Genomic DNA, 139,628 nt, shown 5'->3' on the forward strand with positions numbered 1-139,628 from the left:
GTTGAACGGGAGAGAAACGTCATAGATGTGCAGCAGCTGTGTGATGCTGTCATGTCACTATGGACCAAAATCTAAGAGGAATGTTTGCCACAAAGAAAAGGAATCCAACTGTACTAACGTGGTGTACTTAATAAAGTGACAGATGAGTGCATCATATTGACATCGGCTTGTGTTGCAGCACTCTGTGACAATCCTCGCGACAATAAATGACTCTGAAGACAGACCAGTGCTGAAATAGTATTTTTATTAAATACTTTCAAGATCCAAGTTCGAAGAATAACAAAGCTATGATGAAGACCAACTAACACTCAGACAAACACTTGATAGTCGTCAATTCATGGTTGTATTTCATTGTACATCATGATCATGCAAAAAAACTCCAGCATCCATGTGAAGGCTGGGGAGAAAGCGCAGCCCAATATTATATCATTACAACGCAGGGAAAACATCGAGGGCCTCATACCAAGCTACGGCTCCTGAATCTTTTTTTTTTTCTTTAAATTTTGTTTTTTTTTCAAATATTTTTCATGTCACCTATTCAACATTCTGGATGGAGGAAATTCATATTTCAAAAGATGCAAATATCATATATTAACACTAGCTCCATCCGTATTCAGGTAGGTACATGGTAGAAATGTGTAACTGAAACATGCATATAACTAGGTCTTCCCGCTCTGCTTCGTGACATGTGTAGGTCCCAAAAACCTGCACGCCCACACCAGAACTTTCTCAAAACTCCTCCCGACTGAGCAGGCACAATTTAAAACCACCAAGGGTAGATTAGATAAATAAATAATTTAGTCCTGATCAACATCTATCATTTCATTGTCTTTACTGCTTCCCTCTTTTCCCTTTTTTAAAAAAAAAAATTCCCGTGTGCGAGGGACAGTGCAGAACTCCAGCTTGGCAGATCGGCAAATTACCAAAACGACAAAGTTAACAGCAACAACAACGAAAGAACTCAAACCAGTAACACGGAAACAACAGAGAGAGAGAGAGAGAGGTACAAATAAACATCTCAAGAGCAGAGTCTGAACACAGAGGGAGGGGGAGGCGGACACCTTGCAGGTTGGGGGGCGGGGACGGTTTCGGATACAACTGTCGCAGATGGATGGAGACAATTAAGCAGCACGGCGAGGGCGGCGCCGATGGTTGCAGCAGCGGTGTGGATATGTTACACAGCTTAAAAACACCACCAGGCGTGCGCGGGTGCATAATATGATATGAAAAGATGGCTCACAGCATTGTGGGATCAGGACTAAGGACACTATTATGAAGGTCTTCATATCTAAATATGGATCTATTAGGCTGAATTTGGGGGGAGGGGTGCTCAAACTACTTTTCAAACTGTTATTTCTTTTATTTTTATTCCCCGTCTCAAAAAAAAAAAACCCAAACAAAAAACAGTCGTACGGCCATGGATCTAAAGCTGGTAGCCTACACAAGCGTGTGTATTCATGTTTGTCGTGATCGATTGGAGAATTTAAATTACAGGGAAACAAACAACAACAAACGTCGCTTCTAATCTACTCGGGGAGGTCACAGAGGTCATGGGGTGATTCCCACTGCCCAAGTGCACAGGATGAGTGTCTCTTAGATACATGTACATATATTACACTTTTCTACATATATCTATACATACACTGTATTTACACAGTGATTATAAACAAACCAGGGCCTTGCAGAAAGCAGAGAAACAGCGTGGGAGGGAAGGTTAAAAAAGAAAGTGGTTAAAAGAGAGAAGAGAGGCGGGAAGGGATTAATGAGGGAGAGGCGGCAGCAGCAGCCCACTCTCTTCCTCCACTGCATATAGACACAACAGAACCTGCTAGCAGCTAAGGTTAACTTTAAATTTGCACAATAAAAATCCCTCATTTTTAAAAACCAAAAAACAACAAAAACTCAGCTGCTTTAAAAGGAGCCAGAAAACATAATGAAGCGAAAAGGCTCCGATTATTCACAGGAACGCAAAAGGGATCAGGATGCTAAAAATGCAACAGAACACATAACCCCCCTCCCCGATTCAGACATCCCCAGCCCACATTCCCACCCCCACAATAACACAGTTTCCGTTCTGGCGAAAAAACAAACAAACAAACAAAATAATAATAAAACAAGCACACAAACACGTAAAAAGCCTAAAGTTCTACACTTTGGTGCGTCATGTTTTTGATATCAAGTTTCTCTGGTCATCGACTGTCTGACTGAGCCAACCTGATTTGTTTTTCCCTCTTTAATTCAGTGGGGGAAATAACATAAAATAAAAATCTCCCTACATCTTAACAGCAACAGTCCAGGTAGTGAGCACTTTCTACCCAGTAATCCCTAATGTGTCCAAAATCTCAGCTGCTAACTTGACACTCCTCCCTGTTCCTCCGTTATTAGATAGTGAATATAAATGCTTGGTTGGGTTTTGGTGGTTTTTCTGGTACATCTAGTCATAATTTACACAGTATATTCATAACTCATACTCATAAACTGTCACAAGTTCAACTGTAAATCCTCTGCTCCCCCAGGACGTCTCATCTCGCGCGGGCAGAAAAAAGATGGCTGCCAGGGGAGGGACAGAGGGCAAAGACGCGCCCTCCAATCAGGCGCCAGATGCATGCATCATCCCATGGGGGCGGAGTCTTGTGTTCAGCCGGCCCCCAGCAGGTCAAAGGAGGGACAGGATTGGTTGGTATCGTGGAGAGGGATGCGATCTCGCCCGGCCGGGCTCCTGGCACTAGCCAATCCACGCAGAGGACGGACCTCTTAAACACGCTCGCTGAAAAAACACTGCCCCCCAAAACACACACTCCAGTAGACTGGAGGCTCAGGACCACTGGGAGAGGAGAGGAAAGGAGAGAGGAGAGGTTGGTACCACAGCTGGAATCATCAGAATGTAAACAGTTCCAAGAATAGTTCGAGTTTATTGCTGGTTCTTATTTTTGTCGTTTCACTAAGTTTGTGTTGGTGTTTTTCTTACAACAACACAGTCAGTGCTGTTCCAGGACCATCACTGAAATGAACCAATCACATTTTTGCAACCTAGGGACTGCAGGTGTGTCTTCAGGGCGTTCTGATTTACTGGAAACCATCTTCGCCTAAATCTAACCAAACCAACCCAGATTTCTTTTCTTTTTGCTTAAATTTGATCAGATTTGCCGTTTTGGTGGCTCAGCAGTTAGCACTGTTGCCTCACAGCAGGAAAAGTTCTGTGTTTGGACCTTGGTAGGGCCCTTTAGCGTCGAGTTAGACTGGAGGCTTGTGCTAGTGTTCTCTGGAGCTTCAGCTTTTCCTGTCACTGCCCATCTGTGGCCAGATTCTTGATCTCAAGAGTTTGGATACAGATGGGCAGGAAAACGGCCACAGATAACGGCTGACGATTTAAAACAAACAAACAAACAAACAAACAAACAAACAAACAAACAAGCAAGCAAACAACCCCCCCCCCCCAAAAAAAAAACCCACTTGCACATTTTTAAAAAATTGAATAATAGTCCAACAACTCCTTCCATCATCCATTATCATTTCCTTTTTTCCTATCTTCCTTCCCAATTTACTTCATTTCTACCTTCTTTTCATCCTTCATCCCTACCAGTTTTCCTTCTTTCTTTCCCTTCTAACCTTTTCTCCTTTCCTTCCATCCCATGACACCAAACCGAGCCTTATTTAAGACAGTTGAAACATTAATTTGAATGTCTCAACATTATTGAAAATATTAATATTTTAAATATTTAAAACTGTCTCTTGTGGACTATTTAGACTTTTCTGTAACCCATCATGTTTAACCCAGTAATGCAGAAACAAACAAAAACTCTTGTGAGGAGTAAGGATGTGTACCTGATCACTGTAGTGGTGCAGCAGGCGCTCCCGAGCAGTGGAAGTGGACGTTAAGCCACTTGCCATCGCGGCGATGCCACACTCTGGTCTCCTCTGATTGGCTGGAACGGGGGCGGCCGGTGGAATCCACGAACTGTGTGAGCCGGATGTAGGCGATGCACGCGGCATCCTCGCCGATCAGGTGCACGTGTGGGTTGAGCAGGGTGGTATGCACGGGCTTGCTGTTTTTGCTCAACACTGCACAAAGTGGAAGAAATGTCCACGGTCAGCAGCGACCTCCAAGTATGACAAATGAGTTGCAGTTCCTTCAATCCATAATCGGGTTGTACCTGAAGTTTCCTCATGTTAAAAGGTCAAACAACCATATTTAAGCCTGGCATAAATTTGTAGGTATGGCTGATTTCCCCTTCATTTTTTAATGTAAACAGTGAAATCACCCATTAGTATTTATTAGGACGTAAACTGTAAATATTAAGGGCTCGGCTCACTGACACTATTCAAGTCACTGAGGTGGACCTCTCGATTGAGTCTTTCATGTCACAGTATGCCATTTACGTGTATGTCACAGTTTTCTGTGTTGATGTGATACAACAGTCTATGAATGCACCATGCTAACAAAGCTTAGCCCTTCACCTTCTCATGCGTACATGATTTCAGTGTGGCTGTGTTCATATTTCACTTACAGTCTATGGATCACAGTCCTCACTGGATACAGAGACACCACAGGATTAACTCACACTGACGGCCAAGCAAAAAATACTCTGACTCTTTGACATTCACTGGGAACAATTCAGCTATTACTGGAAGAACATCTCGTCCCATAAACTGTGCAGTTAGCAGACTTGCCAGCTTTACCTGCAGGAGCCTACAGTGCACCTCACTACATGCTTTACAGCCTGGTACTAATACTGTATATGTATTCTTCTGTCATTTGTTTGTTTGCTTGATTAAAAAAAAGGCTGAAATGTGTTGGTCAAGTAATACTACAAGACTTGTTGTAGCTTTGAATTCTTGAGATCATTGTTCCTTTTTTTTAAGCCGGCGATCGTGGCGCAAGAGTTGGGAGTTCGCCTTGTAATTGGAAGGTTGCCGGTTCGAGCCCCAGCTTGGACAGTCTCGGTCGTTGTGTCCTTGGGCAAGACACTTCACCCGTTGCCTACTGGTGGTGGTCAGAGAGCCCGGTGGCGCCAGTATCCGGCAGCCTCGCCTCTGCCAGTGCGCCCCAGGGTGGCTGTGGCTACAACGTAGCTTGCCATCACCAGTGTGTGAATGGGTGGATGACTGGTTGTGTAAAGCGCTTTGGGGTCCTTAGGACGCTACACAGCGCTATACAAATACAGGCCATTTACCATTTACCATGCACTTATTTAGAATTTATTTTTTTTATATTTAAATCGCTAAAATAAATATTTTAAAAATCACAACCATTTTTGACAGATACTCGTCTTAACTACAGGCTGAACACTAGTTCAGGCTGTGGATTGACAGAAAAATGAGGGACTGGATGTGTATCATCATCATGGTTACATTTTCCCTGCTAAATCAGAAATCTTGACCTTCCAAATGCAACAATTTCCTTTTTAAATTTTTTATTTTTTTATTTATTGGACATAATTGGGTTTACAACTAATTTGAAGGAGCAACCAAAGCTGTATGAGTTGAGCTTCTTTTCTTTAAACAATTAAATAATTATTAGTTGCAGTCATAAATAGTCCAATAGTGGAGTTTATCCACAGTGACAACTATTCTTGCTATTTCCTAACTTGCCTGGTATTTCAAACTGCTTAAAATAAACTGTATATTATGCAAGTAAAGAAGAAGACTCACAGTTTTCAAAGTAGAATTTGTGAAAGTCCATTCCCTCCACCAGGTTTCCCAGAGCCTCGGGTTCGAAAGAGGTGAGTCCAGGATCACAAATCCTCCTGAACATGAAAAAACAAAAACGAGATGAGCCTGTTACCAAATTGCACTCGTTTCCACGCACAGAAAGCATCTGCTGCTTTTCACTTTTACACACAGTTGTACTCACGTGTAGGCATCGAAATCTCCATTGTTGATTGCTTCAATCAGCTGCTCCGTAATCTTGATGATCTCCTGTTTACGAGCTGCAGACAGAACAAGAGACAGAAAGAGGCAAACAGATGGCAGCTGGTGAGATGCCAGTTGGAAGGTGAGACAATAACAGTGTGGTGGGTTTCTGCACAATGACACTTTGTCTCATCGCTTCAGCTCCTGCCTTCCTTCACGTGCTCTTCCTCTGCGGCTACGGCTCGAGTCCCCTCTTTAACCTGGTCGCCCGGATCCAAAAGCTGCCTCGTCACCGGAGCTCAACCCCCATCACTGTCTCTCGCTCAGCTTCTCGCCTTTGCGACGACACAACAACTGACTGAACACGACTCTCCGCCGTGAGCACACACTGCCAACCAAACAGACGCAACAACTCTGCTTGTAGAGATCACAGCCTTCCTCACTCGAGGCCCACTTAGCTTTCTCCTGCTATGACCAACTGTTAGATGCACAAGTGAGCAAACTTGCCAGACTTTGACGGTTTTATTCACTCAGCTATTCCTAGAACTGATTAACAGTAATAGTCTGATCAACTTCAATCCCTTTCCTCTTCAAGTTTCTTTATATGGTCTTAGTTAACATCTGTTCCACACCAAACAAGCCATAACCTACAAGTTTATCATTTATTTATGTTAGTTGTTATTCAGTGTAAAGTGCCTCACACACTTTTAAAGTAACAGTAAAACCAAATGAAGAGATTACTCGTGGTACAACTTTTGTCTCCACAAAATCAATCAAGCGATATTTTCTTCTAGTCAACAAATTCAATGGAAAACACTAAAACCAGCAATAAACCGAGGGCACTGCATTTTATTCTGTGCCTTAAGAGCTCTACTGATTTCTAAACACATCAGTGAACCACACTGATGGGCCAGACGACATGCTCGGTTATTAAAATCAGCATGAGCGCTACAGCTTATCTTGACTCGTGTAGTTGTTAAGTTGTTCCTTCTACTTTTAAGATGAAATGCAGAAACAATACAGATGTTTTATTTCATTACTCAAAGCACTTAAACAACAAATATCAACGGTTTCCAGTAAATAATCGCTAAACATCCTTTCACCTGCACTGTCAGGATTACTGCTACTATACAGTATTACAGTATTATCTAGGTCACTTTATGTCAGTAGTTCATAAAAACTTTGTTGCATGCCCCACTTTAGGAGGAAAAAAAAGAATTCACACCTCAAAAACCACAATTTCTGTTACTAATGATGTAAAAAGTGAAATAAAGATCAGCATGACAGACACTCGGGAAATTCACATTTATTTTTGCTGTGAAAAATAAAATCATGTTCATTCATTCATCTTAATCATTTTCCATGTTTTTCTCCTCATCTATGGTGCACCCACATAATTTGAAAATCACTGCCATATCTAATGGCTGCCCATTACGATTTCAGAGATTATTACTAAGAAATTGTAGTTTAATAATACAATTTGCTATAAAAGTTCTTGCCATCTACTACTGGTGTAAATGATCTGGCATGTTTCTATGCATGTGACGTTAAAGACAGCTTTCTGACGCGATTCACTGAATTAAGGGGGCATTAATGTAATTTTTTTCCAGCTGAGAAGTTGTATCATGACTTCAATAATAAGGCATGAACACACCTTTAATCACACACACCATCTGGCTGCCTGAAATACTCAGAAGGGCAACAAAACCAGAATAACCTCTTTCTTTCAGCTGCTCCCTTTAGGCGTCGCCACAGCAGATTATCTGCCTCCATCTCACACTATGGTTAAAAGTTAAACCAGCTCTCTGCATGTATTCCTTCACTACATCCATGAAACTCCCCTGTGGCTTCCTCTTTACCTTCTTCCTGGGAGCTCCATCCATTCGCCAATATATCCACCATCACTCTTCTGCACATGTCCAAACCATTTCAGGCTTGCCTCTCTAACTTTATTTCCAAACAGCTCATCCCGAGCCGTCCCTCTGACATCCTCATTTCTAATCTTGTCCATTCTAGTCACTCGCAATTAAAATCTTAGCATCTTCAGCTCTGACTCCTCTCTTTTTGTTAGCGTCACCCTCTCCAAGCCACACATTATAGCAGGTCTCACTATCAACTTTGGAAATCTTCCCTTTTACGCTTGCTGTCATTGTTTTGTTGCAAATCAGGCTTTGCTTCAGATTGTTGACCTGGGTGTTTAAGCTCATCGGCCTTCACTACTTCAACATGGTACTTAAATCAAGACAAGTCAACTGTAAAGAAGCAAAACTGGTGACCAGACGACTCATTTGCAACCAGCTTTAAAAACAAAAACAAACAAACAAAAAACTCAAAAAAACCACTAACACACTCGAGGAATGCAGAGTTTCAGCGAGCAGCAGGTAACAGTGAGGCGATGGCAGGGAAACCGAGTTAGTCAGTTAGTGCGGATGTGTTCTTACTCTGCTTAGTGTTGCTTTTAGCAGCGACAGTGTTGCTCCCTAGTGGAGCGGCAGGTATGGATGACTGTGAGAGTTCAGACTCGGGGCAGGAGCTGTTGCCTGTGCTGTTCCATGCAATGCGCTTTACATCATGCGGTGGAACTGAAACACACAAGGGGTGGTCAACAAACAAAAACATGTGGATGGACAACAGACAAAAATGACAGAAATATGATCATCTACACATAACACGCGCACACTTAGCTCATGCAGGATAAAAAAAAGTTGATGAAGGTGATGTGGGTTAGTACATTTGGTAGAATAAGAAAGAAATAAACAGCTAACATTGCGTTTATGACAGACATGCAGATGGGTGACATGAGGACAGGGTGGTAGCTGGAAGCCAGATCAGTGCCGCTCTGATCGTGATGCTGTGCGATGTGGAAGTCAGTTAAATGCCTGCTCTGCTCACATCTACTCTACTCCTAACGGTCATACACATTAACATTAAGCCTCCTCTGATGAACTGGAGCACTGAGCAAAGAGACGATCGAAGCCATTGTTTGTTATTTGCTCAAGTTATGCCTGTGGGGAAACTTAGCATGTTCAGGAAGGAAGGCAGGAGTGGAAAATGCACACAGGAAAGAAGTTAGAAGAGGAGGAGGAGGAAGGGAGAGGGGGAGAGATTAGATTGTACTTTAGTGCAAGTTTGCCTTGCAAGAGCAGGAGGATGAAGACAAGAGGTCAACAGACTAGAGGAAAGATGATAGAGAAGATTTGATTGGTGAAGAATGGTGTATTAAGAGAAATGGAAAAGAAATTAGAAGATGAAAATACACACACACAAAAAAAAGTACAGGAACACTGAGAAAGTGTGAGGACATGACGCTCTATGGTGTGCATGGTTCCATTAAAGTCAGACAGGCTGCGAGGTCTGTGAGACTGGGCGACTACTTTAGGACGATCAGCTGCAAGGTAAGCAAGACTTCCTCCAGATGGAGCTGTCACATTAGGAGGACAAGGGGATAGATGTAGCCATCACCAAAAACAAACACACACACGCGCGCACACACACGCGCGCACACACACGCGCGCACACACACGCGCGCACACACACGCGCGCACACACACGTGCGCACACACACACGCACACACGCACACACACACACACACACACGCACACACACACACACACACACACAGGTTTCAGGGTTCCCACAGTGGCCCCGATGAAAATCAAAATCAAAATCTGTGTTTTTGAAATGACTTTCCACAATTAGGTCGAACACCTGTACAAGAGTTAACATGAGAACAAAAGAAACAAAAGACAGGGTCTGTTATTTTTTAAAAGTTTGATCAGAGCACAGTGACGTTAAAGGGGACCCGTTATGCTTTTCCTTGTTTTCTGTCTGTTACAATAGTGGATGCTCATGTTAAACAAAGTGTCATATAGCCAGAATAAATTATACGTTTTCTTCTACTCTTGGTTCTAGATGATATCAAAAACATAATTAAAATGGTTGTCAGAGGCACTCGTCCCCGCCGTCCGCTGTTCAAAACCTTCTGTTTGCAAGGGGCAGCCAATCAGAAAGAAGTTAGCATAAAGAAGGGGGGGGGTTGAAATGAACTATTGATCACACAAAGCAACTTTAGTAGAGTCAAAGCATTAAAAACAAGATGGTGTTAAAGGAGCATAACAGGTTCCCCTTAAAGTGTCCATTAGAAGAAGTTACACAAGATCTGTGTTGCCTTGCTCTCACACAGCGAGCAAGAATGGAGAGCAGGAAGTGTGTCAGCAGTCAGTGTGCTTAAAAAAAACTAACAAACAGCATGTTTGTCATAACTGCTAAAAGATTATTCCAGTTTATTACAACCTAGTTTCAATAAGACTACATACAAACTAACTGCTCATATGTGGAAATGAAGTGGCACTGTTGAGGTGAAATCCAATAGGCCAAAAAACACAAATGACCGATTACCCAAGATGTAAACCAGTGACTTAGTGATTTGGTGGTTTTCAAAGAGAATATGATGCTGATTGTGTGGTCACAGTAGGAAGACTTTGCTTAAAGCACTTAAATTCTGCCTGTTTACTGTTTTTAAAATTATTGAAGCAGTATGGGATCATTTTGGCAGAGTAGAGTAAAAGGCAGGAATCATCCAAAGAAGAGCTTTGTCCTTCAAGAAGCCTGGGGAACTATCACTGAAGACTACTTAAATGACAAGAAAGCTTACCTAAGAGTTCAGGATATGTTGAAGAATAAAAGCGGTCATACCAAATATCGACTTTCAAGCTTATTATGTGCTGTATTTCTATGCATGTTTGCACATGTTTCAATGCATCGCTGCACCTGTGTCCCATTCTCCTAACAAAATATAAAGAAATGAACCATGGCTCTAGACTTTTGCAAAGTACATGCTACCATCACTCACTGTTTTGTATTAAGATAATGATTATAGTAATCGACTGTGCAAACCTCAGAAAAATACCTATGTTTTTTTGTGCATTTGTGGGAACGGTGAATGAAATATTAATTAATTATTAATTATCTGAATACTGAAACGTCTCAATGGAAACCTGAGTCGAAGAAATTGTTTTCCTGCTGGGGAAATAAAGATTTCTGTCATTTAATTCAATGACTTGTTTCTACTGGAATCTGTCATTTGTCAATGTGCAGCAAATGCTACTGAAAATAATAGGTTTCAGAGCAAGGTAGTGCTGTCGTGTCCCCATGATCCTGTTAAGAAACTGATTATTGGAGCCGTGTTACACTGCATTAATTGGAAAGCCGTTGCTACAAGATGGCCAAATGGTGTCGTTATGCTAAACCTACCAAAATAAGATCAAAAATGCAATAAACTGGAATTAACCTACAGAAATTTGTAAAAGCCAAACATAAAGGTGAATCATTTCAAAAATCTAAAACCAGTGGGAACCCTAAAAGAAAAAAAAGCTTGGTGGATCAAAGTGAGGGTGGGGGCTCAGAGATGTAAGACGTTATTGCCGGTGACTACAGAAAGCCAGGGTGGGAGTGAGGGGGGCAGGTGGTGGTGGGTTGGGGTGGGGGGGGTGTTATGTCCTAGCCAGAGGCAACCGTATAGCTTTCCGGTTGCCATGGATAAACTTACTGGCAGGTGAGCTTTGAGGTGAGGGCAGAAGTGGGGGCATCTCCTCTGTGGCGCTGCTCTGACTCAGCGCCGTACTGTCCGCTAGAACACACATACAAAATGCAGCCACACACACAATAAATACACACATACACACACGACAGACACAGTCAAAAGTGTGACAGACACGCGTCGTATCTCAGCACACCTGCCAGTCAGTACAGTCCAAAAATAAATAAATAAATTTAAAAAAAAAAAAACCCTGCACATGTCAAATGGGAGACAGAAGAGAGAACAGGATAAAGGGGATAAAACACTAGAGTACCTTTCCTACCTTTCATTTCCTCCTCGTCGTTGGTGGCATTGCTCTCTGTTGATCCCTGGGATGCAGAGGAAAGAGACAGACACATGCTGAAATCAAACGCTGCCAGGATCCGGCAGGATCGAGCCCGTCAGGTGCGTGTGATGCTCTGCGTCGGGCTTTCAGACAGAAATAAAAACAACAAAAACACCCATCTCACCTTGACTCCATCGGGAGCATTGTGCACCACTGTGCTTTGAGATTCCTGCGATACAGAACAAAACAGTTAGTCCAAACTATTGTCCTTAAACAGTGCCTCTCAACTGGATTTAAAGTGGGCCCCTTTATTTTTACCTCAGCCAAAACCTAAAACTTAAACATCTTCACAACAGCTGGTGGATCCAAAACTAAAACACCAGAAAAGAGTTCGTAATTTCCCCAAACGCTGGTCACATACTAAAATGCATCTTCAGATGTTTGTTTGGTCTAAACACAGAGATGCTCTCAGAGAAGACGAAACACAGGGGAATCATTTGCTGAGAGCTCACTCAATCAATTAATAGCCTCATCACTTCTGGTCTGTTATCATTTATCAGATTTTACTGGAACTACACCGAGATAATGAGAGCATACAGAGTTATTGTTTTACAAAACACAGTTAGGAGAATTAAATGCATTAGCTGCAGTTTTCTGTTTTATGTGTCAAAGTATTATGAATATTACTTTGAAAGAAAAAAAAGCAGATTCTGTTAGCTTTTAAATAACCTCAAAGCAGACACCTGATACGTGACCCGAGACTTCACAGAGCAAAGAAAATGTGGCCACAGTCCCACAAGCACTGGGTCAAAGAGGTAACGTCCCATTTTAAACTGGAACAGTTTAAATACAACGCCCGAGGCTGCACCCAGAAGTACCATGAGATCTGGCAACTGTTTCTGTCCCATTTCAGGATGGAGCTTCTTTCCTTTCACCACACAGTCTGTCCTTTTTTTGTTTGTTTTCAATTCCGCTCATATAACCGAATCCAATAAATGCATAAATTACTTTATGGAAAGAGTTTTGTACTTTTGAGTCCTGAATGGTAATCCATAAATTAAAAGCTTAATAACTATTATTACTCAGTTTAAAATATTTAAAAAATACGTAATAACAAACCCTCAAGAATGAGAAGCTGCTCAGATTTTGCTCAGTTAAACAGGTAATATTTCATGATAACTGCTGCAGGTTAACAGTAGGTTTATTGGCTCCGTGTAGTTTTACCGTGTATGCATTACATAACTGGGGCACGGCTCTTTGAGCTGATCGTCACTTTCTCTATTAGACGGTTTTTTAAACATAATATCTGTGTCTTTGGGGACCTGTACCTCCAGTTGAGAAGCACTACCAAACCAACCTGACTGTTATCCAACCACAACACTACAAGATGTAATTTAATGCATGCTAGTAAAAGCTTCTCAAAACCACAGCATGCTAGTGCTGGATTGGAGCACAATGGTCAAGTTTTTCACTACAATGAGGATGTCAATGGGGATGTTATGGATGGTGCGAGGTTAGAATGACAAAGAACAGCTGGCTAAAATATGTAGATGACAAAGAAAGATGTTAGGATGGGAAAAAGATAAGAAAGTAGCCGATTGAGGATTATATACAGATATAAACATGGGGGCTATTACATGAGACAGAATTGTACTTGGATATTAACAGGTGGAGGTCTCCAAACGGGGTCTCGACAGCTTTACGAGCTGCCACTTTAGGTGCACACAGTCCTGCAAACAAGGTCATGCTCCTGTGGCTGACAGGGTGCACATGTGCACCTGTTTAGATTTTTTTAACTAAATTTGAATAATTTCCAAAAGTGTTTCACCTAAATCAGGAGCACACGTGCATCACGGATGCTAAGCTTATCGAGACAGGGGATGTTACAGAGCAAGACCTCCTAGGTGGTAGATGAAGGATGACAAGCAGATGATGGAGGATGAGGCCCAATGCAACTACTGAGGGGACAGGGGGGATTAAGAGGCAGGAACTGACACTGCGGCGGCCTACTGTACCATCTGTGCGTTCGTTGCCATGTTGGTGTCTTTCAGGGCATTGATGGCGCTCACTATACTGTTCTTACTGTTGTTGGTAGAAGGCTGGGACGAGAACGCAAACACTCAAAGTGAACACATACGTCACACACACATAGAGAAAGATGCATTAGAATTGAAACACGCCTTTCAGGAAACGGGGCTAAAGTTGGTGGAAGCTCCCGGGCTATTGAGAGCTAACAGGGTAAATGAGAGGGTGAGTGCCATAGAATGGCCTCTAGATCATCCCTTTTACTGCCTCACTAACTCTCTATGCCGCTCCCACTTAACTACACAGAGTGACCCCTGGGGCAGAAAAGAAAAAGAGGAGTGGGGAGCGAGATGCTTAATAGCAGCAGAGGCTGATGGAGATTGCTGGGAAAGAGAGCAGCAGACATTTGACTGAAACTGACTAAAGGTGAAAGAATAAAAACCAGCATTAGGGAACCAATATTTATAAATTATGAGTGAAAATGTTGGTTTAAAAAAAAAAAAAAAATGTTAAAAACTTGTGGAAAGGACTGCAGGATTATGGGATCTAAAAACATGCCATAGAAAGAAACTCCTCTGCAGATATAAAACAAGGTCAATGTGCCTAAAACAAAAGACCCTTAAAATTAATAATAACTACTGCACGACAAAAGATATTCGTTGAAATAATAGGAGGAAAAGTGCGCTAAAGAAAGACTGAAAGACAGAAAAAGAACAGAAGGCAGAAAATCGAGGTCAGCTGACAGAGGAGAGATAGGACACCATGTAGCAGAACAAAAGAGGGCAGAGAGGTGATGAAGAGAACCTTACCTTAGCAGAATCTGACTTCTTGTTGAGTAAACTTTTGCATGCTGTGGAAAAAAGGAGGATAGAAGGGGAGAGAAACAGGTAGAAAAGTTAAGATTTACTGACGATGATAGTTCGTTCGTACCTCTAACCTACGTTACATCTATGAATCCCCAACACCTCAGTCACTGTGACAAAGTAAGCTTAGATGTTTCCAAAGCACAACATGCATTTAATGGATTTCTCGGGCATTTTTCGCCCCTTGGCTGTACAGGTTGCTACACTCTGCAAAACCCATTCACATCGTAATCCATTCATTGCCATCTGGGGATATAAGAGAAACCTGAGAGCAAAGTAAACTTCCTCAATCCATTTCCTGCCTGGAAGACCCCAGCAGATCTAGAAAGAGAATGATGGCCAGACTCAAACTGCCGCCAGGACTGACGGTGATGAGCTAGGTTAATGTAAATCATTGATTTCCTTTAAGGGCTCCAGTCACTTTTCCTCTCAGTCTAACGCTCTCAACTCTCTCTTGCTTGCTTTTCTCTTGTTTTTCTACCAACACACACAGGTTCCAAAAATCTTATCTTGAGTTTCTTACCTTCCAATAGGAAATTGGAGAGGGATAGAGGGGGAGGGAAGAGGGGGGAGGGTTGTAAGAGAGGGCTTAGTATTTCAATACATGAGAGGAGAGATAAGGGGCACAGCATTTACAGCAGCAAACAATATCAAGTGAAAACTCATGCTCCCTAATCTTGGCTGTTGCATTGATAGGCAGCTTATACCTTGGCCTGGCCATGCAGCAGCCAAAGGAAAAAAAATATATTTTTTGCAAGTTTCATTTTCAGTTTTCATTTTCATTCAAAAACTAGAGAAAGGGGAGCTGATTGTTCACAGTGCAAACATCTGCTCTTCATTTGGCTACATCTTCTATCAAGCAGTCACCAGGGTGCTAATGTGACAGCATGGGACTACCACGTTCACATGCTCTCTAGCACAAATTTAACATGGCAAGATGGGTAAAAGTCAAGGTGACCCACAGGAGGAGGGCTTCACCACTCAAGCAAGATTCTAGCTAGGTGATGAGAAAGGAAAAATGCGTTAGAAAGCATCTGAAGGTGTGTCTCCCGAGAACATTTTGTAGGAATTAACCACACAGGACACCCACATGCGAAAGGCAGCAATGCAAAAACCGAATTAGAAACACAGAGAGATGCTTCAAACTCACACTTCTGTCACATTCTGCTATAATGCCATTAAAAGGAAACATCATGAGCAAACGGCCAAGCCTTGCCTCAGAAATACTCTACAGAGAAGTGCAAGGAAGCAGTTATAGGTTTGCAGTGATGAGTGACATCATCAGAGGACCAAAAGCCAAAAGCCAAAAAAAAGAAAAAAAAAGAAAAAGAAAATAAAAAACAAAAATCTTAATTATGGATGACTTAAAAGGAGGAGAGATGAGGAGTCCAATCTGGAGTGATGATGTCACACATATTTACAGAAACTTACAAAACAGGCAACTTGGTCCAGTCTCAGTGAAGGAGCCCGCATTCGGAGGGCTTTAGCTGACAATTAAAGCACCACAGGCACCCCGAATCTCAGCGCACCAATCACACATCCTAGGATTAACACCCGCCTCCCCTTAGGTGTCTCAGGTGAAGTTATCTCCCCATAAACATTTTACCTTTATCCTGCCTACAAACAGATCCTATGGAGAAGTGTATATAAACACTGCAGAGCAAAAAAGATCCTCCGTTCTAAAAAGGGAGACAGAGAATCCAGTCTGCTCTACATTGCTTCTAATGTACTCAATCCATGGAGCCACCATTGGAATCGCCGACCTTCACTACCCATCTCCACCGGGCAGGATGAGAGGAAAATCTGATTTTAATACTTTCAAAACAATCGCTCCATCTAATGTGGCAGACTTGCTGCCACGTTAGCTTGTGGGGTTCCTGTCTCAAGGGGGAACTTTGTTTTGAAAGTACTAAAACAGACCTTCAGAGGGGGAGTTGAGACGTGGGATGCCTTTAACCTCAAGTGATTCATCGGGAAGGAACGGTGATGTTTTCAACAGTAGCGGTACTGAAGTCAGCACTCCCATCCCCCGTCTCAGTTATTCTCCCCTCTAGCTCCTCAACATCCAACTTTCTTCCTTTGTCCCATCAAACCCAGGTCTGACGATGGCAGCACGCCAACCCAGCTCTTGCCGGCCCCCTGCAATGTGAGTTCCCGCCCCCAGGATACATGCCCCTCCTCATCCCCTGCCCCAGTCCGACCTGTGCGAGCACAGAGACGTAAGGGGTCAGCTGGAGGTCAGGATGGAGCTTGCTGGAAGTGACGCCATAACTAAGTGAAGATGAAATGTGGGTTACGAGGTCATGATTAAATGGCGCTGATGTGTGAATGTAAAAAGCACTTTTTAGTGCAGGCTGACGTAAACTCAAGTGAAGCTTATTTACATGACTGCTACACAATACCCCTAAATGAGCAAAATCTGTGAGGGGATGCATGCTTGTGGGTGTGTATGTTGATGAGGATGCTTGCAAAGGCTGCATGCAGGATTTGGGGGATGGTGATGAGGGCCAACCCTGTTCCATGAAAGAAAGTAGCTGTGTATGTAAAGAGGAAGTGGATGGGCGTGTCTCTGGGACGTACCTTCCTGAGCCAGTGAGGCCGTGGAGGAGGCGGCAGCAGCAGAGTTGGTATGCTGCCGGCCCACTATTGGATAGAAATGCTACAGTTGGGAGGGGCTATGGAAATTATGCAGGTCGATCTCATGCTGTTCAGTCATGGGCCGAGAAAGCTACAGGGGGTGCTGGCTACAGCCCAGATGCATCTCAGACTTTGATACAAATGGGCCAAAGCAAAGACGTGCACCCCTGTGGATTCCTAGGCCCAGGGTTGAAATCATTAGCCATCGACTGACCAATTACTTAAAGGCTGAGAACAAGGCTTCAACGAAAACAAGTCACTCTCAGCAGGCTGAGATAAAAAACACAGAATCTTAATAGTCACCTGGTTTTATAACACCACACTTGCCCCCAAACATTAAAAAAGAAAAATCTCATTAAAGTCTAGGCTTTGTTCTCTCAAACATGCTCCATGGGCAGCAGAAAAGAGGAACACATACGCGCGCACACACACATACACACAGGGAGAGATACATTAGCACAGACAAGGACATAACTGGCACCCACATATAATCTGGTACATGACAGAATATCAAATTTTAGCCAGCTAACATACATGATAATGCACTCATAATAATCCAGTAATACAATATTTCTATCATATCACAAAGGAGCTTCGTGTGTCAGTTCAGTTTAATGTTGTAAGCAAGCAAACTCCTGGGCGCACACAAAAACATTGTTATTTTGAGAATGAGTGGGTGAGCGTGCGTGTGTGGTGAGGGGGTTAAAAAAGGTGCAGAGGACTCTATCCACTTTCCTTCCTCCACTCCCTCTGCATGTGCTGCGTGGGAGGCTGAGGGCGAAGGGCACACCCACCTGAGAAGTTTCTGGACACCAGCATGGTGGTGAGAATGGCTCCCTGGAGGAGGAGGAGGAGAGGAAGGAAAAGAGAGAAGTGAGGGGAGGTATAATGAGAGCATGGCGTTTTTCTTTATTTAACATGAATTCATTTTTTTAAAATTTTTTTTTAAACTGCTATGCATGCATTTCATTTTCTTTAAATGCAGTGAATACTTAATGTTGTCTGTAAAACTGTGCCTAATGTTAAAAAAAACAAAAAAACAAACTTGTATGCTGTCTGGGGAGATGCACCTTTAACTGTACATTCTCACATCTCAAAGCCCTACACTCCTCTATGCAAATTAATTTAAATGATGCGGCAAAACAGAATAGCTGATACTTGAGGCATGAGTTTGCATCAGTGGCAGTGAATGCAAACTACAGTAACTGGAGCTGGTTGACATTTAAAATGTTTCCAATAGAGGAAAAAAAAGCAGAGGTTCTCAAAAGTAAAATGTTCACATGCAGCAATTTAGAAACTCTCAGAATTCACCTTTTACACCAGAAAGAAAAAGATCAAAGACTTTGTCAGACATGTGATCTCAGGGTTTGGCTGATAGTTTTGATGATTGATATCAACCCCTCAAAGCAGCATAATTTACAAAACTTAATATTTTAATTCTCACAATCCAAAATATTTGTCAAAATGACATAATAGACAGGGCAGGTCTCAACAGCTTCACAGCAAATGACAATGAATGAGACGCACAGCTGTGCGTCCAAAATCAGACGCACAGAGTGAACAGGAGCTTTCCAACACTATTGCATTGTTACAACTCAGAAATAATCGTCCAAACACACGTTTCCTTATTTTTGTGCTACGTTTCTATGCTTACACAATAACTAACTCATGAAATGTCACGCACAATAACACCCGTATCACAACTACATTGCACAATTATCTAAGATACACAATGATATCTATGTAGCTTAACATATAATACACCAAACAAGGGAAAAACAGAAAGCATCCACTTATTCACTGCACTGTTGTATCGTTGTGTCTTGTCATTATTATTCAATTCAGTTCAATTAATCAGTTATATGATCTTTCTCTGCCATGTGCCCCATTCGAGTCATGAAATGCTGACAGATCAAACTGGAATGATGAATATTTTAAGAGCACCTACGTCTTTTAATAAAAGTATTGACTGATAGATCACATCTCCCAAGAGGAAGAGATGTGATATACTTCCACACTGATATTTTGTCCCAGCCCTTTAAAAACAAAGGATAAAAAAAAAAAAAAATAAAGTAACCAATCAAGGCTGGTTTAAAGCCTGAGAAACCTACCTTGAGTTTTCGGCGAGCATTGAACTTGCGGAGACATTCGACTGTTTCCTGTCTGTGCATCATGGACGCCACTGTAGAACGGTGCTGTAAGGGGACAAAAATGGAACAAAATAAATCAACAGATTCTCAGGGCACGTATGAATCCGAGTTATAGTTATGTGAAGGCTTTAATATGGTAAATCCCTAGGTTTCTCCATAATGTACTCTGTGGTGTTTTAGGTGAGTACTTACGCAGATCCATGGGTGTTTGAGAGCCTGTTCGGCAGTGATTCTTTTGGCTGGGTTAATTGTCAACATCTGGTTAATCAGGTTCTTTGCCTCTGGGGTCACCGTGTCCCACTCTGGAGACGGGAACTGAGGAAATAGGAGAAATAAGTGATGCGTCAGTTGTGAGAGATTTCTGGTCAGCTGATCAAATGGGTTTCTAGCAGATCCATGCCATATGGAAACCAGTGCTTGAGTTCACTCATTAAAATAGGGAAGATTATGGAAGGGGGGGAAAAAAGGTTTTGGATTCACAGAAAACATGCTGCAGTTTTAAAACCAAATCCTTGCAAACAGGCTGAAAAGTGACTTCATTATTTATCGACTGAGAGAGGAGAATACCCCTTCTCTGACTCTCACACACTCTCTCTCACACACACCCTCTGCAATGCGTCAGGAAGGCCCTGATAGGATCAATAGCTTTGGACCACATCTCAATTGGACACTATTAAATGTTCAAAAACTGCTTAGCAAACCCCTGCACTGCACCCATCACACACACACACACACACACACACACACTTACATCGTATGCCCCAGCTTTGATCTGCTGATAGAGTTTATGTTGATCTTCATCCCAGAATGGTGGATATCCCACTAACAAGATATAGAGAATAACACCTGACAGGAAACAAAGAGGGGAGAAGTGATTCAGAAAGATCATGTTACAATACCATTTACCGTGGGCAGCAAAGAATAAAATCAAGACAAGGAAATGCAACAGTAAGAAAGGAAAAACTTAGTTATTGTAACACTTTATGAGCACGATGAAGTCACCTCTCTGAGAGAGGCTGCAAGATCATCATGCTTTTTTTTTATGATTCCCATTAACCCCTACGAAAACAGTTTTACTTTTAAATGATACTTAAAAGCTGTTGAATAGGTTCATTTGACCTGAGGCACACACAGGTGTCAAAACTCACCACAGGCCCATATGTCCACAGGCTTGCCGTAAGGGTCCTTCCGCAGGACCTCAGGGGAGAGATAGCCAGGAGTGCCTGCAAACCCTGCCCAACAGATAAATCAGAAGATACAATTAACTTTTATTAAACTCCCGGTAAAGGCTACTCTCATGCCGTTATATAAACAGCTTAAATTATAGCGACCCGTACGCAGGGCCAGATTATGATAGTGTAGAGTCACTAGCAAATACTCATTAATCATTTCATCCCCGCCACAGAGTCAGCCAAGTGCTGGCAGCTTGGCTGTTAGCCAAGACACAATGACCTAAGCATGACCTGGAAAGTGGCAGTGAGCCTCTTAAGCAATGCTCCTGCAAATATTCTGTGGCTTCAAAGCAGCAGCAGATGTGAATCTATGTGTCTTGCTGTATGAAAGAGCCTGTTCAGCAGTGATTCATGCCCGGTGTAGGAACTATCAAGTGCTAAACACCCAGATAGAATAACAGATCAGGTAAAGGACCTGCTCATTTGATATGCGTGTTTGTGTCACTGTTTTTGTTTTCTTACCAAACCAAGCCTGCTGGTCCCCCTGCACTTCAATAGCAAGTCCAAAGTCTGCCAGCTTCACTGCGGCTCCCTTCATCTTACTGGCCAACAACAAGTTCTCAGGCTGAGACACACACACACACACAGAGCAAAGCAGAGATCAAGACAGTGAGAGACAGGCAGTTAAAGGCACTTTTCAGTAAAGCTTTTCCTCAGAAATATTTATATTTGATGTGTTTGACACAGCATGTGGGGGTGGGATAAAGGTGTGAGAGCGTGATGGAGAGACAGAGGAGGTAGGGAGAGGATAAGTAGTTGAGAATCTCCCCAACACCGTATATGGGCATGGGTCCGTAGCCATGGAAACCACTCGGGAGTCATTTAGGTAGAGCTGCAGACTGCATGCTAAATGGAAAGTGTACTTAGCGCGAGGCGGCGTGTGTGGCAGTGTTGTAAATGGCCGTTGTTTGGGCAGCGGGACATAAAGGGCCGCAGTAAAAAGCCCACTCAGGATAAAAGGCCAACAAATCAGACAGGCAGCGCTCGAGGTTATTCTCTGACATAGTGTGCGCACGTACAAAAGCCGCCCACATGCGTCTCAGACATCCCTTGAGATAGCGTTTTTTCCCCCTACCCCCCTGGCCCTCACTTCGTAGTTTCAAATTCAGTACATATATTATTAACATCTCATCAACTTAAACTGGGTTAAACGTAAAACTGCAGGCAACAGAGAAGCCATCCTCATCCTCTGCTCTTTACATCTCTACCCATCAGCAATTTGGGACAAATCAAATCTCCTGACGCTTGAAGGGTGGTGTGATGTCACGCTCGTCTATGCCTCCGCCCAAACACAGCCCCCTCACGAGTGAGCTTGTGCACGTATGAGCTCTTGAATCCTTGCCATAGGTGAGACGAACCCTTCCACGTGATCATGACTCACCATCTCTGTGCTCAACATGAACATACATCATGTGATTATGCACGCGCGCACACAAAAACACACACACAGTCCCGGTCAAGGACAGGCAGGATGACAGATCTGACGACAGACAGAGGAGGGCGGGGGCAGTAGACGGCAGAGGGATGCAGGGGAAAAATAAAAAGGATGGAAGCAAAAATTGCGGAGAGGGAGAGGAAGAGAGATGGAGCAACTGAGAGCCATCTGTGTGTTGCCATGGCCACGAGCAGAGGTGTGTGTGTGCGTGTACATGTGTAAGAGCGTGGTTGTCATGGAAACGGGCAGCCACTCACCTTGAGGTCTCTGTGCACAATATCATGCTGGTGGATATGATTGACACTCTCCAAGATCTGACTAATGCAGTGACTACGGAGAGAGAAGAGGGGACAGAGAGAGAGAGCGAGACGTGTCAGTCACCGCCCTTCATTGCAAAAACAAAAAAACACCACACATTTACCCCACATGACTCGTCTGCCAGGCAGAAAACAAAAAGGATGCATGGTATTGCCATCATTAGAAAAAACAAAGAAAAAAAACAAAACCCCAACAACCTGACATCGTTCTTGATCACTGTGACAACTGGCAACATGAAACTGGAGCTGTCGCACAAAAGGATTACATATTTTCCAGAGACAGACAAAAAAATAAGTTCAGACAACCTGCACTGTTTCCCACAGAAATAGATTCTATTTGTGGCATGTAGTGTGTGTGCTCCACTGCAAATATTTTAATTGCCCAGTCCCTTGTGACAAATATACAAAACAGAAATGTATTCACTGCCTCTTCAGTGAACCTCTTGTCCCAAGAACCAACTCCACTGCCTCAGACAGCAGTTGGAAACTGTGCTCCTTGCTTTGCTGCACAGCCCTAGTCACATCTGCGTAACAGCAGAGCCAGCTCTCCACCTGCTGCAGGTTCTGGTTGAAGTGGCTCTCTAGCTTGCAACTGATCTCCAGAGCAGAATAAGGATTACAGTCAGCTGAAGTCCATTTGACCATTGGGCAGCTGAATGATTCAGCCCGGCGGCAGTCCTATTTTACATGCACGTTTGTGAGACAAAAATCATACAGTTTGAGAAAGAAGACAAAACGAGCTTTACAGAGATATTTGGTGTATCAAAGGCTACGTTCACACTGCAGGCGAAAGCGCATCAAATCCGATTTTTTTGACCCTATGCGACCCGTATCCGATCATGGTATGACAGTGTGAACGGCACAAATCCGATATTTTCAAATCCGATCTGGGTCACTTTCGTATGTGGTACTGAATCCGATACGTATCCGATGTTTTAGAAAGCGACTGCTGTTTGAACGGTCATGTCGCATTAAATCCGTCTTTTACGTCACTGACACAAGACAGACACCAATTATTAGCGCCGGAGAAGCGCCCGAGAAGACATCGCGAACGCTTCCTGGCCATCCAGTGTACATGTCAGTGAAACTGTTGGGAAGACAACGTGAACATTTTATTTGTACTGTATAATCTGCAGATTCTGACAGAAATCTGCAACTATCCTTTGAAGCACCGCTTCTCTCTAAAACAGCAATAAGGATAATTATTAGGTTATTTACAATATTATGTAAATAACAAAATAACTTAAAGGAAAAATTGGGAAACGTAAAGTCCGAAGTCTTTATATTAAGGGCCATCAGTCAAACAATATTGTTTGCTCTGGGTCTAAACAGAGCGCGTTGTGTGTGACGTCTTCTTTTGCGCATGCGGGCCGCTTTGAGCGTTCACACTAGAGCGGGTTTGCTGTCGCATTTATTTGTAGTGTGAACAAGCAGACAAAAAAATCGGATTTGATCAAAAAATCGGAATTGAGCATTAAGACCTGCAGTGTGAACGTAGCCAAAGTAGCAGAAAGCATTCAAAAGGTACTGCTGTCTGAACACAGACAGAAAAATCTGTCCCTGGCTAGATTTTACCACTTGTGTTTCACGTTAGCGTAACTCCTCGACCAGTTTGGGCTAGAGAGAAAATGCAAATGTTTCTTGAAAGATGAGAATTATTCTGTAAGACAGCCAAATTACATAATTCTTCCAAGCAGCCTATATGATCCTTGGGTTAAGGACCATATCGTCCTAGTATGGAAAACTGGTTGAAGAAAACACAAAAACTTCTAACTAGCTAGCAGCTAGTTAGAAGTGATTTAAGTTTCAGTATAAGGGTGAGGCAAAAATGTCCCCCAGTAAATCAATCACGGACAACCTCACGTTCTTGGACAATTGGAAAAGAAAATAATGCTGGCAAGGCTGCAGTTATCATACCTGGGCAGCCTGCCAAGTAAAGTCTGTGTGGGAAACACTGGCTTTTGAGTGATGAATTAAACATTTCAAAAAAGCGAGATGTAGTGATGGAATGATAGTCAAAAGACCCAGCTATAACCGTTTTCCAGGCAAAACACTAATACTGCATTGCTACAGCTTTTGGAAAAACTGCACCTTTTTGACTTTTAGCTGTATTTAAAAAAAAAAGCAGCATGAACACGTCACCGTGGATATAAAGCTTATGTAATATACACTTGACAGCCAAGAAAGTTAACCAGTTAAAACAGTTAACTCGATTAATTAATGAGCACACTAGCTGTTAATTGCATCTCTACTGTGATCCCTAAAAGCAATCAATTTTATGTTTCAAACCCATTATCCAGGTACAGTAGCTTAAAGAACAAATACTACGTATCTGATGTGGGAAGGCTTCAACCATCCGGTCAATAAATCTGTATCCCAGTAGCAATTCTAATAATGGGGGCGTCAATTCAGCTGCCACCGATATCGTTGCCATTATTTCTCAACACTGGCTCATAAGCATGTTTCACACAATCCTGTGGAGTGTGTTGGCACATTACGCGTCTTGTGAAATTTTCTTACATGCCCGTACAAGACCAGCCTCTTACTGTCTTACACACTGTGGCACCGGGTGATGATTTCACTCTCTAATGCTAATGTTCAGGTTAATGGGTCAGATGTCACCTTCCTAAAAAGAGTGAAGCCCAGGCTTAAATCATATGGCTTGGTTTCTGTGGGTTTGTTCGCCCCTTATGTAAGAACGAAGACCCCTACGCTAACTCAGGCAGAATTCATAATCTGCCCACCACACAGCCACAGGAGGAGAGCGCAAACAAAGACAGAAAGATTACATGAAACAACACCAACAAATTCAGAGAAAATCATGTAAAATGCCAAATAAAATTTCACAAGTTGCCAAGGCGAGGTCCCCTAACACATTCAGTGAACAGTAATACAAGTCTTCACATCCGAGCAGACAGAACTGGCGTTTTTTGCCTCATAAAAAGGCAATGATAATCAGAACTGTTGGTTGACTGTGCAATTGTTTCAGTATTATTTGAATGGTCCTATACTACGCCTATTTTAATACAAGTTAATCTAAACTTCACATGTCTGAATGAGTCTTTCAAGGTCACTAAGATGCACAGATTATTCAATCTTATCCACAGTAGGTTATTATGCACAGACTACAGACGTTATAAACTCACTCCTATATTTGCTCTTGCAGCCAACGACGCAACATTTGCTGTGCTCTGTTAGCTGAGACATTTTGGAGTTAGCATCATGCTACTCTCTACCCCTTTGCACTCACGTCTAAATAATATAGCAGTGACGAGGCTGGATTACACACTTTCTAGCTGATTGATTATCACTGGCTTGTAGAGCTGGAGGGTGCTCGACATATGAAAGTATATTTTTAACAAATTTTCATTTAAATGTCACAGTTTATTAAATCAAAACAAAAACAAATAAACAAAACAAAAAGAACAGAACTGCATTTTTACTATAATGGGGGGAAAACAGAGTGAGACGTGATTAAAGAGAGAAGGGGGAGAGTGGGGAACCAATGAACTTGTTGACAAGTAAATGCATTTCCTGATAAGAATACCAGAAAGCCAATTACATGCACCGCTGTGTGCTTGTGTGTTCATAAAATGAGAGTATTTATATATTTAATGGGATTATGCTGTTTGTCTGCAGCATCGTGTGTCTGCATGCAGAAAACACATATCCCAAAAAAGATTGGGTTATTTGTAAAACTCAAATGACTGAAAAACAGTGCACAAACAACACAATGTTGAGAATGAGGACAATTTTTACATATATAAATACATCCATAGCACAGCATGTGAAAACCAGGATAAAGTTGAAAATTAGTTTTGTTTTTCTTAAATTTCAAATTTTGAAAAAAACAAAAAACAAAACCCCCAACCCAAAATCTATGTATTTTTGTTAATCTTGAAGATGCCACATTGTCCCAGTCTTTAAATTATTGTGGTTTAACATCAGTGTAAATAGATCAAGACTTAGGTCATGTCAGCAGCTTCATAAAGGGGGCATAATTTGCCGTGCACTGGTCTGTTTCTACCTTTAGGCATGTCTGTGGTTGTGCTCCAGTTTTGCTGGACTTTTTTTGGACTACATTACAGTTTTGAGAGATTCCTCAGACAGAGAACTTCACCTAAACCACAGAAATATAGGAAAGTCTGGTTGCATCATTGCTTGGCAGTTTTTGTACGCAGCCAGATTCTCAGTCTGCATCTCTGACCAGCCTTTCCTGTGCTGCGTCACATATTCAGGTTATGAAAGCCAGAAACAAAACAAAAGCTGGGTGCTGAGCAGAAGGCTGAAGTACAAAACTTAGTGTAATATCTCACAACCAATGAGGTTAACAGGTCAATAGCACAATTGTGTATATTAAGAGATATCCTCTATTTTAATAAAAACAGAGGATATCACCACATTAATGATTTTCCCATCCATTATTTTGCAAAAGTAAAATCATTTCTGAACTTAAAATGGCAAAGAAGTGGGAATGTCAACATCTATGACACACAATCTTAAATGATTCAGACAATCTGAAAAACCTCTCTACAGACGAGGAACAAGGCTAATAACTAACATCGTCTGGCCTTCAGACAAAATGTAAATGAGAAGCCCAAGAACACTTTCTAAAAACCAAACACCATTCTCAGTGAACACAGAAGCAAAGAGCACGTCCTGCAGAGTAAAAAGTGCATCTAGCTTCTTATTGGCACACAGTTCAAAAGCCAGCATTCCTGATGGATTCAACACGGTTTGAGGGTGCTTTAGTGCACGCAGCATCAATAACTTGCACATCTGTGAAGGCACCATAAATGCCAAATGATGTATATTTAGGTTTTGAAGCAACAAATATTGCCATCCAGTCAATGTCTTCTCTTTGTAAGACCTTGATTATTTTCAGGATGACAATAACTGAATTTAAATGAGCATAATGGTCCAACAAACCTGGCATCCACTGAAAACACTCCCAGCACCACAAAAAGAAAGAAAAAAAATATTCCAAACTGTTGAGCAGCTGAAAATCCTTTATCGAGCAAGGACTTTACGTCACATTTTTGTTTTTTGAAGAGGTGATACAACACAACTATGAACAACATGCCAGTCAATATGTTTTCATTGCACCATTTTCAAATAAATATAGAATTCAAATGAATTGCAAATCATCACATTGTGTATTTCTTTATATTTTACATAGCGTCTGGGAAGAGCAGCTTCATTCAGGGACGTTTACCTGGCATCAGCCTCACTGTAGTACTCCCTGGCTACAATGTCTTCAAAAAGCTCTCCTCCTGTCACCCTGTAAGGGGAAGGGAAGGAAGAAGGGGTCCGAAGAAAGAGACGGAGAGAGACAGGGAGTCAAATAACAGAGAAGTTGTTAGCATACACAAACAAACCGCAGTCACACGCAAGGATAAAATGTCACTGTGTGTGCGCGCTCACGTGCCTGTGTGTGTGTGTGTGTGTGTGTGTGTGTGTGTGTGTGTGTGTGTGTGTGTGTGTGTGCGCAGAGGATACTCACAGGTCAAAGACTAGGTAATGAAAGCCTTCCTCTGAAATGCTGTCATGGAGTCTCACTGCAAGAGAGAGGGTGGGAAATGAGACTGACAGCAGCTAAGTGAAAGACATAAAAAAAATAAAAATACTGTTCTGTTTGGCTGTAAAGCTTCACGTAAACTGAAAAACCAAAAAGACAAAGCTCAAATATAAATATGTGAAGAGAACAGAGGCAGACATGGAGAAAAATAAATGTCACTTATGATTGTGATGTATTGATTCTCCTTTCTTAACCACAGCAATATGAGCACACCCAATGATTAGGCAATTAGTGAGCACTTAATTCAACCATACTCTCCCTGCAATTACTGCAACTGAGTGATGGTTTCTGGAATGGACTTTGTTTGGGGCAAAATTACTGGTGGTTTAGAATACATCTTTATAATGGACACAGTAGGGTTAGGATGCAGGAGTGACTATAAGCAACTGTAATTGTAGGTTGTGATAGCATTACTTAAAGCTATGTCTGACCCAAACAGTAAAGCCCTGTCAAAAGCCCACTTTTATCCAAATTAACTGATTATTAATTCAGCTTTAACAGTACTTCAAACATATTTGCTGATAGAGAAAGGACATAAAAGAGTCTATATACATTTATGTATTTAGACAATCTGGGGGAGTCTTTGATAGTTGGTGGTGACTAAATAGGAACCATGTGGAGCGATAACAAACCAGGGTATATGCTAAACCAACAGACTACTTGGACACCTCTAAACAGGGGTATTTTGTCCCAAGCAGAGAGCAGTCACTCATGCATCCTTTTCTTCTTTTTACATGTCCACTCACAGCATTTGGTTTTTCTGTTTTGCCGCCTGTTTCAGGTACACAACATCCTCATTCTTAATAAGAAAGCACAAAACAAGACCCAATTGTAAACCTCTAAAATAATTAATTGCAAACAAAGACCTACAAAGACCAGAACCAGTCTAGGAAATGTTATTTTTTGTGTTTCCTGATTGCTGAGCTATCCAAACCCCTGGTCTGAAACAGAAGTAGCGAACGCACTAATGAGTTCATTCTGCGGTTATGCAGTAACCGCCGCGGCTCTCAGCTTGTCAACTTAACTAAACAGCAGCAGAATGACGAAGCAGGATCCAGGCTGCACAATCCAGGAGTTACAGGATGGGCCTGAGACACAGCTTAGGTTTAGTGTCAAGAAAGAAACTTATTGTTATGTAAAGCGAATATCAGTTGTATAATAAGATGAAGTAGGATGGCCCCTGCAGCAAGAAACAAGAGCGACTGTTCTTTACTCCTCCTCCCATCTTCTCGCTCTCCCTCCATCTGTCTCCTACTCCTGCTTTCGTCTCTCCATCTGTCTCATTTTCGTGCCCTCTTTTGTCTAAAGTTTGAACGTATACGATGCCAAAATATGCCAGAAAAGGGGGAAAGGACATGAGAGCGAAATGTATATAGAGAGGGAAAGAACAGGAAAAGTAGGTGAGGGACAAATGAGCGCCGCGGGTGGGGGGGGGCTTTCAGAAAACTAGGACATGAGGAAAATAGAAATGAGCAGTGCAGTGAGAAAGGTGTCATTGATTTTGTCATTCTCCCCTTTGTGCCCTTTAATACCAATCTCTCCTGAACATCTCTATGAGGAGATGTATAATTCATATCACTGCGATATGAGTTTCCATCAGAAAGGTAAAAAAAAAAAAAAAAAAAATATCACTATGTAAAGAAGGCAGAGAACATTTCTCACAAGTCAGCCTTGATGATCTTAATTTTTCCACACACACATGCAGCAAGAGTCAGCTTCAAGGCAACACTCAAGGCGTCTTCACACATGCACCTTAGGTCTAAACCTTTCTAGACGGTCTTTAACCTTCAAGCACCCAAGCAGAAACTCCGTGTGATGTCGGATTGAGCTGAAGTGTGAATATCGCAGTTAATAATCTGGTGCATTCATCGTTAGCGAGTGGGCGTCACACGTGCTGCCTCCTGCATGTTCTATCTATGCAGCTCCCTCGCCTATGAGTATTTCCAGTAGTGCGAAAGCGTTTGAAGCAGCCTATTTCCTGCTGTGTGCTACATACAAGGAAAAAAAAAAAAAAAGGACTGTGGAAAATATCCTGACCTGATTTTCCCAAAAACTGACCAAAGTTCACGCACAACTGATTCTGTGACCTCTTACTCTGAATGGCACTGTTCATATCATTTGTTTTTAAATCAGCGACGGCGAAGTCATCAACAAATGTTTCTGTTATCATTTATAATACGCCATAACTTCCATGATTGCTACAAAGGGTAGATTTTAGCAGAAAGTGGTGCAAACCAGCCTGATCAGTGTGTCGTTAGTAATCTAACAGCCAAACATTGGTATAGGCAAAAAGTTGTTATCAACCCAACAATTCAACCGCTGCCTACCGCAGAGACATTAGAGGAATGGGTGATGGAGATCTCCAGAGATTATTTCAAAAAAATGAACAAAATGAAACCCTGCTGCTGCAAATAAGATACGACAGCAATGCTGCAGGAAACGATTAATCTTGTGATTTGATCATCACAAGCACAAGCTGGAAAATAAATACATTAACTCAAATTCATGTATTTATTTTACCACTCAGTGCGTTCCCTGTGATTCTGTTTATGTCTAATGTGACAGCGGCACGTACAGTTACACATTACAACGTGTTCAAAGAGTCTGTGCTATAGATTAGTAATGGAGATGGTCACCAGATTAAAAGTAAAGGGATTTTATTGATTTACAGGTATTACTGGTGGAAAAAAAAAAAAAAAAAAAAAAAAGAGGCCTACAGTCAAACCTTCAAGATCAGTATCTCCAGTTTCCTTGAATTGCTGTTCAGATAAGATCAATCCTTGATGTAATCAGCATGCTGACTCTCAAATGATCCATCATCGTATAGTTGACGTCTCTGAGTTAAACATTATGCCAGTGTTACTGGAGTGTTTATTCTGTTTTCTATAAACAGATTATGAAGACTTTAAGTGCATTAATTAAATATTCCAGAAATCCTACCAGAACCACAGTATGTGGTATGCGTAACACGCCAAATGATCTATTACATAAGAGTCACCCACTTGCAGCTCTGCTTTGAAATACCACAATAATATTAGAACAAAAAATATCTTAATTCAAGGTCAAATCACTCGCTTTTCTTTCCTCTTATTTCTTTGTATTTTAACAACCATTTCTATTTACAACGATATCTTAAGCCTCACAAACAATATTTGTGAAATTCTCTGCTGCAGATAACTACTACAAGGATTGCATTCATTGGTCAGATACTCACCAATGTTGGGGTGTTTCAGGAGACGGCAGATACGAGCCTCTCTCTCAAGCTTCTGATGATCTGTGTAGACAAAACAAAAAAGGTTTATTCAAATTCAGCCACAGTAATAAAGTATTTAATAACATAATATAATTTCCACTTGAGGTGCTTTAACAAAACATATGTTCAGCTGTACAAGATGGATTAAAATAACTAAACACCTATTAAGCGAGCTGAACATTAGCGCTGAGATGGGATTTACTGAGGTTACCAGCTGATGATCATCTAGTTTGCCACATTAATTTTGCACTTCCTCCATGTTCCAAAAAGTGATGTGAAATATTATTAACATTTCAGATGTTTTATGATGAAGAGAGGTAAAAGAACTGGCTCTGGTAAAGTAACAGACAATATATTATCATAAATAGGTAGTTAAAGATCCTGACTTACAAAGCTAGAGCCAGTATTTGTGACAATGAGCCTGTTTAAGTCAGCTATGCTGTTCTGGGTTTACTGTCCCAGTGCATCAGTGTACCGTTGCTCACCAATGCACTGTTGAACCTGACATTGCTTTACACATAAAATAATAATTTCCTATATCTTGCTCATAATGATTATTAGAGCTTAATTTAATCGGTGCATATGTAACTAATTCTATATTGCTTAAGTATGCATATCAGTAAAAGAGTTAATCCCTAAAACAAATCTTCATAATTCAGTTATTTTTAGAAATACATACAGGAAAGGCAAAGGGAGTCTCAGCCATGTGACATGCAATGCTGAATGGGGGACAATGTGGTTTTATGGTGTGGGTCTTCACCTGCTAGGTGCTACATTATCACCAAATGTTTGGAACAATAATGTTTGGTTTTTACACACTGTGGTGTTGTCAGCAATATACCCATTAATGTCCTTCAGTCAGAAGAGAAGGGCCACCTTTTACAAAGCCCCAAGTATAGCACACACCTTCATTATTTATGTTCTCTCCATCCCAAATAAAAATTTCAGTGCCTGAGACTAGAGCACAAGAAAACCAAGGCACTCGTGTTCCTCTTAAAAACTGAGCTACAGATGTTTAGTATTAAAAATCTACTTAGTCATCGGGCGCTTTCCTGGGGAATTACGATGTACAGCAGCTGTCAGTCACAAAAGTGTCTCTGTATGCAAATATTTAAATGAAGATGTGTTTTATGTGCAGAAAGAATAAACTAGGCCAACACTCATAAGCAGTAGCAATACAGTCATTTGCATGTAGAGACGGTCTATCTCTGAAATCTAACAATGTGAATTAAAACTGAGCTCCAGTGCTAGCATTTATGCACATGTGGTTTTCAAAAACACACAAAATCAAACGAAGAAGTCTGTCTGTAGCAACAGGTGCAGCGGTTTGCATGCATGTGTGAGTGTATGTGCTACAGGGTTTACTGCGAAGCTCAGTTATGGACAGTGCAGTATTTGCACTTTAGACAAAGATTACACACCCGCCTCATCTCCAAACCAACATCCTTGTTTGAGGATTTGTCCAAGTCCTGTAGCAATGTGCGTTTACACGAGTGCATTTGTGCAGGGTTTGCAGGTCTAAACCACACGACACTTTTAAACTACTCCATCTAATTACCATGGGAAGAAGCCATGCAACTGCTGAGGTCAGAGGTCACATGGGGTAACTGTAATGAAGAATGACTCAGTGTGTGTGCTTTATCACTGTGGTGAAGCCAACTCAACAGCTCCATGGCGATGACACCACAGAGACACAGACTCACTAAGATTTGCATTCATTTCCCCAGCGCAGCAACTACCTCAGATAAAATTCACATGCTGTTGCTGAGTAATCAACTATCACCTTACCCAGCTGTTCTTCTATATTGCAGTATAGCGTTCACAGGCATTACAGCATGTTACTATAAAAAGCAGCATTATTGTTCTGCATTTTTCTAGATGGTCTCTGGCTGGCATTTCTACCAACGCTGACAGATAAATTATATTTACAAACATGTGTTATAAACACATTATAAATGGTTGCCTGAAAAGCAATTAGAACAAAAGCTTTATGAACATATATCATATGACCCTTGGCTTTTGAGTCAAGATACATCATGCCTAAGATTTGTTTTTTTAAATAAAAAAAAATGGAGATTGAAACCCCCCCCCCCCAAAAACACCAATGAAGGGCATTATCTAGTATGACTTTTGGTTTCTCGAGCTGCAGCTAACACAGAGGCAGAAGAAAGACTGCAAACCAGGAAAAAAAAGTGAAAGATAACCAGAATTGTTAACTTAGCTCATCCTTAAGTTCAACAAAAACCTTTCTGAGTAATAACCCAATACTGCAAAGGCTTCTCTCTCAAACCTGCTGGACAGGAGGCGTAAATTTGCGGAAATCTTCAGTTTTTATCCGCTTGTTTGAATGTAGTATGTTATGCTACCCGTTCTGTTCCATTTGAACATGACACATCTTTTCATATTATTGTAAACTTGGCTCTATGAAGAGAGCATTTTTAATCCACCTATGCATATTTAGTTAATTGAGTTTTTTTTATAGAAAGATATTTGCTGCTGTAGATATTACTGTTGCTGCTCTAGAAACTCAGTTTAGTTACTTATGAATATAAACATATCCTATTATATTTAAAGCCAAAGCTAGCCAATAATTTAATATACAAGACGATTAGAAAACCCCCAACCACCTCAGTGCTCTAACCCCAGCACCTACGCTCTCCATAAACCTGGGAAAAATTTTGAATTTAAGTGTACAATTTATGTCCACTTCAGTTTTTTAAATTTGTTTATTGTACTTAATATCATCATAATGAAAAGCTGCAGACTTCACATCATGAAAGCCTACTTTCTTTGCTGTATTCACCTCCATTTTTTTTTTTAACTTGCTGAAGATCTGTTTATCCGTCCTCCTACACCGTGCCACAATCTCTTTTCCACGAACCTCCCTGTTGTCTCGCTACAGGTGTAGATTTCCCTCATCTAAGAGAAAGCGAGTGAATAAGGGAGAGACCTGAACCACCTCCTAATTACACCGGTGACGCAGGACAGAGACAGACAGACAGAGAAGGAGGGAGGATTACATGAAACGTCCATTTGCTAGAAGAGGATCACAGCTCCCCTGTGTGTGTCTGTGTGCACGCGCACGCAAGCTTCTGTGTGTGCGTTTGTGTACAGCCGTCTACCCTGGTGCAGTGTCACTGCAGTGCTCACTAATTCATTCAATCTCCTTATTTGTTGGTGCGAGAGTATGTGGTAGAGGAAGACAGGAAAGAGAGGGCTGGAGGGTAATTACTGGCACTTCCTGCTGCTCTCTAATTGGCCATCTGCTTTGCCATGGGGCGGGCCCACAGCCATCTTACATCAGCTGAGAAGGATGGAGAGGACCTGACACACATACGCACACCCCCCTCTTTCTGCCACACAAAGCTGACAATCTGACTGAAGGCTTGAGGATCCAGTTCAATCTGTTTCAGGCAAGTTTACATCCAAAATGTTAGGACGGGAAATACTGACAAAATGAGGGAAACCATGTCAGTACCAGTTACAAAACCTTATTTTAGGGGTTCATTACTTTCAGAGAAGTTTTTACTAGAGGTGGTTCTATGCTGCTTATTTTTCTTAAACTTGTGGTTTAAGAATGAAAATATACGATACAATTAAGATGTAAAACTGTTTTTCCTGTTCCTTGAAAAGTATGGCAAAACTTGTCCTATAAAGCAGAAATGTTCTCAAACAAAAAGCACACATCAAGTAAAAAACATGTAGTATTTCAATAAGAGACACACAAAAAAAGGTCATCATTAAATAAGCCGTGCTACACACGCAACATGTTGCCCAATATGTTGCTCAATATGCTGCTTCTGAGAAATTATTTTAAAGCCACTATCAAAAAGAACGAGAAGGGAGGCATAACATTGATTCGACTGTCACTGGGATATATATATAAAACCAGTTCCCTCAACAAAAGGTTTTAAAAGCTTTTGTCCTATAATACTTCCCTTCTATGCATGTGAAGTTTTACCTCCATCTCTAATAAGCATGTCATTGTATGATAATAATTAGAAATGCCTGCCACCACACAACCGAAATAGTCTCGAACCTCTACTGTGTGCACGTGTTAACGCAACATGATTGGCTCATTTTCCCCCCCAATCTGACTACTTAGTGCCTCCTTAATTAAAAGCATAAAAGGTGCTCAAGGGAGTCTGAACTGTCATTTAAATTCCCTACGTCATTCAGTCAGAAAACATTGTTAATATGCAATGACCTGCCACTTTATTAGTTACACCTTGCTAGTACTGGGTCGGACCTCCTTTTGCCTTCAGAACTGCTTTAATTCTTTGTGGCATAGATTTAACAAGGCCCAGGAAACATGCCTCAGACATTTTGGTCCATATTGACACAACACCTGTTGCACTACATCAAATAGGTGCTCTATCAGATTGAGATCAGGTGACTGTGAAGACCTTTCGAATATAGTGAACTCATTGTTTAAAAAAAAAAAAAAAAACAAAAAAAAAAAGTCAGATGATTTGAGCCTTGTGACGCGGTGTACTTTCCTGCTTGGAGGAAGCCATCAGAAGTTCGGCACACTGAGGTCATAAAAGGTAGGACACTGTCAGCAGCAATACTCAGAGAGGCTGTGGTGTTTAGACCAACCATTTAAAATGGTTTAGTACTAAGGGCTCCAAAGTGTGAGAATAGCCCCCTAAACCATTACACCAGCAGCCTAAACCGTTGATATAAGGTAGGAAGGATCCATGCTTTCGTGTCGTTTACATCAAACCCTGACCCTACCAGCTGAATGTTGCAGCAGACTCAGACCAGCAAAAACTTCTCTAATCTTCTTTTGCCCAATTTTAGAGAGCCAATGTTAATTGGAGACTCAGTTTCCTGTTCTTAGCTCATATGGAGGGCACTTAGTATGTTCTTCTGCTGCTGTAACTGCTTTAAGCTTCCATGTGTTGTGCATTTAGAGATGCTCTTCTGCATACCATGGTTATAACAACTGTTTATTTGAGTTTATGCGTCTTTCTATCAGCTTGATGCAATCTGGCTATGCTCCTCTGACCTCTGGCATTTTCACACTCTGTAAACCCTAGAGATGGTGTTGTGGGAAAATCCCAGTAGATTTCTGAAATGCTCAGACCAGCCTATCTGGAACTAACAACAATGCTACGTTCAAACTCGCTTAAATCAGCTTTCTTCCTCATTCTTATGCTCACTTTCAGCAGGTTGTCTTCATGTCTAAATGCATTGGTTTGCTGCCATGTGATTGCCTGATTAGAGATTTGTGCCAATAACTGGTTTAACAGAAATACATATCGTTCTGTAGGCAATTTCAGTGATTTAACACCTTTCATATTTAAATAAATTTACAGATTGATGAATTTTTTTAATATATATATTTATGCATCATTTACTTGAAAAACATTTTTTGCTCAATTTCTGTAAAAACAAACAAAAAACAAAAAAAACCAAAAAAAAACAAAGAGAAAAATCATGGAACAAAGAGACTTTATGAAAAGTAATTCTAAGCCTCCTTCAGAGAGAAAACAGATGAATCTGACTGGTTTGCTGTTAACAATAACAGTAACAAGTGACTCTGGCAACAGGAGATGAGCCATGAACCTGCGATGAAATTGCTGAGCAATAAGTGCAATTTGTAAAATAGCGCAAGAGAAATCATTTCACTGGAACAATTATATCGCCCCAGGCCACTAACTGTAGGAGCACAAAATGCTGAGAAGAAAAAATATTAAAGTAGTATTAAAGCAGACAGTTTGTGCCTCTCTCTCAGACACACACACACACAGTGTTGCTGCAGACAATGCAGCAGCCATCAACCTTCCAGTCACTCCAATCAACAAAATAAAACAGAGCATTCATACTGCGCAGATAGACTCATGCTACGCCAGTGCAGATTTAATACTTTGCATTACTTTGTTACATTTTTCACAATTTACCCCACAGTCTGTCATTTTAATTAATTACACTCACAAGTCTTTGGCAGCCAAACAAACCCCTACCCCACTTTTTAGCTAAAGCTGCCAAAATGAAAGCCTCCATTTTTTTACAGTGAGAACCAGGTGGGTGTCAGTGCCTACTGCGCATGCTGCTGCCCACTTGCATCCATCCCAAAGGGCCTGTGGACAAAACTATACCACAGCCAACTCCCTACATTTATCTATCCCCCCCGCCAACATCACCCACTTCCTTCCTTCCTGTTTTTTTGGTTTCCATCCTTCCTTCCTCCTCCCTGTCTCCCCTTTCCCCCTCCCTCCCCCTCAGATTACTGCAGTGTTTACCAGAGCTTTGGGAGACTTACCCACCAGGCCACGCAAGAGGTCACACTTGCCCTATCAGGCTTTAAAGAAAAAGGAAAAAAGGACAGACAAAAAAAAGAAACCCCACCCAAATCCTACTGGGCAAGTTGCCTGCTCATGCACTGGCCGCCTGGTGTGGACGTTGTTGTGTTTGTGTGTAGGTGCATCTTGCATCAGCAAGTCAAGACAGACTACTGCAATACTTCTATTAGCACCAAATTCTCTAATTCATTCCTTTGTTCAGTCTATTGCATCTCCTCCTCTGTCTCATTTTATCTCCCTCCCCTGGTGTGGAGTGTCACCAAGTTTCTTGCAAGACTACACTGTTGAAAATTTCCTCCTCCTCCTCCTCCTCCCCTGGCCAGCTTTCTTCTCCCCTGGCAAAAACACAGATATGCACAGACCTACATTGTACTCCATGCCTCTGCAAAGAGCCAACAGTTTTCTGCTGAGCCTGTACTTTTCCTTGGTGGGACATTAATACTGGTAGCTGCCCTATGTGGACACTTGATGGCAGGGATAGAACAATAACAGCATTACAACACACTCACACAAAACAGACATGCTCCATTAGTATAACTCCCGCTCTCTCTCAGTCTCCCTTTTCACACAGACACACAAATGCCATCAGACACAGACAACAACAGGGAGGCGCCTAAGGAATCCGTGGGGTCTTAGTGGTTGATGAGATACATTTAGCGTAAGTGGATTAGCCTCAATACAAACCAATCCCCCATTGCAGCAAGACGAGAGAAAGGCAGTGAGAGAGAGGCTGGCTGAGAAAGAAAGAAAGGCAAAGATGTAACAAAAGAGTACAGGAAAGGAGAACAAAGGAAAGCTAGGTGTGTGTGTCAACACCAGAAAGGAATCTGCGGCACTAATTTGGCCCATACAAAACTGAGAAAACCTGAAGTCAGGGGAGGTCCTGACATAGTGACATAAGCTCCCGTCATCATTGCAACATTACACGCCACACCATGCATGAGCACGTGGGTGTGAACGTCTGCAGGGAGGCACACAAGTGCAGCAACTAATAAAATTCAGGTGTGGACTGTGCAGCAGCAGCAGCAGCGCCAATCAATTAATTGTACAGCGGCTGTCTGCTCGCACCACAGAGGAGCGATTGAGAGTTATTTAATACAGAGTTTTTAAAGAGCGTTAGAGAAGATTCTGATAAGAACTCCCCACGGACAAAACGACCCAATAAATGATTTCCTCTGCAACTGGAATCATGGGACTTCTGTTTCTGCACAATTTCCAATAAGCAGGATTTTTCTAGACAATATTGGGATATTTTATAACTTCAATATCTGTGGTAAGCCACAGCAGGAGGTGATGAAAAAACAAAAACAAATCAGTGACGGAACTGCTTTTCAACAACACTGAATTTATGGGATTTATACAACGATAAGGTGAGTACCTTGATTTGTTAAGCATTAGTGCACTGGATTACCCACAAGCATGAATTTAAACCTGTTATACTGCTTCTGAATATGGTTTTCTGTGGCATCAGTGCGTACAAATAAAATAAGCTATACTTCTCAATATTTATCACAAACAAAGCAAACGCACATCGGTGTCTGTGTCAGTGAGTGTGGTGTTAGCATACCTCTTGCAGACAGCTTCTTAGTGTTGATGATTTTTGCAGCATATTCCTGTCCTGATGACTTCTTTACACACCTACGCACCACTGAAAAAGCTCCCCTAAGAAGAAAGAACATAAACAACCAAAAATCAGTTCCATTTCAGACGCTGCCTCTCTGGCACACACACACACAAAGTGTGACATTTGAAGCTGCATCTACATGTGGCAGTGGTTTGTTGTGAATACTAACAATCTCACCCTTTCCCCCCTTCTCTGCCCGTCTCTGTCTCACACTCACAGTTTTTTATTTTTTTATTTTACAGCCATCATATACTACATCACTATAACAGGGGCAGTCAAGCTGAAAAGGTGAGACAATCAAGCAAACCAGCAGTCATAACAAGCTTCTCAAGCAGCTATAAATATGAACGACCAAGTACTTTCTCTAATCTCTGATATGCACACAACACAATGCAACCTACTCCCCCCCAAGAGGAAATTCAATTTGCAACAGGCAGTACAGAGACTGGGCTGCGTTTCACACAACAATCGTCAACATTTAATACATTCACACTCACAAATGCGCTCAAACATAAAAGGAAGTGCACACTACAAGACGCCTGCCACTCTGAGGAGTTTCATATTGACCTAGATGAATGCTCGCACAGTGGCTCTGGTGATTCTACCAGTCTGAGCAGTTACACAAGATGTAATTACACATGGTTTTCATATCATCTGGACAACCTGCAGTTTCGAGCCCTCAAGAGTTTCCCCAAAAGAGAAGAAGGGCTCCTTTTTTTTGTTTTTCTAATGCTGTGGATGATATATGGAGGGCTGCTCCTTTCTGCTGCACACTGCTCCTGGTCTCGATGATTCACCAGTAAATGAGAAGCGACAGGTGACACAAGTACAAGTCCGTGACTTGACATTAATAAGCTATGACGGAGCAAAATTCATTATCAAACAGGTGCAGAAAGATAAGCCGGGGTAAGTGGTCGGTCTGGAGGAAGATCAGGGGCAGTGGAGGGAAGATCTGTAGGTGTGTGCGTGTGTGCCAGTGGACTGGCTATGTAATCAGTGCCATCGATTACTGTCAATTACAAAGGACAGAGTGGAAGTGGCAGCTGAAATTAAGGGCAGTGTATCTTTATACGGCCAGCGTCGCCCTGCTGTTGATTTGAGGGATAAAAGCCTTAGCCGGCCAAGAACAGCAGATGCTGTCGCTGCTGCTGGAGCAGAGGAGGTAGCAGTCCGATTTTTCTGCCGTCATCAAAATACCGAGAAAACACGTCATGCCTCTTACACAGTAAACGCCAAATTGCCCTTGTAACCACCCAGAAATCACAGATTTGCTCTCTTACGGAGCCATAACAGAGATTCATTTATTGATAACATGATGGAGGGGACAGCTGGTGCGCGGAGCTTATAGGTATTACAGTGCAAACATAAAAGCGGCAGAGCTTGGACCGAATAACTTCCTCATTAACTGATCCAGGGGTACGTAGCGTTACTCAACACAGTAACACAAATCATCTGCAGCTGCTTGGAGAAGAAGAAAAAAAGAAAAAAGGGAGGGGGGGTCGGCCTAGTTAGCTAGCGACCACAGCCTTAGGTCGAGCCCGCACAGAGCTGCCAGCCCCGTGGGCTGGTGAAATGTCACAGGGCTACGTCTCCGGCGTCTCTCGGGGCCCGGCTGACGGGTCAAGCAGACCAGAAAACACCGGCTACCAGACGCGGAAAGGCCAGCAGCTGCTCATACACCAACATCTGCGCCTTCTGTTCATCCCTACCAGCGATTAAAAGACGCAACGCTAGTCGGCTAACTCGGCCAGTTTATCAATATCAGAGTGGTAGCTCCCTGGCTAGTAACTGAACGTTAGTGCGCTCTTCCCGTCACTGCGGGAGCAGCTGTTAGCCTATAGCAGCGGTTATTTAGCCTGACTGCACTACGACAATAGCACACGCCTGCTAGCATGCACTGACAGACCACTAAAAGCAGTCAGCAGAGTTAAGTCTACAAGCAATTTTGGCTAACTATCACTGCTAGCTGGCTAACCAGAAATAATATGAGGCGAGGTTGCGGGGGTGGGGGACAAAACGACAAGACAAACACGATGCACACTGTAACGTTGAGGCTGCTTACTTCCCGAGCTCCTCGTAAAGCTGGTACTCGTCAGTAAACCGGGTGGAAGTAGCGGTGGTTGCCATGGTTGGAGCCGTGAGAGGGGAGCCCGAGCCTTGGGGTACGACGGCGGCAGCTGCGGCGGCAGGCTCTCGTACGGGGTCCGAGAGGAGGGTAGCCTAGCCTCCAATACTAAAGCACCTTTCTGACAGGCAGGCAAGACTGAAGAGAGGAGAGAGGCGAGCAGAGACGGAAAGGGAGGGGCTGGCTACGAGAGGAGGAGGAGGAGTGATGATGATGGTGGTGTGTGTGTATGTGTAGTAGAGGTGCAATCCTCGCGAGAATAGGCTCGTGCAGCAATGAGAGCGGGGCCTCCAATTCAATGAAGTCACTGAAAAATGTGGGGAGATGATGGTGAAATGTTCTCTCAGTCATTTAGATTAAATAATTCATCTTTTGCCGGGCAGTGGATCTCACAATGAGATGCTGCTAAAGTGTACAAGAGCCACGTGACGGTCCAGAGAAACAGAGTTGGCATCCAAGATCCGTCTCTTCTCATTTCTTTCAAATTATTTTGCAGGCAACAACCTGCAGCGTTTTTACTGCACCGGTCGGGATACACCCATCACTGGGTCACACCTCACTGCAGCAGAGTCAGACTGTGACACACACACACACATTCATACACACACAAGGCATAAGTTCACACTCAAGGAATCAATATTGATTAATGCAGGTCTTGCTCTCAACACAGGAGGTCGGCCTTCCTGAACAACTGAATTGACTTTGCATTTGAGGGGAGTGCATGTGCATAAGAGAGATAGGGATGGTTAATGGGAACAGTGTGACTGCTGTATCAGGTTTCCACTGACGAGCATCCACAGTGTGAGGGCTGTTGGCTTGGCGGCGCTAAAAGACGGTGTCACAAAGATCCAGAGTGCCTCTCTAAATGTTTAATGTGGCATGAGTGGGAGGCCATCAGAGGACAGGCAAGGTGGGGCTGGAGAGTTACAGTTAGAGGGCCTCTGCATGTGAGCAGTTCAGCTCAGAGGTGGGACAGCAAACAGCACACAGACACAGTCATAAGAAAAAGAGAGCGAAATGGTGATTTCACTTGAAAGTCTTTATGCGTGGTTGTCAGCGTGGGAACGCAAAAGCTGAAAACGCTGAAAAGTTCAAATATTACGAGTGGAGCCAGCTGAATCGGCGATGGAGAGCATGAAAAGGAGGCCGGCATTTATGTGCGAGCGTGTGCATGTTTGTGTGTTACGTGGAAGACAAATGAGCACTGCATTGTAGGCTACTGGCCCTATCCTGCCCTCCTTTTCCTACGTGCTAACCCCGCTGCCTCTCCTCCTCTTCCTCCACCTCCTCAGCCTCCACAAAAGTTATATAATGGTGAACTCCTCAGCCTTTGTTATCTCACACCAACCACACACTACGCCTTGCCCGCTTCATGAGAGATAGAGGAGTGAGGAGAGAGAGAAAGAGAGAGAGCAAGGAGAAAGTGGGATGATTTCTCATGAAGAAAAGAAACATAATCTGTGATTTTTCATATTTTATTTTCAGATTGTAACAGTCACGCATATGCACACACTGTGCACTTTATATGCATGTGTTACTTACAGTGACGCTGACACCGGCTGACTGTGACTTCTCTCTTGGTTTTGCAATGAAAATGGTGCATGAAGGTGGCAGCTATTTATGCTGACATCTCTTATTACTCCCATGCCGCCCTGCAGGGAAAAACAAAGCACTCAATGTCTATGAAATTGCACTCAATCTCACAGGAAATGCTGAATTATCATCATATTATCACATGTTTCACTATACGCTTTAAAGGCACTTCAAAGGCTTCCCTTAGTTAATGTATAGCTGCAGAAATGTATTTAGTAGTTCTTTTTTAATAGCACCAGTTGAGGTTCTGCGGTATTCAGAGCCAAAATATCATATTTCTGTTTGTAGCAGACTCTCATTGCTAACTGAAGCTGTGTTTATACCCAGAAAAGACTAACTGTGTAATCAAAGCTTGAGTAGCTGCGATACATTTAGGAATGAATTTTCCTCTGTTGTGACTAATGAGGGTGAATATGCCATCTGTTACATCATCACAACTGAGAGGGTGGATGTGGCCAGAAGCTGAGTCATGACACTCCCATTCTCCACTGCTTTTGGAGAAATAATCCGACTGGGGGAAGTGAATGAGTAACACTCTTCCTTCCTTCAGCAGATACTGTCGTGATGCCCGCGAGCAATAAGCTACCGACCCCCAACCGCTCAGGAAGTCTGTCGTTGATGGTCGTGGCTGGGCTGTGCAGCGCCTGGGTGTCAGTGTGAGTAGCTGCATGGGCGAAAAGCAGGGTGTTGCTGATGAAACGCCAGTGTGCTCTGTCAGCTCGGACAGGATAAATAAATAATGGTAAGTTTGTGAAGATCACAGCAAAAATCAGGGGCGACATGTACTCAGCTCCTGTTCTTGATGATTACAGAGTTTAGTCATTCTGTGTTTCCTCCATTTCAGGGAGCGCTGCTAGAAATTCAAGCTCTGCTGACTCAGCCTGGGATTACTTCATGTGGACTATATCACTACCTATTGAAAAGTTGAGCCATGAGCTGCAGTATCGGTCAGACGTTTACACACACTCATCACAGGCATGAATGTCATGGTAATTTTGGGCTTTTAATGGTTTCTTGGAACTGCTCTTTTTACAGAGTGGAATGATTGTACAGCATACATCTTTATTGCACAAGGTTGAATATATTTTGCATTTTCTCCACACAGTACCAAAAGTATACATACAGGTTCAGATTTATACATACACTCACTAAGTGGTGCTGACAGTTCTACAGTGTCTTCTTACTTAACAAGGCCAAGGCCTCTTAATTCCTACGACAACTGGTAGTTTCTCTTTGCCAGTATAAAAAGTATTTGTTTGACAGCTCTCTTTGGATTGACCAATACTCAGAATGATGGGGAAGTCCAAGGAACTCAGAAGAACTGTAGATTTACACATGCTGGGGAGGTCTGTTCTAAACAACTGCGGATTCCAACATCAATTCAGTTATGTACAATTGCAGCTGTACATACGATTGGGGTGGCTGTAGCTCAGGAGGTACAGAAGGTCATTTACTGATTGGCATTTTGGTGGTTGGATCTTGCTGCTCCAGTCTGCATGCCAAATATCCTTGGGCAAGACACTAACCTCAAACTGCTCTCAGATGCATTCATCTGAGTATAAATGTGTGTAAATGTTAGATAGAACGCACTTACATAGAAAAAAAGCATAGAAAAACCATAGCTTGTACAAATGGGTGAATAAGGCAAGCTGACCTTTTCAGCTTGGGGTGCTCAGGCAGAGTAGAAAAGCGCTATATCAGAAATTTACATTTATGTAAGTAGAAGTGATTTGGATGTACCACCACTTTGCCAGAGATCTGGAAGAAGACTCAGACTGTTACCCTCAGATAAGAGGAAATTGGTTAGGATGTTCAGGAACCGCCAAGGCTTAAGCCTGCCATGAACTGAAAACTGCATGAAGAACAGCATCACTGTCCACAGTGAAACAAGTCTCATCACAGGGACTGAGAGGTGCTGACCAAGAAAGAAGCCCCTGGTCCAAAATTGACATCTTCAAGCTGATCTGATGAGACAAAGATTGAGCTATTTGGCTGCAATGACAAGATGTATGTTTGGAGGAGTAACAGGGAAGCCTTTAAACCTAAGAACACTGCACTAACTGTCAAGCATGGCGGTGGTAGCATCATGCTCTGGGGCTGTTTTGCTGCCAGTACTACTGGTATGTTGCACAAAATGAATGGAATAATAAAGAAGGAGGACTGCCTCTAAATTCTTTAACTTCACCTCAAATCAACAGGTAGACAGTTGAAACAAGGGAACAGTTTTGTGTTCCAACAGGACAATGATCCCAAACACACATGAGGACTGGTTTTTGAATGGATAAAGGAGGCTAACAATGAGCTTCTGAAGTGGACTTCCCAAAGCCCTATTGAAAATTTGTGGACTACACTTAAAATTGGTGTTCATTCCAGGAAACCAATAAATTTAAAGAACTACACCAATTCTGCTAAGAAGAGTGGTTGAAAATCTAGTTAGAATTATCCCACAAGCTTGTTTATGGCTACCTCTGCTCTGGTTGAGGTGCAACTTGCTAAGGGACATTAACCCAAATATTAGAGTAATGATAGAAAATCCCAAATAGCCATGTTATACAGTATTTATAGTCCATTTTATAATCATTTTATTTTCTGCATGGTCAGTATTTTCATTGTTACCTCCCTCACACCTTTATTTAAACATAAATCTGGATTGGTTACAAAAGTTATTAATTTGTAAATGTTGACAAAGTTGATAAGATTAAAGGTGATAAAACAGAAGAAGATACTGGATGTAACCCCATTGTGCAGCCCAAAGATAAATAGACATTGTGACACCACCTGCTGGTTTTGGACTTTGTATTTTGAAGACTCGATTTTGTGGAGCCAGAAGTGATGAAATCTGGATGAGAGGCAGGAGTGCTAAGTTACTGGGTAATGCCTACAAGCTTTTTTAACAAGCAACATGCACAAACATATGTACATATCTGCTAATTAGTCCCAAGTAACATGCAAGTATACTCACCAGCTTTGTAGATGTTAAGCACCCCACAGCATTCTGTATTACTTGCCAGATAACTCCATTAAAAATGCTCCAAAATACACAAATACCACAGACACTGTGGAGAGGTCCAGTTCACTGATTCTAATTAGCTAAGCTTTTCAAGTGTAACTCAAGGATAAGTTATACAAACATTACCTGCTGTGCAGTTATTATGAAAAGGGAACACTAACCATAGAGGCTCAAACCATTTTTTATTCCAGTCTGTTAACAGGCTTTTTAAATGCAGTGTATCTGGACATCTTAACATGGGAATCTATGGGAATTAACTTATATTTAGAGCCCTCAAGTGGCCATCGGTGGAAGTGCTGTTTGTGTGTTCGGCATAGCTCCTTAACAGACCATTAGGTTGTTTTCCACTTCAGGGAAATGGATCTAATGGTCGTTTTGTGTGGCCTGCAACTTCATGTGTGTTCCCACGATGGTACACTGTCCTGTAGGACTGTGTGTGTGTGTGTGTGTGTGTGTACAGATCATCATAGACTAGTACCTTTAACATTGAGAGAGAAGAGAAAATGGAGACAGCTGAGATAAGCCTGGAGTCTATTTTTTTATAAACAGGGAGCACAAAAGAGAAATGTTTTTAAATCTCTCTTGTGTGTTAAAGCAGCTGCCGCTACGTTAGCAGGCTAATTTGAATAACCTTTGCGTGTCTTCACTGTAGTGGAAACACAGACAAACAATGATCTGAAGGGATGTTTAAGTGCCGCGAAAAGGGTTCCTGAGGGAAAAGGTTCCAGGTACTTTAGATGGAAAAATAACTACTGGTTGTCCTAGAAAGTTTATTCTCGTCTTCTGGATGTTGAATTTTGTAGTGCAATGTTTTCAGATGATAGAGAATGCATAAAGACTGTAGGTTGTGAGAGGTGGGCACATTTTATTTTATGGTGGCCAAGCCCATTATTTGGTTCTGCTCCTGTACATTTAAGCAGAGAGCCAAAAATTTTCAAGTCAACTGCTTTGAGATACAGGGCACTGAAGCAGTGTCCTTCTCACACTGTACTTCCAGTGTAAATTATAGGGGAAGGAAAACAATAATGCAAAAACACATTGAAAACTTTGATTTTTAATTCCTGTTTTAAGTGGTCTTCTTCAAGCTCTGCTTAGAAACGCTGCAGACAAACAAAGAGGTATTTGAAGTATTTGAAGATGGATCCTCTTCTAGCAAAAACAAAACAGAAAATAAGATTAGTTTCATTATATAGGCTATACATATATATTCCTTGTTCTTTAAAAAACAGCCTTTGATAATGATAATGAGAAAATTGTAATTTTCTCTGGGGGTTCTTGTTTCTGTGGCCTGCATGAAACAACACGGTAAGAACACTTTAGAGTGAGGCAAGATGCACATTTTGTAGTCAACCTTCAGAACATTGTATGTAAATGCAGCAAACACCTACCATCACATTGTTAAAGTGTCAAATGTAAGTGTAAATAAGTCTTTATCAGTTCTCCTACACACCTTTCTTTGACCACATGACGTTTTCCATCGAGGGCTGGGAAATGTGGTTATGAAAAGATTGTAGGAGGTACATTTTTGACAAGTCAAGTACACCCTGGATTTTTTGTAAATGAGCAAAAGTTGGCCCAAAAAAGAGGTTCTGTAGGGTCTTGACCTCACTATATATAAAATGACCTAAGATGAAAAGTGTACAGAACTGAATCAGTTTAAGCTTGTGCTCCACACGCTTTTAAACCAACAGTACACAACTTGGACTTTACTTCCATCTTGTGTTCAACAGAGAAAACTGCAGCATGAAGGAGGAGAGTAAAAACATCCGAACAAATGCAGCTTTTCACAGCACTGGTGACTTACTGTATACCACACTAGTTAAACACAAGCATGCCTGAGAGAAAGAAAATCCAAAATAAATTCAAGGTTGTGTCCCCAGTTCTTGTTTTTTTTTCTTTTTTTTTTTTTTAAAAGTCATTAAAAATGAGTGATATACAATCAGTCCACCCATCATGTATGTAAACTTGTGACCACAACTTTATATTGTTCTAAACTTTTAAGAACTGCCTATAAAATAAGCAAACAACAAAACAATACATTTGCAGTGGTAGATCTTATACAGTCGATGTCATTTATCTACTTATTTTTTCGCACGGTCAGTGCATTCTTTGTTCATATGTAAATGTCAACAAAGTTGATAAGATTAAAGTTGATAAAACAGAAGAAGATACTGGATGTAGACCCATTGCAACCCCTCTATGACATCACCTTCTGGTTTTGGACTTTGTATTTTGAAGCCTCAGTTTTGTGGAGCCAGAAGTGACGGAATTTAGACGACAGGGTGGCGGCTGATATCAGCTACTGCTTTTTTGTTTGTTTAGTTGCAACTAGTTGTAACTAATAAGTGTCTCGCCATGTGACACTAGTTACAAGTAAACTATATCATTCAAAACACTTATGCCATTTAGTTCATTTTCAGCAAAACTAGACCAACCTGAGTTTCAACAAAGACATAAATAAAGAGTCACACATCAACACTCATGAAGAGTCGTGTGATGAAGAGTCCTTCATCACACAAAGTGGTAAAAACATCAACTTGCTTACGTATTTTTACTGCACGTGTGATGCTGCAGTGTGGCCATAGCATCCGTAAAGACAGTGCACGGGGTAAAGTGTAGGAAATGCCCGCCTCTGGGACGTCAATCAATCCCAAACGTTGGATTAATTTTTTCTGAACGTCTTGAATAAATGCTATCGAAAGAGGTGATCCATCCATCAGAGTCATAATAGGTCAAGAAACTTTATTTGCTAAATGCCAAATGCTAATTGTTAAACTACGTTACATTTACTCTAACAGATAAAAATACTTGGAGTTTGTTTTTCATACTGTTGCTTATAAAGCTTAAAACGATCCTCTGAATTTTCATTTAGATCCGTGAAGGTAAGCAGCACGGTGGCACGGTGGTTAGCACTGTTGCCGCACAGCAAGAAGGCCCTGAGTTCAATTCCACCATCAGGCCGGGGTCTTTCTGTGTGGAGTTTGCATGTTCTGCCCGTGTTTGCGTGGGTTCCCTCCGGGTACTCCGGCTTCCTCCCACCGTCCAAAGACATGCAGCTTGTGGGGATAGGTTAATTGGATAATCCAAATTGTCACTAGGTGTGAATGTGAGTGTGAATGGTTGTCTGTCCCTGTGTGTTGGCCCTGCGACAGACTGGCGACCTGTCCAGGGTGTACCCCGCCTCTCGCCCTATGACAGCTGGGATAGGCTCCAATGCCCCCCGCGACCCTGAAAAGGATAAGCGGAAGCGAATGGATGGATGGATCCGTGAAGGTTCAAGATTTCCATTTTGGTTCATTGACTTTAATGCAAACCATTACACTTGTTTCCAGGTTTATATCTTTTAAAAGAAAGAAAACAGAAAAAAACACCCCCCAAAAATCTTTTACTGGGTTTTAGTGCAGACTTTAGTTCATCCCCTGTTTGGAACAAGCTATTTTAGCATCTCCTTTCAGTCAGTTTTCTTTTTGTATACCTGTGTTCACACCCAGACCTGTGTGTTTGTGGTGACTGTATTAGGGATATCTGTTCTTAGTGAAGTCACTGAATAGAAAAGATGTAGGGAACAGAGCTCTTAGAGCAGTATGAAGCATGAACCTTTGCTGCATGCACGCATACACACATACACACTGTGTGTGTGAGTGTGTGTGTTCATCTGGATCACCTTCCTTCTCTTTACCACACTTAGAAATAACATCCAGATGTCTTGACTGTAGATCTGGTGAGGTTTAGGTGAACTGAGGAAACAGAAAGGGAACACAGAAGGGAACTAACAAACCTAAAGTAAACTTAAACTAAACTAAAAACAAAAGGCACAAATAAAAGGACAAGAAGCAATAGAAATCATCTTAGGATAACTCATACACACAAGAAAATACGAATGAACACTGTTAACAGAAAACTGTAAATAATACAGTAATAATCCAACATGAATTGCTTTTCAACACCAGAAAGAATCACAATGTGCAGAAAAATTCAAACCCAAGGGTCAAAGACGCACACACACATAGTACACTGTGCAGTCAAGAAGCCCCACTTTCTGTTTCCACCCAGGGAGGAAAAAAACGTATAAAAAAATACCATCCTGCAGACAGCTGCTGGCATGTGTGGCTCAGTAGGCAGACAGTAGGTAAGTATTGCTTCTGAGGGTGTGTACATGTGTGTGTAAATAGGTCATTACAAAGACCTGCAGCTTTGATACTAAAAGAACGTGAACGAGACAGAGACAGTAAAAATGTAACATGTTTGCTATGCATTTTCAAGCAGAGAGCACAAAAGAGATATTTTTATAAAGACCTGGGTGAAAACATCTGTCTGAATAATAGACACAGACAAACACTGATGTGCAGAAAACTTGAAGAAACACGGAAGTATTTGTTCAGGAGGGTGGACGATCAGATCTGCACAGCAAAAAACTAGAAGCTACTTGGAACAAGGACAGAGAACAAAGGTGAGCGGCAAATTATGCTAATGAATGATTATAACAGTGTTTTATGTTTTTACATGGATTCACTTGAGTCTGTTCTTTTCACTGCGTGTCAGCTGTTGGGGTGTGTTTTGTTAAGCAGGAGTAGACAAGTTCTAAATGATGCCAAATACAGCTGCTGCCAAGAAATGTCGCTCAATAATGATTAAAAACTATAAACCAGTGTAAAAGTGACAATTCACTATAGATAATAAATACCTAAATATAATCCACTATTCCCAAATCACACATTACAAATACTTAGTGTTGGTTTGGGAATTTATGTCGCTCCCTAAATTGGCGCGCAAATCATCAAAACTTTCCGAACGTGTTCTTTAGTCTAAAGTTACTGAAAACCATCAAGTTTTCACATTTCAGGCCACTTTGTGAAACTCTGTGGGAGAACAAGTTTATTTCCTTCTATCAAAATATTTATCAGGTAGCTTGAAGGTGATAAAACCTTTGTATTTTGATCCAAAGGGAATATTGCACACTTTTTTTTTCACAATTCCAAAGACCAGTCTTATTATTAAGACCGGGGTTATTATTCTAATGGTCACTTAGCCTTTGGTAAGTGACCATGCCATAGGTAGTAGAAATAAAAGTAAAGAGGACGAATAAAATGTATGTGCTCCGAACTAGCGTGTGAGCAAATGAGGAAGTGTTCCAGTTGTTGGGAAGTTTTTCAGTTTAAAAAAAAATGAGACTTGTTCTGTTTGATTTTTTTTTTTTTTTTTTTTGCTTGAGGTTGAATTTTACTGCAGGCATGTTCAGGCAGCTCCTCCACACACAAAGACAGGGAAGCACGAGAGGCAAATATGAGGTATAACTCAAAGCAAATGGATGTTTTACCTGCAGAGAGAGAAAATGGGTCATTTCAAAGTTGCACCAAACTGATAATATTTAACCCAAACATGTCCATAACTTTTAAAGTAATCCTTCTTACAAATGACCTAAACTAATCGCAGAATTCTGACTTTAATCTCAAAATTCTGAGAAAAAAAGTCAGAATTCTGAGAAAAAAAGTCAGAATTCTGAGAAAAAAAGTCAGAATTCTGAATTTAATCTAAAAATTCTGAGAAAAAAGTCAGAATTCTGGAAAACAAGAAGAAAAAAGAAGAAGAAAAAAGAAGAAAAAAAGTGGCCCTAATGCTCTTCCGTAGAAAATAGCTTCCATATCTGAAAAATAAAGCAGGCACTGAAATGCATTAAATCTGCTTGGCCAGCAGAGGGCCTCCTCTGGCTGCAAGAACTTCCAGTTGAATATTTGGCTCCATTCCTTAGCAAACGAGCTCAGCAAACACTTTGATGACAACTTTATGGGCTGTCAGTATCAGACAAAACAATTTTTTTTATCTGTTACATGATTTTGATGTTTAGATTTGTTATTTTGTTCCACAAATTACTTCTAACATCTTCTTTCTTGTCTTTCATCATCAATCCACAGACCTGAAGATCCTTATCAGCTGATTGTGCACTTCCACATAAAACTTGCTGACAGTTAACAATGACTACTCAAGCACAAATTAAAAAACTGCTGAAAGATTACCTGGACGAGCTAAATGAATCTGATCTAAGAACCTTTCAGTGGTACTTGCCCTTGAATGAGACAAAGGGACGCCAAACTATCAAGACATCTCATCTGGAAAATGCTACCAGAGAGAAAACTGTGGACAAGTTGGTCCAGGTTTATGGGGTAGATGATGCTGTGAAGGTGGCAATTGACAATTTCAGTAGCATTAAGCGCAACGACCTGGCAAAAAAGTTAACTGAAGGTAAAATGCCATGGTGGTGTTGTCACATCATGCAAACATTGACTATCTGTTCATTTGTATCTTCTTGTCTTGTTCATTATCTCTCCCAATGTGTAACATACCGCCGATTTGTCACATCAATAGGCATCTCATAGTAACACAAAAGGTAACTTTCCACGTTCTTGTGAAATGCTCAGTTTTCAATTCAATCGAATAGAACGCTGCAAAGTGGCTTTCTATTCCAGCCCTAACTCTAATCGTAACCCTACCCTTAACCATAACCTTAATCGTTATTTTAACCACGTCTAACCCTATCCCTAACCTTGACCCTATCCTAACCATAACGTTGTTAGGTTGATTTTCATGTCACACGTAAAACACATTTAAAGATTCATTCCAACCCACTCTCATGCCTCCGAAGGCGTAACTGTGATGGAGTTACGCCGTCACAGACCGCTGACAACCAACACGAGTGCAAGCACGCACAACCGCAATTAGATTCCACAATCTTCATGCTGTGTTATTATGGCTACATGTCGTTAAGCCAACAGGTCAGATAAACAGGAAGGGGTGACAGCTAATTCAGATATCCTGAACACTAAGGAACTACGGAGACTATGCTGACCTCACAGTCATTTCATTATTTAAAGACCTGGGGCATCCACAACAAACACTGACACTGCTCTCCACATCTTTTGCCCTCTGGTGGACAAATCCCTTCCCACCCCCATTACATCATAACATTCCTCCCCCCTTAAACCAGTCTGTGGTGGCAGCTGATGTAGCTGATGCCACTGGGTACAGATCTAACCATTTGGAGTGGGCATCCACTATTACTAGGAACATTTTACCCAAAAATGGGCCAGCATAATCTATCTGTATTCTTCTCCATGGCTTCTCTGCTTCTCTGGTCACTCCCAGGGGTGTAGCAGTGCCTCTTGAGGCCTGTGTCTATGCACTTGACATGTACTGCAGGACTTTACCTTGTCTTCAATGTCAGTCTCCATATGTGGCCACCACATGTAGCTTCTAGCCTGGCCCTTCATGCAGCTCATTACCGGGTGTGACTGATGTAGCTGTTCCAACAGGGGGCATCGACCTCGTTCTGATATCACCACCCTAGCCCCCCACAGCACACACCCATCCTGCACACGTAGCTCCTGTTGTCTCTTTCTGCAGGGCTTAAAATTAGGATGCTGTGTAGTGGACCATCCTCTCAGAACATACTCACCCACTCAGGAGACTACGGGATCTTAGGTTGTCCACCTCTATAGCTGCTCAGATGTCATAATGCCCTCCTGGTCCTGATCCACCATTAACACCTGTTCCTCTGCTGCCAGCGCTTTAGGGGGGTTATCTGGAAGAGGAAGACGACTCAGTCCATCATCATTACTGTTATTCTTGTCCTCTCTGTATTTAATGACATACTTATACGCTCTTAACAATACCGCCTATTGCATGATCCTCTGTGACGCCATCTGAGGGACGGTCTTCATCTCATGAAAAAAACTTATCCATGGCTTATGATCCATGATAATCATACACTTCCTGCCATACAAGTACTTATGAAAATACTGTACACCAAATATTACAGCCAATTCTTTATGAGTAGTTCTTTTCTGCTAAGTTCAGTGTACGTGATGCAAACCCAATAGGTTTCTCCTGACCATCCACTGAGCTATCACTGCTCCCAGTATTGGGATGCATTGCAAGAATAAATTTAATCTTTCTTCTCATCATAGTGTACCAATACACTACTTGACTGCAACAGTTCCTTTAACTTGTAGAAAACCTTCTCCTGTTCTGGTCCCCAACACCATGGTTCCCCCTTTCTCAGAAGCTTGTGCAGTGGGGCCAACAGCATGGACAAGTTTGGCAAGAACTTATCATAGAAGTTCAACAACCCCAAATAAGCTTTGAGCTCTGTCACTGATTTTAGGGGTGGCGCCTCCTGCACTGCTTTCACTTTTGCCAGCACGAGACGTAATGTCGTCTTATCCACCCGATGTCCTAAAAATGTCACTTCCTCCTCCATGAACTGACATTTGCTCCTTTTTAAACGCAGGCCTGCCTCCTCTAAGTGCTGCAGCACTCCATCCAGTGTCTGAAGATGTTCTTGGTCATTTTGTCCCATTAGAATAACGTCATCCAGATACACTGCTACATTGGTCAGACCTTGCAACACACTCTCCATGGTGCACTGAAAAATGGCAGGACTTGAACTCATCCCAAATGTTAACCTGGTGTATATAAATAATCCCTTGTGTGTGTTCACCGTGACATACTTTCTAGATTCCTCATAAGTACAACCTGTTGATAGGCGTGACTCATATCTAACTTGGTGTATTTTTCTCCTCCCGCTAGCCCTGCTATCATGTCCTCCATTCTTGGAATGGGGTATTGTTCTACAGGTGACACCTTGTTCAGTCAGTGTGTAGTCACCACAAATCCTGGCACTGGAGTCTGGCTTTAGTATCGGTACAATGGGTGCTGCCCAATCAGAGAATTTCACTGGTTGGATAATTTTCTCCTCCAACAGTCTCTCCAGTTCATGCTACACTTTCTTTTTCATAGCAAACGGAACTGATTGTGGCTTATAGAAGCAAGGTTTGGCATCACTGGCTACATGTATCTTTGCTGGGAACCCCTTTAGCGTCCCTAGCTAATCCTTAAACACTGCTGCATATCTGGCCAGTATCTGCTGCAGCATCTTCTCTGCCTTCTATCTTATGTACAGGATGCCACTCTAGTTGGAGGGCGTTAATCCACCCCCGACCCATCAAAGTAGTTCCAGTAGTTTTTTTTACTGTCTCTGAATTCCCTACTGGGATGGGCAGTGGAGTATAAAGGGAGGCTAGCAGGGCCTACTGGAGAGTGTGAGATGATTTCGGTGAGGGTAACATGTAGGCTGGTTCAGCCACTTGAGCTTTGTAAATAGACTACTTTTTTTTTGTTTTTCATTGAGTTACTTTTGTTTATTTATTTTTATTCTTTCTGTAATTAGTTCTTTGTGCACTTGGGAGGCCGGCATAATAAAGTACACACTCCAAACCCTTCCTGACTACGCCTATATTTGTTCGGGAGACGTTTCTGAGAGGACCCCGACAGTAACATGGCGACGATTTGGCACAGTCGTCGGTATGTTACACATTGGGATGAGAACCTATTCATAGACATTATCAAAGATGGATGTAGCTTCTGGGGCAGAAAAATTAAGCCAATGATTAAGTGCCTTAAACCTGCATTTCATGTAAAGGCCACCAGATGGCGAAAAAAACCCTCCAGATCTGTACAAGTCTCTCTGTAAACCCTTTGCTCCTGAGTTCAAGTTCTCTGTCACTTATATTCGGTCATACTGAATAAAAATGGCCTGTTTTGTAAATTTTGGTTATATTGTGCTATTAAAAATAAGAAATTTCTTTGGTATTATCTTCTCACTCGTTGGCTAAGATCTCATCATTACTACATCCATCTCTTATAGTGTTTACAGCTTTGGTTTAAATAGCAGTAACAGAGATGTCACACCCTTTGCATTGGATTAAATAAACAATAACATTTGTATATATTTCATTTTAAGCAACTTCCAGAAAGGACAAGCCGAGTGATGAAGAGGCAAGTGGTGAATATTCAACTGATGAGGAATCACAAGATGAAGAGTGGAATGATGAAGAGGAAGAGGATGAACAGTGGAATGATGAAGAGGAAGAGGATGAAGAGTGGAATGAAAAGGAGGACGAGGATGAAGAGTGGAATGATGAAGAGACGAGAGATGAAGAATGGAATGATGAAGAGGACGAGAATGAAGAATGGAAAGAAGAAGAGGACGAGGATGAAGAGTGGAATGATGAAGAGGACGAGGATGAAGAGTGGAATGATGAAGAGGACAAGGATGAAGAATGGAATGAAGAGGAGGACGAGGATGAAGAGTGGAGTGATGAAGAGCCAGTCGTCAAAAAGAGAAGAAGACTCCATTGATTGAAACCTGAATGATGAAGCTTCTGTGTTTTCACTGAGACACTGATGCTGTAGCGTGGCCACAGCTTCTGGACTCTTTATAAAAGTGCTGGAGGTGGGAAAAAATCTAGGAAATGTCTATTAGCGAGTCATCTACAACCCTGAACCTCCAATTATTTTTGAAACCGTCTTTTCCTAGTGGATCAACTGGCCACTAGGAAAAACTGTTTTCTTATTTCTGTCTGTTTGTAATTTTTTTGTAATATGCAGATGTTACTTGGTTTAACATGCTCGAGTCACTCGTAAGAACTGCCACTGCCACAGTTGTAACAAATTCAGATTTCTTGGTTTTAAAATGTTACACACATATTGATCGCAGAAGTAGAGGACAAGAAATCCCACTTCCTGTTTTCATACAGGAAGGATAGAAGCCGCTGATGTAAGACTATTCTGCTTATGTACAAAGATCACAGTTTATTAATCAAATACCATCAAGATCATGGTTGCAAATATTAGTGTTATGAATAGTTTGTTTTACAGATTTTAATTTTTGTTTTTTAGCCTGCCCTGTTTGGCAGCTTTAGCTTTTAAGCTAAACATATTTTCTTTTCCAAGACAAGCTCTATAAACTCTCCACAGACTCTTCTTTTTCATGTTTTTCTTTTTTAAATTTTTTTTATTTATTTATTCATTTCACACTACTATACTACTACTATAAGCACATGTGTAATATAGTGATGCCCTCAGCTGTCATTAACAGAGATTGAAAGAAAAAAAGATAAAGGGAGAAAAAACAGGAGAAAAGGTAAGAACAAGACGAAAGTGCACTAGTAGAAAACATGAGACATGAGTCTAATTCAAGCGCAATTGGATGTTCTGCACTGTGTGTCTCTTTTCTGAAGTCCTTCTTAATTGTTCTTCATACCTTTCCTTGACCTTGATGGAAAATGTGGACAATATGGTCAAGGAAAGGTGGTTGAAAAAAGAAGACAGGAGGTTACCTTTAGACAACTCAACTGCACCCTGGTAATATAGATTCTGATGTCCAGATTCTGATGCCAGACCTAGGGGGTCTTTGCGGATAGTTTGACGGGACCGGTCCCTTCTGGGGGTCTTTGGGGATCAGGACTGTCCGGCCTTCAGTGAGCCATTCTGGGTGTCTCTCATGGACTAGCAGCTGATTCATTTGTACTGCCAGATGCTCGTGAAGTACAGTCAGCTTCTTCAGCCAGTAGGCGTGAACCTTGTTGTGGCCTGGTGCTGTCCAACTCTTCATACTGGAGATCCTTTCTTGGATGTCTGCCACTGTGATGGTTACTGGATCCTGTTCAGGGCTGCTCTTAGATCCACTAGCCACTGAGCATTGTTGTTATGTGTTGCATCCTTCTCCCAAATGCTCTTTCAGTATTGCTTCGTCTTCAGCCTTGATGGTGCTGTTCTCATATTGTTCCCTTGCCACTAAGAGCACACCTTGGCTGGTTCTGTGGAGAACAGCTGGTTTGTTCTTCTGCCTTCTATCTCTCTGGTGTACCTTTTCAAGCAGCTGGCCAAGGCTGTGAGTCTTTACTTGGCAGTTTCCAAGGCCTCAGGTATGGACAGCTTACTACACTTAGACATCTTTCTGCAGCTCCGATGGCAATATGAATAAAAATTATGACGTGACATGTAACCTTTAAATTTGCAGTTTATCAAATGCCTCTGCTTTGTTGAAGGGAGTTTACTGTTGATTATTTTAGCTATTATATTAATATACAAGATATCAATTATTAGAAATGTGAGTAAAAAGCTCAGGTCAATAAAGGACCACTTTCTGTCTGCACCGAATACCCACAAAAATAGCCAACTTCCAGTGAATGGAGAGAATAGTTTCTGCTTATAGAGTAACTGGTGTGTCTAGTTTACTGGAATGTATCGACCTTAAATGGTGGTGACAGATGTTCAACAGGCAGAATTTGCATACAAAGCCATGACATCAAGGTCTAACTCATTTACATAAATTCTTCAAATTTAAAAGAAAACAATCTAAAAGGACTGAAATGTTGTAAACCACAGTTATTCATGTTTCCTTTATGATTTTAAGGGAATATCTAAGTTAGTAAATTTTAGTAGCAACTATCACACCTTGTGCTGCCTGATGCAAATGTAGCACATTTAATGGCCATCTCATGGTTAGAATAACCGTTTTTCCAATTACAGTGACACAGAATAACATTTCTGATTATTCAAGAAGTGACACATTATCTGGATCATTAGCCTCTCAGGGTTCTCTGGGTTCTAAATACTCTTGAAAGTCCTCTAATATTAATCAGAATTCTTTCTCCACAAAAATGAACTAAAGTCACAGGAGGTTGCGGACAAGAAGAAATAAACAGCATCAGTGTCTGAAGATACCCTCATGATTTGTCTCAGCTCAGGCTTGTCATATTAACGTCAGTTCAATATTTTTTCCACAGACTGTCCTCATCTGTTTCCCTGTCCTGTGTGTGGGGGATGTGTTTCCTGAGAATCACCAACAGTGATGTTCTAGATAAGAAGCAGCAAGACCAGAAATGAAGCAAAACGAGCCTCTTTTTGTTTTAACTGTGCAGGCATGAGAGGAGCGTGTTTGCACAGATCTGTTTACAGTTTACGGAAAGAGTCCGTTTCTGGCAGAAGTCCCATTCAGGAGAAATTGCACCACAGTGGAACACTTCTGCCCCCCCTTGCTAACTTAAGGAACAAGGAAACATTTACTTGAGAGCGCAGCAGAACAGCTCCACACAAGAAAACAGGAAAATTATGTAAATAAGCAATTGTAAATTTTTTAAGATGTATTTTAAGTGAAATTTACATTTTTTTCTTGTGTTTGCTTTGAATTCTGGTCACTTTATGTCTGTTACTGGGGTGTTTTCACCCCATTCAATTTTTCTACTCAAGTAAACTTGAAAAAGTAGAGGCTCTGAAAAGTACTAAAAGTAAGAAAGTAAAAAGTCGCTCATTGAAGAAAATTTGTACCACCGATTTCTAAGCCAACTAAACCTAGCTATATTAATCTAATAATAAAATAATTATTGTTAGTGGGGTTAGGTTAATTGGGGATTCTTAATGCCCATACGTGTGAACGTGAGTGTGAATTGTTGTCTGTCTCTATGTTTAGCCCTGTGACAGGGTGCACCCCGCCTCTCGTCCTATGACAGCTGGAATAGGCTCCAACCCCCTTTCCCCCCAACCCTGATAAGGATAATTGGAAGAGAATGGATGGATGGATAAAATATTATTAGTAGATGGACACACAAACTTTATTTTGGTCTAAATTTTAATTCTAATTAATTAATATGGTCAGGTAATTAATCAGGTAAGTAGAAGATGAGCAGAGAAAAAGAAAGAATACAAAAATAGCTCTTTTTTCTGTTGCCTCATTGTAGTGGGTGACTTTGTGTTTAAACAGGAAAATGTGTACAGTCAGGGGTTCAAGTGGGTTTCGGCACGTGGGAGAAGCCTAAAATTGACTGTAAAGCTCAGTGTGAGGAAAACCACTCACAAAAATTTCTATTGAGAGCTCCAGTAGATTTTGTTAATGTACAGGCTGTGATCAGCTGATCTAAATCCATCACAGTACAGCAAACTAACCGGTTTAGCCTGCACTAACCTGCAGAGTATTTGCATGTAGCAGTTCTTCTCTGAGGAATTTGAGAGGGATAGTGTGCCTGGACTGGTGATGGCACCGGAAGGTACAAAACTTTAAGGCTGACTCTGCAAGAGAAAATCAGGGCCATAAATTCTGGTGTTAGGGAATGCTCTCTTTCCCCCTTCTCTCTCTCTCTGCATGCCGGACACCAACCTAGGATGGTTGCCGTGGTGATGTGAGAAGCAACATCTCCCTACAGGGAGATGTCCGAAAGGTCCAGAAGATGAAACATGAGCGGACATGGGGTTTAAAGGCTTTCCTCCAAATTTGACCAATTATGTTTTTACCAAGTATTTACTGCCTGGGGATGGCAGCCTTTGCCTCTTGGAGCAGTGTGGAGAGATGGAGGTTCATGGCACCATGTAAAACTATCTTGAAATTCTAACCGTTCGATAAAAAAGTTTGAAAACTTATAACTGACCATGTTTGCCTTTGTAACACCTGTAGCACCTGTGATACTGTTTAGGCTCAATCTGGATTAAAGGTCCACAGCGACGTGAAATAATAACTCCTCTGAAATGAGTCAAACCAAAACTAATGTAAGGAGTAGAAAGTACAGGTAGTTGTTTAAAAATGAAGGGAGTAAAAGTAAAAAGCTGTCAGAAAAATACATACTCAAGTAAAGCACAGATAATGAAGTACAATAGCAAAGATTTTTACTTTGTTACTTCCCACCCTATTTAAGTTGTATTACACTTCATTACTGTTTAAAGGATTTTTATGTTAGAGGTTTAGTTGTGGATTCTTATTAGTTATCATATTAATACAAAAATGTCCCATGATTAGAACTGTCAGTGAGATGTCAGTCCGCACTTCATACACAGAAAAACACTCCACTTCTAGTGAACAGACAGTTATTTTCTGATTTGCATAGAAACTGGTATGCCTTGTTCACTGGAATGCACAGGCCTTTACGGTGATGACGGATGCTGAACAGGAAGAATCTTTACACTGAAAGTTGTGTTCTTATATCATATATACATATGTTCTTCAGCTCTGCAAAATAAACACTTTCTTGTTGCCCAGAACTTGCTGACAGTCCTTTGTTTCACGCAGGTATACATGTGAAAAGTTAAAGTATATTTCCCTGACTCCACAGACATAGCGATGTTATTACATGGCATGAAATATATATCCACTAACTGTCCAAATACCCTCATATGTACTGTTATAGAAATCGTCTTGTGTGGCTGCAAGAGGTATAATAACAGATATCTGATGCAAACCTGAAGTAAGAAAAAAATGGCAAAATCTGGAAATAATAATAAATTTGACATTATTAGTTTCTTAAATTCACAGATGACTCTGTGCCATGAGGTTTGCTTTGCTGAATATTAATACTCATAGTTGTCATATATATAAATTATGTCACATAATTAGAACCATGAATGAAGAAGCATATAGTCAATATAACATCGCCTTCAGTCTGCACCTGCAAAGTCGGGGCAAGTCGAGAGGTTAGTTTGTCTGCCTACTTTGACCAATCACATTAAAGAGAAACCACATTAACAAACAGCAGCCCCGCCCCCTTCTGTTCCTAATAACTTGAGCAAGGTGTGCAAGTTGTTGGTTATTTGAAGAGTGAAAGACCAGCTCTACACAGGAAAATACCAGGAGCTACTTGGAGTTAGCCTGAAAGACAAAGGTGAGGATCAAATTAATAAGTTTGTTCCATTTTAAAATGTATTTTAAGTTAAAATTTGACTTCTGGTCACTTTCTGCAGTGTGGTATGGTGGGGTATGCTGTCACAGATGCAGACAGATGATGAGCTATAAATTCCTCATTATGCAAAATACAGCAGCTGTTAATACACGCACCTCTGTAATGTTTAGACAACTATAAGTCCTATGTTGGCTCCTTTAATTGGCACTTAGAGCTGAAACTTTAAGAACCTTTTCAAAGAGTAAAACAAACCAGGCAGAAATTTTCTGCTTCCTGGCTTCTTTCTTTTTCTTGCTTTCAATAGAAAATGTATTTGCTGCATTAAGTGACTTTATCCTTACTCTAACCTGTCACTGTAATTCTATGCAGCCAGAAACTGCTGGGAAAAAAAACAATTTCTAAGCCTAAGTAAAAATTAAATTCTTCTATATATTAATTCTAATGTCTTCTTTCTGGACTTTCACCATCAGCCCACAGCTCTACATTTCATTGGTGCTTTGCACTGCATACGAGAGAGAATCCAACAATGTGCGACCTGGAGAATACTTTCAGAGAGAAAACTATGGACAAGCCGGTACAGATTAATGAGAAAGATGCTGTGGACGTTACAATGGAAAAACTGAGGAGCATTAAACACCACAACCTCACAGTAAACTTCACTGAAGGTAAAATGTTGTTGTACAGCGGGTTTGTCTGACTGTGTGCGAGGCACAATCTGTATCTGCACATCATACAAACATTTAAATCTTCATTGATCTGTAACGCTTTGTTTGTTACTAAGCAGTTAATGTGATTAAATGAACCATACATTTCTATTTCTTTACCCTTTATTAACGTACTTTTTAAATTTGCACCAGATTGGCCTCAAGTGCTGAGTCACAAAGATCCAAATGATGAAGTTCTAGATTTTAAAGTTCGAGAACGTGAAGATTCAGGCTTTGAAGATCAAGTCGATGAAGAGCCTTTCGATGTCACAAAGAGAGAGTCAAACAGTGGTTTAAGCTGGAGTGATGAAGCGTTCATTGAGGATTGTTGTCCACTTTGTTCACATGTTTGCACTGAGCCTGCAGTGCTGCAGTGTGGCCACAGCTTCTGTAACGGCTGTGTGCAAGAATGTGAGAAGTGGAAAAAGTCTTTTAAATGTTCACTCTGTAACAAAGTCAACAACAACCCAGAGCCTCCAGTTAATGTTTCCATGATGTGTTCAAGTGAAAGTGACAGAGTTGATCCATCAGGAGGACAAAGAAATGTGCAGGTGAGTGTGCTTCATTCTTTATACGCTTTATACGCCCATATAAAACCATATAGCTTCATCTTAATAAGGTTATTAGACACTTTGACTCAATCATGGATGATCTGTGATAACTAGTCAACATTATCTTTATTCAGCTACTTATACAACCACACAGAGTGCTCAGAAAATTAGCAGTTGATTCTATGGAGCTCATTTTCAGCTCTAAAGTTTTACTCTGGGATTCCAGAGAAAAGCTTGTTTTCCATCATTCACTGACTTTCCTTGTGCTTCTGAGTGTTTGCTTTCTTTAAAGTTATCCATTATCCATTAGAGACATGATGGATGATTATAGTAACCACAAACTTTTTCCACACAGTAACTGTTAAGAATAGAAATTGAGAACCCCAGAACACAAGGATAAATGTGTAACACCTCCAGTCCAGGATTAGAGAAGATGATTAGCAACATAAAACACAATAATCTTTAATCCAGAGAAGATTTCCTGTTTCTTACTCACCATCAGTGTTTTTCTGTTCTGCTTTTTTAATCTGCAGCCCCTGAAGTTGTCGACTCCTTCATCTCCAGAGCTTCCACTGTCTGAAGATCTGACTGAGGAGACTTCAGTGTTTGGCAAACATTACAAACCTCATGTGCTGATCATTAAATATATTGACACGGAAGATGTCACAACTGTTATTACAGTTGAGGAAGCTGATGAAGACTAAAACCTTTTCAGTTAACTACAACATAATAACCTTGATGAGATATGAGGGTTAAATGAGCCTGTGCTCCTTCATGACCCTCTCAAACATTCCTCCTTATTTTTTTGTATTTGTAACTCCTCACATGGTTTCTGTTCATGTAGTGCATTAACAGGCTGGTGTTAACTCATCACGAGCTCGTCTTTTTATGAAATGGTTTATTCTGTTGCCTGTAACAGTATATTTTGAGTTTTTTTTATCCCTCTTTCTTTCAGATGAAAAGTAGCACTGTTTATGTTAAATATTCTCTTGTGTCTTTCCTGCTAGTCTTATTTATTTTTAGATCTTACATCATTTAAAGTTCTTTTGGCAGTATCGTGTGTTTTGTATGCCGTAAAAGTGACAAAGAACAACTTGGACTTTGCTTCCATCTTGTGTTCAACAAGCACAGCTACAGTGTGCAAGTCTGAGAGTGTGAAACCAAACTGTGAACAAATAGGTTTTTTAACGTCTTTTCAGTGACTGATTCAACGCTAAAGCTTTTATATGTAATATTTTATTTTGGTAGAATCAATTTCTGTCTTCTATCGAGAAGGTTCATTTTATTATTTTTATGTTTTTTGTCTGAAGTTGCATTAAATAAAATGTAAAAGCAAAAATTAAGACTGGATATTTTTAAGAAAGCAGAAACATTCTGATCTAAACCCAGACGTTCACTTTAGCTTGACTCTTATTTCACTTTTTTCTTCCTTCCTTTCCTTGACCATATGACATTTCCATCAAGGAAATGTGGTTGCAAAAAGAAGACAGGAGGTAACTTTTTGGACAACTCAGCGGCACCCTGGAAATTTTCTAAATGAACAGAAAGGTCTAAAAAACAGATGCTATTAAGTCTCCATCTCACTGTATATAAAATGATCTAACATAAAAAGTGTTTATTTTTCATATATAAATAGTGCAGAACTGAATCTGTTTGATCAAAGATGATCTTGTACACATTTTAAGACCAATAGTACACAACTTGGACTTTGCTTCCATCTTGTGCTCAACAGAGAAAGCTGCAGCGTGAAGGAGGAGTGTAAAAACTACTGTGACTAAATGCAGCTAGTTACTTCACAGCATCAATGATTATACCAGACTAATGAAACACACAAAATTTTAGAGTTATTTGGGCAGTCCAAGGTGCTGCCAATATGGGTTTCACACTTTTAAATCTTAGGCCATGTCTGAACATGAATATCTCAGCAACTATTAAAGATGAAACATTCATGTTCCTTTCTTACGATAAAAATTGAATTTGAATCTGTAATTTGAACTATTTAAAAGTATGAAAAGAAATTCAGGCAGTACTGTAAAGTCCCATATTTGAGCATATACTAACAGAAATCTTGACATTGGAAAAGACTAGTGAGAATTTCTGAACCTCAGAAAACAACAACAACAAGATAAGATAAGATGGCCTTTATTAGTCCCACAGGTGGGAAATTTGTTTTGTTACAGCAAAAGTGCAAAGTTATGTAGCAGAAATTAGAAAACACTGGAATGCAATAAAATAAAATAAAATAAAATAAAATACTATGTACAATAGAATAAAATAGAATAGAGTAATATATACAATAGAATAAAATAGAAATACAAATACTATATACAACTGAGTAGGAAAATACAAAAACACAACTTCGTCAGAAGAAGAATTGCACATATAGCAGTCTTATTGCACATGGGTTTGTGTGTTTGATCAGCTGCAAAAGTCTTTATTGTGGAGTCTGACAGCAGTGGGGAGGAAAGACCTGCGAAATCTCTCCGTCCCACACCGTGGGTGCTGCAGTCTCCCACTGAAGGAGCTGCTCAGTGCCTTCACAGTCTCATGCATGGGGTGGGAGATGTTGTCCATCAGGGATGACAGCTTAGCCACCATTCTCCTGTCACTCACCACCTCCACTGGGTCCAGAGGGCATCCTAGAACAGAGCTGGCCCTTCAGATCAGCCTGTTCAGTCTCTTCCTGTCCCCAGCAGAGATGCTGCCTCCCCAGCAGACCACACCATAAAAAATGGCTGAGGCCACCACAGAGTCATAGAAGGTCTTCAGGAGTGGGCCCTCCACTCCAAACGACCTGAGTCTCCGCAGCAGGTACAGCCTGCTCTGCCCTTTCCTGTAGAGGGCGTCTGAGTTATGAGTCCAGTCCAGTTTGTTGTTCAGATGAACACCAAGGTACCTGTAGCTGTCCACAGCCTTGATGTCCATACCTTGGATGTTCAGTGGTTGCAGTGGAGGATGCTTGTGCCTGCGGAAGTCTACCACCAGCTCCTTGGTTTTACTGGCATTGATCTGGAGGTAGTTCAGCTGGCACCAGTCCACAAAGTCCTGAGTCAGTCCTCTGTACTCCTTGTCGTCCCCATCAGTGATGAGGCCGACTATTGCAGAGTCATCAGAGAACTTCTGCAGGAAGCACTGGGTGGAGTTGTGGGAGAAGTCTGCAGTGTAGATGGTGAAGAGGAACGGAGCCAGAACCGTTCCCTGTGGGGCCCCCGTACTGCAGACGACCCTGTCCGACACACAGCCCTGAGTCCTCACATACTGTGGTCGGTCGGTGAGGTAGTCCAAAATCCAGGTAGTGAGGTGATGGTCCACTCCAGAGTTCTCCAGCTTGTCCTTCAGAACCGAGGGAAGAATGGTGTTGAAGGCACTGGAGAAATCAAAGAACATGATTCTCACAGTGCTCCCAGCGGTCTCCAGGTGAGCGAGGGAACGATGTAGGAGGTGAATGATGGCATCATCCGCTCCAATGCCAGGAAGTTTTCCAGAGCTGTGGGACTCGTCCCAGCCTCAGGCTCAGGTTGAAGAGGTGCTCCATCACCCCACACAGTTGGTCCGCGCAGGACCTGACGACCCTCAAGCTGATGCCATCTGGACCCGCTGCCTTCTTGGCTTTAATCCTCCTCAGTTCCCTCCGAACCTGGGTGGTTGAGAGAGACAGGCTGGAGCCTTGTGTTGAGTGTGTATTGGATGCTGTTGTTGGGGGTGGGGAGGAGTGAGCAGGGTGAATAGAGGAGGTGTGAAGTGTCTGAGGTGTCAGAGGTGGAACAGCAGCAGTGGGGGTGGGTGAGTCTGCAGCCGATGTTGGAGACTGCCTCATGGCTGAATCAAATCTGTTGAAGAAATGATTCAGTTCATTTGCCCACCTCACATCCCTCCCAGGCAGAGAGTTCTGATGTTTGTGGCCTGAGATCGTTCTGAGGCCTCTCCAGACTTCACCAACGTTGTCTGTGAAGGTTCTCAGTCATCCAGGTCATCGTAGTCAAAGGAGTTTGCAAAGAAAAGCGTCTGGACTTCTTTGAGTTGCTTGAAGATGTTTCACCTCTCATCCGAGAAGCTTCTTCAGTTCTAAGGTCAAATGGCCGAGAGTCCCAGATTTAAACCCAGTGGGAGTATCCCCCCAAGGAGGGACAAAGGACCCCCTGGTGATCCTCTAATCACATGCGCCAAGGTGTGAAAGCGGGTGTGGGACCTAATCAGCCAGGGTTTCGGGTGAGCCCATTGTGAAACCTGGCCCCACCTTGTCATGTGAATTCCTGAGGTCAGATGGCCCAGGATGTGAGTGGGTGTTAAGGCGTCTGGGGAGGGAACTCAAAACTGGATTGTAGATGGCAGACAGATGGTGTCGTAAACCACCGCCTCTGTTCAAAGATGGTCGCTCACAGTGGACATAGATGGCCTCTTTCACTCCTCTTTCAAACCATCTGTCCTCTCTGTCCAATATGTGAACATTGGCATCCTCGAAAGAGTGACCTTTATCCTTAAGATGCAGGTGGACTGCTGAGTCTTGTCCTGTGGAGGTGGCTCTTCTATGTTGTGCCATGCGCTTGTGAAGTGGCTGTTTGGTCTTGCCAATGTAGAGGTCTGGGCATTCCTCACTGCACTGTACAGCATACACCACGTTGTTAAGTCTGTGTTTTGGAGTTTTGTCTTTCGGGTGAACCAGTTTGTGTCTGAGTGTGTTGCTGGGTCTGAAGTACTCTGGGATGTCGTGCTTGGAGAAAACTCTCCTGAGTTTCTCTGATACACCGGCTACATAGGGGATGACAACGTTGTTGCGTCTGTCTTTCTTATCCTCCCTCGCTGGTGTCTGATCTTCTTTTCTGTGCCTCTTTGCTGACTTTATGAACGCCCAGTTAGGATAACCACATGTTTTCAGTGCTTCCTTTACATGTGTGTGTTCCTTCTTTTTCCCTTCAGGCTTAGAGGGAACAAGTTCTGCCCGGTGGTGTAGGGTCCTAATTACTCCAAGTTTGTGTTCCAGAGGGTGATGGGAGTCAAAGAGGAGGTACTGGTCCGTGTGTGGGGGCTTCTGGTAAACTTCAATGTTGAGGTTGCCATTCTCATCAATGTGCACAGCGCAGTCCAGGAAAGGCAAGCAGTTGTCCTTAGTGTCTTCCCTGGTGAACTTGATGTTTTTATCCACGGCGTTAATGTGCGCAGTGAAGGATTCCACTTCTTGTGTCTTGATTTTGACCCAGGTGTCATCTACATATCTGTACCAGTGGCTGGGTACTCTCCCTTTAAAAGAGCCAAGAGCCTTTCTTTCCACTTCCTCCATGTAAAGGTTGGTGAGGCAGAGGTCTAACAGTGTGCAGATCTGATCGGGTGTGAAGTTGGTCCTGTCTTCCAAGGAGCTGTCTTCTTGTAGTCGTTTTCTGACAGTCTCCACTGCCTCCGTGGTGGGTATGCAAGTGAAGAGAGAGACTACATCAAAGGACACCATGGTTTCATCTGGATCCAGGGTAAGTTTCTGGACCTTGTCAGTGAAGTCGATGGAGTTCTTGATGTGGTGTGGGGTGTTCCCCACGAGAGGTGCAAGGATGGTAGCAAGGTGTTTCGCAATGTTATAAGTGGCTGAGTTTATGCTACTGACTATGGGTCTGAGTGGGACCCCTTCCTTGTGGATTTTAGGAAGTCCATAAATGCAGGGTATGGCATCCCCTGGATAAAGGCGGTGATATGTGAGGCGGTCAATGATTTTGTCCTTTTCAAGGTCTTGAAGGCAAGCTATAACTTTCTTTTTGTAGCTGCTTGTGGGGTCTCGTTTTAAAGCTTCGTAGGTGTTGTTGTCACTGAGGAGAGTAGTGATCTTTGTGTGGTAGTCTGTTGTGTTTAGGACCACGGTGCACCTTCCCTTATCCGCTGGTAATATGGTGATGTTGTGGTCTTTGCTCAGGGAAGCGACGGCCTTCTTTTCTGGTAGTGTGAGGTTAGACGGAGGGACTTTCGCACTGGAGAGGGTGGCTGAGACTTTCATTTTTGCTCTGCTTCTGTCTGTGATAATTTATTAATCCGTATGGCGGTTTCTGTGGCTGTGATGAGGTCCACTATGGGCAACTGTTGCGGAGAAATGGCGAAATTGAGTCCTTTGGCTAAAACCCTCTTTTCAGGTTCAGTGAGATTCCGGTCTGAAAAGTTCTTTACCCATTTCTCCCGACTGTCTTCAGGTGTGTTTTCTTCTCTGAGTTGTGAGGTTTCAGACTGAGGAGTGTGGGTTTTTGAAAGCAAGGTGTGAAATTTCCTGCGTTGTCTTTCTTTTCCTTGAGAGTGTTGGGCCCGCTGAGCCTTGTCCACAAACTTGTGAACCTCTTCTAAGATTGGAGAGGGTAGAAGGGTTTCCAATTCCTGCAGAGTCTGGCTGATCTTGATCTGGAGCGCATCTATAGTGAAATGGACCTGTCTTATCCTTTCATTTAAAAGGTGATTCTGTGCTCTCTGTAGAATCAAGTCTGCTCTGTGTCCCCTGACAGTGGATCCAAGGCGCAAGCTCCTAGGAACAACTCTGCTTTGTCTGCATCTTAGGTTGAAACGAAGGTGGTTCCTATAATCCGCCAGTTTCCTTGATTCCCTTTCATACTCCCGTACCAGTTGAAGGGTGTTCCTCCCAAAATGTACGGCAATAGCTTCTCGGATGAGAGGTGAAACGTCTTCAAGCAACTTAAAGAAGTCCAGACACTTTTCTTTGCAAACTCCTTTGACTTCACCAACGTTATTTTGCTGGAGCTGGTTCTCCATCTTCTGCCTGTAGCTGTCCTTCCTATTTCTTATCAGTCCCCTCAGCTCTCTCTGCACCCTTTTCAACTCCTCTTTGTCTCTGGATTTGAAGGCCCTCCTCTTCTGCTTGAGGACGGCTTTAATTTCTGGGGTAATCCAAGGTTTGTTGTTGGAGTAACACCATACAGTCCTGGTAGGTACGGTGTTATCCACACAGAAATTAATATAGTCAGTAATGCATGTAGTAAGGCTGTCGATGTCCTCTCTGTGGTCGTCACAGATCACCTCCCACACAGTGGACTCAAAACAATCCTTAAGAGCCTCCTCGCTCTCCTCCGACCATCTCTGCACTGTGCGGGTGGCTGGTGGCTCCCTGCGCACTAAGGGCTCATACACAGGGACAAGGTGCACCAGGTTGTGATCAGATCTGCCCAGGGGAGGGAGAGGTGATGAACTGTATGCCTCTTCAGCATTGACATACAGTAAGTCCAGTGTTTTATTGTCTCTCGGCAACAACAACAACAACAAAAACCCCTTTCATAAAACTTTCATAGTAGTTTGATCAAATATGATAAGTTGTACTACAAACACAAACATATCAATAGATAGTCTAAATAATTCAGTGCATGAATCTAAGCATCATCAGCCATGAAATACCTCCCCTGATGACCTTGCGCTACTAACACATGCTGTGACAAATGGCACTCAAACAGGTTGTGTGTTTGCTGATGTTTGTTGAGCTGATAGAAATATTGCATTTCACAGTTCAACACTTTTTGGCACAACACTGAAAGTATGGATACCTGAAAATTCTTCATAAAGACTTTACTTCACATGTCTGGCTATCATGTATTAACTAATATGTTATTTGGTTATGTAGTTTTGTAAATTATTCAGTGTTGGGGAGTAACGGAATACATGTACCCATGTTATGTATTTAAAATACAAAATATGAGTAACTGTATTCAGTTACAGTTACCGTTTAAAAAGGTGGTATTCAGAATACAGTTACTTTGTTGAAATAAAAGGATTACACTGCAGTCTTTTCCTGTTTCATATGTTAGACTATGCCTTCTCTATTTTTGGTAATTCCACGCCAGAGGAAACCCAAACAAAACACGCATTAAGAGGCTCTAATGTCTGTGTCTCAGTCTCGCTGCCCAGAATATAGCCTTGTGGGCAGTGTAGCCCAGTTGTAAGTAAATAATTAAGACTCGACTGTAGGGGAGACCGGGGATAGTTGTAACGTGGGTCAGTTGTAACACTTCCAATTTCTCCAATCAGGGCTAAGTTTCAAATGATGTGATTCATCCTGTGCATGCCCAATTCAGTTCTGCTATCACATGTGAAAAATCAGCACATTCAATTTAACACAAAAAAAGTAATTTGTATGCCAAAAAGTAAGTTTTTCTACTTTATTTCAATTTCTAATAGCATTATCTGCTTTACAGTTAAACTCATCAAACTTAAATTATGTTATTTGTATGTCTATGGGGATATATTCTGTGTAGGTCTTTAGTGCTAATGTTTTAGCCCTTGGCTGTAATCTTAGCTAGTTCATGGCTATAGGAGTCTGGGTCAGTTGTAACAGCAACAGTCTGGGTTAGTTGTAAGAATGATGCAGATGTTACAACTTACCACACTATTACTTTAACTTATATTAAACAAGTTGGGGCAAGGACATCAGCAGAGAGAGGTTCACTGGTCGCTTATGCGGTTAATGCCACTGGCAACACGATGCCTCCACTGTTTGTGTTCCCACACAGACATTATGCAGACCACTGTGTCAGAGATGGACCAGTAGGAAGTATTGGTAGTGGAAATAAATCAGGATGGGTGCAAGAAACAGATTTCCTCATCTTTCTGAAGCACTTTGCAAACCACACCAAGGTAAGCCATGAAAAAAGTAATGGAATTGCGATGCTGGTGCACAACTACATTTTTTCAGCTTCATTGTTATGTTCAAAAGTTGGTGCAAGAGTTGTAGGTTATAATGCCCACTGAGCCAATGAGGCCAAACTCAAGGAAGACCAACCAAAATTAATGAAATAGTCAGTTGCAGAAAATTCCATAATTTGTCTTTTTTGGGGGGTTGGAATATGTTCAAAAGCTAGATTTATGCATTCTGTTACACACACACACAGCTACATAAATGGCTCTAAGTGCATTCATGTGTTGAATAAAAAAGATTACATGTTAATGTTTTGTCAGTACCCTTATTTCATTGTGTTACATTTCACCCCAGGACATGTTACAACTAACCCAGACTATGGGGTTAATTGTAACATTCACTCTTTGTGTTTGAGAGCATACCATGCAATAGGTAATTGTGCTGCAGAGAAAATAGCTGCACTATTTAATAGCCGAGACATGTAAATACTTTGCATTACATTTTGAATCCACTACCTTAAAAGAGCTCCAATTTCCAGACAGAAATGTCAAAAATGTTACAACTATCCCCGGTCTCCCCTACACTGTGTTCGCGTTTTCCTCCGATACAATTCCGATACAAAGTTCTGTTGGAGCAGCTTTTCAACACCTCTCTCTGTCTTTCACTAGCAAAGTTGACCCATGCAACAAAGTAAAGCTAGTTTTTGGCTACAAGCCCGACACGGAACCCAGTGTATTAGCCAGAGGTCCCTTTACTACGGTTCGGAGCCACAGACCTGTTTTATATACGCGCAGAATAGGAGATCGCTGCAAAAAGTGCAGCCTTACCTAATGTCCACCATACTGTTACTCATTTTATATTAAGATTTAAAAATCTAGCTGTTATTGGTATGGCGAGTATCCTTAAGTAATAGTAATAAATCACACAGCAATAGTACATTCATGTAGTTGTAAAAAGCATGATAATATATATTAAGTAATCCAAAGAATTCAGAATACGTTACTCTCATTGAGTAATGTAATGGAATACGTTACAAAATACATGTTGGGGCATGTATTCTGTAATCTGTAGTGGAATACATTTTAAAAGTAACTTTCCCAACACTGAAATTATTTCTTATGTTTTTAAGATTATTGTGTACCATAATGTGTGTTTTGGTGAAGGAAGTTCCTTGTTTATCATTATTAGTTATCATATTAATATAAAAGATGTCAGTGATTAAAACTGTGAATAAGAAGCTCAGGCCAATAAAGGAAGACTTACGTTCTGCACCTTATACCCAGACAAATAGTCCACTTCTAGCGAACAGGGAGAATAGTTTCTGTTTTATATAATAGCTGGTGTGCCTAGTTCATTGGAATGTATCGGTCTTACACTGAAAAAAAGGCCATGTTGGATTTACTTGATTCAGTAGTGGACATTGGTTGCACACAAATGTTTTGCTTTGGCAGAAACTTAAACAATTGAGTTCAATCAACACAACTTGTTCATATTCAATAAACATGTGCATTTTGTGTTCAGAAAACGCGATTGAAACATGTTTAGATGAAGTAAGTTGAGCTCTTGGAATATTTTAATCCTTCACAATTTTGTCATTTTATTTCAACACTATTCAATAACTTTTACCCCAATACTACTTGGTCACTTAAATACTACATGTTGTCTTCATATTACATAATATTCAACAAAGTCTAGATCCTGGTTACCATAAGAATTCAATGGATACCATCCTCCTATCTTTATCCTGGTTGCAGGGGGGCTGGGAAATAACACTGAAGTGATAGGTTTCAAGGCAGGGTACACCCTGGACAGCCCACCAGTCAATCACAAACAACCATTTGCACTTACATTGACAGGTAATTTAGAATCACCAATTAACCTAACTCCAACAACTGCATGGCTTTTAACTGTGGGAAGAAACCAGAATACCCAGAGAGAAACCAGTGGAAACTAGCCAAACTGTGGATTTGAACCCAGGATCTTCTTACTGTGAAGCAACAACACTAACCACCATGCCAACAATCCAGACTTAACAGAAGTAGGAAAGCTATGATTTCAAGGCTTGATGCAGAAGTTTTTTGTACGTTTTTGTCCTTGACAGGTTAAACCACAATAAATAGCAATAGCATACACGTGGTGTGTGTGTGTAGTTGTCTGCCTCTTATAACTCCAGTGTTTTCCTGCAGTTTGACATCTTGTGAATTTCATGAGTTCAGCAACTAACCACTCTTACTAGAATGTATCATGTCATCTCATCAAGGACAAATTAAGTTGTTGAATTTCGTACAGATCCTTCATGATTTAATTATGTTCATAGAAACATGAAATTATTGTGTTTAAATTACAAGTTAGACTTTTTTAATGTAACAACCACCCAATTTACTTTTTTCGGTATACCAAAAACAAAAAAAAAGTAGAAGCGGCTGCTCGATTTGACTGAGATGGATGCCTTCCTGAAACCACGATCCAAAGCGCACGAGACTGAAAGTTATTGACTTACTTCACTCGAACATGAAATGAACAATTTAATCTAGCCTCTCTGCATATCATGTAGTTTCTACACTATATAGTTACACTTAACTTTAAAGCATGATGCACTTATGTTAAATACACGCAAGATGCTTACGTAAATCAAAGAGTTGGCCAATCCCTTTTTTTCAGTGTAGATGGTGACGACGATGGAAACTTCTTACACAAACACATGACATCAACGTCTGACTGATTTACAAAAGTGTGTGGGAGGTGTTTCCTGAGAATCACCTACAGTGATGCTCCAGATAAGAAGCAGCGAGACCAGAAATGAAGCAAAAAAAACTTCAAAAGCTTCAAAACAGCAGACGTACACTGTAAAAAGAAAATCGGTGAACCAACTTAATTGAATTGTTTCAATTGGTAACACCTAATTTAATTAAGTTCTTTGAAATTAAGTTAATACATTAGATAAATCAGTTGTGCGCTCTAATGTATTAACTTCATTTCAAAGAACTTAATTAAATTAGGTGTTACCAATTGAAACAATTCAATTAAGTTGGTTCTTTTTTCAGTGTAGATCTTCTGCTGGTCACAAGTTATGTTGGGGAATATCTGCTCTCTTTTATTTGTCCTCCATCAGTATTTGATGCAGGACACAGCCCCTCCAGCTGTCAACACATAGTTTGGCCATCAAGCATTAACTAACATGACCATGTAGTTTTGTGAATTTGTTTGAGAGATTATTGTGTGCCATGATGTGCGCTTTGCTGAAGATAGGCAGTTGTGGATTATTATTAGTTATCGGATTAATATAAAAACTGTCAGTATGAAGCTCAGGTCAATAAACGGTTGTTTTTAGTCGGCAACATATACCCAGAAAAACATCCCATTTCGACCAAATAGACATGTAAGTTTGTGCTTCATATAGTAACTGGTATGATCGGTTCATTGGAATAGACTGTGACAATGACAAATGTACAACTTTACAAAGAAAACATTTCCCTTCAAGGTTTGAAACAGTGGTATGTGTGATATGTGATATGCCGTGTACACGGCCAGTGTTGCTGATAGCAAGTATTGATACTGATGCTTTTAACTAAAAGTAGCTAATAATAATAATGATAATAATGGATTGCATTTATATAGCACTTTTCGAGACCCTCAAAGCGCTTTACAATTCCACTATTCATTCACTCTCACATTCACACAATGGTGGAGGCAAGCTACAGTTGTAGCCACAGCTGCCCTGGGACAGACTGACAGAAGCGAGGCTGCCATATCGCGCCATCGGCCCCTCTGGGCGATGTAGGATTAGCAGGGAATGTCTGAATGTCTGAATACAGTCTACAGGTAATCAATTATGATGACACTTAATTAACATTATTTTCACCGCTATGTGAGCTAGCTGGATATTTCTTGCCTCTGTGGAAGGACTCTGTGGGGTCTGGGTCTATCTGAAGTGTGCCACTCCCTCCCCTGTTCCCATGTTACTTTCTCTTCGTGTTTCATTCCTTAATCTCTTCAGTCTGTCTTGTTCCCTCGTCTGTTCCCTGGCATTTGGGTCATCCTCACTTCACATTATCTGTGCACGCAGATCCTGACACAAGGTGAGCAGCAAAATAATGTTATTAGAGAATTATACTAATTTGAATTTATTTTTAGATAGAATCTAGTGTAGGTTACTTTCCTTATCCTTTATGCCATAGTGGAAACAGTGTAGCTCGTACAGTGGGTATAGCTACAGTAGTATCTATGCCTAACTCTTTCTTCTGAGATGTTTTGTTTTCCCCATGTTTAAAATTCTGGTTATTTACATTTTTAGCAGAAGTCATTAGTCTGAAGCCATTAGATCGGGTTCTTCTGGTGACAAATTGCTTGCATTTTGCTCTTTTTTCTGCCTTCTTTCCACTCTCTTTACTACTGTTTTTGCCATTGTTAAGTTTTGTCACTATAAAGTACTTGGTTATTTAAAAGAAAAGATAGTGGTAATAGGGTTTAAAAAAGCCAGATCACAGCTGTAACACAACTATGAATTCTCTCACTACTACCATAAACTGGTTCAGCTGTGCCAAAACAATTGGACAAGAGATTTTTAAATTAATTAATAGCCAATAATTGTGACTTAAACATACATCTGCTATTAGATAAAGCTGGTTTTCTTTTAAAAACGAGAGGTACAGTCAAACTGTGAATTTTTCTTAGGAAGGTTCCTATTTGAGTGAGCTGACCCTAAATTGCCAGCCTTTGATTACTAAAAAATTAATTACTGGTCTATTATTATTATTATTATTATTATTATTATTATTATTATTATTATTATTATTTTATGCCGAAGCTTGATAAAACATGCTCAGTTTCAACAACAGATCGCTAAGTCCACTGCTGAGTATTAAATTATTGTCATAGAATTTACTTCTTATCAACGGTTGAGTTCATGTGGAACACATAGATTTATGTAAGCTCTCTAGATCAAGGTCTTGAGCTAATTAAATGCTAAAAGTCCACTTAAAGACCACTATAGCTCAGTTAGATATAGCCGATGTTGCCATTACTGTAAGCCTTTAGAATTACCATTAAGTTATTATTTTTAAAACATTTTTATTTAACCTTTATTTATACAGCTAGTATGAGAGAGACCTGTCCCAGACAAATATGTTAAAATTAGAACAATAAAAGAAACAATAAAACACATACATTTGTCTAATCCACACAGTCAAGACAAGAACAAGTTGCCAGTTATGATTTCACAAAAACATTTGTATGTCATACAAGTCTGCAATTGAAATCAACTGAGAGAGCTTCGAATCCTTCTATAATGTATTCCATGAAGACGGGCCAGAAAAGAAGAATGCCTTCTTTCCAAGCTCTATACAAACTGATGGGACGGTAAATATAATGATGTCATGAGACCACAATCTATGACTAAACTGTTTGTCTAACATGTACTCTGATAAATAAGAGGTCAGTAAACCAGAAATAGATTTATAGATAAAGTGATACCAATGAACCATCAAGTATAAGGCCAATGAAGATCAGTGAACTAGAGAATATAAAGTACAGTGGTGTGTTAAAGGTTTATAGCCAGGTATAAAATCTCAGTGCCCCATGATAGACTGAATCCAACAGATGAAAAGAGTGAGCAGAGGTCCTGAGTACTTTCTTCCACACTGAAAACACTGATATAATTATTTGAACATTACCTAATAAGACTGATTCAGGACAGACAATTAGTTATGTTAAACTTTTCTAGCAGTCCTTCACAAACAGGGAACAGTCTGTCTATTCTCAACATCTGTCAGCTGCTGCTGGCTCTTCCTCCTCCTCTTCCTCACACACTGCTGAGTTTGTCCTGGTGGATCATCAGGGGTGCAAATCACAGATGATGTGCAGCAGTGGGTCCCTCAGTCTGTCCTCACTCTGGACACTTGCAGTTGCCACACATGGAAATCAAATGTGTGATAAGCTGCAGGATTCAAACACAAGTGTAACTTATAAATACATGTTCATACTTTTATTACACAATCAGAGAGAAAGAAAAAGAGAGAGAGTGCAGGACAGACAGACAGGTGACAGTCTCAGGTGTATACAATGCTACAAAACAGCACAAGAGAAGGAGGATTTAGTGTTTGTGCTTTTTCACACAAATAATTGCCTTTGAACACAGCCATCAGCTCAGCTTTCATCTATTAAATAAGGCTCTTGAGGATATTTTTTATGTTCTTTCATAAATGAATCCTAACATCTCGTTTCTTGTCTATGACCATCAGTCCACACATCTGAAGACAACATTCAACAACAGACTTTGCCTCTTCAACCTGACTTTTTGACAGCTAAAGATGTGTACTCTGGTGCAAAATCAAAAATTGCTAAAGGAATACCTGGATGAACTACATGAGTCTAAGCTAACTGAATTTCAGTGGTACTTGGCTCAGAATAAGAGAGAAGGATCCCGACCTATCTCGAGGTCCCAGCTGGAGAAAGCTACCAGAGAGGAGACTGTTGACAAGCTGGTGCAAGTTTACAGCGAAGATGGTGCTGTAGAGGTTACAGTCGACATTTTATTTAGGATGAATTTAAATGACCTCGCAATAAGGTTAACCAAAGGTAAAATGCCATGATATTGCAGTTTAACTGCTATATATATTTCCACATCATACAAAAAATATAAATCTTAATCCATTTGTAATGTTTTGTTTTGCATTTGCAGAAATATTACGTGAGACTGTGGAAGTGCAGCCATATTCTGGTCCTATATTCCATAAGTCAGAAACAGTCATGCCTGAAGAGTTAGAAGAAAAGTCACTCTCCATCCTAATGAAAGAAAACAAGTCAGGTGATAAAGAATTGGAAATCATCACAAACAGTGGACAAGAATCATCTGTCACTGAGGATATGTCTTGTCCAATTTGCTTATGTATTTTCACTGAACCTGTGACGCTGCAGTGTGGCCACAGCTTCTGTAAGGACTGTGTGCAAGACCACTGGAGATTGAAAAAAGGTAAAAAATGCGCAATCTGTTGTCAAGTCATCTACAACCCTGAACCTCCGTCTAATTTTGTTCTGAAGAGTTTGAGTGAAAGATACAAAAGGCTCACTGATTCATCAGAAGGACACAGAAATGTCCCATCAGAGCCACACCAGGTGAAGACACTTTTATCTATTGACTTGGCTAAATTGCATGAAATTCTTTGCTGTGCCTAAAACTATGATAGAAGGGCGTATGTAATTTGTACTTAAACTTGCATTTCTGATTGAGACACGCCCACAGATCTTTTTTTTTTTCAGTGCTTTCTTGTTCTTTTGATTGAAGGAGTACTTTTATTTCAGACTTTTTCCAAGAATGTCATGGGAAAGCAGGTAGCTTTTGAAAGAGTCAAGCAAGTGTGCAACTCATCAACTGAACATATTAAGGTACCTGTTGAATTTTGGCTTGTTAAAACTTAAACACGTTAAGAGCTGAAGAAAATGACCGGTTGTTTTTTTTCTGTAACAGACTCAGAGGAATGACGCAGAGAAGAAGATTCGGGAGGACTATCAGAAGCTTAGACTCTTCCTGGGGAGAGAGGAAGAAGCCAGAATAGCAGCATTAAAAGAAGAGGAGACTCAAAAGATTAATACAAAGCAGAGGTTGACAGATCTCCACAGAGACATCCTTTCACTCTCTGACAGTGTGAAAGACATAGAAAAGCTTTTAGAACCTAATTGCTCATTCATGCAGGTAATTATTCAAAGTATAACAAAGATTAAATGCACACAAAATAATGTCTAATACTTTTCTTTTTTATTTGTGAACTTTAGAACTGCATTGGTAAGGTTAGTATGTGTAATTTTAATTTCTTGTGCTTCTATTTGTTTAAAAATACATCATCTGTCATTAGGGACACGAGAGCCGAATATAGTTACAGTAATATCTCCAGTGCACCAATTGCACAAGAGTAGTATATTGTGAGTAAAAATTGTGACTTTGCTTTAGAGCTCAGAATGCACTGCCAGACCCCCAGCAACTTCCACAAGCACAGATAAATGTTTCAGAACACATGGAAAACCTTTAGAGAAGAATCTTGGAAAAAATGATGATCGACATAATATTCAGTAAGTTTAAATCCAAAGACTTTCTATTATGTATTTCGCATGTGTGAGGAGACTGAACAACAGAGTGTTTTTTAAAAATTGTATTTATTTATTTGTTTTGTGTTCCACAGGTCCTACTTTCCTTTTTTTTGTTTTTGTTTGTTTTTGTTGTTTTTGTTTTTGTTTTGTTTTGGGGTTTTTTGTTTTTGTTTTTGTTTGTTGTTGTTTTTTTGCTGGTGAAAAGAAAGGGGAGAAAGAAAGGGAAAGAAAAACATTGGGAATTGGCCTACAAGCTCTGCTTTCTAAGTTGAAAATCTGATTCACAAGACATCATTATTATCAAATATATTCTTGAGAAAGTAAAATTCCTGTACTGTTGTGTTTGCTTAAATATCCCTGCAAGGAAGCGCAAGATTAATAGTCATTTTCAGCCATTTTATTTACACTCTTCCCCTCGCATGTACCATTTCTTTTCATTGTCTTTCTAGAAAGAACTTGAAGTCAATTTGCTACCATTTTTCCTTTATCTTGGTTTAATTTGATAAAATGTTACTTTGTAAATTTAGGTTAGACTGGAGGTTTATGGTTTGGTGGACTGGCCTTTGATGTAGTGTTCAGTGCCATCCTAGAGTCTCAGTAAAGTTTGTAACAGTCAGCATTATTGAACATACACAGCCAACAATACTTTTACTAATGGTAAAAGTCATGTTGTACTAATTGTACACAATATTGTTGTAATTTTCAATTAAGGACAAAAAGATTGAAAGTGTTTGATTCCAGATAAGTTTGTCATTGTGTAATTTGTTAAAAAAAGAAAAAAATGTTGCAGCTGTAGCTGAGATATAATAAACTAAGTGTGAACATTCTCAAAACTGTATTCTATATAGTAAATTTTTTAATTGTGTAAATTTAATTTTTGTAAAACTAAGGTTCCATATGTCACTGTTGAAGTGGGGCAGTAATCAGTATGACACCACTTGTAAACATGCTGCATGTGTGGGGGTTCCCAGCCAGAGCTGCATGGACTCCACACTGGTGATGTACACTTTCTGTAGCTCCTCTCCCTGTACTAAATTATGCATTTAAATTTGGTGTATTTTTCTTTGCTAAGTATTAGTTCTTATGGCTAAAAGCTCCCAAAGTGTTTTTGATATCTTTGAAAGAGGAAAATAGTAATTGGAACTGCCTTTTATCTGTTACACCATCCGTTTATGTGTTCCTTACTTGCGCTAAACAGGGATGAGGAGAAGCCTGCTGTTGCTGTGTGACACTGATTTTGGTGCTGCACTTTGTCTTTTAGGTATGTGTATAATGAGTTCATGATCTGAGGCTGCACACTGAATAGTATTTTCAGCCATGTTGGGAAAAGTTAGTTGTTTGAATATGTATTGTGTAATTGATCCATCTTAGTGGGGATTTAAATATTACAAGTTATTATTAGTGGCTTATTTTTGACTACACCTTGCTTCATATTTGTCTCTGTTTTACTCCACTATTACATTTGATTTTAAAGTGGCTGTTGAGAGAAACCACACCATTGTTTTGATAGATTGTATTTTCTTTTATATATATTGTGAGCCAGAGCTGCATGGACTCCACACTTGGATGAAGAGAGGCCTGCTGTTGCTGTGTGACACTGATTTTGCTGCTGCACTTTGTCTTTTAGAAATAAATCAAGTTTCCAGCCAGCCTGTGTCTGTCGTCACAACGGAGTCAACCATTTGAAATCTGCTACATAGCTGCTTTGGTTAAACTGAAGTTATGTTTTTTATTATGAAATAAAATGTTGTCGTTCATTTATAGAGACTTGAATAAAAAAAAACCACTTAACTATTTTCACCCAGGAGGGAGCTCCCAATATATAACCAGTCTGTTTTTGTACAGCTGCTGACAGTGTGTTATTGATAAATTGTGGATCAATGGCTTTTGATCAATGGTTGCTGATCAGTGGTCATGACAATTTGCATATCAGTGATCATAATGCGACCTCACAGTCCATTGTTCGTTGGTGGTGCTAGTTTCCGTCTTTATGCCAATATACTGTTTAAAAGGTTGGGGAAACCTGCATTCAGGTGAGACTGAAGTCAGTTGGCTGAGTGACAAAATGTTTCTCCCACTGAAAACGCTACGTCCAGATGAACAGAATCAACTTTTTGGGGTACAGCTCAAACCCTTTAAGATGATCCATGCTGATGATGAGTCTGTTACAGTCAGATTCAATCTAAAATTCAAGTTAATAATCTTGTTGATAAAAGCAAATTAAACCCATAGAAAATGAATACTACTACTACGACTAATAATAATTATTATTTTAAAAATGATAAATGGTAAAGAGTGAGGCCTCATATTCATAAATATAGCAGACAAAGCATTTTTAGTCAAAAATTGTTTACTTTAAATTTTAAAAAGTAAAGTTCCGAAACATATGATACAACAGAAAATAAATATTTTCCCTTCCCTTATAAAATAGTAAATAAAATGTGCCTTAGTCAAGATGAAGAGAAAATGAAAGCATTAGAGAAATACAATAAAGAAGCATCTACTTTAACTTTCAAATAATAAAAAAAACTTTTTGGAATTTTTTTTACCAGTTATTTTTTGACAAGCTAACCAGATTAACAATATAGTCTGTTGCCTAAATTGTATGGAAAAGGAATAAATGAGTGAGTTTTGCCTCAATATCTTAGCAGAAACATATTGTCAAGAGGTAAAGTGGGATTTGGCAAGTGGGGACCCCCCTCCCAAACAGGTATAGTAGTGTAGTGTGGGCAAAAGCATTACATTTTCTTTGTGTAATGGCTATTATCAGCTGAAATGTGCTGTTGCTGCTCATTTTGATTTGAACTGGATTCCTTGTCTTTGGCCCATACAGATTTGTGCCCAGTGTAATAAAACTCTTGCCCCTTTTTGCATCGTTTGTTGAATCGTCAGGAATCTTAGGGTAACTCCCGTCTCTATATTCACTTGGGATTCTCAGGTCAAATCTCTGGTTCGCTCTTGTTTTCATCACATAAGAAATATTGTTAAGTATCGTTGTGTCATGCTGTGAAATGGAAATCATTCTTCAAGCTTTTATTTCATCATGTTTGGATTATTGCAATTCATTGTTCGCTTGTGTAAACAAAAACTCCCTAGAATGTTTATAAGTTCTTAGGGTCTCCCATGGCAAACTGGTCCTCGGTAAGGGACCAGACAAAGAGTGATTGAGCAGACCCCTATGAGTACAACATCAAAGGAATGGGTCACCCTGCCCAGAATAGGGTTACTGGGGCCCAGCCAGGATTAGCCTTAAGAAGGGACAAAGGACCACTGTACTGTAGACGCACCACATCCCGGAGGTTCTGTAGGGGTCAGTGTTTGCTGGGTGTCAGCGAATGACCGGGCGGATCGATCCCCTGCTACCGGGGCTGGCAATAGGGACATGGGTTATCACCTCTCTGGTGGGGAAGGACCCAGAGCTAGAGAGTGAAGTTGAGAGGTACCATATTGATATAGTTGGGCTCATTTCAATGCACGGCTTGGACTCTGGAACCAGTCTCCTGGAGAGGGGCTGGACTGTTCCACTGACTTGGTGCCTGCAAATTGAGGCTTTTTCCAGTGGACGAGGGTTTGTTTCCTGCATCCGTTGCCTTTGGTTATACATCAATGACGTTTCTGAGTACTCCGACTTCTAGCAGTCCCTCGGTGTGGTGCTTGAGGGTGCTCCACCCAGTGTTGCCAACTCCTCAGTAAGGAAAATCGCTATTGGCTGTCCTAAAAGTCACCAGAAGTCGCTAAATGACATCATCGCCTAATTTGCATAATTGGTCATGCTAATATAATTGTAACCTACGTTGTTGGAGAGAGAAATAACATTGTGGAAGAGACATAAAGTGAGTAAAAAACGTCCTAAATGCATTTAGAATTTATTTAGAACTACAAATTAAATTTATTTTAGCAATTATTGTTTTTTTTAAAGTCAGAATTCCAACCCTGCTCCTTTATCCGGGCTTGGACCGGCAAAAAAGACCCGAAATAGGCACTCTGGCGGAGTTACTGTGTGTGTGTGTGTGTGTGTGTTTATAAGTAGTTTTAAACCTCGTGATCCACAAAACAGCATAACAGTAAAAGAAGAACTGACTGCGTTACAGTCAGTGCGGGAGCAGCGGCTTCGCTCATGCGCGATTCATTTGCAGTTCGGACGCATAGGTGTGAACATCGTCTGCCCTGATAGCAGCTGGGGGAGGACTATCCTCCGCCTGTGAGCGCTTTGGTACGGGCGAGGTGCCCACGGCAGCACCCGCTGCTTGTTGAGAGTAAACGCGATACCCACTTTCACGTCAAAAAGTCGTCATAAATAAATCTCCAATAACACCAGAAAAAGTCGCCAGATTTGTCGCTAGTCGCTTTTTAGAAAAAAAGTCGCTAAGGGGGTCTGAAAACTCGCTAAATATAGCGACAAAGTCGCTAAGTTGGCAACACTGGCTCCACCTGGGGAATATATCATTGTACTGGGAGACTTTGGTGCTCATGTGTAGGGATGGGTATCGTTTAGGTTTTATCCGATACCGGTGCCAAACCGGTACTTTTGAAACGGTGCCGGTGCTTAAACGGTGCTCAAACCGGTGCTTAAAGAATGGAGAACACAAAATTGGTCCAAAAACCTCTCATGTTCAGCTGTTTTTTTGTAAAAAGATAACAATGTAAGCCTTTTCTGCAGCTATAGGGCATATATGGTATCACTCTTGGCTGAAAGCAGTGCTTAAACAATGGAAAAAAACACAAAATTGATCCAAAAACCTCTCATGTTTAACTGTTTTCCACTTTTTCTTTGGTCATTTTAGCCTTTTTGGCCAGGGTGAAGGGAGTATCTGCCATCAAACAAGAAGACAGCCGCATGTAACTACGACGGTGTTTGCTAGTTCACCTTACATGCATTAATGTAATAACGTGGTTAGCCTACTCAACGTAAATTACACACGAACAACATTAAGTTACTCACCCAGAGAAGAACAGCTACTGCTGCCATCATCATCATCATTTCTGCTACACTGGCAGGGCTAGGGGCCAGGACTCTCCTCTTTGGGTTTTTGGGGGATGTTGCTAACTCCGGGTCCGATAACAGGCACCACACCCGCAGTAGATGTGCACGGTGTGAGGTCTCGCAGCAAGCTATGAAATATGGCGCATTTCTTGGCTTTTAAAAAAACCGCTACGCGTGGCCAGGTGTTTCATCGGATTCGAGGTGTTACCTCCTTTGACAGTATCACAGTATCACCTTAAAGCACTTGTTGCAGGCTGCTGAGTTTGCATCTTTTGCTGCTAAGTGCAGCCAGACTTTTGAACGCTCGGCCTTGGGCAGTTTTTAATGTGTAGCTCTGCTCTAAAAGAACGTACGTACCTGGGCCCGCCTACTATCCTCGGAAACGTAAAATGATTGGCTAGAATTGGCTCAGGAAAAAAAAATAAAGCACCGAAATAAAGCACCGAAATGTGCGCTGCTTTTCGGTCTGGTTACTACCGTTTATGTCAGAACCGGTGCCATCATGGCACCGGACACCGGTACCCATCCCTACTCATGTGGGCAATGAGAAGGAGAACTGGAGGGGCGTGACCTGAACCTGAATGGTGTTCTGTTACTGGACTTCTGTGCACAGTTTGTCCATAACGAACTCCATGCTCGAACATAAGGGTGTCCATAAGCGCAGGCAGCACCATGACACCCTAGATTCTAGATGATAGATGATAGATTCTGTAATCGCATTATCAGGTACAATGTATGTTCTGGTCACTTGGGTGAAGAGAGAGGCTGAGCTGTCAACTAATAATGGTGAGCTGGATCAGGTGTTGGGGGCAGGACACTTGACAGGCCTGGTGCTGCACCCAAACGTATAGAGAGGGTGTGTTGGGAACACATAACACAGGCCCCCTTCCCTGAAATCTTCAACTCTCCCCTTTGGCAGAACTACAACATCATTCCAAGGTAGACTGGGGACATTGAGTATGAATGGACCACATTCAGCACCTCCATTGTTGAACCTACTGCCCTAGCTGTAGCTAGATGGTGTTTGGTGCCTGTCAATTCAATTCAATTGTATTTATACAGCGCCAAATCACAACAACAGTTGCCTCAAGGCAGTTTATATTGATTCTGTATCCCATTCTACTTTTTAGTTCTCTAGGAACCACAAGTAAGGCCAAAGCCTAACAGTGAAGTGCTCTAATGGGGTGATGTTGTACTATAAGGTCATTAAGATTAGTTATTCAAGACCTTGTATGTGAGGAGCAGGATTTTGAATTCAATTCTGGATTTAACAGTGAGCCAGTGAAGGATAGCCAACATAGGAGAAATATGCTCTCTCTTTCTAGTCCCTGTCTGTACTCTTGCTGTAGCATTTTGGATGAACTGAAGGCTTTTCAAGGAGTATAGAGGAAATCCTGATAATAATGAATTACAGTAGTCCAGCCTAGAAGTAATAAATGCATGAACTAGTTTTTTAGCGTCACTCTGAGATAGGATATTTCTCATTTTAGAGATGTTGCGCAAATGTTCCGATGAGTTGACTCATGTGAGAGACCATGTGTCAAAAGGAGGGATTCCAGGTTTAACATGAAACAATGCTTTCTATGTTTTCCATGAGTTTTTTTCATGATGATTTTTTCCATGGCTTCTTTACTGTGATTTGTGGGATTAACAGTTCAGGTATTAAACCTCTACAGGGGGTAAATCCATGTGCAGATAAGGTTTTGATGACCTATAAGTAAACTTCACTGAACTGAAGGGAAAATGTGGTTTGATGATGGTTGGCATGTTTTCCAAATGGTGAGTTTGCTAGAAAGTTTTTCTTTCTAGTAGGGAGATACAGGTGCAGTAGCCAGAGTATTGCTGGAAGAAATCATCCTAAGGGTGGAATCTCCAGACTGAGATTGAGACTGGATGCTGATCAAAAGTCTTCAGAGACCCAGTGAGAATAGGGACCATTCCTGGCATAGCTGATGGCCCAGGCAGTGGTTGAGGTCAAAGGTCGTTCGGTTTGGGGCCCTACTAGTCATGAGAAGATTCCAGAACTACAGCAATAACCATAAAGCTGCGCTGGAACGAGAGAGTGAGGGGTGAAAAGAGTGCCCTCCTCCAACAAGAACATGCCATGCTTCAACAGCGACGTGCAGAGCAGACTCTGTGTCACCTAAGAGGGATCAGCGAATGAATGCAGATAACACCTGCTTAAACAGCCAATCAGTTTCCCTGGAAAGCTTAGTATGTTTTTAAGTTAAGGAGGTCGTTAGTGTGACGTTTCTAATCATTTTACAAATGACATGCATTTACATGAATCGCCAAACACCACAAACTCTTTTAGAGTCCTGAGCATGAGTAAAAGTAACTGGAGTGATTATACCACATTTCACAGTTACTTGACTAATAATTACTTGTGTACATTTTGCATGGTAGCGAGATTGTTTTCCTAGCATGTAAGTTCCTGATGCGTAAGTGCATTAGGTCCTCATTGTCTGAGGAAACATAACAATAACAGCAGTTGTGGTTTCTTTTGACGTGTATGAAACTTTGACACTGTAAAGATAGGATTTTGGGTTTATCAGATTTCATTGAGGGGTTTTGATAGGCCTCAAACATGCTGGAAGCACCTAAAGAATGAGGTTGTTCTTCCAGAGTTAAATGTGGTTGTTTTGATTTGATATTTGATATACCTTTATTAGTCCCACAAGGGGAAATTTCATGTTAAGGCTGCTGACCTATTGCACGCAATGGCGGCGCCATCTTACCCTCCGACCATACATACATTACACAAAAACATCACATGGGGAAGACAGGTCAGAGAGGTATAACATGGAAAATGCACCACATGAGGAAAGATAAGGAGAAAAAATAACTTCCCCCAGACTGAGCTCCATGGTTCCCCAATCACTGATATGGGCAGAGTAAAGATAATTGTAAATGCCTTTGAGAGGGTTTACACTGTTTAAATGGGTCGATTGCCCTACAATAGTAAAGAGTACAGTACACTGCATAGATAGAGAGGCAAGATCTATCACTCTGTTGTAAAATTTAGCTCAGAAGTGTTTGATATATGTTGGCTGTGTGGAAATACATGGCTACTTTTGGGTTTTACTCTAGAACTTGAGAAGCACTAACATCAGTGTTAGTATATGTTTTTGGTATTAATTTACATACAGGTTCAGGCATGTTCACTGTCCTTGATGGCAAACATCTGGACAAGTAAAATAAAGTGGTGCAAAGGAGTGTGTGTGATGTTTGGTGAGGCATGTGTGCCTCAATCCCTAATAACACTGGGAAGAGGGTTCTTATGAAAGAGCAGCTTGATGTAACTAAGGTTGAAGTTTTCTTTTGCAGATGAACAACGAATGCTGTTTCATTTCTGTATATGATCTCATATTGTGTTTTCTTTTATGATATAACTCTTTTGAAGAAAGGGTGGACACTCAGATGGAGCGAAGATGACCATAAAATGTGAATTTGTTTTTTCCTTCTGACTATAGGGAGGATGCACATTGTGGAATTTTTTTGAGTCCACAATGTTGTTGATGTTATGTTCAGCAGTTAGAAAAGAAATCTCCATGTGTTCTTATGTGATACTTAATTAATTATTTTTTATTCTTAATTGATGAATCAAAAGGGTGGAATTGTGGAAGCAGATTTCTTTTCTCATGTATTAATCACATATTTAATCATATCACATTAGTTACAGTAATATCTCTTTCTCACTTCTACAATAGTAAGAGCACTCCTGTCACCAGTTTGCATGTATGTGGAATGTTAACACAGTGAGGCCATTGTAATGGCAGATGTTAAACAGATAGTGGGACTCCTTCTCCTTATCAGGGATGTAAATCCTTAGGTGATGGCCAAGCAGAAAACAAGGTTATAATTCTCTCTGTGAGGGAGGAGGTATAGCCCCCCCGTGAGAGGGGCCAACATGTAAGAGTTTGTGGAATGTTCTTTGTCTGTGTCTCTGTATATAAGATGTAAAGGCGGTGGCCACAATTCAGAGATGATCCTAGTGTTTCACTGGGATGCTCTCTCCACATTGTTTATTAAACCCACTTCAAATCAAGCTCACTGGGTGTGTTGCAGGTTATTGTTAAATTTTCTCTAACAGCAGCACACACGTGAGCACCAAGCCCCGGATACTGAGAACCACCATTGCACCGACGGGCAAGGGTCCCAGCCATTGGGAGGGAGTGTGGTGGTGGGGGTGGGTCTAGTGGAGTTAGTGTGTCAGTCTACGCTTAGCACCACAGTGATACTTTCCAAGTGTGGAATGTGTGGTATTCTCTTTCAACATTCTATTCTACGATACATATGTGTATAGCACAAAATGAACATGAATATGTGCTCAAACATGTGAGGTAGTTTTTGAAGTATGTATGTATTAAAGATTAACCAAATTTTAACAGACTACATTTCAAAGTGTGTACTTTTTCACTTTTACTTGAGTAAAGAAGTTGAATGAGTAACATATTGTTACAGCCCTAGCAGGGTCTCTGCCTGAAATTGCCCTTGTGTGGGTGTGTTCTGCCATCTTTCCTGCCTTAGGTGCCACCTTTTTGTACATCTGACTCCCATCAGCAATTAAAAATACTTAAGGCCAGGAAGGTGAGCTCTACTGCCAGAGAGCCTTGTTGGGTTGCAGCTAGTGAGTTGTGTGTAGGGTGGTTGATTGCTCCTGCTCTGTGGAGAGGAGTGTGTTTTGGTGTTAACCCTTTTTGACTTACTTTTCAGTTTTTTGACCAACACCTGAGTTTTGCTGTTTTCTTTCTTTAAAAGGTGATAGTGGCTTGTCGGTCTCTTTTACACTGTAAAATCTAATATTGTGTGTGAACTCAGTTTTTATCAATTCGTTATTAGAACTCAGTTTAAGTAAGTTATAAGTTTATTTGAGTTGTAAATTAGAAAAACTAAGTAAGCTGAAAAAGATTATTATTCTCATTGCTGTGATTCTTTACATGATACACTGATTTGGTGAGTAAATCTTTACTCTCATTCAAACTCTCAGTTTGGCACTAGGTTTATGAACTTGCTAGCTAGCTGGTGTTAGCCTAGCGTTGCTGCTGCCTCTCGGCTCATGTTACTTAAAAATTAACTCCACAGCTTTAAAAACCTTATATTAAAAGTCTCTCAATGAAATATTCTGTTGATTGTTTGAATTAGAAAAGTGAGCAGCTACTACATAAGAGCCCAAGTTAAAATTTTTCAGAAGGTGATCTTTTATAACATAGGAACTGTATATTCTTAGTCCCTGTATTTATTTTAATGGTTTGTGGCAGCTTTTGAACATCTGTGAAATCTATTAATGTCAAATCTAGGCTTTCTGTAACAACATACGCAAACTGTTTTTATATTTAATGAACATTTCTGTTTAATTACATTTTAAATAACAGTAATAATAATAGTAATAATAATAGTAATAATGATAGTCTTCTGTTAAAAAAATGTGTTTAGACAGAAGTTTTTTTTTATGAAAGTCTAAAGCCATAAACCAGATTAGTGGTCTGTTAAATGGTTAAAGTCTAGGTTGACTTTATAGTTAAAAATAAAGTAATTTAGCATGTCCTTCTAAAGAATTAAGTTAAATCCTAAAGTTGAATCATAAGAAACGTATTGGGGTTGCCTTTGTTACATATAATACACTACCCATATAAAACCATATAGCTTCATCTTAATAGGGTTATTAGACACTTTGACTCAATCATGGATGATCTGTGATAACTAGTCAATGTCTTTATTCAGCTACTTATACGACCACACAAAGTGTTTAGAAAATTAGCAGTTAGTCTTAAGTTAGCACAGCACATTTAAGTGCCTGAATGATCAGGACACATCAGTCCAAAGAGAGGAGATGAAGGAAAAACAGCCCAGCAGGTTTGATTACAGGAAATAACCCAGCTTTCCAAAACTTTTCAGCTCTAAAGTTTTACTCTGGGATTCCAGAGAAAAGCTTTTTTATCATTCACTGACTTTCCTTGTGCTTCTGAGTGTTTGCTTTCTTTGAAGTTATCCATTAGGGACATGATGGATGATTATAGTAACCACGAACTTTTTCCACACAGTAACTGTGTTAAGAATAAAAACTGAGAACCCCAGAACACAAGGATAAATGTGTAACACCTCCAGTTCAAGATTAGAGAAGATGATTAGCAACATAAAACACAATAACTTTAATCCAGAGAAGATTTCCTGTTTCTTACTCACCATCAGTGTCTTTCTGTTCTGCTCTTTTAATCTGCAGCCCCTGAAGTTGTCGACTCCTTCATCTCCAGAGCTTCCACTGTCTGAAGATCTGACTGAGGAGACTTCAGTGTTTGGCAAACATAAAGAAAATGTTCCCCGTGTGCTCATCATTAAATGTGTTCAGCTTATTGTGTGCCATGATGTGCACTTTGCTGAAGATAGGCAGTTGTGGATTATTATTAGTTACTGGATTAATATAAAAACTGTCAGTATGAAGTTCAGGTCAATAAACGGTCGTTTTTAGTCGGCAACATATACCCAGAAAATATCCCATTTCAACCGAATAGACATGTAAGTTTGTGCTTTATATAGTAACTGGCATGATCGGTTCATTGGAATAGACTGTGACAATGACAACTTCAACAGGAAATTTTACAAAGAAAACATTTCACTCTAAGGTTTGAAACAGTGGTATGTGTGATATGTGATGTTGCAAAATTTGGATCCAATCCCAAGTAAATACATGGCCAGTGTTTCTGATAGCAAGTAGTGATACTGATGCTTTTAACTTACAAAGGCAGCTTTTGTAGGATTAGCAGGGAATGTCTGAATGTCTGAATATAGTCTACAGGTAATCAATTATGATGACACTTAATTAACATTATTTTCACCACTATGTGAGCTAGCTGGATATTTCTTGCCTCTGTGGAAGGACTCTGTGGGGTCTGGATCTATCTGAAGGATTTGTCTCCTCCTCCGTCAGTATCTTTTAGCAAAAAATGTTCATTTTCACAGCTTTTCAAGTTATTATACAAGTTTCTTTTGTTGCCAAAGTATCGAATTTCCGTCCTACACACCTACATCTTTACAAGGTTATTATTTGCAGCCATGAAATACCTCCCCTCTGGCTTTTTCTCATTCACTACATGCAGCCTACATGTGTCTTTTCAGCACAGCTGAGTCATGTGACAACAACAAAAAATCCCCACAGGAGAGCAGGGAGGAGGAAGAGGAGCAAAGAGTGCATTACTGGCATTGCAGACTGTGACAATAACATTCAAGAGAAATTTGATCGCAGTGCAACACTTCTGTCCCTTTGCTGACCCACTTATCGTAAATGTGAGGATGTTTTAAGGAACAAGGTTTGCTTGGTAGAGCTTCTATGTGCACAATCATAGTTATGTTTCTAATGTGATTATATTAGGCATGTCCACTCTTACTGTCACCATTCAGCCAAATCCACACAAACAAAGCATTTAACAGTCTGAAGTCTGAAGCTTTTGTATTGCAACCTTTTCTCATGTCTAATAAAGGTTTCCACTTTTGTAACAATACATGTATGTGCTATTGTGCAAAACATTTATTTATATTTTGCTTCCAAGGAGCCAGAGTTTCGGGTCAGTCTTTCAAAGATTTTCTTTGGACTTTGGCTGTTTTTCCACAAGTTTTCAGTCCAGTCATTGAGTCTGACCCTTTTCAGGGGAATGTTTTTTGTTTGCTTGTTGTACCACTTAACACTGACCTATAAATGATTTAATCATTAAAAAGGCACCTAACTAGCAATTAGCCAATGTTGTGTCACCACATCATAACTTAGCAAAGAATCAATTTATATTTAGCAGCCTGTTGCAAAAACGACTAATTTGTTCCCATTTTTTTAGCCAAATGGACGAAACATGGCAAAGACAACAGTTTGAGAGACATAAAATGGTGCTTATTAATGCAGTGCCTACATCAGTCTGTAAAACATCTGGCGACTGTCATGATTTGGGGCTGCATTTCAGGAGGTGGTGTTGTGGATCTTGTCAAAAGCGATGGGATTATGAACACAGAAACGATTTTGATGTGAAAATACGTAAATGGAGTCAAGGACATCAAAGTTGGGGGTGGGGGGCAAGGCTCTACACCAGGGTGGCAGTTGCCCCCTCTTCCCACCTGTAGATCCGCCCCTGGCTTTGACTTCTTGTGACTTTATGTCCATTGCTGGGGTGTTCTTCTCTTCTTTTAGCTGCAGACAGATGACGAGCTATACATTTCCCATTATTTCAAACAAAGCTGCTGTGAAGAAATGCACCAATACCATTGTGACGTTTGCTGACGACACAGTGGTGTTGGGCGCCATCTCCAACAACAATGAGGCGGCCTACATGGATGAAGTGAAGAATCTGGCATCATGGTGCCAGGACAACCATCTCCAGCTGAATGTTGGCAAGATCAAGGAGCTGGTGGTGGACTTCAGAAGGAGTCAGCACAGAGACTACAAGCCCATTATCATCAATGGAGCTCCTGTGGAAAGGGTGCAGTCCTTCAGGTATCTCGGTGTCCACATCTCCTCAGACCTGACATGGTCTGCCCACATTCAGGTCCAGACCAAAAAGGCTAGGCAGTGCCTGTACCACCTATGACAACTGAGGAAGTTCAGGGTCTCTCCAGAGATCCTCAGTATCTTCTATACAGGAACTGGGGAGAGCATCCTCACACAGAACATCACATCCTGGTTTGGGAACAGCTGTGTTAAGGACCAAAAAGCTCTTCAGAGAGTGATCCGTACAGCAGAACGCTGCTGCAGGATTGCTCTCCCCCCGCTTCAGGACATCTACACCAGGAGATGCTGGACTGGTGTACCCTTCAGATACTGAAGGACTCGTCCCATCCTGGCAACAAACTGTTCCAACTTCTGCAATCCGGTAGAAGGTTCCGCATCATCCGGGCAAGGACAGAGAGACTCAGGAGGAGCTTCTATCCCCAAGCCATCCGGGCCCTAAACCAACCCCCCCCCCCCCCCCCCCCCCTCCCCCCCTCCACACACACACATACCCGCCCTCTCACATCATCCATAAGTGACTGAGACAGGACTCTCTTTCAGACACTCTAAACCCACCAGCACAATGTACATTTCAAATTCCTTTAATTTTAAATATGTTCATATTGTCTATTCTGTAAAATAGTCAGATTGTCTATTCTTATTTAATTCACTTTATGCACAGAATTCACCTGCTTGCTGCATACATGCTACTACTGCTCATTCATCTAATGTATATATTATATATAATGTTCTCTCTCTCCCGCCCTTTTTTTTGCACAAGTCGAGGAGCGTGTCAGGTTACATTTCACTGTGTGTTATACCTGTATAACTATGCATGTGACGAATAAAGAACCTTGAACCTTGAACCTCAATGATGGTTCAAAAATGAAAGGCATAATCTGAGCACTCGACCCCCCACTGTGGGGCCATGTTTTATGGCATTCACAGGATCTCAGCTCATTTGAACACCCATGGGAAGTTTTGAGCCCTGTGGGCCAACTTTCTGCTTTTGTTTTTGAGAGTTTGTTGTAGATCATTATTATTAGGTGTTATATTAATTAATAGAAAATATATCACATGTTCAGAGCTGTCAGTAAGAAGCTTAGGTCAGTCCGCACCGGATACACAGAAAAACAGTCCACTTCTAGCGAACAGACAGTTATTTTCTGGCTTGTATAGGAACTGGTATTCCTTGTTAACGGGAATCCCCGAGCCTAGATGGTGATGACAAATGTTGACCAGGAAGAACTTTTACACGGAAACATGTGTTCTTAAATCATTTTTACAGATGTTTTTCAGCCCTGGAAAATAAATACTTCCTTGTTCCCCAGAACTTGCTGACATTTCTTTGTTTTCACGCAGGTGTACTTGTGAGGATTGAATTGATATTTCTCTGACTCCACAGACATAGTGATGTCAGTACATGGCATGAATTGTATAACCACTACTTAACCAAATACTCTTGATTGGACTGTAAATCTGGAAATAATATTACATTTGCCTCTGTTATTTTCATAAATAGCTTGTTTGACATATTGCTGCGTGCCATGTTTGCTTTGTTGAAGAGAGTTAGTTGTTTATTATTATTAGTTGTCATATTAATATAAATGATGTCAAATAATTCATACTCAACACAACTCCGCCTTCAGTCTTCCCCAGAAAAAAGATTATTTTCTCAATCTACTTTAACCAATCACATTCAAGAGGAAATGTATTACCATACTGCAGCCACGCCCCCATTCCCTTGCTGTTTTGATACTAACCCAACCCTTTAAATAACAAACAACAGGTGAAGTTGTTGGTTATTTGAAGAGTGAAAGAGCAGCTCTACACAAGAAAATAGCAGGAGCTACTTGGAGCCTGAAAGACAAAGGTGAGCATCAAATTAATAAGCTTGTTCAATTTTTAAATCTATTTGAAATTAAAATGTAAATTTGTTACTGTGTTTATTAATGTTCTTTCATAAATTAATTCTAAAGTCTTGTTTCTGGACGTTCACCATCAGCCCACAGCTCTACGTTTCATTGGCACTTTGCACTGCATACGAGAGAGAATCCAACAATGCGCGACCTGGAGAATACTTTGGACAAGCTGGTACAGATTAATGAGAAAGATGCTCTGGAAGCTACAATACAAGATTGGGCTCAAGTGCTGACTCCCAAAGATCCAAATGATGAAGCTCTAGATTTTCAAGTTCCAGATTTTGAAGATTCAGACTTTGAAGATCAAGTCGATGAAGAGCCTTTTGACGTCACAAAGAGAGATGAAGAGTCCAAGAGTGGTTTAAGCTGGAGTGATGAAGCATTCATGGAGGATTGCTGTCCACTTTGTTCACATGTTTGCACTGAGCCTGCAGTGCTGCAGTGTGGCCACAGCTTCTGTAACGGCTGTGTGCAAGAATGTGAGAAGTGGAAAAAGTCTTTTAAATGTTCACTCTGTAACAAAGTCAACAACAACCCAGAGCCTCCAGTTAATGTTGCCATGATGAGTTTGAGTGAAAGCGACAGAGTTGATCCATCAGGAGGACAAAGAAATGTGCAGGTGAGTGTGCTTCATTCTTTACTGTTGATCCAGAATGTTTCATACGCCCATATGAAACCATATAGCTTCATCTTAATAGGGTTATTAGGCACTTTGACTCAATCATGGATGATCTGTGATAACTAGTCAACATCATCTTTATTCAGCTACTTATACGACCACACAGAGTGCTCAGAAAATTAGCAGTTAGTCTTAAGTTAGCACAGCACATTTAAGTGTCTGAATGATCAGGACCCATCAGTCCAAAGAGAGGAGATGAAGGAAAAACAGCCCAGCAGGTTTGATTACAGGAAATAACCCAACTTTCCAAAACTTTTCAGCTCTAAAGTTTTACTCTGGGATTCCAGAGAAAAGCTTTTTTATCATTCATTGACTTTCCTTGTGCTTCTAAGCATTCGCTTTCGCTGACATTATCCATTAGGGACATGATAGTGTTAAGAATAGAAATTGAGAACCCCAGAACACAAGGATAAATGTGTAACATCTCCAGTCCAGGATCAGAGAAGATGATTAGCAACATAAAACACAATAACTTTAATCCAGAGAAGATTTCCTGTTTCTTACTCACCATCAGTGTTTTTCTGTTCTGCTCTTTTAATCTGCAGCCCCTGAAGTTGTCGACTCCTTCATCTCCAGAGCTTCCACTGTCTGAAGATCTGACTGAGGAGACTTCAGTGTTTGGCAAACATAAAGAAAATGTTCCCCGTGTGCTCATTATTAAATGTGTTGAAACGTTAGTTGTAACGACTGTTGTCACATTTGGTGAAGCTGATGAAGACTAAAACCTTTTCAAGTTCAGTTAACTACAATATGATAACCTTGATGAGATATGAGGGTTAAATGAGCCTGTGCTCCTTCATGACCCTCTCAAACATTTATTTATTCGCTATCTTCATGTAGTGCATACTGAGCCATGAGAGAGTAACACTTTTCAGGACTCTTTTCGGACCAAGTCCATTGCACTACTTTCAAACACTTTGTTCTCCAATGTTTGCCTTTCTCTTATTTTTGCATATATTTCTCTCCATTGTACATATTTCTCCTGTTTGTTATTTATTCCTGTTCCTACTATTTATATTCTATTCTGACATAGTTGGTGTGGAGCACCCGAAATATGTTGTATATGTATGATGACAATAAAGGGCTATTCTATTCTATTCTATTCTATTCTATTCTATTCTATTCATTAATAGATTTTATTTATTTATTTTGGACAATGTAGTAGTTTTTTTTTTTACATGCAATACAATTGACAAAGCACAACTTTGCTTCCATCTTGTGTTCAACAAGCACAGCTGCAGTGTGCAGGTCTCAGACTGTGAAACCAAACTGTGAACAAATATGTTTTTGTAAACATCTAATGCCACACTAATGCTTTAATATGTAATATTTTATGTTGGTAGATTTAATTTCTGTCTTTTTATTGGGAACAATGAGTTGATTGTTTTTATGTTTTTGTCTGAAGTTACATTAAATAAAATGTAAAAGCAAAAATAAAGACTGAATATTTTTGGGAAATTAGAACAATTCTGATCTAACAAAGATACAGATGATTGTTTGAAAGCAGCAGATGTGCCTGTATGATAGAAATCCTAAAAACTGGCTTTTTTAAATCCTACAAATTTTCACCATGGCCTCCCCCAACATGGCTGCACCCGGTGAACAACAGTGGAGACACTACTCACAAATGCAGGCAGAGGTTCACTTCTGTTCTGCTGTTGATCACACGCGTTGTCTCCTGCTGTCGCCATTCCCACTGTCAGAACTGGGTCACATGTCCCGTCCTTTGCACATACTGGCTCATGATCATGTGGAGCAGCATCAATCTCTTATCACTGACAACTACTCATATTCCAGGAGCTCTGAACTTGGGAGCAGACTTACTGTCCAGGGGGAACCAGCAGTACGGGGACTGGCCTGCACCTACAGGTGAATGCAAAATAATCTGTGCTGTAGCCGAACACCGAGCACCAAAGCTACTGTACACCAGTCCAACACAGACCTTTACTCTAAATCCGTCACAGTACAACAAACTACCTGTTTGTCCTGCACAAAATTACAGAGTATTTTCATGCACCATTTGAACAACATAAAATCAGTATAGTTTGCTTTGCAGGATATTTTCACATAAAATACATAATTCATCATATACAGATACAAGATGTGATTAAAATGATGGATGTGCAAGCTTAATGTTGCCATGAGCAGTCCTTCCCTTTAAATATATCTTCCTTTCCTGTCCTGTTTTTATTAAATCTTTCTCGAGCTTTGAGTGAAGTTTGCTCTCATACTATCTCTCTCCCTGGAAAATACAGCAGCTGGACCTTTAGCTAGCAACACACTGTGTGACAAACAGCACACAAACAGTTTCTGTGTTTGCTGATGTCTGTTGACCTGATATAAACGTTGCATTTGAAATGACCTGCCACATAAAAAAATGTTACTCCCTGTATGATTGCTCCTCTTCAGAAGCGCTAGCTAGATGCTCTAGTATGAGGACACTCTAGTATGAGGACCCGATGTCAGCCTCCAGCTGACATCGGGTCAGCTGGAGGCGCAGTCGAACGATTGCAGCGGTCCCAGATCAGATGTACACACTGGAACTCTTTCCCATGTTGCTCGTCTGTGTTTTATTGTGCTATGGTGTGTTGATATCTGTCCATTCCTGTATTATCCTTTTGTGTTACACATTTCAATGTTTTTTCCTCGCTACCTAGCCTGACCTGTCTCCCCAATGTGATGTTGTGTAATGTATGTACGGTCGGCAAGGTCTGTCATCTCGGTTGCGGGCAAAAGACCTGCAACTGACAAATAAAGGCTATCTCATCTCTCATCTCACCTGCACTCGCTCCATCAAGCTATCAAGCAGTAACTAACATGCTGTAGTTTTGTAAATTTACAACTATTAGTGTTAAAAATCATTTATATTACACAGATTTTTGTGTTTTATGTGTGCTTTGTTATCATATTAATGTAAAAGATGTCAAGGATTAGAAATGTGAGTAAGAAGTTCAGGTGAATTAAGAAACACTTTCTGTCTGCATCTTATACCCAGAAAAATAGTCCACTTCCACTGAACGGAGAGAATAGTTCCTGCTTATAGTAACTGGTGTATCTAGTTCATTGGACTGTACCGGCCTTAGATGGTGACGAAAAATGTCTTGACAAAGTTGGAATTTTTTGTTTTGATCATGTTTCATTTATGATTTTAAGGAAATATCTAAGATAGTATATTTCACCTTGTTCTACATAATGCAAGTCTAGAACATTTAAAGACTATTTAATACTTAAATTGCCTGTTTTCTAATTACAGCGCCACAGATTAACATTTCTGATTAATCAAGAAGAAACATATCATTATCCTCTCTGGTTTCCAAATACTCTAATATGAATCTGATTATTCTTTCTGCACAAAAACAAAATAAAATCACAGGAAACTGTGGAAAAGAAAAAATAACCAGCATCAGTGTCCGAAGATACCCTCATGATTTGTCTCAGCTCAGACTGGTCATATGAAATTCAGATAAATGTTCAATATTTTGTCCTCATCTGGTTCCCTGTCCTGTGTGTGTGGGAGGTGTTTCCTGAGAATCAGCCACAGTGATGCTCCAGATAAGAAGCAGGGAGACCAGAAATGAAGCAAAACAAGCCCATTTTTGTTTTAAAACTTCGAAACAACAGACGTAGATCTTCTGCTGGTCACAAGTTATGTTGGGGAATATCTGCTCTCTTTTATTTGTCCTCCATCAGTATTTAATGCAGGACACAGCCCCTCCAGCTGTTAACACATAGTTTGGCCATCAAGCATTAACTAACATGACCATGTAGTTTTGTGAATTTGTTTGAGAGATTATTGTGTGCCATGATGTGCGCTTTGCTGAAGATAGCCTGTTGTGGATTATTATTAGTTACTGGATTAATATAAAAACTGTCAGTATGAAGTTCAGGTCAATAAACGGTCGTTTTTAGTCGGCAACATATACCCAGAAAATATCCCATTTCAACCGAATAGACATGTAAATCTGTGCTTTATATAGTAACTGGCATGATTGGTTCATTGGAATAGACTGTGACAATGACAACTGCAACAGGAAATTTTACAAAGAAAACATTTCACTCTAAGGTTTGAAACAGTGGTATGTGTGATATGTGATGTTGCAAAATTTGGATCCAATCCCAAGTAAATACATGGCCAGTGTTTCTGATAGCAAGAACTGATACTGATGCTTTTAACTTACAAAGGCAGCTTATGTAGGATTAGCAGGGAATGTCTGAATGTCTGAATATAGTCTACAGGTAATCAATTATGATGACACTTAATTATCATTATTTTCACCACTATGTGAGCTAGCTGGATATTTCTTGCCTCTGTGGAAGGACTCTGTGGGGTCTGGATCTATCTGAAGGATTTGTCTCCTCCTCCGTCAGTATCTTTTAGCAAAAAATGTTCTTTTTCACTGCTTTTCAAGTTATTATACAAGTTTCTTTTGTTGCCAAAGTATCGAATTTCCGTCCTACACACCTACATCTTCATAAGGTTATTATTTGCAGGCATGAAGTACCTCCCCTCTGGCTTTTTCTCATTCACTACATGCAGCCTACATGTGTCTTTTCAGCACAGCTGAGTCATGTGACAACAACAAAAATCCCCACAGGAGAGCAGGGAGGAGGAAGAGGAGCAAAGGGTGCATTACTGGCATTGCAGACTGTGACAATAACATTCAAGAGAAATTTGATCGCAGTGCAACACTTCTGTCCCTTTGCTGACCCACTTATCGTAAATGTGAGGCTGTTTTAAGGAACAAGGAACAAGGTTTGCTTGGTAGAGCTTCTATGTGCACAATCATAGTTATGTTTCTAATGTGATTATATTAGGCATGTCCACTCTTACTGTCACCATTCAGCCAAATCCACACAAACAAAGCATTTAACAGTCTGAAGTCTGAAGCTTTTGTATTGCAACCTTTTCTCATGTCTAATATAGGTTTCCACTTTTGTAACAATACATGTATGTGCTATTGTGCAAAACATTTATTTATATTTTGCTTCCAAGGAGCCAGAGTTTCGGGTCAGTCTTTCAAAGATTTTCTTTGGACTTTGGCTGTTTTTCCACAAGTTTTCAGTCCAGTCATTGAGTCTGACCCTTTTCAGGGGAATGTTTTTTGTTTGCTTGTTGTACCACTTAACGCTGACCTATAAATGATTTAATCATAACAAGGCACCTAACTAGCAATTAGCCAATGTTGTGTCACCACATCATAACTTAGCAAAGAATCAATTTATATTTAGCAGCCTGTTGCAAAAACTACTAATTTGTTCCCATTTTTTTTAAGCCAAATGGACGAAACATGGCAAAGACAACAGTTTGAGAGACATAAAATGGTGTTTATTAATGCAGTGCCTACATCAATCTGTAAAACATCTGGAGACTGTCATGATTTGGGGCTGCATTTCAGGAGGTGGTGTTGTGGATCTTGTCAAAAGCGATGGGATTATGAACACAGAAACGATTTTGATGTGAAAATACGTAAATGGAGTCAAGGACATAAAAGTTGGGGGTGGGGGGCAAGGCTCTACACCAGGGTGGCAGTTGCCCCCCCTTCCCACCTGTAGATCCGCCCCTGGCTTTGACTTCTTGTGACTTTATGTCCATTGCTGGGGTGTTCTTCTCTTCTTTTAGCTGCAGACAGATGACGAGCTATAAATTTCCCATTATTTCAAACAAAGCTGCTGCGAAGAAATGCACCTCAGTGACGGCTCAAAAATGAAAGGCATAATCTGAGCACTCGACCCCCCACTGTGGGGCCATGTTTTATGGCATTCACAGGATCTCAGCTCATTTGAACACCCATGGGAAGTTTTGAGCCCTGTGGGCCAACTTTCTGCTTTTGTTTTTGAGAGTTTGTTGTAGATCATTATTATTAGGTGTTATATTAATTAATAGAAAATATATCACATGTTCAGAGCTGTCAGTAAGAAGCTTAGGTCAGTCCGCACCGGATACACAGAAAAACAGTCCACTTCTAGCGAACAGACAGTTATTTTCTGGCTTGTATAGGAACTGGTATGTCTTGTTAACGGGAATCCCCGAGCCTAGATGGTGATGACAAATGTTGACCAGGAAGAACTTTTACACGGAAACATGTGTTCTTAAATCATTTTTACAGATGTTTTTCAGCCCTGGAAAATAAATACTTCCTTGTTCCCCAGAACTTGCTGACATTTCTTTGTTTTCACGCAGGTGTACTTGTGAGGATTGAAATGATATTTCTCTGACTCCACAGACATAGTGATGTCAGTACATGGCATGAATTGTATAACCACTACTTAACCAAATACTCTTGATTGGACTGTAAATCTGGAAATAATATTACATTTGCCTCTGTTATTTTCATAAATAGCTTGTTTGACATATTGCTGCGTGCCATGTTTGCTTTGTTGAAGAGAGTTAGTTGTTTATTATTATTAGTTGTCATATTAATATAAATGATTTCAAATAAATCATATTCAATACAACTCCACCTTCAGTCTTTCGCAGAAAAAAACAACACATTTCCCGTAAGTCGACAGGTTATTTTCTCAATCTACTTTAACCAATCACATTCAAGAGAAAATGTATTACAATACTGGAGCCACGCCCCCATTCCCTTGCTTTTTTGATACTAACCCAACCCTTTAAATAACAAACAACAGGTGAAGTTGTTGGTTATTTGAAGAGTGAAAGAGCAGCTCTACACAGGAAAATAGCAGGAGCTACTTGGAGCCTGAAAGACAAAGGTGAGCATCAACAAGCTTGTTCAATTTTTAAATCTATTTGAAATTAAAATGTAAATTTGTTACTGTGTTTATTAATGTTCTTTCATAAATTAATTCTAAAGTCTTGTTTCTGGACTTTCACCATCAGCCCACAGCTCTACGTTTCATTGGCACTTTGCACTGCATACGAGAGAGAATCCAACAATGCGCGACCTGGAGAATACTTTGGACAAACCGGTACAGATTAATGAGAAAGATGCTCTGGAAGCTACAATACAAGATTGGCCTCAAGTACTGAGTCACAAAGATCCAAATGATGAATTGGAAGATTCAGACTTTGAAGATCAAGTCGATGAAGAGCATTTTGACGTGACAAAGAGAGATGAAGAGTCCAAGAGTGGTTTAAGCTGGAGTGATGAAGCATTCATTGAGGATTACTATCCCAGTTGTTCTCATGTTTGCACTGAGCCTGCAGTGCTGCAGTGTGGCCACAGCTTCTGTAACAGCTGTGTGCAAGAATGTGAGAAGTGGAAAAAGTCTTTTAAATGTTCACTCTGTAACAAAGTCAACAACAACCCAGAGCCTCCAGTTAATGTTGCCATGATGAGTTTGAGTGAAAGCGACAGAGTTGATCCATCAGGAGGACAAAGAAATGTGCAGGTGAGTGTGCTTCATTCTTTACTGTTGATCCAGAATGTTTCATACGCCCATATGAAACCATATAGCTTCATCTTAATAGGGTTATTAGGCACTTTGACTCAATCATGGATGATCTGTGATAACTAGTCAACATCATCTTTATTCAGCTACTTATACGACCACACAGAGTGCTCAGAAAATTAGCAGTTAGTCCTAAATTAGCACAGCACATTTAAGTGCCTGAATGATCAGGACCCATCAGTCCAAAGAGAGGAGATGAAGGAAAAACAGCCCAGCAGGTTTGATTACAGGAAATAACCCAACTTTCCAAAACTTTTCAGCTCTAAAGTTTTACTCTGGGATTCCAGAGAAAAGCTTTTTTATCATTCATTGACTTTCCTTGTGCTTCTAAGCATTCGCTTTCATTGACATTATCCATTAGGGACATGATAGTGTTAAGAATAGAAATTGAGAACCCCAGAACACAAGGATAAATGTGTAACATCTCCAGTCCAGGATTAGAGAAGATGATTAGCAACATAAAACACAATAATCTTTAATCCGGAGAAGATTTCCTGTTTCTTACTCACCATCAGTATTTTTCTGTTCTGCTCTTTTAATCTGCAGCCCCTGAAGTTGTCGACTCCTTCATCTCCAGAGCTTCCACTGTCTGAAGATCTGACTGAGGAGACTTCAGTGTTTGGCAAACATAAAGAAAATGTTCCCCGTGTGCTCATCATTAAATGTGTTGAAATGTTAGTTGTAACGACTGTTGTCACATTTGGTGAAGCTGATGAAGACTAAAACCTTTTCAAGTTCAGTTAACTACAATATGATAACCTTGATGAGATATGAGGGTTAAATGAGCCTGTGCTCCTTCATGACCCTCTCAAACATTCCTCCTCCTTATTTTTTTGTATTTGTAACTCCTCATATGGTTATGGTTTCACTGTTCACTTCTTTTGGCAGTATCGTGTGTTTTGTAAGCCGTAAAAGTGGCAAAGAACAATTTGGACTTTGCTTCCATCTTGTGTTCAACAATCACAGCTACAGTGTGCAGGTCTAAGAGTGTGAAACCAAACTGTGAACAAATATGTTTTTTAGCGTCTCTTCAGTGACTGATGTCACACTAATGCTTTTATATGTAATATTTTATTTTGGTTGAATCAATTTCTGTCTTTTGATGATGATATGATTATTTTTATGTTTTTGTCTGAAGTTGCATTAAATAAAATGTAAAAGCAAAAATTAAGACTGAATATTTTTAAGAAAGCAGAACCATTCTGATCTAAACCCAGACGTTCACTCAGAAGCTTTACTCTTATTTCACTTTTTTGAGATAAATGATGCTGATGATGACTAATAATATTATGGTGATCCTGTAGACTAGGAAAATGATGTTAGTCAGGTCTAATACAAATCTATGAATCACAGGTTTCAGTAAAAGTGATATAATTTGATGCTACTGTGATAACAGAATATCACACTAGCTGTTCATGCTGTTGGTAAACTGATATACGTAATTACACTAAAAAATGTTTTCTTATCCAAATGAATAGACAAATATTGACAAAGTGTGTTTATATACAGAAAAAAGTATTTACATCAATGTATGATTAAAGAACAACGTCAGCTATATCCTGTCTAAGAAATGAGGCTACTACTACACACATCTGCCAGACACCACCCACCTGCATAAAGTGTATAAGTTTCAGTATGGCTGCATATTTATATGCATTATGATGATTTTGTAGGCTGGGCTAATTCACATGGCAAAAATGAGTGTATTCCCTATTCTCTAAATGATGTTTTATTATTGCGTTATTGTTGTGAAATGAAAGCAATGCAATGCTTTTATAAGGTACTGTAGGTGTACAAACCCCACAAACGGGTAATGGGTTTATAGGTGGTTGCTAGACAACGTGATGACATCATATCTACTCTAGATAAGAACCTCCAGTGGAGTAAGATGTGACGTGTATGAGGAATTTGAGGGCAAATAAAGAGACTACCCCTGTTTATGGCTGAGTTGTTACATTTTTGTGTTTTGTTTTCATATTTCTGTTGTTACGGCCCTAGCAGGGCCACCTCCTGAAGTTGTCTGTGTGGGCGTGTCCGACCAGCTCTCCTGCCTTAGCTGCCACCTTTTTTCTTTTGTGCAGCTGACTCTCGTCAGTAATTAAAAGTATTTAAGCCCAGGGAAAGGTGAGCTCTGGGCCAGTGTGCCATTAGTGTGGTTGCAGCTAGTGAGCTGTGTGTTTGTGGTTGCAACTAGCAAGCTGTGGGTTTGGTGTATTTGCAGTTAGTGAGCTGCTCTCTTTTTTTGACTTACTTTTGACTTTATTGACCAATGCTTGAGTTTTGTTTGTTTTCCTTAAATGGTGATAGCGGCTTGTCCGTCTCTTTTAGTTGAGCTACCTTAATAAAATTATTTAATTTAACCGCTTTGCTTCCTTGACTCCTTTTTCTGACCCGGACACTTTTTGTTACTTCCCCCTCGCCGCCTAGACCGTGACACTGTTTTTAGTCAACTTTGGTTTCTTAGTTTCCAGAGTGGGTTTGCTGTCTTCACTGTTTTCGTGCTTAGAAATGGTTGGTTTCACTTTAATCTCCTAGGACCTGGCATCCACATATGCGGACATTACATTTTAGGTTGTCTAGACCAAAATACCAAATTTTGCTCTATAAGGGCCTGATTTCAACTTACGAGGACATTATATTGCCACGCTTCTATCAAAATTTAAAACGAATGTCCTCATATGTGGATCTCATTTTTCTCAGAAACAAAAATCAGGTATAAAAAAAAAAATCAGGTAATTTTTTTGTGTTTACATTCATCAGGGCCCAATCAGCCCAAATAGCAAAGAGAAATAAAAAATGCACGCCATGAAAGAGTTCGGGTCTCAGGAGGTTAATTTCTATTACTGGCTAGTGATTTTTTTTCTTTTAATAATAATATAAGTGGTTTTTTATCAATTTTAAGACAATTGTAAAACAATAGAATAAAACAAGCTTGACTCATAGCGTTCCCAGTTTCAATAAAAATAAACCATTTTTATTTATTTAAAAAAAATAAAAAATAAATAAATAAATAAACCAAAGGCTCCTCATCCTGGTCAAGTTAAGAATTTGGTCAAACTGACAAAAAAATAAAAGTAAAAACTTTCCAATATATTAGGATATAGAAGATGATTTTGTTTGACTTCGTTGTATTTATAAAGTACATTTTTTATTTGTTTAGTTTCAGAATGAATACCCTACCCTTTTTTGTTTAACAGCTCAAAAAGTTCCATTGTGTTGTTGAAGTATTCTGTCAGTAGCGGTTTTTGATACGGGCGACACGGGCGGTTGCCCGGGGCGGCATCGTGGGCATCGGCAAAAAAAAAAAAAAAACCCAAACCAAAACAAAAAAATTGCTCGTACTCATGCTGTCCCGACATCAGCCAGCGCATATTGGGAATGTCACAGGCACCGATCGGTTTTCTATCGCCCATTTGCTGGGAGTAAGGGCGCCCTCCGTTTGCGAGGTGCGCCTGCTGCTTGCGGCACAGAGAGGAGAGGGCGGGGCGGCGGGGGATTCTCTGGCTGGCTGGAGCAGCATCTAATTACCAACTCTCAAAATAAAACAAAATAAAAACAAACCAACAAACACGAAAACACCAGACATCATGATACAGACTTATAATTTGCACCGATGTTTTTTCGAAATTCTATACGCGAAAAGTGAGCGCGAGAGCCCTCGGTGCGCCTGCTCGCTGCTGAAGTCAAAGTAAACTTTATTGTCATCTCCGCTACATACAGTCCAGTATATAGAGAGACGAGACGACGAAGCTCCAGTTACAGCAGTGCAAGTAAACAAACAATATATATAAGAAGAGTAAGAAAATAAATATACACTTTAGGACTCGGGGTAAAGGGATCAATAACAATTTAAAATTTATAATTTACAGTTTGATGATTTAAAGTCTCACACACAATCTGTCGAAAGGGGAGGGAGACATGCTGCTTCCAAATAGAGCACATTTCATTCATAATGTTGTAAATCCAAGCCCATTATGTATTCATGATTTGAATCCTGGGTTGTGTGAAATCCCAGAAATAAACCCCAGACAAAGTGAATCTGTGAACTAAGGTGTAGGTCTGTTAGGTTATGTTGTGGTGATCCTCGAGTTGGGGGATTTGTACTGGAGTGGAAAATTAAAACCAAGATGGACAAGAAAAGTTCAAAACCATCAGGTGCTCAGTTTAGAAAAAATAGAAAAGAAGAGGAGGAGAAACGAGCAAAAGAGACAGGTAAGCAGATGTGTCATTGGATAATGGCAGGTCATCCTGAAACAATCAGAATCAGAATACTTTATTAATCCCTAAGGAAATAATGTGGGTTACAGTTGCTCCAAGAAGAAATGGTAAGAATAGTAACAGTAACAGACTAAACTCCAAATAATACATTATGTTACAGATTTTAATATTAATTAGTCATTGTCAATTGTTGATTTGTCCTTTCTCATTGTATGACGAATTATGATGGCTGTTTGGTAGCTGTTTGCATACTATGCATACTCCCTCTCTCTCTTCATATGTGTGTGTGTGTGTGTGTTTCTCTGGCGAAATTCAGTATGGTTCCGACAACAGTTTTATGTTAATGTATAATCCTTAATATGTTTTATGTGCGTGTGTGTGTGTGTGTGTGGGGGGGGGGGCCACAGGGCGTGTTCGCCCGGGGCGCCAAACAGGCTAGGACCGCGACTGTATTCTGTCATATTTAAATGAAGTAAATTAATTCATTTGATGTATTTTCTCTCTGATTTGGGACTTTCCTGGCCTTTCGTGGAAATTGTGTTTGGATATACTGATTTTGCATAATTTACATGTCTTCTGCCACCGTATTTACTGTGCCTGTGTGTGAATCTGTGTCTGATGTGTTGGTTGTTACATTTACCCTAAAAAACTGTTTGTTTTTTTTGTTGGATACCAACTCAGTTTGTCCAAAATCAATCAATAAAACAAAGCAAAATATCTTGCAGTTGTTTGACATTTACATTTTTTAGTAAACGAAACTTTTGTGGTTTGTTTAAGAAGGCAGACTGTCTGTGCAGGCAAGAAACGATACTTCCTGTTTTTCTCAGGAAGTAACCTTCTCCTTTAATACCATCTGCCAGTGTGTTATTTAAGTGGCAGTTTCTCTTTAGTAAGCAGCCATGCATTCGTCTTCTGGTCTGTTAGATTTAACGGAGATTTAGCAGATTTGTAACAGTAAAAATAGGGTTTGTTTAATGTATTTATTGACCATGTAGTTGACTGCTTGGAAGCAAATATCTTTAGTGAACAGTCAGAGATGATAAAGACTGAGGACAAGGAGTATTCCCTGACAGAAACTACATAAGGATTAAAGTACTGTAAAAAGAAAATGGACCAATCAATTGTTAGTGATAAAACAGATGATTTCTCTGAAGGTAAGTGTAATTTTTTTGAATATAAGGCAACAAAAAGATAATCTGAAAAGCACCAGCAACCTTTTCTTCAGTGATCTCTTATTCTTGCTTTCTCTCCGAGCCAGTTCCCTTTATTCAGGCTGCGGTACATAACTTCCAGCCAAACTACACTGCTCAGAGTGGTGGCAACGTGGTCGCTCCTTCCATAATTGGTTCAAATGTTGGCAACATAAACATCAATATCTTCTCAGCAACGCAAGGTAGATACATGTAGATACACGCAGTTAAGTGAATGCGGCGTTTGGTCTCTTCTGATCTTTGTGTTGTTTTGCAGAGTGTAAAGAGGACCTCAACAATGACCATACAGACAGCTGTGGTGCTCTGCCGCCTGAAAGTGAGTGCTGCTCAATTATTTAATTTAAAAATGTTACATTAAAAAAGTAAACCATTTAAATAAATGTTTTCTCCTTCAGTTGACAAGGTTGCAGAATGTCAACAAAACCTGAAAGCCACTCTGAGGAGGAAGTTCAGCCACATTCTCGAGGGGCTGGCAACGGAAACAAACAAAATCTCTCTCAATAACATCTACACAGAGCTCTACGTCACCGAGGGAGGAAGCGGCGAAGTCAACAAGGAGCATGAGGTGAGACAAATCGAGACGACACCCAGGATCCATGTGGGCCAGGAAAAATCGATCCACTGCAATCACCTGTTCGCTCCTCTGCCTGAACGTGGCTGTGACATAAGGACTGTGGTCACACGGGGAGTTGCTGGCATTGGAAAAACTGTTTTGACCAATAAATTCACTCTGGACTGGGCGGAGGAGAGAGCAAATAAAAACCTAGAATTTGTATTTCCACTTTCGTTCCGAGAGCTGAACTTGATGAAGAAGAAAAACTTCAGTCTAGTGGAGCTTCTCGTTGTGCTTTTCCCTGAAATAAAAGACATAGAAATTTTCACTAATGTGAAAAAAAACATGCTGTTCATCCTCGATGGCCTGGATGAGAGTCGCCTCTCTCTGGACTTCAACAAATGTGAAATACTGTCAGATGTGACTCAAACTACCACAATTGCCGTGTTAATGACCAACCTCATTAGGGGCAGATTGCTCCCTATGGCTCTCGTGTGGATCACATCACGCCCCGTAGCTTCCAGTCAGATCCCAGCGAACTGCGTTGATCTAGTGACTGAAGTTCGAGGTTTCAACAACCTGCAAAAAGATGAATACTTCAGGAGGAAAATTAGTGATGAGAACTTAGCAAACCGGGTGATAGCACATGTGAAAACCTGCAGGAGTCTTCACATCATGTGCCACATACCAATTTTCTGCTGGATGGCAGCGACTGTTTTCGAGAAAAATATGGCTACAAAAGAGAGCAAAGACACACCAAAGACTCTCACTCAAATGTACATACACTTCTTGTCCTTGTGTGAGGAGGCAATGAAGAAAAGGCTGACAGGAAGAAGAGAGTCAAATGCTGACTGTGTGAGAGCTAATCTCCTGGCTTTAGGAAAGCTGGCTTTCCAAGAACTCGAGAAAGGCCACCTGATCTTCAATGAAAGCGACCTCAAGCTGAATGGTATCGATACTGAGCAGGCATCCATGTTCTCAGGAGTCTACACACAGATCTTCCATGAGGAGATGACAGTGTGCAAGGAGAAGATGTTTTGCTTCGTGCATCTGAGTGTTCAGGAATTCTTTGCAGCGTTGTACGTCTTCCTCACGTTCCACAACGACAACGTCAATGTCCTGGTGAAGTTGTCCGCGTCACGACGCTTTCTATCCAGATCATCTGAGCTCATTCTCTACAAAGAAGCAGTAGAAAAGGCTTTGCGGAGTGAGAAAGGAGATTTTGACATGTTTCTACGCTTCCTTTTGGGGCTGTCCCTGGAGTCCAATCAGACTCTGCTGAAACATCTAATGATCAACAACAGAACACAACAAAAGACAAGAACTGAAATCGTTAAACACATAAAGGAGAAGATCAGGTCCAGTCCATCACCAGACAGGTGTCTCAATCTCTTCCACTGTCTGAATGAGCTAAATGACCACTCCCTCGTGGAGGAAATTCAGAGCTACCTCAGCTCAGGCAGCCTTAACAGAGCCAATCTTTCACCCGCCCAGTGGGCCACACTAGTTTTTGTATTACTGACATCAGAAGAAGAGCAAAGTGTGTTTGAACTGGGCAACTACACCAGGTCAGAGGAGGGTCTTCTCAGGCTGCTACCTGTCGTGAAAACAGCCCAAGTAGCAAAGTAAGTAGTTTACAGTTATTCATTTCTACAGGATAAAAAACAAAACTCCAAAAGACTGAGAAGAGTATCTCCTCAATTGATATCAGAACCCAGTGCTTTTAAGTAACATCTCCTAATCTCTTCCTACCTGAAATGACCAAATCAGGGCATCTGTGCATAGCTAATATCAACCTGGCACAAGAATAGAAAAAAACACATTTAAAGTCAAGCTTTTAGAGGAAGCTGCAGCCTGACCTATTGGCTCAAATCCCTGTTACATATGCCCAACACATTATTTAAAGCTTTGGCCGTGTTTGATATGAAAACCACACAAGGTTTTCTTTGTAAAGCTCGAGAGGGAAAATCCCAACTAGATTTTTCTGAAATGCTTAGACCCGTCTGGCACAACAATCATGTCACATTCAGAGTCACTTAAACTACTTTTCTTCTCCATTCTGATGCTCGGTTTTAAATTCAGCAGAATGTCCTCACCATGCCCAAATGCATTGATTTGCTGATTAGATGTTTGTATTAATGAGCACTTGATCAGATGACAAAAGTACCTAACAAAGTGTTAGTAAGTATATATTAAATATGCATGATGTTAGGCAGTTAGCTAACATTTTGACAGATGTTTTTGCATAAAATTTCAAACAGTGCTGGATAACAGACGTATTTCTAATCTGCATATATAAGGGGATTTTGCTTCCTGGGATTACTTATCATTCTCTTGCTGTTTTTCCTGTTGCAGTCTGAATGCATGCAACCTTACTTTGGCCTGCTGTGAGAACCTGGCGAATGCCATCAGTTCATCCCAACTTAGAGAACTGGACTTGAGTAACAACAATCTGACAGATGCAGGACTAATGAAGCTCTCCAGTGGGTTGAGGAACAGCAAAGTGGAGACGCTCAGGTTAATATTCAACATGTTTCTTTCATTTTTATTTCTCAGCCAAAATGTAAGCACATGATTACAGCATTTTCCTTTGTGCAGACTGAAGAGCTGTAACCTAACAGAGCACAGCTCCAATGACCTGGCATCATTTGTCAGCTCTGCCTCTTGCCTGCTAAAACTACTGGACCTGAGTGACAATGAGTTTCATGATTTAGGAGTTAAAAGGTTTTCTGATGGACTGAGGAGCTCTGACTGTAAACTGGAAACCCTCAAGTGAGTGTCCTGAGTGTGAGGCAGACAGATAAAGACAGATTCAAACTGAAGTTGTTCTTGTCACTGTCATGGAGACAGCTGGATGAAATAACTTTCTGTATTTCTTGAAGTTTGTCCCTGTGCGGAGTGGGAGAAGAGGGCTGCATTTTCTTGGCATCTGCTTTAAACTCATGCCACCTGAGAGAGCTGGACATGAGCTACAACCACCCAGGGAACTCAGGGTTGAATCTTCTAACGGCTCTGAAAGAGGACCCACAATGCACACTGGTGAAACTCAGGTAGTGATGGTATCCACAACATCTGAAAAGTAACAGGTTATTTCAGTGGAGAAATGGTGAAGAACTGGGTGAGGTAACCATGAACCATTAGATAGTTTCTCCACCAGATAATGCCAGTATCACCAGGGTACACGACTAACCTTAATTGTGATGTAAGTGTCTGAACGTATTTGTTCCTCTGTTATGATTTTAGCATAGACCAGTGTGGTGAGTTCCGGATTCAGCCAAGTCCAAAGAAATGTGAGTAACCACAACCTCCTTCCTCCTCTTAAACTCAGAAAACCATATGATGTAAAATATAAACTCAAATTTTAAATCTGATTCATCAGATACCATCAAACTCACCCTGGACCCAAACACAGCACATAAAGATCTTTCGCTATCCGAGGAAAACAGGAAAGCAACACGCTGGACCAAGCAGCCATATCCAGACCATCCAGAAAGGTTTGATTATTGGACTCAGGTATTGTGTAGAGAAGGGCTCAAAGGACGCTACTACTGGGAGACAGAGTGGACCGGGAGAGTGTTCATAGGAGTAGCCTACAGACGAATATCCAGGAAGGGAGAGACTGATGACTGCTGGTTAGGTCGAAATAACTCCTCCTGGGGCTTGAACTGCAACAAAGATGGATACAAAGCCTTGCACAAAGGCACGAGCATTCCTATAACCACCAAACCCAACTCCAACAAAGTAGGAGTATTCCTGGACTGGTCAGCAGGGACGCTCTCCTTTTACATGCTCTCCTGTGATTCCCTTAAACTCCTCCACACCTTCCACACCACCTTCGATAAGCCTGTTTACCCCGGGTTTCACCTTGCCTGGGTGGACTCAAAGGTTTATTTGTGCTAAGTATCGCCGATCTGCTTTTCTGATCTGGAGACACCTGAGAATTCTGTTTCATCTAAATGCTGGACTTCGGAGCCTGATCCCCATAATGTGATAAAGGAGCTGCAGCTAATTTCTACATCAGGATTCTTTTTGGTGGCTTTTAGCCATATTGGCTCTGTATGGAAGTATTTCTGATCTCAATGACAATGAGTGACAATGATACTAGTGATGTGAGCTTTTCAGATAACACCACACTGTGTGGTCTTAAAGGAACAAAACAAGGCTGACTGTGATCATTTAGCCTGCTGTGAAGGTGCTTCTGTTATTCACTGTGATGTTTATTTAGATGAGAAACACTTTTAAAAATTTACTTACCAGAAAAACTGAACTTCAGTCTCTTTAGAGCAGGGTCTCAAACTTAAATGAGCTGTGGGCCACTGCTGGCACTGCCATCTGATGTGAGGGTCACTTTAGCACAAAAACAAAACACCAAACAAACAAGAAAACACACATAAATATTTCCAAAAATGTTTTGTTTTGATTTTTGTTTTAAATTTCAAATATTGTATAACAAGATAAAACTGCAAACATGAATGCAATTTTTTTTCTCACTCTTAATTGACTGAATCTTTGATTGAACTACCAAATAAACGAATTGGTCCTCTCTATCTGGCCAGACACGTGGCAGCACTTCTGCTATAATTCTGTTCTTATTTAACAAAATACATGCAGACATTAGTTTTTGACTGCTTGTGGAAATTGTTTTCTTTACAAATAACTCTCTCACTGAACTAACACAGCCAATCCCTTAACATGTTTGTACTCTCGGCTCATATTGACTACAATTTAAATAAGTTCTTTATTTAAATTGCACTGAACAACAAACAAATCCTCCCTACCAAAAAAAGTAACTTCAAGGGCCAAATTGCATTATATTTCGTCATGTCAATATACGAGTAGGGATGACATGGGCCGTGAGTTTGAGACCCCTGCTTTAGAGTATCTTTCAATGTTGAACAAGCAAGTAGTAGATCTTCCAACATCTGAAAACTTATGAGGCAGCCAAACTCTGAAGCACACTTTATCATTTGTTTCTGTGCAAATGGGACCATTTATAACAAAATAGTCATCTTGTGTTGAAAAGGACAAGAGCATTGAGTCCAGAAAGTTATTAGGAAACTATTTAGTGAGGTCACCAAAGGACTGTACCCCTGCTGGCTACTGAAAAAAATGCAGGCTCCCTACACTGTTTTGCTGGCTTCATTTTCTATAACCAGTATCTACAGTCATAAATCTTTGAAGGAGTACTAGGGACATATTAAGAAAAAAGTTATTGATCATTTTGAGAAAATTTTGAAATTTCTAGATTAAAATCAATAATCGATTTTGAGAAAAAGTCAAAATGTGCAAAATCTGAACATTAAAGTTGTTTCAAGACAGACTATCAAAATCTGCCACAGCCTCCGAAAAACGCCTTGTGTAGATAAGTTAGTGAAAAAAATTGATCAGCCATCCTGTAGTATGTTGTGCTACAACATACACTGTCTTTTTTAACCATCAGTATCATTGCATCTGTCCGTTTCCAGTCATTTCATTTTGTACAAATCTAACTGTGTGATCTTTTCAACGTCCTTATACTTATTACCACACTGTGTTTATGACCTAAAAGCATTCAGGCTGTTGCTGCAACCTCACCAGCGATCCAGGCCTCAGCCAGTGTTGTACTCTTCCACTGACTTACTGGTACTGCACGCAGTCCATGTGCTACTTCACCATCAGGCCATTTAAAGTGTATGGCCACAAAATGATCTCAACCTAATATAACTATCACTAAATGTACGGCTCTTAACACAGCTGCCTTACTACCTGTATCTACGGATGGAGAACCTCCTCACTGCCTAGAGCAGAGTTGTTAGACACCCCATTGGAAGATGTGTAATTTAAAAAAAAAAAAAGGTTTGGGAGTGTGTGATAGCCCACACACCCAAACCATTATTCTGCCCAAGCTGCAGAATTAGTGATGTTAACTGAAGCCTGTAAATGGGCAAAAGATAAAGCAATAACAACATAAACAGTCAAGTTGATACAGCTGCAAAAACAGCTGCACAGGAAGGCATACCTTTGACCTTCACTATGTTACGTGATACTTTTGAAACCTCATTACAGGATGTCTGAAACAGTCGAGTGCACCTACACCCGAGAAAGACTAAAAACAGAGCAATAGAAAATACAGAGGGACTTCTAACACGACCAAATAGAAAACCAATCCTAGCTAACACTTTATATAGATACAACACTCCAATATTGCCTCAACAGGAGGGATGGTATTTATAACAGTGTTTACTACATATGGATTTACTAACTACTCAGGAAAAAATGTGCAAGGTGTGAAATATGCATACAAATACTCCTCATGGATTCAACACATTCACATGGATTATATAGAAATAAACCTGTGTAAAGAAATGAAATATTGCCTAGTAACGATTGACCCTTATTCTAAATGGGTGGAGGCTTTTCCCTGTGCTAAACTGGACTCATACACACCCCAATAAAAAAAAAAATAATTCCCAGATTTGGAATCCTAGAAACATTATACAGAGATAAAGGCAAGGATTTTGTTAATGAAGTAATAAATAGACAAGCTCAAAATTTAAGACTAAACTTAAAAATCACTGCACATAATTACATTTTCCATTTTTATTCTGACACATATCTAAGACGAAACACATAACCGATTTTTAAAAATGTACTTATACACAAAGGATGTGTTCGGTCTTATACAACTATGTGTGTGTGTGTGTGTGTGTGTGTGTGTGTGTGTGTGTATGTATATATATATATATATGTATGTGTATATATATATATATATATATATATATATATATATATATATATATATATGTGTGTGTGTGTGTGTGTATGTATGTATATAACGATTATTGACTCCAAACTAGTCTCAAACTGTGAAGCTGGGTGCAAAGAAGGGCACCAACATCTGTCATGCTTGAAGAAGTGCTCGTTTCCACATCAATAAAACCATTTTTTTTTTTTTAAATCGTGTATTTACTGAGTCCGTTTTATCCTTTTTCCTATGCTATGGTTTAGATATTTACCTATATAAAAAAACAGCAACTCACTCAAACTAATTGTTAAATAGTCTAACACACTGATTGGTGAGCACCAGTTACAGTAGGTGACCTGGTTGGTTTTCACCTGATGACTTGCAGCCTTTACACAGAGACTTTCTTCATTCTGGATGAAGGCTTGTGGGGCCACCTGTCCAACAGCTAAAGCTGGGGTCATGCAATAAGACGATGAATCCAAGCACAGCAGTAACTCTACAATAGATTGGTTGAAAAAGAAAATAAATGTGTTGCAATGGCCGAATCAAAACACAGACCTGAACCTGATTGAAGTACAGTGGCTGCAAACTTTAGTGAACTCAAGTAATGCAGTAAAGAAGGCCCAGATTCCTTCACAACGATGTGAGAGACCGATAAAGTGACAAGAAAACTTCAAGCAAATGATATCGCAGGCAGCCTCAGATACACTAGCTACCTGCAGACTTAATCGTTTGGGATCATGATGAATATCTGCTCAGATATTAGTGCTATCAGATAAAGCAGACATCATTAAAAATAACAGTTTCATGAGGTTTTCAGTTAGTACAGCAGTCCTGATAAAATGCTGAGTTAGGCAATATATAGGAAAGCGTAATTTTTCAATGCTAAACTTACACTTCCTTAGACTTTGAGAATTTTTGTGGATCCAGAAACTGAGAAGTGAAAGCATGCATAAAAATGCGGACACGTCATAAATGTATTATATTGTTAATAAGAGGAAGTGACAATGCTTTGTAATTTTCCCACAAAGTGATGGATAAGTAAGACCCTCTTCAGCAATAACACAAGAATGAAAAAACAACAACGTTTCACTTTAAACAATCATTTTATTAGCAGTCCCAAGAGGCAATGAAAAAAAAGAAAGAATAAAGGAACAGAAATTAAGATTACAGTCAAGACGGCGGGTCAATCGAAGTCAGTGAACATAAAGACGGAACAGAGGGCTGCACACACACACAGAGCACAAAGTCACGTCGTTATAAAAGGAACAAAGTGATAAATGAAGACCGAGTTTAACCTCATGGGTGGTGTGTGTGTGTGTGTGTGTGTGTGTGTGTGTGTGTGTGTGTGTGTGTGTGTGTGTGTGTGTGTGTGTGTGTGTGTGTGTGTGTGTGTGTGTTGGCTGATCCCTCTGTTCCTCAGGAGAAATTCACCAGGACCGACCCCACATTCACACAATCGCACACCTCACATTCACGCAGACATATCGAGAAAAGAAAAAGGAAAAAAAAAGAAAAACCACGTCTTCCTCTCCTCAGTAAAAGCCATGATTTTATATTTAGGCTATTTGTGACACAAACCAACCATCAACAAACCACAGCCGTTCAGGCAGGCCTTTAAAATCGTTATTTTTCTATTAATTCTGTACAGATTATATATTTTATTTACACACTGAACAGCTTGTCAACTTCAGTGCGGAGGCAACCCAAAACTTTGCAAACATTCACTGGTGTTCACACGTCTGCTGCCGCTCTGTGCTCATCTCTGCCTGCTTTCATACAAACCCAGACATCAACGCCTTCGGTTAATATAAAGTCTGCAGCACTACTCGCCTTCAACAATCGCCCAACAAACAAAGCGATCGGGAGCACGTTTCCCCTCACTGTGACGCTTAAAATAATAGATTCACACGCCTCATTCATTTCCCCTTCAGTTTGTCTCTGGCTTTTCTCAGTGCTGCATAGACCTGGAAATAATGAGAGCTTCCTCTCATGACAGTCTCGAGAGACAGATGCTCGCCCCGGTGAGCGAAACTCAACTGAAGCTGATTGAAACCAATCTGAATTTCCGATTACTGTAGTGATTCAGCAGTCACAGAAATTACATGCACCTTTATTTTCAGTGCTTCCTGTTGGTAAGATCACATCAGACTCCAGTTTGAGTTGTTAATCGAGGGCTTAAAGTCAGATGCTCGCACCTGGAGACACAGCAGGAGATTTAAAAAACAAAACAAAACTGGGCAATGGGTCACTAATCCTCTCACATCTGGAAACACACACACACACACACACACACACACACACACACACACACACACACACACACATTACGGATGATTGGAGCAGCATGGGAACAGAAGGGGAGGAAGGGGGTACTAAGGCCATGATTATAGTGGATGAGAGACAGAAAGAACAGCATTTATTCAATTCCCTATGTCCTTCACTGTAATGGGATTTAGTCATATAAAAAGTGTTTGCTATCCAAGAGTCATTCATGCACCCAAAACAGCCTTTCAGTGCTTTTAATACAGACATTACACCAACTACAGCCGGCATACGCCTTCTCCGTCAGTCTGTTGCATACGTAATTGTTCATTTTTGTATGTACATTACTCTCCCTCATAAGTTATTTCGCTCCTGCTGCTGTGGAGCAGCAGATTTGAGGCAGAGTAAAGCTTTATTAACATCAGATCCCCCCTCTGTCTCTCTCTCTCTCACTCACACACAGATACACACTCGCACTGTCACGCACACATGTGATCTAGCCAGCTGGTCTCTGGTGCTCAGCTGACAGACAGCAAGGGGAGCTTTAGTTTATTAGGTTTAAAAAAAAAAAAAGGAAAGGAAATAAAGATCAAGAGCTTTCTTTCACATGGAAAGGTGACTGGGGTGGATCTGTGTGGTGGTGGTAGTGGTGGAGGATCATACAGGTGAAGGTGGGAATTTGCAGTGGGGGGGGCCTAGCTGAGGAGCTGGCGGATCTCCTTGTGCATGTGACACAGGAAGTCTACGTATGACGCTCCCCCGCTGGCGCTCTTGTCCTCGACTAGGAAGTGTCTGAATATCAGCTCGGCCCTGTCTTCCTGCTTCACCACCATCAGCTGCAAAACGACAGAGAAAGGTGTGTGAGAAAGAGGAGGAGGCTGACTTGATACAAAATGTGCCCATAAAAAATAAAATTAAATCAAGTGTTGAGCATCCAGCTCACAATTATTGCAATAAGACAAACATAAAAGTGTATAAAAAAGCATCTCCTAAAACTTTCCGTTTTAATATTCACTTCAATGTTTCATCAGTTATCAAAAATAGTTGCCTTTTAATTCTTTGTTAATCTCCTAACTTTCCAATTAGGACCAAACACTAGGTTAGATACACGTATTGGGAAGTCTGTGTTACAGAAGAAGTTAGAAAAAGACATTTATCCACCTAAATAACTGGACTGACCCACCCAAAGCAGCAGAGAGTGCACAAAAGAACTGAAGAAGAGAGTGCGCGCAGGGTGGAGTGAGTGGAGACAAGGGTTGGGAGTGATTTGTGACAAAAGGATAACACAAAGAGTGAAAAGAAAGGTTTACGAGATGGTCTCGAGACAGTTCAGGTTGAGCATTTTGGAGAAAGTTTGAGGCAATGCTGTGATGCTTTTGACATGTGCAGAGGAAAGATGGTGGATATACTGGAGCTGCTGGGCACGAGGAAAAGGGACGACCACAGAGGACATTAATGGATGCAGTAGAGGAGCTGCAGAGTGGTGGTGTGACAGAGGAGGATAGTAGGGATAGGGTGAGATTGAATCAGATGATCTGCTGTTGTGACCCTTAAAGGGGGTAACTTGAAGAAGATGAAAAATCTATTTCTCAACAGAGGTAGGATGCAAATTGTTTAAAGTGCACCTGTTGCACATTTTCTCATTTTCTGTCATATACAGACATTGTTACGGTGGTGGATTCAAATTTTAACAGGTGTATGATGCCACAGAGATGATATCCCTAAACAGTCTTCTCAGGCACGCAGCACAGAAACTCCACTCAGCTGCTTTTCAAACCTTCTGTTTAGGAGCAGCAGCCAATCAGGGAAAGGCAGGCTTAAAAGGAAAGGAGTTAAAAATGGCCTGTGGGGTATCACTAAGGGCCAGTATAAACCAGGTAAGGATTATTTTGAACTATGAATCATGCAAAGCTGCCCAAACCATAGTAGGCTCCCTTTCAAAAACATTATGGGGTAAAAAGGAAAAGAGAAAACTCACCTTCATGTATCGTGATCGCTGTGCTCTGAAAGAATAAATGAGCTCTCTGAGAGCCTGAGAGATGGGGTTGTCAAGAACAGGCAGACTTGTCTGAAACAAAAAACAGAAACACTCAGAAAAGATACTAAACTTTGGCAACCATTACAATACAGGAAACATCTGTATTATCACTATTATAAAACTATAACATTAATGTTTATGTTGTGGTAGAATTCACATAAAACATTCACGATGACTGATTTTGACTGATTTCACTGATTGTTAGCCTTTCATTAGAACTCGCTTCAATACCATGTTTGAGTCGATCTGGCTGAAGCTCGGCGTGCCAAAGATGTTGAGCAGCAGCTCCTGCTGAACGCTGGCGCCCACCCACAGGAACAGGTGGAGCCCGGTCTCCAGCAGGTAAACTCCTCCTTTCGACAACCTCTCCTCCGAGTCCCTCACTGCCACCGGCAACGAACCGCTTTCCAATTTCATCTGGAAGACGAACAAAAAAATTAGATGGATACTGTCTGCTGGCATTTCAGCCTGCTGATCAGGTGGTAGATTTAGTTCAAGTTAGCTTAAATTTTTCCAACAAACAGAAATAATTTGATTTGAATTGTATTTCTGGGGCTTTTTACACACTTTTCACACACTCCCAAGGATGCAGCGGAGATCAGCATCTAGCCAAGAACACCTCAAAACTTTACGTCCTGAGCCACAGCTACCTCAGAGTGGTCACATGTTACAGAATCTGGGTTTTTCTGATGATCTGAATCCTGTATTCACACACTATTTAGCCACAGACCTCACTGAAACTAATGCTACCAGACAGATATCAAAGCCGTTATAGACAAAAACACAAAGCATCTTCACTGTGTGCTCTTTAAGAGCATCACTGTGTTAATTTGTTTGCATCTGGCTTCATAAAACAGGCTGTTGCACTGACCAAGTGAGCAGCATCAGAGTGGCCATATCATATATGAACTTGCTCTAATGTTGCCCCCAGTTTTAGACTTTCTCAGCCAAAGCATCCAGCTGATCAGATTGGATCTTCGTGGGCTTTTGTCTGCGGACTCACCACTGGCAGCAGGCGGGGGTAGAAAAAGACGTGAGTCTCTGCAACATCCATGCAGCTGATCAGCTGTCTCAGGTAAGCTCGGTCATCCAATGAAACGTCGGCTCCAGGTAGCAGCACATCACTCTTCAGCACGCAGTTCAGATAAACCGGGAGCAACTTCATACACTCTGGGAGAATCAACTGGGGAACAAAAAAACAAAAAAAAAAAACAAAAAAAAACACAGTTTATGAGGAGGGCAGATTTTTGTGGGTTTCATATGAAACGGATATAGATTATAGCGAGGACATTCATTTGATTCATTTGTAGTGCAATGTAGTTTTAAACATGCAGTTCTGAGTCTCTCTGTGAACAGTGTGTGGCCTTGGTGGATGTGAAAGTTGGGAGCATGCATGCAGATGCTTTCACAATACCTGACCAGCAGATGAGGGACTTGCACAGTTCTTCCTGTAGCACGCCAGAATCTGAGCACACTGGTTCACCAGAGTTTCTCTCACTGCCTTAGTGGGGTTGCTGAGAATGCCACGGAAAGCTGGAAGAAACCAAAAACACACGCACTCATGTATCACCTGCTATGGTGCATTACACTGACATCGAAATGAAATCAACTGCAACCACTTTTCTCTCAGATATCTAACATTTACCGTCTTTGCTTTCATTCAGTCAGTGAACTTAGAAAGTTGCACAGATGTTGATAACAGCAAGCTCTCAAGAGGAGCTACAGCTTACTACTGTTAGGCAATTTGCAGCTCTGCAGGATCAGCTCAGCGCTGTTTGGTATTATTTTTAGAAAACGTTATTCATTCAATTCTCCACTCACACCTTGTTAGAGAACAATGGAGAGAGAGAGCATTTAAGTAGTTCACACTCCTCCACAGCACAACAAAAACTCACCGTATTTGGAGAAGTAGTTGATGATTGTGTCTGTCTCACAGTTGCGGTACAGGTCAGCCAGCTGAGAGCAGCAGTTCACGGCCATGTTGTGGATGCGGAGACGCCTCTGGCCGCTGCAGCTGGTGTACAGCACAGCACACTGTGGGAAAACAGGTTTCATTAGAATGAACAGAGACAGAAAACTTTTTATACTTCAGCAAAGCTGTGCGACTTAAGTTGCCTCTTCTTGAAACCATTTAAAAGTAACCACAATCACCACTCCTCCACATCAAAGTATATTTGGCAACTCTCTATATTACTTTTATCTGAACATTCATTTCTAAACAGCTAGCCTCAGTCTTTCCTATCCTTGATCCAGAGGACAAGCCCTTGTTCTATTCTGCAGATCCACTTTGAGTTTGAGGGCCACGTTAACCTGTAGCAGGTGGAGAACTGGTTCAATGAGAGCTCACCAAGGCTGCATAACAGAACAAAGACTGCCGCTGACAGTTGCAGTGCATGACATTTATCCTGGAGTTCACTGAGATAACTCACAGGAGAGGAAGTGAACTGCACTCGCCCCTTATTTAATAAAACATCTGCAGAGGAGAACACTATCCACCTGATATAAACACAGTGTGATGTGTAGAGATTAGAAAGATATTTTGCTGCTATTTTTTATAATCATCATTACCATTCCATTAATAATTAATATTGATATTGGATTCAGATGTTCAAACATACTGGTATCATATTAGCCTTATTACAGGACCAGTGAGAACCACTTTAAACTGTTGAGTTGAATTTAGAATCTTAAATGTTTGTATGCAGATTACATTACTTATAAAAGAAAGGCCTAACTCTGAGTATAGTCTATGCTAAAGTCCTGACAGGAAATTACATCCTTTTGCAGAGCGTGCTTTTTGGAAAAGTGAAACTAAAGCAGAATCTAAGTGTAAGTTACTTTGAGGAGCCGTTTGGCTGATGCTATTTTAATAACCAGGATATTCATGGTTGTCTTCCATTCATATATATCTTTTGTTAAGTTTTAAGTAGTTTAGATTACTTAAAACATTTGTTCAATAGATTACATATACATAGTTTCAGTTCGGTTGTTATATATGAGAGTGGCTTCTGTCTCTCTGTCTGGGGAGAGGTCAGGAGCTAGTTGGCGAGGTGAAATAGGGTGCAATTGTGCTTAGCACACACACACACACACACACACACACACACACACACACACACACACACACACACACACACACACACACACACACACACACACACCAGGGCTCTAGAGTGTGACCAAATTTTTCAGTGGTGCGACTAAAAAAAAAAATATTTGGTCGCACCAAAAAAAAAACAAAAAAAAACAAAACTCTGCAACTGTCCGTGTGGTCAACAACAGACACACATTATGCCCCTATCATGGACTAAACCAATCAGAGATAGTCAGGGGCGGGACCTCTCTGATTGGCCGTGGTCCAGTTGAAAGTGCAGGTGGAAGAGAGAGGTGAGTAGCTTGAATAAAGCGATATCAATTCATTAACGGATTCCACACAAAGACGTAAACACAGAGCGGACCCGACGCATCAGAATCAGCTTTGTCTTTCTCGGCTTTCTCACCCCACGGCTCGAACATGGACACGCTGTCGGAGCATAGCGATTCTGATGCGTCGGGTCCGCGCTGTGTTTCCGTCTTTTTTGCGCTGATTCTGAGCTGCAGGTTTTGTCTCTCCAACCAAAATTCGCCGAGCCAGCAGCAAAAGAAGCAGCAAACTACGCTTCACATTTGATCAATGTCGTCATGAATTCCCTCTGACTTTTGCTGTTTTGCTTCCACCACGATAAAAATCACACTTCATGCACAGCTGCCTCTCTCTCTCTCTCTCTGTACTTCAAGAACAGTTTCCCGTCTCAAATCTCTGTTTTCTGCATTATTCATTCACTTATTACCCACCAGTCTACAGTTCTTTACAGCGCTGTCGGCCGCTGTCTTTTTCTTTTCTTTTTTTCACTTAAATGACCTCGGACAAGAAAGCCTAATTTCTGCTGTTCAATACTGAAGAAATTTAAACTTCTTAAAATTATGCAAAATTGCAGAATATTTTTAAGGTTATCTGCTATAAAACGCCAGACCAGGAAAATCTCCTTCATGTTTTTCTGTGTTTTATTCTCAGTTACTTTGACACAAAGGCATCTGCTGTGATGTTCACAATTCTGATGAAGTCTCATGTGTATCAGTACTGATAAATGATCAGAATTATAATATTTCTGACTGTCTGAGGCTAAATTGAATCGAATCAGGACTTTGAGAACCGGAATCGAATGGATTACAGAAATCAGTGATGATACCCAGCCCTAGTGAGCAGCCTAGGCCTGAGAGAAGTGGATGTAGCTGTGGGTAATAAGAAACGATGAAAAGAACTATTGATAACTTTTGTGTTAAGTTAAAGACTGATCCGTCTGAAATTCATAGCCAGCTCTGACACGGTGCCATCAATCTTTGAATGCTGAAAAAACAGCAGTGTATCCAGAAAACACATTATATGCTGCAATAAATGCACTGCCCAAGTGTCCCCTCTCCCCACTGCCTTTCAGCAGCAGGCAGCAGCAAACAGGTCGTCAGAGGAGCCAAGATGATGATTAAGTTTAACATTTTCTACAATATTGACAAAGCAATTTAAGCACAAGTTTGTTAGTTAATAATTTAGAAATGAATATTGTCTGTATGGACTCCCCCCCCCCCCCCCCCCAAAGAAAGTGCACATGTAAAACTGCGGTGTTAAGTGATGCGGTTGAAAAATTTGAGTGCGCCTAACTTTTGTGCCGGTACGCCTAAATTTTTAGTTAGGCGTACCGGTGCGCCCATGTCAAAAAGTTAGTCTAGAGCCCTGCACACACACACACACACACTCAAAATTGTGTCTGCATAAGGGACAGTTGTCATAAGACGTGCTGCTGATGTTCCAGAAGATAAGCGCGGGTAGGACAGCGCCAGGAAACACCTGGCTTAGAGAGGAGAAAATGTTCTTTTCAAACTATGTTAAAAGTCATTGTGGTTTTGATTTGACGCATGCATGTATGTATCTGCTTGACACATGAGGGGACGTCAGTAAATATACCCTGATGTTATAAAACCTTTCCTGTGTAGTTTTTGGGTGGAGCTCTGATGCTGTCTACGTACAGTGATCATTCTTCCATGCGTGTGTTCATTAAAATCAATTGTTTGACCAAGCTGTTCTGGACCATGGTTGTTTTTACACTCCTCCTCAATATTGAACCTTAACAGATGCCAGATGCTTTACTAAATCATCGTTGCTGCCATTTGTAAGAACTTTAAACCCTTTGAAAAGCCTGGTTTGTTTACACTCTCCTTTGAGGATTTCGTAACAAGCATGCACACCTGCATGAGCGCCCCCGTCTCCTCGCTGAGCTTGTCATCGTGTTTGAACTCAACAGTGATGGCCTTGTCACAGTCGAGGCCTGCCAGCTCCACATCTGTGGTGTTACTCATATAAAAGGAGCCGAAGAAGTCTGTTGCTCGGATGCCTGAGGGGAGGGAAATAAAGTCAGCTGTTACATGCTGCATCTCCCAAAATTTTTTGCTTGTTTTGAAGTGCTGAAGTCTCACCTGTGCTGGTTCGCACCCTCATAACAGCATCAAATCCAACAAGTTTCTGAACGTCTCGTCTGAGGTCGTTTAGGAATCGCTCCTGATCCGACTGAGCCTGCGATAATGAAAGCACATAGTTATACAATCCAGCTGATGGTGACTCAAAACGTTTTCTTCAAAGTGGCTGGATGCAGAACATTGAAACAAAACTCTCATGCTATCTAAAAATAAACCACTTGATTTGGAGTGAAACTGAAGGAGGAGCAGAATTACTTTTGCTCACCTGGAAGTATGTGTATTTATAGACTGAACCTCCAGTGGAGACGGGAACCACACCTAATGTGGCAACATCCACATACTGGTTGGGGAAGAGGAAAAGATCCACACAACAGCCCTGGGCTACACACTCCTTAGCCAGAGAGCTGTAGAAACCCACCTGAGGCTGAAATAGCGACTGTGGACAACAAGAACGGAAAGGGAGTGAGTGCAAAATAACACAAGAAGTTGACCTGCTAGAATATGAAGTCATGTCTCATGCTTACCTTCTCCTTGTCTGTTCCAATCAGCTTCTTGTCTTCTCTGTTTTTTAGTTTTCCTGGGGCCTCCGCGATGGGCAAAGAGGTGTGAAACACAAACAGCTTCCCAGCACAGTCAGCAGCCTACGGGGAGAGAAGACACAGGTCATCAGACTGTGACTCAGATAAATGGCACTGGAGCTCCACCTGCTGCTTTAATACAGTATGTGAAAATGAAAATATAACTGTAAATTCAGACGTGTGAGGTTGTGCTGAAAATAATGACACCACACAAGGCAAAGTAAACTGTTTTTAAAGGTAAAAGGTAGACGTAAAATCAAAAGTAGTCAAAAATGACCAATTATACCCTGGAGCCCAGAGGGTTAATATTTGGCAGCAAAAGCAAACTTCATTAAGGTTATTTATTATTTACATTAATAACTATAACTATAACTAATAGCTATAATAACTATAACAAGTAGTAAGTGAGAAAAAAAAGGAAAATTTAAAGGTTTTTAAAGTTTTAAAGTAAACTTTTCTGTTCATTTTCAAGAAGTCTCTAAGATTTCTGGACCTGGACACAAAACACGACAAGCGTTTACCTTTAGTGCCTCCAGTCCCGCTTGGATGACGGGTCCAAACACCGTCTCCGTCTCCCTGGTGTCTGCAAACATCTCTGGGATCTGGTCCAGCAAACTGGAAAAAAAAAGCAGCAAGTAATTAACCCAGATCAATGTGTCTGACGATCTGTCCATTTATGTATTTGTCCAAGTGTCAAAGTCCAGTTTATGGCTGCCCACCTCTCGATAACTTGTCTGCTTTCATTTACATTCACCAGGAACCCGTCAAGCAGGGGTACAAACATGTCTGACACGTCTGACACCACCATCATCTGGGGCTGGGCCAAGCTCGACTTGACGTTGTAGAAGTGCAAAACCTTGTTGTAGGTGACAAAACCCACTCGCACTGCAGATTCCGCTTCGGGATTCTCCCTGAATCAAGAAAAGTAAATAAATAAATAAATGAAAACCACGTTCCCTGAGATGAGCTACAAATACCAGTATTTTTCTTCGTTCTGGTTTGTGCGTGAGTACCTGGGCAGGCAGTCTAGTAGGGTCTTGAGTTCCTGGCAGACAATGTTGACCATGCCACTCTTCACAGCGTTGTAGGACACATCAATAAGGAAGATGAAGGCTGGAGGCTGAGGGAGCTTGTTATTCTGTAAACAGACAAGCCATAAATAGATACACAGGTACGCTCAGGAAGTATTCGTTGTTTAATTGGATGTGGTCTCGGACTTTAGTACCAAGACTTAAAAAAAAACGAACAAACATAAAAATAAAGATAGAAAACCCCACATGCAACATATATATTTTTTCAGATTCTTTCCACTTTACATTTCCTCAGTCCTAGCCTGATCAAGCATGTCACATCTGGAATCCCTGACTTGGGTTACAGAAAACTAGAGCTGCCTTCTGATGGTGATCGTTATGCTTCACTCAAAAATACTCTGATGTTTGCTTGGCTAATAAATCTATTGCAGACTTTTTCTTTAGCCACTGCACATTTTTAAGTTCAGCCAAGATAACAAAAAGAGAACCTCATACTTTATCAACAACATCCAACCAAATGAAGAAATTTTCTAATGTATTTATCCAAATAATTAATAATAACTAAAAAACTAAATAATTTACCCAAAGCAAGTGATAAAAGCTTCTATTAAGTCAATATGTTTCTAATCTTGTTAAATAAGTGGAATTATGATATTTACTAAGACAAGACTCATAATAGCTCCAGTTTCTTTGTTAATACCACCATATGAAAAGGTAATTGAAAATACAAAATAAATACAAATTAAGATAAGCGCTACGATGGTATCAGTAAGTATCAGCCACTGTTATTGGTGATATATATTTTTTATAGATCCCATCCCATTAATATCATGTCCACCAAAGCCCTTTAATAATTTAATCATACTGAGATATAAAGATGTTTTAGTGAGAATTAATCACTTATTATTAAACCATAAGATGAATTTTAAAAAATGATGATGGATACATGGTAAATAGTCAGCTGCAGACTTTTACGAGGTACTTTAAAGCATGAAAACCCCACAGTTCGACTTTTTTCCCCTCATGGAGCTTTCAATCGTGGGTCTTACCTTACAGTAGTCAACAGTCGCAAGGAATTCATAACTGCCCAGTGAAAGCTCCGCCCTGTCGTAGCAGTCCACCCTCTTACCGGTGTGGTCCAGATGCTGGAAGTAATGTGGAGGCACTGAAGGGAAAAAAGCAGAAATGACATCAGCGTACATCAGGGTACCATTTATAGTCTCTCAAACGCTGCATCTTTTCACATATCACTACGGACACACGTGCTCACCCTCTGTGACACAGCTGCAGAAACCACACTGGAAGCGGCGACCTCCCTCTATGAACTGCATGTACGGACACATGTAGGCCTTGCAACGATTGCAGCGGATCGGACCGCTCTCGCCGTGGTCCACCACGAGTGGAGGGGGCTGAGGAGATTTTCACGAAAAGAGTAAGTTGAAACTAAACTTCACCAGGACGAGAAAAAGGATTCAAACACCCTAATGTGGACAGAATTTCTCAACCGAGATGCAAAGTGTACCAAACTGTCATCAGTTAAAAATAAATAAATAAGTCATGCCTGCTTTTCCCTACAGTTGTTTTTTTATACCCAGATGACACAACATGAAAGTCCAATCCAAATGGATATAGATTACACGTGATGACAGCATGAAACAGGGTCATGCAGCCACTCCCACCTTTGATTTGAAGAGATTATCCCACTGACATTACGTGCATCCTCTGATACTATCTACGTATTAGGCTTTTTCCTGAAAAATAATCTTTTATCAAATCTGGCTGCGAATAATAACTGTTCCACTGTTGCAGCAGATACAGATGAGATGAAGACAGTGAAATGCAAAAGAAGCTTGTTAATGGGACAAATAAACACTAGAATATTAATTTTCAAAGGCATTCAGCAGCCCAACGATATATTTTTGTATTCAGAGCGTGTTTGCCTTTTTAAAAAAAATGAAAAATATAATTAAAAAAAAAAAAAAAAAAAAAAAAAAAAGTATACCACTAGGCAGAAGATTTTCTTCCTAATACGATACTGCATTTCCAAATGAGGAAAAAAAACCCTGTCTAATTGTAACTTACAGAATTCACAACACAAAGGAGATATGAGAGAGCGTCAGAGCAAAGGAATCACTCACCTCATCAGGTGGCAGCGTGGCGAGGGGCTTGATGACAGCAGCCAATGGCACCTGAGACTGCTTTGCCATATCAGCTGTGCAAGGCATGTTGTAGGCTGTACAACGAATAAACCTGGGACTGGCATTCCCTAAACACAAGCACAGTCGCTCCATTATTATCAATGCTAAATTTAAAAATTATTTTCAAGAATGAGTTTTGTGTCATCTTATTAACTAGCTGGACAAATGAAATGAACTCCAGGATAATTCAATTCTATTCAATTTTATTTATATAGCACCAAATCACAACAGCAGTCGCCTCAAGGCGCTTTATATTGCACAGCAGATTGTACAATAATAGTGGTTGAGAAAACCAGAGAGGACAGGAGAAGGAGAACCAACCTTGGTCTTGAACCTGGAAGTTGGTGGTGACCAGTGGTGGGGCTTGACCCCTGACCCCTGTGGTGAATGGCTCGGTAGTTTTAGCCTTGTCATCCTCTATTACCTGGATCTAAAAATGAGAGGGGGACAAAAAAGTGGCCCACGTTCATACATGATCACAGCATCAATATAAGACACACTGTCCCCAAGTCTCACAAAAATTAAAAGAGGCACATGAAAACCACTCATGCAGGAGAAGACTTGTATACAACTCCCCCACACAGAGATCTGCAGCCACTAACACACAACTATACCCTGTGATGATCAGTGGACAAAAAAAAATAAAGTAGATTCATGCTGAAGCCATTCTGTCAGAATTTAAAAAACAAAACAAAATTAAATCCCCAAAGGAATAGGGAAGGATTTATCAAGGCATGCCTTAAATGCAAGAGACTTGAGGGTAAACCCAATCCAGGCTAGCATGCGGAGCATGGAAAAGGATTATAGGCGTTGTGTGGGTGTCTAAAGTTTACTTTGAAAGACAGAAGTTCTCTTAAGAACCAGCTGCCTCGAAATCCTGACCAAAAACACAAACAGTGAGGTGGGCAAGAGTTTAAGACCTTGTGTACAGGCTGTTAATGTGTAATGTGATATTCTGAGTTTCACAAAAAGTTGCACTACTCTTAGTCATTTTTCATGACAGTCTCTTAGACAACTCAGATTTTAAGAGGAACAGCTTGAGACTTTAGAAAATGCATTTTTTTTACTTTATTGTTGCAAACTGGATGAAGAGATCCCACAAATATCAGTCAGACAGGAAACCAGTAAAGATTAAAGGGACATGGCTAAGAAAACTGAAGCACAGACGTGCCTCATCTTCACCATTCAGTTTTTGAATGAATTATACAAAGCATAACATGTTACTTAAGGAGCTCTAAAGATCCTGGTATGGAGCTAATACACTCACACTAATCATTATTTCCTGTATTTGTGCTATGTTAAAGGATTAGCAGGATAAATGCACTGGTTTCACAGCTAGTGTCCAGACATGAGAATGGTAACAATCTTCTCTTCCAGTTCTTAACAAGAAAGCACAAAGAAACATTTTCTACAATGTTAAACTTTGTAGAAAATGCAATTACATCTGTGTTGTGTTTTGTTTGGGCTGTGACAATTTCATCTGGGCATTTCTGCTAAAAACATATCAGATATCGGCGTAGCAAAATCTGTGACACACAGCAACTGGATCATAACATACATTTTTAAAAAACTGTCACCATCGCTAACTTTGAGGGAGTAGAGGAAAAAGACAGGAGGAGGAGGGAGTGGGTTACTGCAGTCAGGCACAAAGAAGAGGAAGCAGAGGAAAAGGCACACAGGAAACTTACTGGGCTTGGGATAGCGTCTGGATCTATTCTATGTCTCGGTTTCTGCACAGCCGGCATGTCAGACGCTTGCTTTACATTCAAATGTTTGTCCAGCAAATTGTGCAAAACAAATAAATACAAAGAGTAAAAGATAAAAAGTAGTGTGAGAGGAGAAAACTCAGCAAGGCTGAGCTCAGCAGTAGGTAGCATTGCTTTTATGCAGACAGAAACACATCAGTATTATTGATTAGTTATTAGTAATATTGTAAGCTCAAGTGGAAATAGGTTTAAACCAACTAGTGGTAGCAAACATGCATAGAATCTGAGGTTACATAGTTAAAAAAGGTTAGATTTCTTCAGTTCTAGAGCTTTGCAGTATGAAAATAATAAATATACAATGAAATCCAAATTTATGACCTTGTTGAGTAAACACACACGCATTTATCACATTATTTTCTAACTTGCCATCTTTTTTTCTAGACCAAGAGAGATGCTGTCAGGTGTAAAAATGGTCCCACTTCAAAACAATTACTCTAGGGATAAACTGCTGAGAGATATTTGAATTCTTATTACTGAACTAAACTCTGAATCTTTTATAATAAATTAAATTAATCTAAATAACAGTTTTATTGTAAGGAGAACACATAATGACAGAATTACCACACAGCTCTAGCTGAAGCATGCAAAAATCATTCACACTCAGTGTCCACTTAGGCCTATAAAATCAAGTACAATACCATCAGATTTTGCATAAATTTCACTTTTAAGGGTAATCTTATATAGATTATATGAACATCATAGTTAAATGTGATGTTATACTTAACTACACTGTATTAATGTGTTAATATGCAACAATTCTGACACTGAGAAACTTCTTCCATCTTCCTTGCTAATGCTACTTTGGTAAAAGCTGCAATATTTAAAGACAGTTTAGCAAAGAATTGAACTAAATTGCATCATAATATTCATTATTTTTGTTTTATGATCCATCATGTGAAGAGATTTTTCCACACAACTTTTTAATTCAACCAGACTAAAGATTAAGAATAAGATTTAATAAGGAACAAAGACTAAAAAAATGAAACTTAATTTTAATTTTGCACTCCTAATCTGGAGGGATTTCTGTTTGTAATGGTTCGGGCTGATTATTCTGACAGCTCACTCGTGGAGTAGAGGACTGTTGCATTTGAAGTGTGGATTGGATGTGTGTTGCTGGGCAGAACACAGAACCAAGAGTGAATTTTTAGAAGAAACATAATCTAAAGTCATATGTGGGTCGAAATTTGTGAAGGCCTGGATGTAGCCTGGGCCATGAATTTGAGATGGCCTAGTTGTTACATTAATTTATTTTTTTTCCTTGAGGATTGAACATTAAGAAAGCCTCACAATATAATGCAGCTCAGTACATCATTACAACCAAATACAGATTCTAAAAGTTGGAGATTTAAGAATTGGTGTTGTGTGGCAAACCAAAACAATCGAGAATTAAACAGTATATGTATTTGTGTCAGCTCACCGGGCTAGGAATGGCATCTGGGTCAAGTCTTTTCTGTGCAGGTGGAGCAGGAGCTGGCGCTCCATAGTTTGGTTGCCCAGGGTAAGGGGCTGAATACCCAGGCTGAGGGCCTCTTACCTGCCCAAAAGCACCTGCAGAAAACAGTAAAACAGCTGAGATACAAAGAATACAAATGATAAGCCTCTTTGGTTTTACTTTAACAGCCGTCTCCTCACCATTCTGCTGAGGAGGGTATCCTGTCTGCATCCCAGGCTGAGATGGAGGCTGCTGTAGTGGCCCAGGAGGGCCTGGTGGGCCCTGTGGTCCTGGAGGCAGGTGATTGCTCTGAGCCATGGAAGTGGGAGGCATTTGAGGTCTAGGAGGATGTTGCCCTGAGTGATAGGGGGATGGCTGAGATGGAGGGGGTTGCTGCTGGGGTGGCATGGGACCTGGGTACTGGGAAAAGGGGGCTGAGGTTAGAGGGGGGCCAGGAGGAGGAAAAGAACCAGGCTGAGAGCTAGGAGGGGGGCCTTGAGGTGGAAAGGAGCCTTGGGCAGAAGGTGGGGGGCCAGTAGCAAAGGAAGACTGACTGACAGGTGGAGGTGCTGAAGAGAAAGGGGGCTGGGGTGTGGGGAAGGACTGCTGTGCCTGGGACACTGGGGGAACAGGAGGTTGACTTTGTGGAGGCACCGGACCCGAGTAAGAGGATGGAGGTAAGGTTTGTTGAGGAGGAGGCTGTGGAGTTACAGAAGAGGTGAACTGCTGCTGCTGCTGAGAGGTAGGGGGAAGAGAGGAATTGAATGGCTGTTGAGAAGAAGGCGGTGGGCCGCTATAATATTGCTGAGGAGCTGCGGGGCCGCTGGGAGGTGGCGGCTGGGTGGGAGCAGAGGACACGGGGGGCGGGGCTTGGGTGTAGGAGGCCTGGGCTGCGGCCGAGTACCCAGTACTGACGGGAGGCTGGGAGCTGTGAGGTGGAGCTGAATAGAGAGCGAGAGACAATACAATCTTTAAATATCATAAAGAGAATAAGAGACTGCATGCATTAAACTGAAAAAAATCTATTCAAATTACCATATCCTGGCCCAGCAGCGGTTGGTGGTCCAGAGGTGATCTGCATCCCCGTCATCTGGTTGGTAACCTGCTGCATTGTGGATGGGGGTCCATAGTGTTGGGGATAAGAAGGGTGCGGCCCCGATAGGTTCATAGCACCCTGGTTGTACGGCTGAGACACAGCAGGTCTGAAAACACAAAGATCTTTCAGTAGTTAATTGCACTAGGGGATATACATTTGAAAATTTGCAATAACGATTTAACTGACGATATAATTGACACTAGACAAAATACTTTACAACTTTATTAGTGCAAAAAAAACCAACAAAACCCATCAATGTATTTTCACTTAAACAAGCAGCTGTTTTTATGTGCATTAAAGTTATATAAAAATTTAACAGTGCAAATTCCTTGCTGACAGTTTAACCAAAAGGCATTTCCAGTGGAAACTGGCCGACATATCCTCAGCATAACCATGTGTAATATACACAAAACTTAAAAAGAGGTTATACACACACAATACGGTAATATTATGTTGAAGCACAGTATGTATCACTCCGCGAGGCTCCTGCCTACGATAGCCGTAATGCTCCGACAATCCATCAAGCGGTGCGGGTTCATAGCTTAGCAAAGTCGTACTGAAACATTTGACAGATTTTCGAGCGCCGTGTACCACATAAAATCGTTTCGAGCTCAGTAAACACAACCAGAATTCATACATAAGACACACGGGATTATAAGGGGCACTGTCGATTTTCAGAAAGATCAAAGGTTTGATTTTAAGTGTGCCGTATTTTCCAAACAACATGGTAATAACGACGGCCCGCTCTACCAAAAATAGTGCTTTGTTGTGTATCTGACAGACGAAAGCTAAACCAGTTCCACACCACTGAAGTCGCAGCATCTTTACAAACCAATTCTGGTTCATCTGTTTCATTCAACGATCCGCTTTCGCCCTTCTCATTCTCCGTCGCCACCATGCTTTTTCCGCCATGTGCGTATCAAAAAAAAGGCACTGCGCATGCGCGTTTTACCCATATTCTATCGCGATATTTCATTTTCTTATCGTTGCCCAACATTATACCGGTATTACCGTGAACGGTATAATATGGTCCAGCCCTAGCTTGCAGTCTCCACTCTAACTTCTTTCACACCAAACTTGCTCATCAATGTCTTGCTTCTGCACTGGTGCACAGTGATGTTGGAACAGGAAGGGGCCATGACCAAACTGTTCCCACAGAGTTGGGAGCATGAAATTGTTCAAAGTGTCTTGATATGCTGAAGCATTAGGAGTTTCTTTCAGTGGAACTAAGGGGCCGAGCGACTCTGAAAAAACTGAAAAATAACTGCACACTATAATCCCCCCTTCACCAAACTTTACACTTGGCACAATGCAGTCAGACAGGTACAGTTGTCCTGGCAACCGCCAAACCCAGACTCATCCACTGGATTACCAGAGAGACAGACATAATTCGTCACTCCAGAAAACACGTCTCCTAGCATTTTTTACACTACTGCATCCAACGCTTTTTATCATGCTTTGTGATGTAATGCTAAGATGCAACTGCTTGGCCATGGAAACCCATTCAATGAAGCCCTCTATTCACTGTTCTTGAGCTAATCTGAAGGCTACATGAAGATTGGAGTCTGGAGTGATAGACTCGGCAGAAAGTTAACAACCTTTGCGCACTATATACCTCACCTTCTCTAACATTTAACCTTTGAATATTTATAAATGTCATACCCATGTGAGTTGTGAAGATATGCTGTGCAGTGTCCTCTCCCTGAGCTGTGACTATGCTCTGACACGTGTACACAGAGAAGGTCAGGGCTGACTGACACAGCTTCTTCTATCAATTAAACAGTTTAAGATGGCCATGTTTTTAAAATAAAATACAAACTTTCAGTCTGTATACTCAAATTTACTGTAACCAAACTAACACACTGATTAGGAGAACCTGATTACAAAATTGTCCATGTTTTTACAAGGAATGCAACTTTTTAGCTTAGTATTAGCGTATGTTGGAGCAAATCCAATCAGGATAACAATATCCTAGCATAAGAAGCTCACCTGGTTCCTCACCAGCACCTGTCCTAATCTAGCCTTTTAAACAGCAGATAAACACAAAAAGAAATGCAGAGTATCGGCAACCAATGGACCTCCTGCTTTCTTAAATTTCAGTTTCTGTGCAGTTTGTTGAGTGCCTTAACACATTACTGTTTCTAAAAATGAGCTTTGGTTGGTTTGTAGTCTACATGTCACTCCTGTTAGGAAAGCACCAGATTTTGACAGTCTCAGTACTAGTATCTGGGGTGTTATAATGGATTCTGTCAACTGCTTCAATGAACTTGTACAGCAAAGGCGAAAACAAATTACCTGGGTGGTGCCTGTGTAGGAGGTGGGGGTCCATTCTGCATGCTCCCTTGACTCTGACTGTACTGATTGTACTGCTGAGGTGCTGAGACAGGCGGGGGTCCAGAGGTAGGAGGACCCCTGGCAGGACCTGAAATGCAAGAGCCAAATAATTACTACATATAGTGACAAAAAGCAACTTCCCTACCAAATAATCGTGAATCCACTCTGGTATGAACCTCACTATGATAACTGAGGTAACACTATTATAAGCCAAACATATTTTTCCCTCGTGGGTTTGCACAGATAGAAAACCAAGATAACAAATGTGTTTGAGGAGTATCAACCAGATTTGTAAGACAAGTTCATACAGGAACTTTGTTTTCATCATTCACACTGTAAATCTCACCCTAATATTTTTTTTAAAGGGAACCTATTATGCCAAATATCTATTGTTGCAAAGTGGATGCTCATAACAAACATGACCAAATATCAGGTCAACATATGTACGAGTAAGTCCAAACCTTAGTTTTAGACATTTTTTCTACTCTTACGTACAATGTCAACAAGAGGGGATATTCCTAATATGGTCATCTGAGATGCAGAGCTCTAGTTTTGAGTGCAGAAACCCCCTCCCCACCTGCTGTTAAAACCTTCTGTGTGCAAAAGGCAACAAATCAAAAGCAAAAGAAATAATGACCAGTGGATTCAAAGTCTAAATTTATGTCTCTCACATAACAGAGATATAATGTATATTTCTGGCCTACACAAAGGTTAGTGTGTAGTCGGCTGCTGTACTTGGAACGTCACTGGCATTAGTCTCAGAAAGATGTTCAATTATATGCTGAGAAAAATGACACAGCAGGAAGAATAATACCTGCAGGTACAGAGAGGATTTGATGATTGCAGGGCATATGAAGTGTGAAATGAGTGAGAAACAGAGATGAGCTGGTTACCTAAGTCAAGAGGAGAGGGGAGGTCAGAGACTGGGTTGGCTGCCAAAGCCTTAGAGGGAAAGCTTGTGAAAGGAGAGTAACCTGAAATAGAAGAGAAGAGGGGAAGGAGGCAAATACAAGAAGATGAAGAGAAGTGCATGAAGCAAAATGAAGGAAGGAGAGGGCAGCTGAAAATCCGATTAGTATGCTCAGGTGCTGTGCTTTGCTCACACATACATGATCATTCACATGGCAGGAGGCATGTAGGACACTCCAAGGTTATATCCCTCTGAATGCTTAAAGTACAGCCTACCTGAACTGCTGGATGTCTCACTCATGCGCACATTTTTTTAAACAAACTGCACTTTACCTTGCGGTGGAGCCCCAGGCTGATAGGCTGACGCAGGGCCATTGTAGGGTGCGTAGGGTGCTGGATAGCTCCCATCCAGGGGAGCGTAACCAGGCTGGCCATAACCAGGCTGGGGCTGGCCATATGGAGAGGCCATTGGCGTGTGCTGGTTTACATTCATCCTCAGTTCATCCCTAAATCTGGATGAAATTTTGAAATAACAATACAGTTAGTTACTTAGATGTCATAATTAAGGATTAAACTTGTTTAGCCTGTTTTCTGTGTGTGAACAATAATACAACCAGGGCACCTGTAGTGTGAAAGCCCCTGAAATAAGGCCAGTACTGATAAAGGCTGTTGTGAAAGTATTGTGTTTCTCTGAAACAAAGACACAGGCTCGTTCAAGGAGCAGGGAGAATCTGCCCACACAGCAGTGCTTGCACATACTGTTATAACATTTACTGACAACTGTCCTGTTTAAGAAAAAGTTTTTTCCAAAGCAGTTTAACCAGTAAGTCTAACTAAAATAACAAGCAAGATCTTAACATCCACATAAAACATAATGGATCCCAAATGAAGTTTTTGGCACCAAGCACCTGAACTAAAAAACAGGCAAACTGACACAGAAGAGCTTTGCCCCGCAGGACTCTAAACTCTGTAAATGTCTATAGTCTGACATAAATCCCACTGACTTATGACATTAACATTTCCTGGTTCAGTGACAACACCTTTATTGGCTTTTTATGTTTGACTTGGCCACACCCTCAGCCTTTTAAATTTTACACAATGTGCTACAAAAATTAAATAACATTAAATAAAAAGATTACAACCAAAAGAAAGTAAACAAACATTAATATCAAAGACTTATTGTTAAAATGACACAAAATGCAAAATTATTATGCAACTCTTTGGCAGCTTTAAAGATAGTATCAGATAATACCTGAGTATAGGTTTTACAAGTAATTATAGAGAAAGTGTATTGTAGACAACTAAAAGGATGAAAAACATAGTTATGACTAGTTATATCTTAAGTTTCTTGTGAAAGAAGCTTAAGAGCTAAAGATTGTATAGTTAGAAAACTAAAATAACCATCTAAGAAATGGGTTTTAGACGTTGTCAAGCTGGTAAATAAGCCAATAAAATGCATGTAAGCAACTTTTGTTGCTATACTGGGCTATCTGCATGATAGAAAGTCAATGTTGTCTTGCCATGACTTTCCTAAACAACTTATAAAATCTAATACTTAAAGTGATGAAAACTACACTAAAAATATCTCAAATGAGAAGAGCAGGGCAAGCGTGCAAACTAAGTCAATCATAAATCGACAATAACATAAAATAAAAACTAATTAAGGCAGTGAGAAGAAACTAAATGCTGAATTAGGAAAATCACCTTTATGAGCATAACTCCAACACATGTCAACTTTAACCCTGCTAACAGATGTGGGTGAGTGGTGTTTTTATTCACTTTTTTCCTGGAGACAGGCCTAAAATATAAGACATGAGTGATCAGTATCGTCTGACAGACAAACACGAGCTAAACGAGCGGGGCCATTGAATAATTCAGCAGTGCAGGTGCCACAGCCAGAAACAATCGCTGGAACCGTAACTGTTCTTTTACTACGTCGGGCCTACAGAGTGACCAACATCAATTCCAAGGTGCACTGCTAAAGGTTTGGGCTAGTAATTTTATCCAAACATCGGAGAACTTTTTAAAACTCACACAGAAACAGGGTGTTTGAGAATAAAAAACACGTGCCAGGTAGGGAAAAGACTGTTTTGTAGGAGGGAAGTGTGAAATCTGGCGAGTAGTAATGCCGCCGCATTACAATTAGCTCGCTAGCAATGCTAACATTAGCCAGACAACATGTCAACCAAGAGTCAAAAACAACTTGCCTCTCTTATTATACAGGTAACTGTTCTGACTCTAAGTAGGGGTCAAAGCAGGACACGTTCCTTATTTAACCAGACTCCAGCTACCCCAGCATGCTAACGTTAGCAACCACACAGCCTGAATCATGACAGCACATCAGCTGTGACCAAATGCTAAATGCTAAGTTAGCTCGTAATCTCCTAGCTTTTCCTCAGAGCGGTGCTAGCAGTGCCTTAGCATTAGCCAAGCATTAGCAAACGTAGCGAAATCCAAGATCCCCAGTGAAGCCGGGCGGGGATGGCAAAAAAGAAACCGTATCAAAACCTAAACCTACCTCCAAAGTGATGTAAATAGTAAGGCTGTCCTAGATTTGATGCAAATTGTGAAGCCCGGTGGCCGACAAACTAAGACGCCGATGTCGTCCCGGGGTGTTGCTCACTAATCCCTTCTCGGTATCAGAAGCGGACATTCAGCGGAACTGCTGCAGCGCTGTGCCACGTCCACATCCGGACTCCGCAAAGCGACTTCCTCCGAGAGAGCGCAGCAGTGGTTGCTGGAAGCTGTTCAGGCTGCTCTGTTAAGAGTTTTGGTTTCATTGTAAGAATTGGGGTTTGTTTTTTCACCTTCTCTTCGGGAGTTTGAGAAGGCAGCGGTGTAATTGGAATACGGTATCGGCAACCAACTATTTAACATGTAAAATGCCAGTCTTTTTAATCAAAGCATTGATAGTTATTAATAAAAGTTATTAAACAGGGGATGTTTCATGATATTTGTGGTGGCACAGAGGGGACCAAAAACC

The 139,628-nt window shown here is 40.8% G+C and overlaps 8 protein-coding genes across 29 annotated transcripts; 6 read left to right on the top strand and 2 right to left on the bottom strand.

Annotated features, from left to right (window-relative positions):
* Window positions 1-224: 224 nt before the first annotated feature.
* LOC100705041 (calcium/calmodulin-dependent protein kinase type II subunit gamma) lies at window positions 225-41,459 on the bottom strand. 17 transcript variants are annotated; one of them, XM_005471449.4, is made up of 23 exons: window positions 41,203-41,459; window positions 39,084-39,178; window positions 31,170-31,229; window positions 27,881-27,935; window positions 27,593-27,658; window positions 22,318-22,390; window positions 21,088-21,190; window positions 20,542-20,625; window positions 20,145-20,239; window positions 19,586-19,708; window positions 19,355-19,438; window positions 18,038-18,080; window positions 17,187-17,249; window positions 14,553-14,593; window positions 13,734-13,817; window positions 11,903-11,947; window positions 11,707-11,761; window positions 11,403-11,483; window positions 8,295-8,435; window positions 5,855-5,930; window positions 5,653-5,747; window positions 3,826-4,062; window positions 225-2,824 (listed from the first exon to the last, which is right to left on the bottom strand). In XM_005471449.4, the coding sequence occupies exons 1-22, from the start codon at window positions 41,265-41,267 to the stop codon at window positions 3,830-3,832; spliced, it is 1,860 nt and encodes a 619-aa protein (XP_005471506.1). In that variant the 5' UTR covers window positions 41,268-41,459; the 3' UTR covers window positions 225-2,824; window positions 3,826-3,829. The 17 variants fall into 17 exon arrangements, with proteins under 17 accessions (XP_005471506.1, XP_005471507.1, XP_005471508.1 ...); XM_005471450.4 differs by having other exon boundaries at window positions 11,716-11,761; window positions 41,203-41,458; XM_005471451.4 differs by lacking the exon at window positions 17,187-17,249.
* Window positions 41,460-43,318: 1,859 nt separating this feature from the next.
* Window positions 43,319-56,863, top strand: LOC109203141 (glutamic acid-rich protein). 3 transcript variants are annotated; one of them, XM_025909813.1, is made up of 5 exons: window positions 43,319-43,600; window positions 43,703-48,750; window positions 49,142-50,318; window positions 51,781-52,108; window positions 55,665-56,863. In XM_025909813.1, the coding sequence occupies exons 4-5, from the start codon at window positions 51,841-51,843 to the stop codon at window positions 56,060-56,062; spliced, it is 666 nt and encodes a 221-aa protein (XP_025765598.1). In that variant the 5' UTR covers window positions 43,319-43,600; window positions 43,703-48,750; window positions 49,142-50,318; window positions 51,781-51,840; the 3' UTR covers window positions 56,063-56,863. The 3 variants fall into 3 exon arrangements, with proteins under 3 accessions (XP_025765598.1, XP_025765599.1, XP_019217752.1); XM_025909814.1 differs by lacking the exons at window positions 49,142-50,318; window positions 51,781-52,108 and having other exon boundaries at window positions 43,703-43,847; XM_019362207.2 differs by lacking the exons at window positions 43,319-43,600; window positions 43,703-48,750; window positions 49,142-50,318 and having other exon boundaries at window positions 51,439-52,108.
* Window positions 56,864-61,139: 4,276 nt separating this feature from the next.
* Window positions 61,140-63,918, top strand: LOC102079157 (zinc-binding protein A33). The gene is made up of 4 exons (XM_005471448.4): window positions 61,140-61,353; window positions 61,842-62,036; window positions 62,229-62,626; window positions 63,160-63,918. The coding sequence occupies exons 2-4, from the start codon at window positions 61,898-61,900 to the stop codon at window positions 63,328-63,330; spliced, it is 708 nt and encodes a 235-aa protein (XP_005471505.1). The 5' UTR covers window positions 61,140-61,353; window positions 61,842-61,897; the 3' UTR covers window positions 63,331-63,918.
* An 11,211-nt stretch (window positions 63,919-75,129) lies between these two features.
* LOC102076020 (zinc-binding protein A33) lies at window positions 75,130-80,602 on the top strand. The gene is made up of 10 exons (XM_025909959.1): window positions 75,130-75,310; window positions 76,417-76,589; window positions 77,471-77,807; window positions 77,911-78,344; window positions 78,531-78,614; window positions 78,697-78,921; window positions 79,002-79,016; window positions 79,177-79,295; window positions 79,406-79,441; window positions 80,575-80,602. The coding sequence occupies exons 3-10, from the start codon at window positions 77,540-77,542 to the stop codon at window positions 80,600-80,602; spliced, it is 1,209 nt and encodes a 402-aa protein (XP_025765744.1). The 5' UTR covers window positions 75,130-75,310; window positions 76,417-76,589; window positions 77,471-77,539.
* A 13,984-nt stretch (window positions 80,603-94,586) lies between these two features.
* On the top strand, window positions 94,587-96,465 carry LOC109203212 (nuclear factor 7, brain-like). The gene is made up of 3 exons (XM_019362461.2): window positions 94,587-94,640; window positions 94,773-95,308; window positions 95,914-96,465. The coding sequence occupies exons 2-3, from the start codon at window positions 94,829-94,831 to the stop codon at window positions 96,088-96,090; spliced, it is 657 nt and encodes a 218-aa protein (XP_019218006.1). The 5' UTR covers window positions 94,587-94,640; window positions 94,773-94,828; the 3' UTR covers window positions 96,091-96,465.
* Window positions 96,466-101,997: 5,532 nt separating this feature from the next.
* Window positions 101,998-105,448, top strand: LOC109203213 (nuclear factor 7, brain-like). Its single transcript, XM_019362462.2, has 3 exons — window positions 101,998-102,085; window positions 102,213-102,724; window positions 103,331-105,448. The coding sequence occupies exons 2-3, from the start codon at window positions 102,269-102,271 to the stop codon at window positions 103,505-103,507; spliced, it is 633 nt and encodes a 210-aa protein (XP_019218007.1). The 5' UTR covers window positions 101,998-102,085; window positions 102,213-102,268; the 3' UTR covers window positions 103,508-105,448.
* A 2,410-nt stretch (window positions 105,449-107,858) lies between these two features.
* On the top strand, window positions 107,859-114,928 carry LOC100694133 (NACHT, LRR and PYD domains-containing protein 3). The gene is made up of 9 exons (XM_019362463.2): window positions 107,859-108,156; window positions 108,261-108,395; window positions 108,470-108,529; window positions 108,609-110,391; window positions 111,122-111,283; window positions 111,365-111,538; window positions 111,649-111,816; window positions 112,010-112,056; window positions 112,146-114,928. The coding sequence occupies exons 1-9, from the start codon at window positions 108,111-108,113 to the stop codon at window positions 112,664-112,666; spliced, it is 3,096 nt and encodes a 1,031-aa protein (XP_019218008.1). The 5' UTR covers window positions 107,859-108,110; the 3' UTR covers window positions 112,667-114,928.
* A 1,649-nt stretch (window positions 114,929-116,577) lies between these two features.
* Window positions 116,578-139,349, bottom strand: sec24c (SEC24 homolog C, COPII coat complex component). 4 transcript variants are annotated; one of them, XM_005471444.4, is made up of 25 exons: window positions 139,164-139,349; window positions 136,979-137,157; window positions 136,630-136,710; window positions 135,698-135,824; window positions 133,342-133,508; window positions 132,507-133,247; window positions 132,292-132,422; window positions 130,797-130,865; window positions 129,430-129,538; window positions 129,049-129,176; window positions 128,181-128,319; window positions 127,960-128,075; window positions 126,893-127,017; window positions 126,599-126,790; window positions 126,401-126,494; window positions 125,826-125,942; window positions 125,567-125,737; window positions 125,302-125,398; window positions 125,074-125,219; window positions 121,689-121,827; window positions 121,208-121,326; window positions 120,797-120,976; window positions 120,025-120,210; window positions 119,734-119,823; window positions 116,578-118,591 (listed from the first exon to the last, which is right to left on the bottom strand). In XM_005471444.4, the coding sequence occupies exons 2-25, from the start codon at window positions 137,136-137,138 to the stop codon at window positions 118,451-118,453; spliced, it is 3,765 nt and encodes a 1,254-aa protein (XP_005471501.1). In that variant the 5' UTR covers window positions 137,139-137,157; window positions 139,164-139,349; the 3' UTR covers window positions 116,578-118,450. The 4 variants fall into 4 exon arrangements, with proteins under 4 accessions (XP_005471501.1, XP_005471503.1, XP_005471502.1 ...); XM_005471446.4 differs by lacking the exon at window positions 136,630-136,710; XM_005471445.4 differs by lacking the exon at window positions 130,797-130,865 and having other exon boundaries at window positions 139,164-139,348.
* Between the last annotated feature and the right edge of the window lie 279 nt (window positions 139,350-139,628).

This window comes from Oreochromis niloticus, linkage group LG8 (genome assembly GCF_001858045.2).
Source record: "Oreochromis niloticus isolate F11D_XX linkage group LG8, O_niloticus_UMD_NMBU, whole genome shotgun sequence".
NCBI lineage: Eukaryota > Metazoa > Chordata > Actinopteri > Cichliformes > Cichlidae > Oreochromis > Oreochromis niloticus.

Excerpts from the sequence above, each read along its gene's own strand:
- LOC109203212 (XM_019362461.2), top strand. The coding sequence starts at position 94,829 with ATGCGCGACCTGGAGAATACTTTGGACAAGCTGGTACAGATTAATGAG. Across the intron at positions 95,309-95,913 it reads GAGGACAAAGAAATGTGCAG|CCCCTGAAGTTGTCGACTCC; the intron begins GTGAGTGTGCTT and ends TTTAATCTGCAG.
- LOC102076020 (XM_025909959.1), top strand. The coding sequence starts at position 77,540 with ATGTGTACTCTGGTGCAAAATCAAAAATTGCTAAAGGAATACCTGGAT. Across the intron at positions 77,808-77,910 it reads CGCAATAAGGTTAACCAAAG|AAATATTACGTGAGACTGTG; the intron begins GTAAAATGCCAT and ends TTGCATTTGCAG. Across the intron at positions 78,345-78,530 it reads TCCCATCAGAGCCACACCAG|ACTTTTTCCAAGAATGTCAT; the intron begins GTGAAGACACTT and ends CTTTTATTTCAG.
- LOC100705041 (XM_005471449.4), bottom strand. The coding sequence starts at position 41,267 with ATGGCAACCACCGCTACTTCCACCCGGTTTACTGACGAGTACCAGCTT. Across the intron at positions 13,818-14,552 it reads AGAAGTCAGATTCTGCTAAG|CCTTCTACCAACAACAGTAA; the intron begins GTAAGGTTCTCT and ends TTCTCGTCCCAG. Across the intron at positions 4,063-5,652 it reads CAAATTCTACTTTGAAAACT|TGTTGAGCAAAAACAGCAAG; the intron begins GTGAGTCTTCTT and ends CACTTTGTGCAG.
- LOC109203213 (XM_019362462.2), top strand. The coding sequence starts at position 102,269 with ATGCGCGACCTGGAGAATACTTTGGACAAACCGGTACAGATTAATGAG. Across the intron at positions 102,725-103,330 it reads GAGGACAAAGAAATGTGCAG|CCCCTGAAGTTGTCGACTCC; the intron begins GTGAGTGTGCTT and ends TTTAATCTGCAG.
- LOC102079157 (XM_005471448.4), top strand. The coding sequence starts at position 61,898 with ATGTGCGACCTGGAGAATACTTTCAGAGAGAAAACTATGGACAAGCCG. Across the intron at positions 62,037-62,228 it reads CACAGTAAACTTCACTGAAG|ATTGGCCTCAAGTGCTGAGT; the intron begins GTAAAATGTTGT and ends AATTTGCACCAG. Across the intron at positions 62,627-63,159 it reads GAGGACAAAGAAATGTGCAG|CCCCTGAAGTTGTCGACTCC; the intron begins GTGAGTGTGCTT and ends TTTAATCTGCAG.
- LOC109203141 (XM_025909813.1), top strand. The coding sequence starts at position 51,841 with ATGACTACTCAAGCACAAATTAAAAAACTGCTGAAAGATTACCTGGAC. Across the intron at positions 52,109-55,664 it reads GGCAAAAAAGTTAACTGAAG|CAACTTCCAGAAAGGACAAG; the intron begins GTAAAATGCCAT and ends TTTCATTTTAAG.
- sec24c (XM_005471444.4), bottom strand. The coding sequence starts at position 137,138 with ATGAATGTAAACCAGCACACGCCAATGGCCTCTCCATATGGCCAGCCC. Across the intron at positions 129,539-130,796 it reads CAGACGCTATCCCAAGCCCA|ATCCAGGTAATAGAGGATGA; the intron begins GTAAGTTTCCTG and ends TCTCATTTTTAG. Across the intron at positions 119,824-120,024 it reads GCCAGATCGACTCAAACATG|ACAAGTCTGCCTGTTCTTGA; the intron begins GTATTGAAGCGA and ends TTTTTGTTTCAG.
- LOC100694133 (XM_019362463.2), top strand. The coding sequence starts at position 108,111 with ATGGACCAATCAATTGTTAGTGATAAAACAGATGATTTCTCTGAAG. Across the intron at positions 108,530-108,608 it reads TGGTGCTCTGCCGCCTGAAA|TTGACAAGGTTGCAGAATGT; the intron begins GTGAGTGCTGCT and ends TTTCTCCTTCAG. Across the intron at positions 111,284-111,364 it reads AGCAAAGTGGAGACGCTCAG|ACTGAAGAGCTGTAACCTAA; the intron begins GTTAATATTCAA and ends TCCTTTGTGCAG.